This window comes from Amphiura filiformis, chromosome 20, assembly GCF_039555335.1.
Source record: "Amphiura filiformis chromosome 20, Afil_fr2py, whole genome shotgun sequence".
Taxonomy (NCBI): Eukaryota; Metazoa; Echinodermata; class Ophiuroidea; order Amphilepidida; family Amphiuridae; genus Amphiura; species Amphiura filiformis.
Window position 1 is genome coordinate 56,967,614 of NC_092647.1, and position 144,179 is coordinate 57,111,792.

The 144,179-nt window shown below is 36.5% G+C and overlaps 1 protein-coding gene and 1 long non-coding RNA gene across 2 annotated transcripts; one reads left to right on the plus strand and one right to left on the minus strand.

The window, feature by feature from the left end:
• The first annotated feature begins 5,927 nt into the window (after nt 1-5,927).
• On the plus strand, nt 5,928-96,976 carry LOC140142084 (inositol hexakisphosphate and diphosphoinositol-pentakisphosphate kinase 2-like). The gene is given in 27 exon segments (XM_072164036.1): nt 5,928-6,022; nt 7,055-7,184; nt 10,682-10,786; nt 28,239-28,570; nt 33,185-33,264; nt 38,522-38,682; nt 47,741-47,788; nt 47,790-47,843; nt 48,638-48,799; nt 50,780-50,901; nt 51,781-51,882; nt 52,241-52,327; nt 53,415-53,695; nt 60,817-60,864; nt 62,542-62,667; nt 64,000-64,104; nt 73,054-73,175; nt 73,535-73,650; nt 74,126-74,192; nt 74,490-74,631; nt 75,071-75,306; nt 76,113-76,358; nt 77,246-77,476; nt 77,827-78,184; nt 79,104-79,241; nt 82,054-82,143; nt 91,147-96,976. Coding segments are annotated over 27 exon segments (4,506 nt in total). The 5' UTR covers nt 5,928-5,999; the 3' UTR covers nt 91,941-96,976.
• A 31,015-nt stretch (nt 96,977-127,991) lies between these two features.
• LOC140142086 (uncharacterized) lies at nt 127,992-137,097 on the minus strand. Its single transcript, XR_011857511.1, has 3 exons — nt 136,861-137,097; nt 129,492-129,624; nt 127,992-128,731 (listed from the first exon to the last, which is right to left on the minus strand). It is a non-coding gene; the product is annotated as an uncharacterized lncRNA (long non-coding RNA).
• Nucleotides 137,098-144,179: the final 7,082 nt, after the last annotated feature.

Sequence of the window (144,179 nt, forward strand, 5' to 3'; positions counted from 1 at the left end):
GGCAACTTTTGCATTCGGCTAGCCCTAGAACTCTGGCCATAGTATCCGTTTTTACTTCTACTAGGGCCAGAGGCACTTACATTGAAAAATTTGTTGGAGATGCTTGAACGATCCAGTACAAAAAATGACAGCATTTCAATGCTTGATCGAAGTCACTAATTAACATGATAAAACCCACTTGAGAACTAGATACAGACTAATTTAAGGTACATATTTCGAGGTGCATAACAGACACCAAATTTGTGTCATAACAAACACCAAATTGGTGTCGATGACCTGACATGCATGCATTCTTTTGTGATGGTCTTTCAATTTGTGCCGAGTGTCCTTGGCAGACTTGACTATGCTTCAGTGGTCATGAAAGGATTCAATAGATAACCTCTGCCCCACTAATCCCCAGCTATTGTCTGAAATTGCACCTCGGAAGATATATTATAACAACTCAGTCCCTCAAATGATAGTCATATAACGACCAAAAGATAAATGACTGACTATCATTGAGGACTGAGTTCCGCAGTCTACTTGAGAACCAGGCCCGTATGCAGGAATTTTTTTTGGGGGGTGCTGATTTTGAAAAAAGTGGACTTTTTTCCAAAGGGGGGGGGGCAATTTTGTGAAAAGTGGACTTTTCCCCCTAAATTTGGACCTTTTTGACCAAAAAACCGTAAAAAACCTGATTTTTTGGCTCGCTACGCTCGCAAATTCTTCAATTTTGGGACTTTTTGTATACTTTTGCAAATTTGGGGAGGTGCGGTCGCACCCCCCGCACCCCTCCTGCGTACGGGCCTGTTGAGAACACACAATCGCCGGTCATTTCTAAAGCATGAAAGATGCATTTATACTCAATCGCTTTTGGAGAAACCTGAATCGCACGCATGGTCAGTGTACTAAATCGCCGAATAATCAGCATGCGCATGATTCGCTGTTTGTCAAAAGGGACACATAGGCCTATATTGACACCCTCTGTCGGTCAACGTTCTCTAAAATTGCACACATAACTTGTGTAGTTAGCGACAATGATTCAGTCTGGGTATAAACACAGCTTTACACAATGACTAATTTACATAGGCACAAAAGACCGTGTTCATGATGTACCGTTACTCAGCCAAACATGGCAGAGTACATGTAGGTCCCGGATCTTCTGTACATCTCCTCAACGTTATACCTTTCCAACAAGGAAAGAGATACGAAAGGCGAACGACGAACGTCTACATTCGGCTATATCCTAATAGCTAAAATAATATAGTTTCTCGATCATGAGAGTATGAATGTACTGCGTGCACTGCAATAGAAAATACATCAAATTTGGCACAGATGTAGAGCTTACAATGCTGAATAATTCTTGATATGGAATTAAGTGAAACATTTGAATATGACTTAAAATATTAGTACGAGGAACCCATACCGTACTTAGCTGAACCCATACCGTACTTAGCTCTGCTAACATACATGTAGGGCACCATCAATAACGAAAATGTCATACCCGGTACCGATAAATGACACGTCTGTTTTGCCCGGTTTTTTAAGTTTGCCTTGCGAACTATTAAAATATTATACGTCGAACAACTGAATACAAGCACAACGTCTGGACCAATATATTTTTGTAAACATTTTAGGCCTATAACAAAATGTATATTTCGTACAAATTGTACAACTATAGTTTCTACCCTATGACCTATAAAAGTTACCTGTTATCAAAGTGTTTGCAAAAAACTGGTCATCGCAAGTATCTTTGATCAATGCTGAAAACTAAGGATATTCAGTATTCACGCAGGGACAGGCCAAAAACCTTACCTCGATCGTAAAATCCAGCCGATGCATGTCATAATTAATTCATTATTCCATTGTGTAAATGTCAGTGATTGTGTCCATGTATTGTTATTGAACCTGCGATCTTGCGCGAGAGCAGTTGTCAAGCTGAATTTATACTCGATCGTTGGATCACCACGTGAATTCGCCTCTCGAAAACCTCTACGAGGTTGTTAAGCATCAAGCAGGCTGACTGGCTTAGCAATTATCAAAGTAGTTTTGTAAACCAATCAGGTTAGACGTACTTTACTGGCGAGTCACATGGGGGTCACATTAATTAATACCGTAAAAGGCCATCATGTTCATTGATTGGCTTACTAGCAATATAAAATTTCTTGAAACATATCCAGTACTCACATTTTTATGGAGCTACTGACGTTTGAGACCTGGTCTGGTCTCTTGATCACGTATGAGTGATTCCAGATGCACTGCTGGTGTTTCTAGATGATGGAGTGTTTCTAGATGTGCTATCGGAGTCAGTTTTCTTGTTGGTTTTCTTGGACTTAGTGGCTTGTTGTTGTTTGACTTTGATCTCCAGCAAAATCCATACCAGAGCCACCAGACTTACATCAGTATCTGACCAACACAAATCGGCTATCAGCGATCACGTAGCTACAACAAACCATATCATAGACTGGGAGGAGTTAAAATCCTTCACCGGAAGACCAGAAATACCCCAGATGGATCAGAGAAGCCATTTGGATAAGACGCAGAGGGGACAAAGTTATGAACAATGAGGGGGGGGGCGCCGCATTCAATCTCAGTCACGCCTATGACCACATCATCCAGAGCACATCTAGAAACACTCCATCATCTAGAAACACCAGCACTCCAGCAGTGCATCTGGAATCACTCATACATGATCAAGAGACCAGACCAGGTCTCGAAACGTCGTAGCTCCATAAAAATGTGAGTACTGGATATGTTTCAAGAAATTTTATATTGCTAATCTACACGAACTATCCTGATGAATCTCTTCAAGAAGGATTGGCTTACTATTTCAAAGAATGGCTTTTGCAACCAATCACAATACGGGATATATGACGCCCGTCGGAAATTTTGCATACGTCCATGATGATGTCATGCCCCACTGCCACGAGGCTGGCTTTTCTGCGAAAGCGAGCGAGTGGTATAAAGTCAGTTTCACACCTGTGATTTAATGGAGCACATCCACAGCAGCTCACAGCACATTTGACCGATAAAAATGAAATTGGCAATTCTGAGCAACGGGATTCCATGAAATGGATGATTATGTAAGTTATTCTGCAGGATCGGTAATAATTAACAGCTGGTCTGCTTTATTTGAAGTGCATATTGAAGTTTGTAAGTTTGACTTCGTGTGTGCAATTGATATTATAGGAAGCTCATATATGGACGTTCAGGGCAAGTCATACTGAAGTATGACTTGCCCACACAGGGTATATTATAATATTTAGTTTTTATGCGATTTTGATCACAATTTTTACCCAAAAATGTCAGAGGATATAACTTCCTCAAGGATCGCAGCAAATTTTTGTTACATAGCTGTGGGTTTGCTAATATACTGTGGACATAAAAACATGCTGTGACACGAAGGACGAACCTACTTTTATGACAAAACTATCGCTGCCGGCATTTCAAATGTTGAAACTCACACACCGCAATAATTGTCTTCAAAACCGCTGCCAATGAAATAAAGAATAGTATAAGGTCACTCAAGCGGAACAAATCCTTTATTTCGTAACATCATAGATAATCGATAGATATTGACTTTTTAGTAGAAGTAAGAACAGGACACAATAAGCATAACTTTGTGCTGAAATTTTTTTCAGCACAAAAGGTTTTCAAAATAGATTCACCATTCACCATTTTTACGCAATATCGTGTAGGCCTAATATTTTCGGGTAATTTTGTACCCGGGGACCCGGCGCATTTTTTTCGGTTTTGTAGTGTCCCTGGACCTAGACCTAAATGCTAGGATCATTCATGGTTGACCTAAAAAAAATTCAATGCATTTTGAAATAGACTATGACATGAATACAAATTATCAATTTTCATATTAAAAATACAAAACACCTAGCATTTAGGTCTCAAGGATTCAGAAAATGTATAGTTTGACCTTGCTAGGACGTATTGTTCTTGAGTTATAACCAAAGAGGTCAAAGGTCACATTTTTGCTTCTATAGGGGTCGAAAACAACAAAGTGCTCCGATTTTGCCAAAAGAGGTGTCAAATTGTTTGTTTGGTTAAACAAATCAAATAAGGATAGGATTGTAATATCTTGGATGCTTCGTTACCTAGGTAACACAGCAAAATAGGTCAAGTAGGCCCTACCATTGAGGCCTATATAAATTGACCTTGACCTATTTTGCTGTGTTACCTAAGTAACGAAACATCCAAGATGGTGCAATCCTATTCTTATTTGATTTGTTTCATCAAAACGAGCATTTTGACACCTCTTTTGGCAAAATCGGAACACTTTGATATTTTCGACCCCCATAGAGGCAAAAACGTGACCTTTGACCTTTTGGGTTATAACTCAAGAACGGTACATCCTAGATAGGTCGAACTATACATTTTCTGAATCCTTGTGACGAGTGGAATACATTGGAATGGGTTTCAACACAATTTGAGCAAGTTTAAAATTTTGACCCTATGCAAAGTTTGATGACCTTTTACCCCCCTTGGGGCCAGTTTATATTTTTGGGAACATCCTGATTATGGTTTGGGGTCATCTCAGGAACCTAAAAAATTTGGTTTGGTTTGGTCCTGTGGGGGTGCACAGAAAGTGGTCCTAGCTCCCCGAGTATTAGTTGTCTTTGTCCACATCCAACTTACGTCAGCACAGACAGGTTCAGGAAATTCAGTTGGAATGACCAAAAAGTGTCAACAAAAAAATCACCATGCAGGTTCACGAAATGTTGGGAACGACCACTCAAACGAGACAAAGAATTTTGGGGTCATTCTGGGTTATCCGGGGTCAAATCACCATATAGGTTGTTGCAGGTTCATAAAATTGGGTGGGAACGACCACCACAGTGAGACAAAAAATGTGAAGGTCATTTTGGGGGTAATTTGGGGTCAAATCGCCACAGATTGTTGCATTAAAAAAATATATATATTTATTCCATTTTTTCCCTCCAAATTTAAAAAAAAATTTCAGCTCTAAGTGAAATTGCACTGGTTAAATGATGCGTGTCAAGGTGGGGAGGCATTGCGGCCAACTCATTGCATTGAGAAGCGCTCAAGTCAAGAACCACAAAATTCTATAGTCTTTTATACAGATCTCTCTGTTATCCAGATATATACAATGTATGGTCTTCATAGAAAAACAGTTTATGCTTTCAATTGCTTTGAGATATTGATTTTATGTACTGTTGCATTTAGAACTTGGATTTATAACACTATGTGGCATACACTCAAATACCATTTTGACTACATGTAATTATTTTACTGTCTCAATGTTACCACTTCCGAACACAGTGACTTCAGACATTCATTGCAAAATTACATACATTGTATGTATTATTCACTTCCAGATTTGTCACTTATCCGGCCAATGCTTGGTCCCACCATAGCGGATAAGAGAAGTTGGACGTACTGTAGTGTGTTTAGGAAAGTGTTATCAGACTATGTACATAAAACAGGCCTCATAGGCAGTGGCGGCACCACCCCGGGCATGGGGGAAAATTCCCCCGTCAGATCTCTTGCCCCCCCAGTAAAAAAATTACGAAAAAGTGGAAATTTTCGCGGCAATTTTGCGCAAAATTGGTTGATTTTGCCCCCCCTGAAATTCACTTTGCCCCCTCAATGCCCCCAGAAAAAAATTACTGGTGCCGCCACTGCTCATAGGTTGTATGCATACATTTGACCCTGAGATGACACCTCAAACCTGAATTCTTCTTGCCCTGCAAGATTGTACATCCCTTGGTAGGAAGAGAGGTAGACATGTCAGGACTCAATTCCAGATTTCAAAGTGAGAATTCATGACATATACACATAATGTCTTGAAGCGAATACAAAGGAAATGTAACAGTACAACAATACGGGGTTCATGGGAAGTGTTGTAGTGTATCCAGGAAGTTTGTAGCCTTGCTTTGTTCTTTGAATATTTTCAATAGACTTAGGCCTATTAAGTTTACTCATTGTAAGGCAAGGGTTGCAGTCTAGTGACAGGTGGCTAACTTGAAGCACATGAATGTGCTTGCTTGATGTGTTGTGTAGTTATTTGCATGTAAGTATTGCCAGAGAGGATCTATGATTGAACTTGATCCAGTCTGAGTGATTAGAATGTTAACACTTTATTCCTGATACTGACATGGCAGAGTTTATCGCGGTCGATTTTTGGAGATAATTTGCTGATCAATGCATTTGCTCACAAATGACGGCATGTATGACAACAGTAACTGCATGCATGAGATGAATGGGAACTTTTATACCTGACGGACTACTATACTTCATCTAATAAATTCAGTATTGTTACTGCACAACAATCTCTAGTCTTTGTCAGAGACCTTAAAGCAGTATGCAGACTTTTTATTATTAGACATACAATATTGTATGTAGCATATCTACGTTATTTAATCTATTGCCATTCTATTTCCAGTAATGTTGAAGTTCTAACGAATGTTTGATGACGTAAAATCGATAATATATTTCTACCAGATATTATATGTAAAATATCAAACATTACTGGAAATAGAATGGCAATAGATTAAATAACGTAGATATGTTTACTGTTTTTAGAATCCATACTAAAGCAAGTGCACTTAGTGCAGAAGGGGTCAGACTAAGTACCATCGCATGATAACTTGCTGAAAGCCCTTTTAAATTTAACCAAGAATACAAATGTACTTCATCATCGATGTGCACATTGTTACAGCGCAGTTCAATAAATCGAGGTCAAAAATCATCCAGGGACTACATTTTCAACTTTGTTCGATTGGGCTTAAACTTGGTCAACATGCGCAGCAACAATGTTCACATCAATGAAGACATACTTTGCCAGGAATCTGGGAATTGCTAAAAAGTGAATAGTGAGTACAAAATGTTCATAAATTGGTACCTGGAAGCTTCTCTCTCTGGATGAGTAGTAGCACAGTATGATACAGAAATAGAATGAAGCACTGAAACTGTGACTGGTCAGTGATGCCTTTCATTTGACCAAGAATGTCAATGGAATTATTTATGTTGGTGAGAATGATGAAGACATAATTGGCTAAATCTTAACACAGTACCAAATAAATTAATTTCTTGTTCATTGCAGAACCCTATTTATCAGGCCAAATATGGACGTAATAGAGGAGAGTCAAGAGAATGGAAGAGAAGCTACAGAGTCTGAATCAGGACCCAAAGTGTCATTCTACCTAGGAGATGACCAGGTCATAAATAGATCGGTGAGTAGCCCTAATGCTCATTTACTCTCTAGATGTTTTTTTTTACCCAACTTCAGATTGATGTAGGCTGCAAGAGGTTGAATGGTGGTAAGATTTGTGTTGTGTTGAATATAAATGAGTGTGTACGACAAAGTGTTTGCATCTACAATACAGTTCAGCTTGTACAGTTTTCAGGGCGCACTCAAGTACTTAGTAGTATACACATGTGTCATGCCTGAGTTGCACTGGCCCCCCTGGAAATCTTGGTTTTGAGTTTGTCTTTCCATTCTCAAGATCAAGAAAATGGACATTGGCCCTCTTCCTGTGATCAGAGATAACAGTACAACCTATGTAAGGCTGTCCAACATTAGGTTCATTTATAAAAATATTTAAAGGCCGTATGTGACATGATCTGGGCCATGGGGGCCAAAGGCGGCAAATTTGAAACTAAGATTTAAAGGTAAAAATATGGTATAAAAAACATTAAAATACATAAGAAAATAGACATCAAAAAACTTTAGAACCAAGTATGCTAGACCTTTGGTGTTTTCAGTAATAATAGCTTATTGTATGTATAATGTAATAATTACAGTAACTCAATTTTCAAAAGTGCCTCCTTTGGCCCCCATGGACCAGATCGTGTCACATATTCAAACATTGTTAGTAAAAAGCACCGTTTCAAACCAGAATAGGTTTAAAAGTAATGAACCATGGAAGCACAATTACTAGGGACATAGTTGAGAAGCGCACACCCGATACATTTTGTATATGACAGAATAAACCATTAAAAACATTTATAAACCATAAATCAGCCAGGATCAGCTCCTCAAGTTCTTGAACGGGTGAAAGAGGCAATACACAGTTTACTTGTGAAGGGAATATTAATGTAGCGCAATTATTTCATGAGACAAACAGGGACTGCCATGGGTGCCGTGGGTTAATTCGAGGGCTGATCCAATGTCATTGTTATCTATCATAAAACATTCAACTGCTTCACATGTACACACGTATGTAGCACACAAGACATAAAGACTGTGTATGTTCAACTGAATTTTTTATTTATACACACATAATTATAATTATCATTAATGCTCGCTATCTACATGACCGATTCACCCTATGTACAGTTTGAGTAGACTTTACACTTTATGCCCAATTTGCTTTATTCACATCAAACAAGTACATGTATTTATGGTAAGTCATACATGTAGTAAAATTTATGAAAGGTATTGTTTGAATTAACAGTAACACTATTAATTTTTCTGCAAGAAGTTCATTGAAATGGATTCAATCATTTTGTTTAGGCAGGGAAGTGTAAACCAGGTTTCTAGATTGGCCTACGTGTACATAAAATCTGTGTGGTATTTGAATTTTGGGCCAGTAAGACACTAGACTACAATCCAGGAAAAAAAGGTTGGCACACTTTGCTTGTCTTTTGGTATATCTCGCCCCCGCTCCCCCAATTCAATGTTGGATCAAGCCATGTTGTCAACAGGTCCGTGAGACCCCTCAACATTGAAAGATGGGGAGTGGGGAAGGGTGATATATAGGGAGGAGTCTGTACTTCACATATATTGCATGCATGTTTCACTCGCCTCGCCAATTTTAATAGGGCACATATTTCCATTGTTTAGTGCAAGTGTGCCAACTATTTTTTTCCTGGATTGTAGACACTAGTCATATAAATGGTCACATTTTGCTTTAGAAATACAACATGCACATCACATGAAGATCTTCATAATTTGCATTAATTAGTATTATCGTATGAATATCAATTTGTGAAATGGTGTGACATTTCCACTTCATTCAGTAAACAAGTGCATGTATTAAAGTGCAGGCACCTTTTAATCAGTTAACAATTATCATAGCAAAGTACATGTAGAGTAAAATGATAGCATGCCCTTCCATCCAGTAGGGTATTGGTCTTTTAAAAGATGACCTGGGGATAGATAGCTTATGCTGCATATGGATATTGACATTTACATGATTTAGATAGACCTGGAAAAGTAACACATATTGTGCAACTGTGTTAATTGCCACACACAAAAAACAAAACAAAAACATGAGATGATATATACATCTCCAGACAGTAAATATAGTGATGTTTATTTTATGTACAGACAGGTCAATTCGCTGGCGTACATGTAGTGCATGCTAAAATATGACTGTTGTTAGGTCAACTGGCTCACACTTTCTTTGTTTCGAAACACTGATCGAAATGATCACAACACAAAGCCTATGGCATATCATAATTCGGAGCAGGTGTATGAGCCCAGGCTTGAATCAGTAAGCAATGGTTACTAACGTGGCCTGGGGAGGAGGGGAGGAGGGTCACTCCCATTGTGGCCTGTAAACCATCCGTGATAATCAACTTTTGAAAAGCACCCTAAACAAGGATTTAACCCTTGGCTAAAATGAAACCATAAACAGGGATTTTATTCCTTGCATCAAATTTCATACCTTAAATTTCATTTCCGCGTATTAGCAATTGCAATTTTGCTACCCTTTTTTCCAATTTTTCATGTATTTGACACCCTAAACACGATATGTGCCTACCCACGAAAAACTACCCTTTTTACGCGTCTTTATTATCGCGGATGGTGTACAGGCCACAATGGGAGTGACCCCCTGGGTAACGTGCACTACGGCAGCGAATTGGTGTATGAGCCTAGGCTTGAACCAGTAACCATTGGATACTAACATGCACTACGCCAGTGAATAGCCTGTATGTCTTAAATTTGTCCCAAAACGTTAGACAGTTGAACAGACAAAGCAACAGAGCAAAGCACACTCTGTGTTTGTGCATCTTGTACCAACTACGTACATGTAGAGTCATTTGACATAGAAAAATTATTTAATTTGTGTACATCGTGAAACATTCAACTACACTTGTTACTCTGCGACTAATCATGCTAATAAACGAGGGGGAGCGTACAACGCTACTCTACACATCCATATTAGCGAGGTTATCTGCGTACAACAACTTACTACGCACAGCCACGCAAAGATGTACGCAAATTAAATAATTTTTCTATAGTTCTATAATTATTGAAGGCAGTGCCAACCATTTCAATCTTCAAACAATGAGGTGAGTTTATTAAGGGCTCATATTGAAATTCCCTTACACAGGAAGGTGTGCGCCATCCTGCAGCTTTCCTGTGCTAGCCTTCTTTTGTTAAAATCCTGGGCAGGGTGTATCACTGATGCATATAATCCATCCGTTTTATGACCGAGCTTTCCTGAGGCGCGCGCTTAGCGAGGGGAATCCTGCCTTCTTTCTGTGTGAAAAACGTGGTAGGGTATTTCAATATGAGCCCTAAGGGTGTTACGGCTTTCAGGATAGAGGAGGGTCATTGTGCAGTTCTCCTGTTTCAAAATACATACGGTACATACAAAATGAACCAAAATTAAGGTCAAATTACACCAGTGATGCATCCATTTTGTTAGGGAGAACTTCATTCATCAGTCTTCATCATGATGCTTGAATCCTCTTTATCCCTTAAATATTGCACTATCAGGAGGAGGATTCTGATGATGATACAGGATCTGTATGTTACAGTATGGTCCAAGCCAAGTCTCATAATTGGCAGTGGAAAGGCCCGCCATGGGTGTGGAGATGGAGGGTGAGTGAGTGATTACTGTCACCAACATGCAATCATAACTATGCAACCAATAACATTGGGAATAATAGGCCTAAATAGTCATTGTCTGTACATCTACTTTGTTTAACTTCAGCTGAATGTGCTTTCAATTCTTACAATGTGTTTCTACCGCAGACTACTACAGACCATGTATCAACAGTCAAAGTCCCTGTGTATTGTGGCCGATTGTTCGATTGTGCTGTGTCTAACAATCACGCCAGCGCTGAGTGCCTTTGCGTATACGCCATAGAGCGTTGCATGCTTTCACGATTACGCGATAGACCATGAAAATATGCGGAAATTGCGTAGCTGTCTCGCCTGTCGCATTTCATGGAACAATCGGCCCTCATTATCAGGTGATGCGGAGACTTTGACTGGTTGTACAGTAGGGTGGTTCTTAATTTTCAAAAGTCTGAAATACCTTGCTCCCACCCCTTCAAATGGTGATCCTGGATGAAAAACTTATTCTCTGAAATTTTCAGAAATATTGAATATGATTTAGAGGTAGCTCAAGAGCCCGCAATGTGGCCGCAACTTAGCCGAAATTTAGTTGTCGGACATTTTTGAGCAAGTTTACAAGGGTCTATTTTCAAAATAAAGTGTTTCTTGATACCCAGTCTCTGTAATTGCATTAACAATAACTAGTTTAACATTCAAATAGCAAAAGATGTCTTGTATTTACATCCATTGTGATTATAAACCAGACCAAAAATGGCATTTCGTGCCACGCAATGCTAAAATACTGTCCGTCAGCCTTTTTGGGCAATTTTGAGGGCCACTAGTTTAAAAAAGAGAATATCATGATGCTCAAAACTTTGTAATTGCATTAACATTAACTACTTAAACATATAAATAACAATAAATATCTTGTATTGTCATTCATTATTGTTTTAAACTCAACCAAATATAGTACTTTGTGACATGAATACCCCGAAAATACTATGTATCGGCCATTTTGGGCAATTTTATAAGGGTCTATTTTCAAAACGCAGTGTCTCATGGTACTGAATCTTTGTAATTGCATTAACAATAAGTAGTTTTACACATTATATAGCTCTAGATGTCTTGTTATTACTTCCATTATTGTTTTAAGATAAACCAAATATGGTACTTTGTGCCATTTGACCCCGAAATAATGTGTGTCAGCTCAGTCGGCCAATTTGTGCAATTTTACAAGGGTCTATTTTCAAAACACAGTGTCTCCTGATACTAAATCTTTGTATTTGCATTTACAGTAACTAGTTGAACACATATTATAGATGTCTTGTATTTACTTCCATTATTGTTTTCATATGTGGTACACATACTTTGTGACAGTGCGTGTCAGTTGGTCATTTTGAGCAATTTTACATGGGCCTATTTTCAAAACAGAGTGTCTCTTGATATTAAATGTTTGTAATTGCATTGAGAGAAACAGTTCCACATATTTTTTAACAAAATATGCCTTGTAAAGTTGTATTGACTGCCATTGCTATTTTATTCTAATTCTAAATTTATTAATTGTTGTGGTCGTTGCGATAGATAGGTTGTATGTTTACAGGTAAGTTCTAGGCACTGGAGAGCTTTTTTATTGTCATTCCCCTCTTACCATGCTTACAAAGGTTATTACCCCTCATCACCGCGTGAGCTCTCTATCATCTTCGTTGGAGGCTTTCCCCCTCATGATACCCACTTCATGAAACCGGGTCCCTTGAATCACGCACATTCGATGGCCAAGATCGTGTTACTCATTGGATGTTCCAAGGGCAAAAATTCAAACTGACACACTATGACATGTATGAGGAGAAAGGCATTCAGGAGTTGTTCCTATTTTCTGTGGCTCTAAGCATGGTTCACTGCACCCCAACAGCCTGTGCTCCACATAATAATATCCAGCTAATTGCCGGCTTACATGTATGAAGACAACCATCATGTTTTTACAAACACATAGCACACAATCTGACAATGAAGTCCAGCTAGCTGCAGTTCCTGCTTCAAGTTGTATCTGAGCACGTCGGCACAAGTTTGCTAGTCAACCTTGGCAGATTCTTAGTTTAATGAAAGCAACTAAGGGGAATCTTTTGTTATAAATATGTTGAACAAGTTGCTGCTAATGCAATTACAAAGATTTATTATCAAGAGACACTTTGTTTTGAAAATAGGCCCCATTATGTAAAGCTCAAAATGGCTATACTGACAAACAGTTTTTGGGCCATGGCACAAAGAATCATATTTGGTTGATCTTAAAACAATAATGGAAGTAAATACAAGACATCTAGTACTATTATATGTGTTCAACTACATGTAGTTACTGTAAATGCAAATACAAAGATTTAGTATCAGCAGGAGACACTGTGTTTTGAAAGTAGACCCTTGTAAAATTGCTCGAAATGGCTGATTGACATGCAGTATTTCGGGGTCAAATGGCACAATGTACCATATTTGGTTGATTTTAAAACAATAATGGAATTAAAAACAAGGTATCTAATGCTATATATGTGTTAAACTACTTAATGTTAATGCAATCACAAAGATTCAGTACCAAGAGACACTGTGTTTTGAAAATAGACCCTTATAAAATTGCCCAAAATGGCCGATACATAGTATTTTCGGGGTATTCATGTCACAAAGTACCATATTTGGTTGAGTTTAAAACAATAATGAATGACAATACAAGATATTTTTTGTTATTTATATGTTTAAGTAGTTAATGTTAATGCAATTACAAAGTTTTGAGCATCATGATATTCTCTTTTTTTAAACTAGTGGCCCTCATAATTGCTCAAAAAGGCTGACGAGCAGTATTTTAGCAGTGCGTGGCATGAAATGCCATTTTTGGTCTGGTTTATAATCACAATGGAAGTAAATACAAGACATCTTTTGCTGTTGGTATGTTAAACTAGTTATTGTTAATGCAATTACAAAGACTGAGTATCAAGAAACCCATGATTTTGAAAATAGACCCTTGCAAACTTGCTAAAAAATGTCCGGCGACTAAATTTCAGCCAAATCACGGCCACATTGAGGGCTCTTGAGCTACCTCTAAATCATATTCAATATTTCTGAAAATTTCAGAGAATAAGTTTTTCATCCAGGATCACCATTTGAAGGGGTGGGAGCAAGGTATTTCATACTTTTGAAAATTAAGAACCACCCTATTGTACAGCCTCTGTTTTCTCTCTCCTCTGTGGTTTCTACATACTGAGCATTGTTTTTTGTGTAATAGCGTATAGCGCCATGCGTTGGCAAGTAACAAGCCCAATAGAAGCAGTTGTGGGCATTGGCGAGTAAAAGCACAGTAGAATTGGTTAACAGGTGTGCTGTTTACTCGCTAACTCTTTGCCGGGTAGATCATGCCGGGCAAAGTTGTGTCATTCTGTGGTTTGAGCACAATAGAAACAAGGCATGCTTGCAGGTTGCTGGGTATGCCAGAAGTAGGATCTATGGTCATGCATGATAAATCATGCCCAGGCTCTAAAGCTAGTGAGAGTGAAATTATGTATTAATTCCACTGTGTAGCCTATTTCGATTAGACCCTCTTAAAATTTTGCTTTTCTATCAGTCCTAATTGCCCACACAATCTGAGATGGGAGGTGGTATTTTAAATTAGACAGAGTTTGTGAAAAAACAAAAATAATTTTTTAAAGAAATGGTGTATCGAAGTAGATTACAGGTCTTGTGTTCTTTCTTATAAAGTCTGTATGTAAGTTGCTACTTATCACACCCGCTTCGGCGCTTGTGATCTGGCAACTTGCATGACATGAAATGAATCAATTGAATGACCAGACCCACCATACTGCAAATCTAGATGGTCCATGGATGAACTAATAAATTAAATTTTGCTTGTAACGCCGCTTAGATTTTTAAATTAAGACAATAATGTACTGCGTACAAAGAAAACTGTTTGCCATACTTGCGGCTTACCCAGTAAACTAACATGCTCCACACGACACACAGCTTTTATTATTCTAAGCAGGGTGCTCAGAAGTACTGGGTACAAAATAAGAAGTATTGTGCTCAGTATAAACATGCTGATAGAGTTTCATTGTGTTCAGGGCTGGAAAAAACCCTTGCAATCTAGAAGGGATATGATCACTTATTCAATCCCATTTTGGCCAATAGACACTCGGTCCAATACCATTTAGGTCCAAAACCTATTTGGTCCAATCCTATTCCTATTTGGTCCAATTTTGATTTGATTCAATTCCCATTTGGTCCAATTCCCATTTGGCTCAATTCCCATTTGGTCCAATATTCATTTGGTCTAATTCCAACTTTGTCCACCCATTTCATCCAGTTCCTATTTGGTCCAGTTCCTATTTGGTCCAGTTCCCATTCCAATCCCATTGTAAACCTTTAGCATTTTGTTTTTAATGTGAAACTCAATATGAGAAAAGCAATGATATTGAAGAAAGACAATACAAAGATGATTAAGACAATTTTAGCATTTGGGGGAATTGTTGGCAAGTGGAATAAAGAAATACAAAAGAAATTGCTATTTGGGGGGAAATTTGGCTTATTGTTCCGATTTCCTGGGAAAAACATTTTTCCAGTCCTGGTGATGTATAATGTACATGTATGTATCTGTAAGTGTTCTAGCCATTCTTTGTAACTTTGGTTGTTCATGCCAGACAAGGCAGGGTGCAGCAGAATTAATTACTAATGTATTCTGCTGATACTTGTTTCACTACACACCAGTAACACAACAGTCATTGGTTGATAACATAGTCCAGATAATTTGTTCTACTTGTGGACACATTTCTTTGGGTGGCCCAATATTCTTGATTTCATCCCACTTCATGCTCATTCTTCACTAAACAAACCATCTGGTAACACCCTCAAAATAACGACTGCTTATCAGTTAATGAATTTCCAATGAGGTAGCTCTTTCTGGATATAAGAACCTTTTCAATTGGTTGAAAATAACCTGCATGTGATTCTCAAAATAATGGGATGTTGTAAGTTACATTCCATTCTGTGTGCCTGCGCTAATTCCATAAAATGTGGACTGAATAGATCATCCAGGGACCTCATACCTGAGCATGTCGCCAGGCGGTTTGGTTTATAGTGACAAACGAGCACAAGCTGGCTTGGACTGAGACTATGGGCCATGTGGTATTGTATTGCATCCCCATCTAATTGTGTTTGGGAACTCATCTGGCTAATCAAGTATACTAATAAGAGAACATGTTTCAGAACTTGTTGCAACAAAATTAAATGCCACAAGTTGTTTTAATGTAATGCGGTGGAAGTCTCAAGGGATTAGCTTACCGACTAATTGATTAATTAATTGATTCATGCATTCAGTAACATATTTTCAATATAGAAACAATCACATTTCTCAGGGGTTTTGTTTGTTTTCTTGTTGACATTATGTTTTTGTCTTGCCAGGAGAGATACCAAATGTAGTCTGTATTACAGACCAAGTACCTATATTACCCATAGGGAGATAAACGGTTTGCAACTCGGGGATCGTGTCCCCCTCAATCGTGAGTAGTCTTTGACAAAGACTACACCAAATTGTGATAAATGAAATCAAATTTGGAAGCAATGATTGAGAGTGGACTTCTTTTCCTTCATCTTCATATTCAAATTTGTTTGTTTCTCCTGACATATAATAAATATGCCAGCATGCTTATAATAGGCTTTTTAGTCGGGCTTGATAATTTTGTTTGAGCCTGTGTGTTTACGCACAGAGCGACCATTTAAACAAACAAACAAACAAATGATATTTAGAGGATTTGCTGTTGGAATAGTTCAAGCATTTACAACATCAACACAAGGAAGATGTACTGCCCTCTATTATTAATAAAGAGGTTATTGCTCCATGTGAATGATTTGTTAGAAGAGGGCAGTCTTTATCAAATAAAAGTTATATGATGTGATGTAGAGGGAGGCATCAGTTGTGGTGTGATTGGCTTGTCACATGGCAAGTCCAAATTTGCCATTAATTAAACACTACTGTGCTATCAGTTGTTCTGTCAGAATGTTGGGGAAATTCAATGAAAATAGGTGTTTTAAAATATATTTTTAATCGTCTGGTTCTTGGTATGATCAACAAATGATAACACTTTTTACATTGGGCCTTTGAGAACTTGAACTAGTCCAATCTGAGAAGATATCTTGCACTTTCCACAGAGCAGGTCTTTCAAATTTCTGTACTGATTTGCTATCTAGTGCAATATGGGTTGATAGTGATAAAAAGTACCTCAATGAACAGAATACATCCAGATCTTACAAAATAGGTTTATTTCTTGACTATTCACTCATGGTTAGTCAGAAAGTTTAATCTTAACATGAAAACAAAGTCTTCATTTTTCTTGGAATTGTACAAAAAGAACTATGTTAACAGTTGATAGGAGTGTCATTTGATGAAATGAGGTTGTGTAAACATGTTTTCCTGTGAAGATTTCACAGCCGGATAACAGAGAGATCCATATAAAAGAGATCCGGATAAGAGAGGTTGGACTGTATACTCATCATGCTCATGGTAGGAACTTAATTTCATTTTCAAAATACAGCAATCATTACCAAAGGATACCTGGATCTGGGACCTCCGGACCTGGATATCTCTGCGAGGACCTATATCTCTGCGAGGACCGGGCAAATTGAAATTGGGTCAATAGGTCATCCTGCCATAGGCCACTAATCAATGTATAGATTGTATGCTAATGATGCAGCGAATGGGGAGTAATTATTCTGTAGATAGAATACCCAAGGTCAGCTGTCAACATAAATGCAATGATACAAATTCAAATTATTAATAAGAAAGAAGAAACATGTGGCAAGATCAAACTAATGTTGTCAAACAAATGTTGTTATATTAGTCCTGTCCACACGGAGGGCTATTTTCTCGAGCACCGCGTTGCTCGAGCACAGACTCTGGGGAAATCTGCCGTCTGAACGCTTTCGAGGATTCCCTCGAGTTTTTCCGCAAATTTATCCCCGAATTTATCCCCTAGAAATTTAGGGGATTTCGCAAGTTCCCCGAGTGGTGCTCGAGCTCTACTGCCGTGTTAGACTTCTCCGTAGTCCACTTGCCCATTTTGCATACTCTGGCTATTACATTTAAGCATAAAACTCATATCAAAATTTATATTGATTTGTGTGCAACTGATAGATTTTCACATCTGTATCTGATCTTTTCAGTCACCGCACTCCCTCTGTTTGTTAGCTTCCCAAGTGGACTACTGACTTTGCCTTGCGGTTAAGATTTTTAACACGGGACTCTATGGAGAGTTAGGCCAATTTCTGGCCTAACTAAAATTGGCCATGATGTAATGCATCTTTAAATGGATCTACCTTGTGATTGGTCGCCCATATCTCGCTATGGTTTAAATCTTCCGGGCCCGCGCCATTACCATTAACTACACCGTACACAACTATCTGTGGTATTTGCGGCGCTTTTGTGTTGACGCGGAAGTTAATCTCTCATCAAACATCTAGCGCGTCTTGTACTATACCATGCTTAGTACTTGTGGTTAATGGACTGATAAACAAGTATGCTGGACAGTGTGTTTTTAGAAAGCAAAGTCCCGGGGCAAAGTTCTGCTTAAAATTCAAAGTCCATATTCGGATTTTCGCGGTTCGCTATCAATAAACTGGTAGATTCCAAAATCAGAATTGTTCAGTATTAAGGTAGGAAACTCGGTTCCCACACGTCGGCAAGGAAAAAAATTATAAAAAATATTACGCCTCCTTGTGTACACCTCTTGATTTTTGCTGAACCATGAAATGGTATCAGCCTATAAGAGTGAATGTTACTAGCTTACTTACTAGCTTACTTACTATCTTACTTACTAGCTTACTAGCTTCTTACTAACTAACCATTTGGTCTGAAATGGACATATCTCTAAATGCCACAAAGGTATGACCCCATGAGTGGTGTCATATGAAAGAGGAAAACATAAAGAATATAATAAAAATATTTCCAAACGTCGGAGGTCATCCAGGGGTCACAGGGGTCAAAAAGGTCATTTTAACTGAAAATGCTCCGATTGAGCTGAAATTTAAATGCAATGATCCTTATGACATTCTAAACATTTAAAAAATATTTTAAGATTCATTTAAGGTCATTAAGGGGTTATAAAGGGGTCAAAGTCAAGTTTTCCCAAATGTCTCGATTGAGCTGAAATTTAGACGCAATGATCCTTATGACATTCTAAACATGTTGAAAATATTTTAAAATTCATTTAAGGTCATTAAGGGGTCATACAGAGGTCAAAAGTCAAGTTTTCAAAATGACAGCTTCTCACGATCAAGGTATAAACGGCAATTAATGAAAAAGTCTTATTAAAATTAATACTATCCTGCACAGTATTGCTGCTTGATCAGATCGTCACAGTCATCCGCCTAACTTACCTCGTGCCCTTGCAAAGGGCACAGTTGCTCAGTTTATTTTATATTCTTTACTTTTCCTCTTTCATTAACACCACTCGAGTGGTCATACCTTCGTAACATTTCGAGAATGTCCATTACAGACAACGGGTGACAGTGGTATAGGCCTACCACAATATACTGCCAAAGCCACATGGTTCAGCTATGGTGCGGTTATCGCTCTAGTTATGAGTAAACTACACACCCCAATGCTTGAAACCACAAAATATTTGAGTTGCTAATTTGCATTAATTAATGAATATCAATTAATTAGTTCAACCTTAATTTTACGACTAATAATTATTGCTAGCAAAAACTTGAACTCTGATTCCAACTTTTACTATCGGAAAAATTGTAAATAAATATTATCTAAAATCTCTCGCCAGCTTTTTTCGCCTAAGTCCATTAATTACGTAATAGCATGTGTTTCTAGTCTGTGAAAATATTGATGTCGTTAAAATTTATTTCTGCTTAAAGAAGCTGAAAAGTAACAAAAGCTGGCGAGAGAATTTAGGTAATCTTGTTGTGTTTAACTTTCAATTTAAAAAAATGTCTACATTAAGTCAATTTTTGTGACAATAATTCTGAAAATCCCTATTTTAGGCATTTTTACAGAAAACACTTTTGAGTGTGTAAGTGTCCAAATATTACGTAGCAGATGGCAAATTTCATTCATAAGAAAGATCTATTTACAACAATCAATCTTTGCTACTTCAAAAGTCTCTGACCAAACACTAATACTTTCACTGGGTGGGAAAACACTATTCAGATAAATCCTTCAAAAGGTAAACAAAACTTTTTTCCACTAAACAGGGAGTCTTGTTGTCGTAATTTTGCTGGCTGCCGTGGTCTTTTTTGCTTGCTCGCGATGTGTGTTAACAGTGTTATCGCAATTGGAAAAAAAATTTTAGGCGATGCCCGGCGCTGCATGGGCTCCTTTGGTTGTAGTTTGTACAGTGTTTAATGGAACAGGTCCATGGCGAAATCATGAAATTTACCCGACACGTAAAACCCAATAATAATGGTTCAGTTTCAGAAACATGCATATCTACACTTTATTTATGACTTTGAGGTATTGGATATTTACCAAATTGACTGGTAAGTTAATTGTGCACGAAAACTAGTGAAAACCTGGGAGCCAAAATAGCTATAAAGCGGTGTACGTGTGTGTATGAGTGTAGCTAATGCTCCCAGCTGAATTCCCGTTGCAAATTCAAGAGCCGGGAGCCGCTGTACGAGTGTGTTGAATTTTGTCGCCGCTAAATGTTATAAAGCACTGAGAATTTCATATATTCTTACTGTACAACTCATAGCATTCTAAAAATTTCCCAGAAAAATCAGACAAAAATGTTCAATGAAACAATGCTACGCAATGTTATTATTTTATTCATACATGCACGATACTATTGTGATTTGTGCAATATCAATGAGACGCTAAGTTAGTGAAAATTGACATTTTCGCTTTTTATGGATTCTGAACGATTTAAATGATGCCCCGATCTGTAATTTGGGGAAGATATTTATTACAGGATAGGGTACAATTAAGGAAATTTTGAGGGGATTCGGTGCATGACACGATAGCCGACGATCCGACCTTAAAGTGATTCTTTATGACCATTTTACTATTGAATACTTTAATTTTAATAAACATCAGTATAATTTTGAGTTCAACGAAATGGGTTCATCATGACTAATAATAACATATTTTAAATAAAATTCGACTATGGCATAGTCTACTGCCGTGTGAACGCTACATTTTGCGATCCTCGAGCACGCCGATCCTCGAGGATCCTATGACCGTCTGAACACGGCTATTGAATGTTAATGATGGTAGATCTATAAACATTTTAATCAATCAGTACATAAACATTGAGGGCTGGTTTTCATTTATTTTACCATCAGGTAGTTTATCTTATTTTGATTGGATAAATGCCGCATTTTACTGACTGGATATATTTTGTATCAGTTGTGCTTGTCTCAATTCTCGTATCAGGTCAGTGAGGAACTATGCATGTGCTAAAAAGTTGCACAGCAACAAAACCCAGAATCGGTCTACGATTTCGCATAATCACAGTGCAAATTTGACCCTTTTTTCAACAAAAACAGTACAGCATGGCACAGGGACTAGAGCGTTACACGAATACACATCTATCACATTCATTTATTCTATGATACGTGCTGTGCCTAAAACTGCAGAAGCGCACTCACTCTCTTCCAGAGTGCATACAACTTAAAAAATTACCAGGTCCTCTGTAATTGTATTATATTTCTACTGAAAAGTCCATACTTGGACAAAAGACAGTATAGATTTATCTATTGATTACATATCGCTTTCATGTCAAGGCTGTGAATATTTCCTTAGAAAGAAGAAGCTGTATCTTTTGCTTTTGATGGAGATACAACATTTTGGCTAAAAATGAGTTGATAAAGCATTGGCTTACCAGGAACATCTGCATTGTCATGTGGAAAAACAATTTAATTACGTGAGTTCAATAATGCAAAATCAATAATACCTTTTTGTAATTATTATATGGCGGTTTAAGTATGTAGGTCAAGAAATTTCATATTGTTGGAAAACACAATGTATACCGACCTGGCCTTGATTTATAAATATTATTAGGGCATATGAAAAGAAACTTGTGAAAGAGGAACTGGGATCAGTGCCCATTGGTTTCATGGTCTGCATAACTGACTGAACTGGGCTGAACTGAATAACCTGACTATAGGTCAGGAGCCCAATTTTGCTACATATACATTTTGATTCCTGCTTTCCTATTACAGAACTATTATTATTGCAGTGTCCTTGTGTGCAGGCAGGCTAACGTTTACGCTTGATTCACAGACCATAGGGCAGTCTATTCCAGTGAAATGGTATCATGTATCGTGCAGTGGTAGCACGTATAGCATGTTAAGAACGTACACGCGCTATAATTATGCTGGAGTTGCTATTATTATTGCTTGTTAATGGAAATTGTCAAAATCAAAGTGTAAATTTGCTGTAATGGATGTACATGTATCTGTCAGTAGTAATTGAACCTGCTATGGCGTAGAGTTTGATTGGCATGGATAATCTTCGTAGATCGTAATTGACAGGGTGGATTAATTTAAGTGGTATGCCGTATGGGGCTAGTGCAAGCTGTGGTAGTGGTGTCATCATACTTGCTGCAAGTTAGAATATAAACACGATGAAACGCTCATATAGGGTAAGTTGTTTACATAGCCAAAATGGGAAATTCCTTTGAACACTGTACTACTGCTAGTTGTAGGTACTCATGCATTTTTTTAAGAACAGTGCAGTGCATGCACATTACGGTGCATATTTAAATAGTACTTAGTTTTCAGGTGTTTTTCTGAAATGTGTTTTTGATTGTTTATTTCAAGATTTGTGTATAGGATACACAAATCTATAGAAGAGATTTTATCATGATTTTTGTAAAGATGTCAATTAATTATGTTTTAGTGCACAATTGTTTGATTGGTGGATACATTTGTAATGTTACACATGGTATAGTACCTTTGTTTATAAAATGTTTAAAAAGATTACAATTATATGAATTCTTGGTTTGGTTTGGTTTGGTTTGAGTTGCTGACAATCAGGAAATATGCAGGCTGTCCAATAATAATATAATAATGAGGCGCTTGTATAGCGCAGAAATACCTTTAAAAGGCCTCTAAGTGCTTTACATAAATATTCAAGCAATAGCAAAAAGTTGAAAAACAATGATAAAACCGCATTAAATACAAAGCGATAAAAAACACAAAGTTAAGAGAGTGAAACTAGCACTCATAAACTTGACCATACGATAAAACTTGATTTAAAAAGCCAACATATAGTATAGACCCAAAAAATACAATACATATGATAACTTATGAGTCCCCCTCTAGGTACATGTACAATGTACATATCCAAATGGCATGCCTAAATTGCTTGCATTGCCTCCCCTCTTGACCTGTCAAAAAATCCTTCCCCACTCTAGCATGCCAATCTTTTGTGAACCTAATTTGCAAACCATATGGTCTAGATTTAATGCTGCAAATCAGAAATTTTGCATTATATCCGTATTGTTTTCCTATTGCCTTAAGGGGGTTCGAAACAATGTTTCTGGAAAACAGAAACTGAATTTAGAACCATTTGAATAGATTGAATAGGTTAAGCTAAATACACTGAGCAAAATAGTTTTTGTTTGAAGGAAATCGGACATACGGTTGTCAAGATATGCATGTTTTTAGTTTCTTTGTATTCTATTGTTTTTGCCAATATATTGATGAAGTTAATGAGGAAAATTGGCAAAATGTGCTCATGAATATTCATGTTTGCCAATATTATACCAATATCTTATGAAGAAACCTTCATACTACTTTTATTTAAATGATTTTGACATGAAACTTTGCCAATGTGTTTCTATGGCCTAAAACATTACCATGTGATTTTCCATACATCTAATTTGCATATTTGCATAATTAATTAGCATTATACTTAAGGCTAATTAATTATGCAAATATGCAAATTAGATTTATGGAAAATCACATGTTATAGGTTTAAGTGAAAGAATGACATTAGGAAATTGTCAGGTGAAAAAGCTTAAATGGAAGAGGAAAACGAATGTTTATTGATTAAGTATTAGTGAAATATTGGCAAAAATTAATATTAATGAGCACATTTTGCCAATTTTCTTCATTAACTTCATCAATATATTGGCAAAAAACAATAGAATACAAAGAATCTTTCAACAGCAATATCTCAAAAACCGCTTTGTCTGATTTGGCTCAAATTTTAGAATTAAGATTATTCTGCATATCTCTCTGCAACAAGTCTATTTTAATCTCAATCAGAGCAACTTGATTTTGCCTTTCATACCACCTTAAGTTTTTATTATTTTTTTATTTTAAGGATCCAAAATGAGCGTTTATTATGCGTTTCGACAGTATTTTTTTGGGACATGAGAGCACCTCAGACCTATCGAATTGCATTCTGAATACTGAAGCATGTCTTTCTGATATCAAATAATTTTCATTTTTTAAAATCACAATATAATACAAATTTCATGACAAATTATAAAAATTTGATATTTTTCAAATTTTTGATATATAACAGTCCTCGAAGTAAATTATATAAATCTAATGATATACTCTTAAAGTGTATGTAGCAGGAGGAAAAGCCGACGGTCAATTGAAAATTTTGACCTTTCATATTGAAGATATGGATTTTTTTCCCAAAAGGCCTAATTTTTTGGGTGTTTTGGGAAAAAAAATCCATATCTTCAATACGAAAGGTCAAAATTTTCAATTGATCGTCGGCTTTTCATCCCACCTACATACACTTTAAGTATAAATCATCAGATTTATAAAGTTTACTTCAAGTACTGTTAAATATCAAAAATATCAATTTTTAATGATTTGCCATAAAATGTGTATTAAATTGCTAATTTCAAAAATCAAAATTATTTGATATCAGAATGACATTCTTCATATTCAGAATGCAATTCGATATGTCTGATGTGCTCTAATGTCCCAAAATAAATACTGTCCAAACGTTCATACCCCAGCCCTTAAAGGGTACAATAAATGTGTGCCAAAATTGCTTTTCTCTCCCTTCTTTTGATTTGCCAAAATGGCTTAGTCCCCCTTGTCTTGCAAGAAAGGATCTTGTCTCCCCATGTTTTACTTAATTATTGCACAGCAGTAGAATGTGATTTTAAAAATTGATCATGATACATCACATAAATTTATAAGCTGTTATTTTGTGTGTGTTTTTTTTAAATTATAAAAAATCTTGTATTAACTATATTTATAAACGCTTCCCATCTTTTTAAAAATAAAAAGTGACCGTAAGGCAGAAAATGTCCATGCGTAAACATCGCAAGTAAGCTTTTATAAGCTTTTAAAAAAACTGGCATATGTCATGATCGTGAAATTACATGGATAAATCCTTTTCTTACTTACATCTCCATCCAATTCATCACCACATTATAGTAGAATGTTCATATACGAGGGTCATTTAAAAAGTTCTACCTGTTGGGTCATAACTTTTGTTTTTGTTAAAGGCAGCTACTTGAAAATTTGCATACATATAGTTTGTAATGTCACCTACAGGTAGTGAAAAAATCATGTCAAGACCATTTTCAGATTTTTGTTGGTGACCTGAAAAACACATTAAGATATGGTACACCGGAAACGGTGACGCATCTTTGGATATTGCACTTAAAAACATGCATGCAGCCAATGTACAAACTTCCCTCTTTATACAAAAAAATCATATTAGTAACAATACATATTCCCCTCAAGTGATCGTAAAATCAAATGTAATAGGGCATAAAACCGTTAAATTTCAGCATTTTGTATCGTCAAGTTGAGTCAGTTGGATGGTTGTCGCATGGTGCTCACATGGTAAAGAGGATTTCCAATGAAAGAGGAAATGAACATAGAGTTGCCATACAACACTGTAGCAACACAATTAGGTTACTTTGTCCCCGGGACTTTGTCTCTAAAATATGAATGAGTTGGGTGGTTGTTGTATCATGGTGCTCACATGACAACTGGCATCTATAGGGGAATTCCAACGAAAGAAGAAAACAACCCAGCATTCCTGTGTAGCACTGTCCATGGGCAAGTGGGTTACTTCTTTTAAGCCAACTCTGCTTTGCTATTTCTGACACTTTCATTATTTGTAAGTATCCTAAGGTTTTGAGATTTCCAATTTTTGTAAATGCCTTAATTGCAACTCATCTTGTAGGCACTTTCTGATCAACCATAAGCTGAAATTATGGATTCCATCATACGTGCCAGATTTGTCTACAACTCTGGCGGAAATTCGTTGCCACACCAGCACGTTCTGTTGTTGAAAGCACGCAATCGAAGCTAAATATGTGATAGTTCCGTATTATTTTGTATAATAGTTGCAAATGCACATTCAGATTACACTTGCCCCTTCCCCACCCCCCATTTTGCAATGTTGGGAGACTGTAATGTAGAAATGATGACGATTTTGTCCAAATCAACATTGCAATAGGGGAGCGGGGAAGGATGTTGGCCAATTAACGCTCAGGTGTGGCAACCTTTTTCGCCAAGGTTGTAGAAAGTTACAAGTGCACTAAATTGTTTTGGTTTATTTGAGCATGGCACAACTGAAGGACCTGTGCAAAAGTTTGAGTCTTCATCTTGTACTCTACAAGGGACTAGGCCAACTTTTCCCACTTCAATTAGTTAATAAAAGAAAAGAGGAACCTAAACAGTTAAAGGAGTATTTCGTGATCCTAGCATCCTCTTTTTATGTCATTTTCAGTAGATATCTACTAAAAAAGCTTATTCCCAAAATTTCAGTTGATTCCGATTTTATGCTTATGAAGTTATGCATGATTATGTGTATTACACTGCTCCATAGACAATGTGTTCATGGTGTTGTAATTTCGTTCTGGTGCACCAGAACGAAATTCAAATTTCACGATATCTTTGCTAAACGAATTAATCTGCAAGAAATTTTTTGTACATAAACATTATGTAGCCAGAGTATTCCAGTGATATAAAAATCTCAACTTTTTTTTGAGAAAAGTGGGGGATGAGGCTGTGGATCACGAAATGCCCTTTTTAAGTAACCGTTAAAGGCAGGAGATTGTTTACAGTTAGGTGGATAAAGTTTTATGGTTTTTGATTTTTTTTTGCTCATTGAAAGTTTTCCAAAAAAACCTCTTCAAAATCCAGTGGTGCGTTCCTTTCTACTGGTTATTGATGGTAGGGATTTTGCAGTGACTCTAACTAGAGCTAGATATGGTTTATTTTGGTTGGGAATTGGGCTGCCTGATAGCCTTCTCTGTCTGTATGGTTTGTTTTGGTTGGGAATTGGGCTGCCTGATAGCCTTCTCTGTCTGTATGGTTTGTTTTGGTTGGGAATTGGGCTGCCTGATAGCCTTCTCTGTCTGTGTGGTTTGTTTTGGTTGGGAATTGGGCTGCCTGATAGCCTTCTCTGTCTGTATGGTTTGTTTTGGTTGGGAATTGGGCTGCCTGATAGCCTTCTCTGTCTGTATGGTTTGTTTTGGTTGGGAATTGGGCTGCCTGATAGCCTTCTCTGTCTGTGTGGTTTGTTTTGGTTGGGAATTGGGCTGCCTGATAGCCTTCTCTGTCTGTATGGTTTGTTTTGGTTGGGAATTGGGCTGCCTGATAGCCTTCTCTGTCTGTGTGGTTTGTTTTGGTTGGGAATTGGGCTGCCTGATAGCCTTCTCTGTCTGTATGGTTTGTTTTGGTTGGGAATTGGGCTGCCTGATAGCCTTCTCTGTCTGTATGGTTTGTTTTGGTTGGGAATTGGGCTGCCTGATAGCCTTCTCTGTCTGTATATAGTTGGCAACCTTGCACAAGAATCCCTGTTCTGTTGCTAATACAGCAGGAAGATGAGACACTTTAATGTCACATTGCTGCTATCAGCTGTTTACGTTCCTGGCTGCCTGCCTCTCGTCCACCAATGTTTTTAAAACGTCTTTGGAGCTGGTCGTGGAAGTGGGTATGTATTGTTGGCATTTGTATCTAGGACATTGTTTTTGCTGGTTTTAGTACCGTTGGGTATGAAAATGTTCGTGTGAAAGTGAGGACAAAGGAGTTATTGGATTTCTCACCCATTGTCTTGACAGTGGGCATGGTAGTTTACATGTATGGTTTGATGGAAGGCAATTCCATATCATAATTAATGGTCTCTATTTGGGATAGTTGAATTTACAAAATTTATATAACTTTTACAAAGATTCTGGTCATGTGATTGGCCAATAACTACTGATTATTTTTTAAGCGTCACCTGCAAAACGACTTGCAATCCGCACAAGTGCAATAGTAAATTAGTCATTGCACTCACGCGCAGCTACCGTAGCATTACTGACAAACGGGAGCAAACACTACTAATGCTTTTCCAAAATATCTCATTATAACTGCTTATGGGGATAATGGTAAAATAAAATACTTTAATGTACTGAATGTTTTGGATGTTTTAATATATATTTTTTTACTCCTGCATTCTGCAACAGCATAGTCAAAAGTGAGTACCATTGAATTTCATTTGTTAGTTAACTATGTTTCAATCTTGTTTGATTCCGCTTAGGAAACGGATAGCCCTGTCGTTGGATTGACACCGTGGGACGCCATGGAGCTGAAACCAAAAGTCATCGCAGGGATCTGCGCCATGAGCAAGAAATCACATTCCAAACCAATGCGAGAGATTATCAAACGTCTTGAGAAATTTGAATGCATCTCTATCCTCATATTTGATGAGAACATGATTCTGAATGACCCAGTGGAGAGCTGGCCAGAATGTGACTGTCTAATTTCATTTTTCTCCAGTGGATTTCCACTGGAGAAGGCAATAGCTTACGCTAAGCTTCGTAAACCTCTTGTTATCAATGATCTAGAAGCACAATATAGTCTGTTAGACAGGTGAGTTCGTGCAGCATATGTATGGGGGAAATGAACTGACATGCATGTATTGGGATTGAAACCAATAGGGTGAAGTCCTATCAACATTACTAGTTTCATTAACACAAAGCTGATTGCTTCCCATCTGCGATGGCAACTCCAAGGTGAGAGCCTGTATTGTAAAAAGTTGAGCATGTTTCAACTAGGGGGATCAAAAAGCACTACATGTTTTTAAGTAGGAGGCTCAATAAGAACTATAGCATGCTTCAAGTAGGGGGCTCAAAAAGGACTAAAGCATGCTTCAAGTAGGTGACTCGAAAAGAACTAAAGCATGCTTCAAGTAGGTGACTCAAAAAGAACTATAGCATGCTTCAAGTAAGAGACTCAAAAAGAACTATAGCATGCTTCAAGTAGGGGACTCGAAAAGAACTAAAGCATGCTTCAAGTAAGAGACTTAAAAAGGACTAAAGCATGCTTCAAATAGGGGACTCGAAAAGAACTAAAGCATGCTTCAAGTGGGGGACTCAAAGAGAACTAAAGAATGCTTCAAGTAAGGGACTCGAAAAGAACTAAAGCATGCTTCAAGTAAGAGACTTAAAAAGGACTAAAGTATGCTTCAAGTAGGGGACTCGAAAAGAACTAAAGCATGCTTCAAGTGGGGGACTCAAAGAAAAGTAAAGAATGCTTCGAGTAATGGACTCAAAAAGAACTAAAGCATGCTTCAAGTAAGAGACTTAAAAAGAACTAAAGCATGCTTCAAGTAAAGGACTCAAAAAGAACTAAAGCATGCTTCAAGTAAGAGACTCAAAAAGGACTAAAGTATGCTTCAAGTAAGGGACTCGAAAAGAACTAAAGCATGCTTCAAATAAGGGACTTTATTAAAGTATGCTTCAAGTAGGGGACTCAAAATAAGAACTCTATCATGCTTCAAATAATAGACTCAAAGAGAACTAAAGCATACTTCAGTCAGGTGAGAACTGCAGTCCAATTTGACTGGGATTCAAATTAAAATTCCCAAAAGGAGTGAGGTAAATGGCGGTCTTGACCATTGCACGCTTTGTACACTTACAAAGCAATAGGTAAGAGATGGATGTGAAGTGCTATGTGGTTGTCATGCCCACAGCCCTTGTGAGCTAGAGAGTCCAAAGTCTACTCAACAGCAAAAAGGCTGGTCTGTGTATGATGACCACATCTCCACCCCTTACCTGACTGAACCTCATTATTATAGTGTTGAACCCCATCACATCATGCGTGTCATGCCTACAACCCTTGTGAGCTAGAGAGTCCAAAGTCTACTCAACAGCAAAAAGGCTTGTCTGTGTATGATGACCACATCTCCACCCCTTACCTGACTGAACCTCATTATTATAGTGTTGAACCCCATCACATCATGCGTGTCATGCCTACAACCCTTGTGAGCTAGAGAGTCCAAAGTCTACTCAACAGCAAAAAGGCTTGTCTGTGTATGATGACCACATCTCCACCCCTTACCAGACTGAACCTCATTATTATAGCGTTGAACCCCATCACATCATGCGTGTCATGCCTACAACCCTTGTGAGCTAGAGAGTCCAAAGTCTACTCACCAGCAAAAAGGCTTGTCTGTGTATGATGACCACATCTCCACCCCTTACCTGACTGAACCTCATTATTATTATAATGTTGAACCCCATCACATCATGCGTAGCAAATCTTATTTAATCATATTGAAAATTCAAATATTCATGAGCTTTTATGATTGGCTTGCAACCAATTTAGACATTGAAATTACACAAATGCAAGTAAATTGCTTATTTGTCCAAATTTTGTTTACAGTCGGCCCTTCTCCCAATTAGTGCTCGGCTGTTATGATCCTATTGTTAAAATCATTCATTAGATGATATATGAGCAGTTTCGTAGAACTAGTGACTGGCCTATGAGTAAGCGGCTATAAACAGAGTGTAGCTGAACTCATCGCATGTGAACCTGAAATGCCTCTAGATACATTCAGAAATTGATGGTATACTGAAAACCTTGTTGAAATAGATTTATCAGGATTGTAGTGTCAAATTTAGTTCAGTAAATATGTTGAAAAATCCAATTTTGTACTCATATAGTTGAGACAATTTCATCAACCAGATCATGCGGCAACTCAGAAATGCGATGGTCCGCCTGTCCCTCAAAAATTTTCATTCCTCTGACACACAAAAAAAGGGAATGGAGCGCCCAAAGGGAGCATTGATGTGATGTGCTGAAATGTAACTGTTTGGGTAAATTTTTCTTCTTTAAAACAAGCGGATTGTTTTTAAATAGAAGGAATGAAGTTCAATTTACCATGCGCCATTTATGGAAGACATAACCTTTTTGAAACCTACTTGTCTGGTTTGTTCTTAAGTTATTTGTTTACAGTAATTATGAAATCCATGTTCCCTTAATGGACGTAATATTGTAAGTCTAGACTATTTGGCAATTGAATTATGATGTTGCTTAGAAGTTAGAGTGTGTTCTGGATATGAATTTACACAATATCAGATGGCTGGTAGTTAATGTTATTCATGTATGGATGTCAGTGTTCTTTTCCATCAAATTGGTTGATTTATGATCAATATTGTTTGGGGGATGTCAGAACATTTTCCTTATCTGAGCTTCATCAGTATTGCTGTCAATCATTCCCTTGATGCATAATCAAATTTTGGCATTTTTTGGACATTTTCCCAATCTTATCACCAATCACAGGTCAATACTCGATATCGAATGTTGAAGATGTAAAATTTTAACAAAATTCATTTGCTGTTGCCATAGAAATGTATAAATTGCCAGACAATGAAAATGTGACTTCCTTTGTGTTTGTGTTCATGCATAACACACGTACAGACCCTTGGGTTTGCTTAGATCCTCTATTACCTGGCAAAAAAGAAGCATTTGTATATTTCATGTCAATTTGGATTCAAAGCTTAACTCAAAATAGTTTTGAAGGACTGATTCCGTGATATTCTCATATATGTGAGCCATCACATCAAAAGGGACCTCTTCGTGGCTCTGGGCATTTTGAGATACAGGCCATTGAAGTTTACACATACTCAAAAATCATGTCCGACGTTGATTTTTCAATTTCTACATAAACATAAACTTTGAAGTGGATATTTTAAGAAAATTAATATGAAATACCCAGAATATTAATAAAATTTGCACAAATGTAAGAATAAATTACCCATGCCAATTCACTTCTTATGTAAACCTTTATTTTAAAACCGGTTTTTCTCAAAAACATGATTTTCAAGTTTGGGCATGGTTCTATTTGATTTTTTTATAATTTTTCGAGAATGGCACATCCGATACCCATAAAAATGGTGTCATTTTAAAGCTAAGATAATCAGCTTTCATCTCGTATGAATAACTCAATTTTTATTTTCCCCTCCAAGAGGTCCCTTTTGATGTGATGGCACACATATAGTGTTAGCTTGGAAAAAGTGTGGAGACTTGGTTTAAAAATCTATCATGAAAATAGCAAGGATAAATTTGGTCAAATATTTAATTCATGATTTTAAGTGTGTATACTTCACTTCAGATAGTCAAGTACCATACAAGTACCTTATTCCAAATTCACACACCCATACTTGCACCAAAATAAACAAATTATGAATAAAGGTCACAGCCAAAACATGTATAGGAAACATGTATAAGAAATTGTTTGAAAAGCTTTTTCCAGTACGGTATGTAAAAAAATTTGAAAGGAAAAAGTCTTTGTCAGGGATTTCCAAAATTAGGTTCATTCTTTTGTACAGTAAAACAAAAACCTTTTTCCTAGAGGGGTTCTATATAGCAGGAAATAGTGTGTCAAATTTAAGTTTGGATGCCCTTATTATAACATCTTAAAAATTCAATTTTAAGATGCATGTCTATAAAGTTTTCTATTGTAGCATTGTCAGTTATGTAGGGTTATATCAGTGAGTCTAAATTGGGAAGTTCCCTTCATTATCATCTTGCATTTTGAACAAAACAATTAGTGTTGGGTAATCATGGAGGCTATTAGAGGTTATAGGAACTACCGGTTTCCTGCAATAGTTAGGTTAATTGGTGAGACGACAGAGGGGTTCTATAGCAGGAAATATTGTGTCAAATTTAACAATTGCGTAGATAGGATGACTAGAATAGAGGACAGTGTCACGCAATATACAGTGCAAGTGTGAAGTGAGTTCACAAGAGGTGTACATAATGGACAAACATACCGTATACAGCTGTGAAAGATGTTCTCATTCACACTCCACCCCTACATCCCACAACCCCACATGCATGTATCGCCACCCCGACATGCACATAGCCACATACACTCAATGACGCAATGTACAACCAACATCAAGCACACTTAATTTTTCATTTGGTGCCAATCTACCTAAATTGATTGTTTTTGTTGATGGAGATATTCTGAAAGAACAAGTTAGGGTTGTACTAAGGTAGATTAGGAAGTAAAGAAAGAGTAGTTTAGAATATGTGTTAAAAAGCAGATGATGGGAATAGATGGATTAGGTAATTACATGTTTGTTAAAATTTAAAAACAATTTATATATTTTAAATTCAATCAATGACACATTGTCATCATTTGTATCATAATGATTACATTAATTACATTACAATGTTCTTAATTTGTGTGTACAGGAGGAAAGTGTACAAGATCTTGTCAGCCGAAGGAATAGCAGTGCCCAGGTTTACAATCTTGGACAGGGATTACACTTCAGGTATTGTGAAACTACACATGAAGTTTGTACATGCCCCAGGGTACATGCATGCATGCACCCCTGCATTACTTGCACATACACACCCCCACACACCCTTCCTTGCACAGACAGGAAAATGAGGACTGCAATGACTTCATTGTATCTAACCAAGAACACACACATTCATTTTTAATCGCCATACAATGGACTTCACCCGTAACACACAAGTTCCGTACAATCGTACTATCCAACTGCGACCCTACCAAGGGTAGCATTTTAAGGGTTCAGGACCCCTAGTTTTAATGTTTACGCTACAGTGGACCCCTTAAAATTCCACTTTATGTGTAGAAAAAGGTCTCTGGACGCCTGCATTTACAAATTTGGACCCCTTAAATTTGGAGGCTAACACTACCCCTGGACCCTACCTTTACCCCTCACCCCATCTATGGACCTTTTTCATATGTATTATGGTATTTGTGATCTCTCTGAATCTAGTCATTTCACCGAAGACCTCCTCGTTTGTTGTGTGTCCATGTTTTTGCTGTTTGCTACCTGTGAGGCTGTATGTGTTCTTGTTTGGATGGACATACAAATGCATACATAATACTTGCACACACACGTAACAAATAGCAGGTGCCTAGGTATTTTTGTCTTGGACATGATGAATGAGGTAATATTATGGATTACTTGCATTGAATTAAACTAATGGATTCATAAATGCAGAAAAATTATACATTGCAAATATGAAATATTGATATTTCAAGTGAGCCTAACAATATCAATAATAATATGAATGTAATATAATCCTGCCACCACCCAAACTCAGGTCTAAAAAAAAAAAAATTTGATCAGGGTAACCTGATCAAACCTAAAAATAGGCCCAACCCTAGACTTTTTAAATTTTTTTTGCAAAAAAAAAAAATAATTAAAAAAGTTCCAAAGCCTTTATCATACATGATTTACAGCTTAAAATGCGTGTGAAATTTTTTTTTAATTGCCGACCGACCTACCCTAATGTTTTTTTATGTTATGCCAATCAAACAATTTTTTTTATGCCTCATCTGACCCAGTGCTATTTCAGAGATGTTGTATTTGTTTCTGTGATGATGCCATAAAAATGATATCTTATGATATCTGAAATTATAAACCATCTTTTCCATTAATACCATGTGTTTGCAAAATATAGCTCAGGAAAAACTAAGCTATTTCTGGAAATTGCAAATCATGCCTTATTTTGTAGCACAAATAGAAATAAATTGACCCTTCAGGGCACATCTGGCTACACCTGGAAAATGGCTATTCCAGTTGAAATCCATATACCCCCTGTACAAGACATGACCTCAATCTCCCACAGAGGGAGTGTGAATTTCAAATGGGGTATTTGGGTAACGCCATTGAAATCTACACTCCCTGCATGAGAGAATAAGGTCATGTCTTGTATAGGGGGTGTATGGATTTCAAATGGAAGAGCCCAATGCGTCTGTGCAAGTACCGTATTCATTCCAATAAGCGCCCATGCCCCAATAAGCGCCCACCCAGGGTATTTTCAATTTGCTAAAGGCGGGTACCATCAATGTTGAAGTGACGGATAGACGTCGATACAGTGAAATAGCTGGAGGACTAGATCTCTATATCAGAAAAGCTACTAGAACATTCTCAGGACCCATTTATAACATACATAAATTTGTCTCGAATAAACGCCCCTAACAAAAAAATTAGGTAAACCAGGTAAAAAATAAACGCCCACCCAAAATGACTTTGTTAAGCGCCCTGGGCGCTTATTAGAATGAATACGGTATAAGAGTTTTCCTAGTGGTTTTCAGTCAGAAAAAGCCATTAAAATAGTCAAAACCATTACCACATTCATTCTACCTATCGCCCCTCCCCTTAATAAGCACCCCTATGCAATATTTCAAGTAACAACTGTCTAATGCACAATTTGTCGGCAGAGTGCAACATTATCGTAAGTGCAGTAGAATACAATAGCTGCCTTTTGTAAACCACCTATTTTTGAAGCACAATCCCCTCATCATGCTCATCATATGTGACCGTCCACATCGAAACGCTCGTAAAGTCGGCCCCTTGTCAATTTTGTTTTCTTCCATGTTTAGAAAATATATATCATTATAAGCTTTACAATTATATATCATTTCACTTCAAACAATATCCAGAAGCGGAGTTATGGCTTGTTAAAGTTTGCTCCTTCAATAAAACGGTACATAATTTGTGTGCTTCATTATTTCTCTTTTTCCACATCGCTGGTATTACATATCAAATTGTCATAATTGGCGGTCACTTCAAATCATCCCCAAGTCAACGAGGTTCAGGAATGTCCTCTCATTGTTGATTGTTAGTTAACCCACCACTTGAACAGGATTTGGCCAAAGCAAGCAAAGACTAGGGCTATTTACCAACTCTATACATAAGTATAAGCTTATTATCCTCTTCAACAATAGGATTAAAGATTGGTGTTTGACTGTCACTAAAATGAGTAACATGTAAGACAAACATTAGGTTAATATGAATACAAACTTTATGCACATTTTGCACTGTAACTCGAAATACAATTTGCCGACTTTACGAGCGGTTTGAGATGGATGGTCACATATAAAGTGTTGATGTTGTATACTTTCCTGATAGCCACGAAGCTAACCCAAGATATCACCTTTACATGTAGTTGGGTGTTTTTCTAGTGTTATTGGTTAAAAGTAAGTATATTTATTGAAATGTTGCAAATGGCAGTTATTGCATTCTACTGCACTTACAATGGTGTTGCACTATGCCCACAAATTGAATTTGGTCTAAAACATAATTAAATTATCATCAAAACCATCTGGCTCACAATTTTGATTACTTTGACTTCAGACACACTGTTTATTTAGATTTTATTTGAGTTAATTCAGAATTTTGACTGTCATTTCATAATTTTAATCAGTACCTCCTCTCCCCTCCATCAAAAGTGCCTGGGGCACTAATTTGGTCAAATACAGTGCTTCAAATGGGCACTTTGGCACAGGTAACTCTACAAACTTGTTACATTCTTGTTGACAGACACCTTCACCAATACCATTCATCCTTTCCTCCTCTTACTCTCTCTTCCTCCCTCCTTCTTTCCTTCGCTCTTTCCCACCCTCTCTCCCTCTTTCTTTCTCTCTCTCTCTCTTGTTTACTCTCCAACCCCATCTCACTCTTTCTCTCTTGCTCGATGAGGACCATGTCCTTTCTGTGGCGATCCTGACTTTTAGACCACCCGAGCTATATAAGGTACAAATTGCAAATTTATCATATTAAACTTTTGCAACAAGGTTAAACATGTTCTCAACTGTAAAAACGTACCTTTTATTCCATCGAACAAGCTTTATTTTGTTCCAAAATTCACGTTTTTATAGCTATTTTTGACGTAAAAGAGCTGGTAACAAAACCGGTGATGCCAGCTCCGAAGTTTTCGCAGAGCACAAGCGCTTGATGTACGCTCATTTTGATGGTAATTTACGCTAGCATATCATGCATTTTCAAGCGCGTTTGACATCGTTTTACTGCGTGACGCAATTCTGCATTTACATTGTTTATTCAAAATGGCGAATTTCTCGAAAAACGTGATACATTTTACACCGTAATTTCCCTCATTACTCAAAGCCCTGCCCGTTTTCACAATATTTTAGCTTCTTGGATATCATCGGAAACATAGATTAGTAATATTAGGTAGGTCACTGTATTTTTTAAGATTTTTTTAGATGATTTTTACGATGAAAAAATTGATGTTTTTAGCTTCTTTTCAAAAATTGGTTTTAGCTTGTTAAAAAACGAGTAAAAAATCGTTTTTAGCTTGTTGGATAACTTTGCTAAATAGTTTAAAGCTTGATTCCTTAGATGAAACTTTTAGTTTAAGCTTGTTAGAATATTAAACCTTGATGAAATAGTAATATTTTAGCCCTATGTAGCGCGGGTGGTCTAAAAGTCTGGATCGCCCTTTCTGTCATCTCGCATTTATCCTACTTTCCTCTCTTTCTATTGTATCTTTTTCTCTAGCATCTTTCTTTCTCTCTGGTATCTCATCTCAAGTATCTCCATCTCATCTTCAGTATCTATTTCCATCTCATCTGTTGTATCTCTATCATATTTGTTTCTGTCATGTATTTATCATTCGTATGCCTTTCTCCTCTTTCTTCCCATCTTCCTCTCCTTATCTCTCTTCCTCTACCTCAGGTGTTCCTAATTACAACTTGATGGCTAATTACGTTAAGTAGCACGGACATGGCAAGCAATCCATGTTAAATAGTCGGTCATGGTAGAGAAAACCAATTTGATTACCAACCAGGCAGCTAGGTTGATTGGCTGCTAATGCAATAAAGAGTCAAAACAGCTGTTGTAGGCTAAAGGGTTGCTGTAAATGGGATTTAATGGCACAATACAATATTACACACACTATAATATGAAATGTATGCTGCTGGTACAAAATTCATCACGGAAATGAATCAAATGTCTCGTGATGCTATAATTTACTTTTATCACATAAATGCGCACAGAATATGTGGTATTACGTTTTCATGGTTTCTTATTGCAATTTGTGTAATAGTGTGTATACAAATATATGTAATTGTACATGTGCATATTTATATGATCATATTAATACATTTGAATTTTCAACCTAGTTTCTCTAGAGCTCTGTGCAGGTCATTCGTATTCATCCCACCTTGTTTTTTCAGTGTAACAAATTTAATCAAAAAGTTGCATGTGGGATTATTTTACAAAACATGCGCGCAAATGCACTTAACATGAAACTGTCTCAAATATGTTGAATCTGAATTAAAATGAGTGATTCTGGATATAAATAATCTCATTTCTCCTACATACATGTATAATAATGCATGAGTTAGTCGTCAGTGTAGGATATAAACATGAACAAAATAAAAGGGTGTATGACCGCTTGGTCCAATTCCACTTTGTCCAATCCCATTTGGGTCATTGCAACTTGGAAGTGGGAAGTCTCAATTAAAAACAGGGGTGTGATTCTTCAGGTTTCCTGATTTCAGGATTTTTTTTGTGGCCAAAATTTACAAAATTTTCAGCCCATTTTGGGGTATTTTAGCCCAATTTCACATTGTGTTTCAGGATTTTCTAATACTTTCAGGATATTTCACAAGCTTTGAATCACACCCGAGTAAAAAGTTAGATATTATATAGGCTGTAAAATAACAGCCTTCCAAGATATTAGGCAAAGATTTCCCTAAAAAAATAATATTTAACAAGCATTGTATAAATTTCTTCTCTCTAACAGTAACAGAAAATGACCTACAGGAATCGGATGACTCCCTAGAAGTAAATGGTATGACATTTCATAAACCATTTGTAGAGAAACCAGTGTGTGCAGAAGATCACAATGTCTACATCTACTATCCATCAACAGCGGGTGGCGGCAGTCAGAGACTATTTAGAAAGGTAAGAGCAGTGAGTCTTGCTGCTAAGAACACCTGTTCTAAGGCCTTAATTAGGGCCCATACCTATTTACCAGAGTGCAGCCTTCCCCAGCTGACGCAGCTTACTGCAGCTGCAATGCTTAAGCTCCAATTGAATGAGGGATTCCCCAGCCAAGCTTTAGTCCGTTTACTGTGTATGCACCATTCTTGAAAAGCTTCAGTGGTAGGTTATTCTAAAGGAAAACAAAAGCTCTTTGTATCGCTTAAAGTCAGTATATAGTTCAACATTTTGAGTGCATCTTCCCATTGCAACAAATACTGTTTTCTGCTGCAGAAAATGTTGTGAAGAGGAACAAAGCCTCACAACAAAGTTAATCATTTGAGCAGAAACAGTGAGTTGAGAACCAACAATTGCAGCAAAGAACCTGAAACACAGCATTTGTCACAACAGGAAAATGTCGAGCTATATACTTAAGTGATCTGGAATGAGCGTTTTGAGCGTTTCGACAGTATTTTTTGTGGGACATGAGAGCACATCAGACATATCGAATTGTATTCTGAATACGAAGAATGTCTTTCTGATATCAAATAATTTTCATTTTTTGAAATTCACGATATAATACAAATTTTATGACAATTTATTTAAATTCGATATTTTTCACATTTTTGATACATAACAGTCTTCGAAGTAAATTTTATAAATCTAATGATATATTCTTAAAGTGTATGTAGCTGGGAGGAAAAGCTGACGATCAATTGAAAATTTTGACCTAATTTTTTTTTAGGTGTTTTGGGGAAAAAAATCCATATCTTCAATACAAAAGGTCAAAATTTTCAATTGATCGTCGGCTTTTCATCCCACCTACATACTCTCTCAGTATAAATATAAAAAATATCAATTTTTAATCATTTGCCATAAAATGTGTATTACATTGCAAATTTCAAAAAATCAAAATTATTTGATATCAGAAGGACATTCTTCGTATTCAGAATGCAATTCGATATGTCTCATGTGCTCTAATGTCCCACAATAAATACTGTCCAAACGTTCATACCCCATCCCTTAATTGGCTTTCAGCATCTTAGTTGGGTTACCACTCTTATTTCCTGCTAGTTCATCACTGTAACTCCTATTACATGTGCACATCCTTTGTAATCTCTTATTGTTTTACCATTTGGTTCCCATCAATAATTTTACTGGTACAAATGTGTTCACATTTACAATAGATATTTCCAAATGTACATTTTATGTGACAACATAATGCACAAAGTCCTTATGCTTAGTTATAGTCTTGATCAACTGATGTGATTTGATGTTATTTGTAAACTCGTGTGTATACACACCAAGCATGAACACACTCATTGACCTGTCATATTCTTTATTCACAAAATGATAAATGTCACATTTGCAGAAATAAACTCATCTAACCTAATTGAGTTGCTGCTACTGGAAGTTCAGAGTGACAAATTAGCATACAGGTAACCATTGGAGACATTGTTATCATGTGTATGAATAATAGAGTGCAGAAATAAATCATGTCAATTAGAAGCATTTAGAGCTCCAGATTGCCATACTTTTGTTTGCATAGAAAATATCAAAAATTTTACATCAAGAAATATTATTTTCTTTTACACAAACAAGAATTTAGAAATTTGCACCATACCCTGCACTCTATCATGTTTTTACAATTTACTTGAAGGAGATAGGCATGCATCCATATTTCATGATAAACATCTACCATTGCATATATATCCTCACTTGAATGCAATAAGGTCGTAAGTGCATAGTAAAACCAAAGCACTTACAACTGAATGGATTGACACAACGATTTGTATTTTAAAAGCTCAGGCTCAAAACACAATATAAAAATATGTTCTATAGGTCTGAGTGACCCAGATTTGGCATTCTGAGGATTTTTTAATTTTTTTATTTAGCTGTATGAAATTCAAAATTGCCATTTTTTTTGGCTGAAGTGGATTGGTTTTGACAGAAAAAATTACAGATTTTTCAATCTTTCAGTGATTTTTATGGGTCATTTAGCCACATCCAGAAAATATCCTGAGCAACTCTACTTGGCAAGTCCATCCGCACATAGAACAGAGTGTTCTCTAAGTTCTTTTAAAAGTTGTAAGACACCCGGCCATTTTTTCCTTGGCCTTATCATAACTTTAAATGCAATTTATCCAACAAGAGATTATTCATGACAATGGGGTCTTTACCATTCTAAATCAGCATTCCCTTTGAAAGGAATTTCTTGATCATCCTTCAAGTAGTTGTATTGAATGAGGGTGATGCTTGCAAAACAAGGAGTTTGTAAACATTTTTCAGGGGCTGTGTACAAGGTGTCCCAATATTAAGTGCAACCCAATCAACAACAGCGTTAAGAACAAACATTTTGACTTTTAATTTGTTAAGTGATCTGGAATGAGCGTTTTGACAGTATTTTTTGTGAGACATGAGAGCACATCAGACATATCGAATTGAATTCTGAATACGAAGAATGTCTTTCTGATATCAAATAATTTTCATTTTTTGAAATTCACGATATAATACAAATTTTATGACAAATTGCTAAAATTTTCACATTTTTGACATATAACAGTCTTCGAAGTAAATTTCATAAATCTAATGACATATTCTTAAAGTGTATGTAGCTGGGAGGAAAGCCGACGATCAATTGAAAATGTTGACCTTTCATATTGAAGATATGGATTTTTTCTGAAAAAGACCTAATTTTTGTTGGTGTTTTGGGAAAAAAAATCCATATCTTCAATACGAAAGGTCAAAATTTTCAATTGATCGTCGGCTTTTTATCCCACCTACATACACTTTAAGTATAAATCACCAGATTTATAAAGTTTACTTCGAGTACGGTTAAATATCAAAAATATCATTTTTAATCATTTGCCATAAAATGTGTATTACATTGCGAATTTCAAAAATCAAAATTATTTGATATCAGAAGGACATTCTTCAGTATTCAGAATGCAATTGATATGTCTGATGTGCTCTAATGTCCCACAATAAATACTGTCCAAACGCTCATACCCCACCCCTTAATGTGTCTCAACTGTGCATTATAATTGAATACCTGAGTGGAAGAAGGGCCCAACTCCATTTTACAAAAATGAGTTTATCATATTTTAAAAGACCTGTACCGCTGCCCAGAGCTCTGACCGCTGCCATTGTTGCATATCATTTCACATGTATGTTATAATGTATGTTCATGTACCACTACTAAAGGTCCCCTGAAGATAAAAACAGTCTGTCTCTTAAAACTTTTCCAAATATTGTGTTTTTTGTTAATACCTCAAAAAAAGTGTTGATGGAGTTGGGCCCTTCTTCCACTCAGGTATTTAATTGTATTAATGGTTGTGGTGCATCACACAACACCTCAAACAGGGCTATGCCTATTGCCTAGTCTCCCAGCCTAGTCTTTGTCAACGACTCTGGTTTTGCTTTCACTTGTTTACTAAGAAGGTGCTCGCATACGAATCAAAACCAAAGACTTGTCAAAACGTTGCAGACTATGCTAGGCTATGCCACTCTGTAGCTCAACTTACTCACAAAATCATCTGCTTGTCAGCTTCACTTCTGTGGATGCAAAGTGTCCCAAACTGTTCCAATATGGAACCAGATTAATCCATATCAACTTGTTTTGTGTGGACCACCCTTTCCAGTCGTCTAATAAAAACAAGCATCTCAAGTGGATCCAATTTAGTCACAGTTTGATATTGAGTGTGAAATATTGCAAGCTTTTATAGTAACATGATCAGCTTGGTGATAAGTAGGTCTAGTAGGAAATCTCTACTTTGTATACCTCTGTTTGCTACCGATAGCAGGTGTAGCATTGTAGCCCCTAAACATACTCCTGGACCATTACTAGATTACTTATATCATAGGGCAGCTAATCGTCATTACCTAATCTGATCTATTATAAAATAGATATCATAATTCTTCATTGAAAGGTGAACCAGCAACAATACGTATACATGTAATTATACCAAGCTACACTAGCTTCCAGAGAAGTACTGCACTTTTTGCTCGGATCAATGCGTGCGTACTGTTAAAATATCAACATTCACCAGGCATTGTGTTCCCTTCATGAGTGCTGTTCTGCGCCAAGTGCTTCTTCGACTTGTAATCGGCCAATCAGGTTACCGGTGTGTTGTTATGAATGAATCAGCCAATCAGAACCTCACTTCTGTATTTACGCTGTATATACTGAACATGAGCAAGAGAGTGCTGGTCTTCTCTGTAAGCTAGCGTAGTTTATGTAATCTTAATCGTAGTGCTTCTAGCATGGTGCAGTCATTGACGTCAACTCGTTGATTCAGCTGTTTGAGTCACACACATCTGTGCGGCAACTTTAAATGTGCACATGTGTACATCAGTGCTTTGAGGAACATGTGTATATGATGTGAAGCTGTGCCCGAGGAAATATGCATTGATGTCACTGACTGAGTAAAACCACTCAAATGTTTTGTCAAATCCTTTTTACAAATGAAGCAAAACTCTATATACATGTATATGTAGTAGCAAAAGGTTGTTTTTGCTAACAAGTGATAATAAATAGCACTGCTCTGTGATTTTCTAATGGTCCTAGGTCATCAGAAAGTGCCAAAATCTACAACGTGTGCTGCAGATGCAACAACTAAATTGTTTTTGTCGCCAGGCCTCAGCACTGCAGATAAGGTTACTTGCCATGTTACACACCCAGGAGATTAAGCTTGAGTATTTACATCGCTTTCAAATGAAGAGCACAGTAATTTAATTAAGAATGTACTTTTCTAGGCTGTTGGTCTGTGTGGACTATTTTAAACCTTATATTTGAAGTATGAATCATCTATGCAAAGCATGTAAAAATGTTTCACTATCCAATATCTAATTTTCAATAAGGAGGAAAATTGTATCCCCCCTTCCTCCCCCTCATCCAAAGAGATCGGACTAGGAGAGTCTGGATTAACTCCTGTTTGAATCACACTCATGGAGTGGAAAATGGGGTATCTGTTGGTTACGGACTCGCATAGTCTATTGATGGTGAATTTAGACTAAATTAAGCAAAAAGAATTACATTACATATGAAAGTGTGTGCCCCTCCCTGCATTATGTTATTGTGATGTATCTCTCCAGCTTGTAGTGTAATTTCCAAGGCTTTAATAAAACCACCATAACTAACTCATTCCAAATTTAAGCCTGAGAAGGATTATCAGATAAAAATAAGTGATTGGGATTTGCACACAGGGGTGGCACCTTATGGGTTGTGCTTACCCTATTTACTTTGTTAAATGCTCCCCTTCTATTAGGCCTCATATTGAAATTCCCTTACACAGGAAGGTGTGCGCCATCCTGCAGCTTTCCTGTGCTAGCCTTCTTTGTTAAAATCCTGGGCAGGGTGTATCACTGATGCATATAATCCATCCGCTTTATGACCGAGCTTTCCTGAGGCGCGCTCTTAGCGAGGGGAATCCTGCCTTATTTCTGTGTGAAAACGTGGTAGGGTATTTCAATATGAGCCCTTAAATGCCCTCATCTTTTTTCAAAGAAAAAATGTCAATGATTCCATGTAAATATGAACAGTATTTTGGTTGAATAGAATAATCTGTATGCACCTTTTGTTCATTATACAAATATTAACTGTCTATGAGTGTGATGGTCGAAATATAATCACGAGGTGAATGATGTATTGTTCCATTCTACGAGCCGGAACGGCGAGTGGAATGGAACAATACATCTTTCACCGAGTGATTATATTTCACCATTACACTAATTTAAGACAGTTAATATTTGTTTTATATCACTCATGCATAAATTCTATTACTAAATTACTATTTAAGGTAGGAAATACATTTTTTTATTACACAACACCATGTTTTGCCGTGATATACTTCACATTATGGGGTCCACCCCATAACTAAATCGGCGAGTCCAAGAGTCAGCGCACGGCTTGGCGCAGGCGCACTCTGACAGAGCACATGATGGTAAAGACTATCACACGGAGAGGGTGATAGTAAAAATGATCAATGGTAATCAACCAATGAACTGCCTAGAATTTATGTATGAGTGATATAACAAGGTTTATTGTACAGTACTGTAAAAAAATTGAATTCTAGCAGATGCAGGTATTTAAAATGTGACTTATTTATTTGTTACCATTTAACAGTGCCCTGCTTGTGTCCTTGTCAACTTGTCAATGAAAGATCGAAGGAAATTTGTAAGAAATGTGGAGTTTTATTTAAATGCAAGAAAACTCTTTAAAATTAATCACAATTTCATTTTTATGTTAATTAAATTACTTATTGTAAACATGTTTGCAGTTATTTGTAAATACTAACTTTTTTCAAAGCATGATACTTTCTTAACTATTTGGGCCAAACATTCTTGTGTGTTTGCATGATAGTTAGCTTTATTAAAGGGCGCTTTGAAAAGTAAAGTTTACAAATTAAATAAACAATTTGGAAGTTCTCTTCAACCGCAGACTGGATTTTGTTAAGATTATTTTTATAACTTTGAAACTAGCACTACCTGACATGCATGGTAAAGAGTAAATATAGCTAAGGGCTCATATTGAAATTCCCTTACACAGGAAGGTGTGCGCCATCCTGCGGCTTTCCTGTGCTAGCCTTCTTTTGTTAAAATCCTGGGCAGGGTGTATCGCTGATGCATATAATCCATCCGTTTTATGACCGAGCTTTCCTGAGGCGCGCACTTAGCGAGGGGAATCCTGCCTTCTTTCTATGTGAAAACGTGGTAGGGTATTTCAATATGAGCCCTAAAAGATGTCCAATCTTACAGAGAAGAAATATAAAAATTGAATCTTATGATTCTTGAAGCTAATTTTAAGCTAATGAACTAGACAAAAAGTGGAATTATGGTTGTTTTGAGATACGAAGAAATCAAACCTACATTATATCTTCCAGTAATTATCTTTCTATATCAAACTCACAAGTTTTCATAGCATAATTGCCATATTTATGATCTCATACAAGAGGACTTGGTTCATTTAACACATTATGTAATGTATCGAGTTCACTGGGTATGATACAATCTTTATCTTGTCCAATAATTCATAGTTCAGTGTGGATCATTCTATTAATCATTGAACTTTGTCATCACTTATAATATAATAATTAAGCCTTTTTGCAATCTCAGCAAATTAGAAACTACACATGCTCATATTATCCATAGGGATTAGGGAGAGAAACTATAGTTCCAAACTATTACAGAAACTAAAGTGGTAACATGTCACTTCACGGCTCGACGCTGTGGCTTGGTCATGCATGGCTTTGCTGCTCGTCCCCCCTCAATCGCGACTCGCTTCATGGCTTCATGGCTTCATGGCTTGTCCGTTCTCAATTTGTACAAAGACAAGCTCAGCTCATTGAAGTAGGAAAAAATAGTCCAATCTCCCACATAAACAGTGGTGTGAATAAACTATGACTTGTCAAGGACTCCTGACAACATAGACAGTTCTTACCAGGTTAAACCAATACTTGTTTGTTATATATGCAAGTGTTGTGACAAGTTCCTGCTGTTTTCTGCATTATATATTACTCACAATGCACTTTGTTATGAATTTGCAAAAAGGCTTTATTTTAAGAGAAAAATAAATGAAACTTTCTTGTGAAAGATTTAAACTAAAACAAAATCTAGATGTGATCTCAAAGTAATATTTTAGGATATTTCTGTAAACCACTTGGAATGGATTAAAAATGGAAACAAGTCTGATACAAAGTTGACATTAACTTATGTATACCCCATGATATTTTCAGCTGGGATTTTTAGGAGGTAGAGAAATCAAGAAGCTCAAGACTTGATGGGGAATTTTGCATATTTTTTCTCCAAAGGGAATTGGGAAAAAACAATTGTGTGAAATTTTGCTTTTTGTTTGTGTGAATTTTTTTTGCAAGCCTAATTACTTTCAAGTAAATAATAATTATTTGTTATAGAGGCCGTCAGCGTGACGTCATATGCCGCCATCTTGTGGGTACACGCTGTGATGGTCGTTCAATCTCCATGCGTGAGCAGCAAAATCACCGCATTGATGCGCGATAACAACTGCGTGGCAAGCTGCGCCCTGCGTGTAGTGTCCAACACATGAACACACAGATCATTTGTACCCACAAGATAGCGAAAGGCTGACGGCCTCTATTAGGATAATTTCATTTGTTCGTAAAGTGTAAACAAATCGAAAACAACAAACAGGCAGACAGCAATGAAGAGTGAGCATGTGTATGTCTTTTACACATGAGAAAAATATCAGTTAAATCTGAAAAACTATTATATCTAAAATGTTTTACAGACAATCCCTTTGATTTTTTTTGCAAAATGCCTAAAAATGGACATTTTTTCTTGTTGCAAGTGTATAAAACATTGTAAAGTTTGTTTTGGAACAAAAATAGCCCATTGCAAGGTAGTTCTTCAAAGTTACATAATTAAAAACATGTTAATCATTTCTCATGTCTTTTTAATTATCTAATGCAATTTATGTACTGTAAACTTGCTTCATCCAGAGGTAATACAATCATGTAGTATCTCATTTACATGTATACTGTAGAATTCCATCTACAAGCATTTATGCCTATCAACGAGGGTTTTTTTTTGATGAAAGAAACGAAAGGTAGACACTCTCCACAAAAACATTATTTGGAGTTTGAGCAACTATTACTGATGCAGACGACTGCACAAACATGTGTTATTACAAGACCAATCTATTGGTAATGTTTTTCTGGATCTGGATATGGTTCAGTTGGCAGCTTTTCTTCCAATATGAAAAATTTGGTCAGAAGTTTGGGAACAAATTGTAACAAAATGAACTAAAGTTCCATTCTCTTGGTCGGGCTGACGTCACAAAGGGGAAATAGCCTTGTAAAACCAGTGTGCACATGTGCAATTCCCCTTTCTCGAGCTGGTTGCTATGCGCGCGCGCTTGTGCAAAGGGGACGAAGGGGACAATGTTCCCGGATGTCCGACCGAGTGAATGGAAGATTTGAAATCCAATTCAGAATTAAAAATGTTCTATATAACAGAGCAGCTTGTACTATACTGGGTATAAATCCATATATGATTTGCATTTCAGATTGGTAGTCGGAGCAGTGTATACTCATCAGAAAGCAAGTTGCGTGTAAAAAGGTTCATACATTTATGAGGAGTTCATGCCAACTGATGGTACAGATGTCAAGGTAGGTATTCATGATGTCCAAAATTAATCTGCCGGCAGATTCAGATTGGTGAATTCAAATTAGATCACCATATAATGAGCTGGTTTAGTTGTCAGTTTTAATTAGGTCATAATGATTTTTAAGCTGATTTTAAACTACAACAAAGCAATGAAGCTTGTAACTCTGTAGAGTATATGGCAGAGTGAGGGCTATCTAAAAGATTAAATCAAATGCAGTTCCTCCTCCAAGCAATCTTCTCTTTAGGTAGTATCTAAGAACATTTCAACATAAAAATAAAATGGCTAAGATTTGAATTTCTTTTTCAAGAATATTGTTTATTCTCATGGAATTGAAAGAATTTCAACTGTTCACACCCTTTACAGGAAAAAAAACCTAAATAATTCTAGACATGGTACGCAGGTCTCGAAATAAGAAGTGTGACCTCAGGCTAAATGCACTTAAAATTTACTAATTCCCTGGACCTCTTTGAGGGCCCTCAACTTTTGGTACACAACATGTCTATTGTAAGAAAGATTAGGAGGACCTGCAAGTATTTTAGCTTATTTTAAAGCCTGCTGATGTACACATTATTCTTAAGCACTTTTTGACCTAGTTTAGAAATGATGGGTAATATATTTCAGACCATGTGTGCAAAATTCAGGACTTGGGTGATATAATGTTATACAACTGGGTGTTTCAATTTGCACATAGTCTTGCTTGTCTTGGATTATGCAGTTGTCTATATATCCACTTATTCAATTTCTGGATAATTTGCACAAATTTATTTGAAACACTGCTATTATTTTCTTATGCAGGTATACACAGTAGGTCCAGATTATGCCCATGCAGAGGCTAGGAAGTCTCCTGCACTTGATGGGAAGGTTGAGAGAGACAGTGAAGGCAAGGAGGTCCGTTACCCTGTCATTCTAAGCAACCATGAGAAACTCATAGCTAGGAAAGTCTGTATGGCCTTCAAGGTAAGATTACAGTATGACCAGACTATGCCCATGCTCCTGCACTTGATGGGAAAGTTGAGAGAGACAAGGAGAGCAAAGGCAAGAAGGTCCCATTCCCTGTCATTCTAAGCAACCATGAGAAACTAATCAATAGGATAGTCTGTATGGCCTTCAAGATAAGTTTACACAGTATGATCAGACTATGCCCTATCTCCTGCACTTGATGGGAAAGTTGAGAGAGACAAGGAGAGCAAAGGCAAGAAGGTCCCTTCCCTGTCATTCTAAGCAAACATGAGAAACTAATCAATAGGATAGTCTGTATGGCCTTCAAGATAAGTTTACACAGTATGATCAGACTATGCCCTATCTCCTGCACTTGATGGGAAAGTTGAGAGAGACAAGGAGAGCAAAGGCAAGAAGGTCCCATTCCCTGTCATTCTAAGCAAACATGAGAAACTAATCAATAGGATAGTCTGTATGGCCTTCAAGATAAGTTTACACAGTATGATCAGACTATGCCCTATCTCCTGCACTTGATGGGAAAGTTGAGAGAGACAAGGAGAGCAAAGGCAAGAAGGTCCCCTTCCCTGTCATTCTAAGCAAACATGAGAAACTAATCAATAGGATAGTCTGTATGGCCTTCAAGGTAAGTTTACACAGTATGACCAGACTATGCCCATGCTCCTGCACTTGATGGGAAAGTTGAGAGAGACAAGGAGAGCAAAGGCAAGAAGGTCCCCTTCCCTGTCATTCTAAGCAACCATGAGAAACTAATCAATAGGATAGTCTGTATGGCCTTCAAGATAAGTTTTCACAGTATGACCAGACTATGCCCAATCTCCTGCACTTGATGGGAAAGTTGAGAGAGACAAGGAGAGCAAAGGCAAGAAGGTCCCCTTCCCTGTCATTCTAAGCAACCATGAGAAACTAATCAATAGGATAGTCTGTATGGCCTTCAAGATAAGTTTCCACAGTATGACCAGACTATGCCCATGCTCCTGCACTTGATGGGAAAGTTGAGAGAGACAAGGAGAGCAAAGGCAAGAAGGTCCCATTCCCTGTCATTCTAAGCAAACATGAGAAACTAATCAATAGGATAGTCTGTATGGCCTTCAAGGTAAGTTTACACAGTATGATCAGACTATGCCCTATCTCCTGCACTTGATGGGAAAGTTGAGAGAGACAAGGAGAGCAAAGGCAAGAAGGTCCCATTCCCTGTCATTCTAAGCAAACATGAGAAACTAATCAATAGGATAGTCTGTATGGCCTTCAAGATAAGTTTACACAGTATGATCAGACTATGCCCTATCTCCTGCACTTGATGGGAAAGTTGAGAGAGACAAGGAGAGCAAAGGCAAGAAGGTCCCATTCCCTGTCATTCTAAGCAACCATGAGAAACTAATCAATAGGATAGTCTGTATGGCCTTCAAGGTAGGGTGGTACAGTAGGTCCAGACTATGCCCATGCAAAGAGGTTTCCTAAATAAAAACAGCTGAATTCAATTATTATTGCTATAGTTGGTAGTGCAAACAAGAATGTAGTTTTGGAAATGATGTTGCTCAAGACTGCTGATTCATTGGAATTCACAACATTTATGATGTACACAGTTCTTCATAACCAGAATATATAAACCCAGGGGGAGGGGGGGGTCTCCAGGAGATAAACTCTTTGACAATCTGTACTAAACATCCAAGAGGAGTAAGTAGAATAACAACATAGTTCTCATCCATTGATGAACAACATTTGAGATTTTAAAATGTAGATGTGTACTAAACTTGCATTATTACTCTCTATGTATGTAATATGCCTGCAAATGTGGTAGTTTTTGTATAAAAGAACCTTGTACACTTGAATGAAAGAGATCATTTCAGCTAAATTAGGGAAGCTAATATTTTTGTTAGTCTAAAACAAAGAATAGTTATAAAAAATGAAGCACAAAGACCAAAAGAATGAAAAAAGAAATTCTAACATGTGATTTTGCTCTTTTCTTTCATTTGACAGCAAACTGTGTGTGGTTTTGATCTCCTGCGAGCCAATGGGAAATCATATGTGTGTGATGTCAATGGATTTAGTTTTGTGAAGAACTCAAAGAAGTACTATGATGACTGCGCCAAGATCCTTGGGTAAGAAAACAAGAAACTTGATGGACACTGGATGGACAATGCAGACAGAGTTAATATTCAGATTAAAACAGGAAAGAAGTTATAAGAACCTTGATTTAATCTTCATTCAACAATTCATGAAATCTGTTTTTCACAATGATTTACAACCATCTTAATAATGTGTTAATTGGGTAAGTTTCATAAATTTTGCATCCTTGTTATCAATTCAAGATGGGTGACCCAATTGACAGACTCATTATCACTCCACTTTACCACATCGAAATAGGATTTAGACCTATGAAGAAAGCCCATATTTTTATCATAACTCCAGTAAATTTTAGGCTTAAAATATGTTTAGATGGTATGGACAACACATCATAGCGTGTTGGTGTAATATTTTGCACACTTATGCATGGGCCCTACTTATGGGTCCTGATGTGATGATGTTTTTTGATGGAAAACAAAACTTAATGCCCCAAGAACGTGTTCTGTTGTGTGGCCACTGTAATGCACATTTATGCTTCTACACTATTTTGCAAACATTTTGCAAAGACCTTTAGCACTGGCTTACCGATCGTGTAAAAATAGGTAGATCACGTTTGCATCATGCGAAGCTACGCAGATTGAATGAGGTGCTGATGTGATGAAGACGTGATTCCATTGGCCAAAAAGAACCTGACTTCATGTTTATGTCGTAAATTGTGCCAAATTGGATAGTGTGAAAGGTCTTTGCAAAGAGGTGTAGTATCCAAACTACTGGAGTTTTGAATAAGAATGTATGGGTGATGAGCCTCCGTGGATAGACTACCCACCTTCAAACAGATGCATGAAAATCTTCAAGAATTTGCTTAATAAAACCAGAACCAGAATAAAACCATATTTGTTGTCCTTATATTACAGGAATATGATAATGAGAGAGCTTGCCCCCAAGTACAACATACCGTGGCAGATGTTTACGCTAGAGGAAGAGTTACCTTATGTGCCAACACAAGAAGGAACAATGTAAGTAAACAAAACATAGACTACTTAGTTTACTGACTTCAAATTTGGAAGGTAGGAAGCATGTGTCATTTTCTCAATCAAGCATGGATTGGTAATTTTCATCAAGCATATTTTGTTTAGTCAAATGGGGTCTCAAGATACATACTGCAATCATTTTGTTGCATTCTTTTACTTGTTTCACATTACTTTCCCCACAAAGATACTAAAATACATAATTAAATAGGAACAACCAAGGCTTTCCTGGCTTTTTCATAACAATTTTACCTTGCAAAGCTAATTTGCACAATTTTTACACAGAAAAAAATCAAATGGGTGTAGGAAACATTACTAGAAAATGTTTGTTGATTATGTTTTTCAGGATGGAACTGAGATGTGTGATAGCTGTCATTCGCCATGGTGACAGAACACCAAAACAGAAGATGAAGATGGAAGTTAAACATCCAAAGTGAGTAGATTGTTGACAGCTTTGTTACAGAGGATGAAAGATGTTACCTGATAGTATTTTTGTCCTCAACAATGTTAAAGTGAAATGGATATCTGAAAAGGACGCAGTCAAAGAATCTGGCAGATTGTTATAGACTATAGGCAATTATTCTTACCATTGCAAGGCTTTACAAGGTACTGCTCCAATGCTACTACTGGTTTACAGTTCACAATTTAAAACGCTTGCATCTGGGAACAACCCAGAATATTGCCAACATCGTATAAAAAAACCTGGTTTTGTTAAAGAGGGAGATCGTTAAAATTTCGGTTACGTTGCTCCTGCTCTTACAATACATCAATGTTATTTTGACCTGCTTACAGTTATGTTACAGATGAGAAGGGAGGGGGGGGGGGGGTCAGCTGTGAAGAAAACTAGTTATGTTTATAGGAGATGTCATTGAACTTTTGGTTCTTCCCCCTGTAGGTTTTTAGCAATGAAATTTGTGAAAGCCTTACAGGAACAAGACAACACAACCATATCTTGCACAGACACATAACACACACAGTAGTGCCTTTTACATACATATTTAGCATCAATGGTTTAATATTAGCAGATATACCATTTTAAAATAGTGGCCAGCCTGACAGGTTTACATTGATATCTTCATGTGAATATTGAAATTGGTGTAGTGATTAAGGGGGTACTACACCCCTGTCCAATTTTGTGCCTATTTTTGGATTTTTCTCAAAAATCATAGCATATTGGTGACAAGTAAGATATGTATATTATAGGGGCAAGGACTACAACTACTGCACTGGAAATTTTATTTCAGTGCAGACAACAGTTGTGGAGTTACAGTCAAAAATGAGGGAAAACCAATATTTGATCAATAAATCAATAACTACTTGTCTTGAGTTGCTGAATTTTCAGTGCAGTAGTTGTAGTCCTTGCCCTATAATATACATATCTTACTTGTCACCAATTCGCTATAATTTTTGAGAAAAATGCAAAAATATGCACAAAATTGGACAGGGGTGTAGTACCCCCTTAAGTATGTAGATTACCATACCTCCATTTGTCTTTAACTGAACAACTTGTATACTTCTAGATTCTTCAAACTGTTTGACAAATATGGTGGTTTTGAGAAAGGCAAGCTTAAACTGAAACGTCCAAAGCAGCTCCAGGAGGTGTTGGACGTGGCTCGGTACCTCCTAGAAGAACTCAAACGACAGGTGCATCGTAACAAAGCCCAGATTCAGGAGCGTGAATCCAAACTAGAACAACTCAAGGCTGTGCTGGAGATGTATGGGCATTTCTCTGGGATCAACCGTAAGGTGCAGCTTAAATACCAACCCAATGGGAAGCCTAGACATTCCAGTAGTGAAGATGGTAAGGGCAGTACTAAGAATAATTCTTGACTTTTTTTGTCACAAGTCCAATTCTTTAAAAACAAAAGTACAATTGTTGGGAAGAAATCTAGCTCAATGTCTTAATGTATGGGGAATTTATACATATATGAAAGTACAGCCTCATGTTTAATGGAATATTCACAATTCGGTTAGAAATCTGAAAGATTTTGCTCTTGTTTATTTTGTGTTATTTTGGCTTTTGATAGATTTTTTAAAGTACAAATATTGGACTTAGAAGTAAAAATGTGAAGTTTAATTATCTGAAGAATGAATATAGGGTTGGTCATTTATATTGCCAATGAAAGTAAAGGGGTATCACAAATGTGTATATCCATATCAAAAGGATGCACTTGTCGGATGCTACATGTGTCTCATTTCACATAATAGCTAAGAATAAATGCCAGACTCATTTCAAGTGGAGGTCATTTCAAATCATCCCCAAGTTACATGGTTTAGGAATACAGAGAACATTCCTTAACCATGTCACTTGGGGATGATTTGAAGTGACCTCCACTTGAATTGAGTCTGTTCTGTATTCCTAGCTATAATGTGAAATGAGACACATGTAGCATCCGACAAGTGCATCGTTTTGATATGGATGTACACAAATAAGAATTAGACAATGCTTAGATGTAAAAAAAAATCTTTAAAACTAATATGAGACTGAATGCGATATCGAATGGAAAATTGAGGCTCTCAACCAGTAATGGGTACCAGGAATGAATGATTGATTTATTGAAGTATTTATGAGGAAAAAGAAGGTACTATTATATATAGTGAGAATTGTCATGTTAAACACCAAAATAAAACCTATAACTAAGTGTACATATCGTAATGCTATAAAGCTACCAGATAGGGTTAAATTATTGTGTACTTAATTACTAACTATGGGGTTTCACTTCCTATTAAAGCAGATACATATTTATTGAAAACTTTATAACTCTTGATTTTCCCAAAGCAGGTTTATCAAATGCATTGTGTTATCATTTTCTAGTTTCGTTTGGCTTAGCTTGATTTTGAGTTCAAAGGCTGTGATGCTAAATATCATTGCTTATCCATGTAGTCATTCCCTGGTGATATGATGCTTCTAACATATCAAACCTTCCTCCATCTTTGTGTGGTGATGTTTATCTTGTATAATATTGGTGGTGGCGGTGATGGTGTTTTGCAACCTCATTGTTTGCTCTGGTATATTTGTATATGGTGATGAGTTTCAAGATGCAATCACTGTTTTCTCATCGATCGTGGCTATGCATATATAGAGTGGTGTACTGCTTGTTTTGGTGTAGCAAACTTTGGATATCATTTCTTAGCAGCATGATATGCCATAAGAGTTCTGTCCACTCCTCCTTTTCAAAATTAGGATATAATGAGATTCCAGGTATGGGTCAGTCACAATCCTCAATTTAATTCAAGGTCAGATGGGGCGCAGGAAAAGAAAAAAATTGTTATACCACCTCAATAATCAAATTAGCCTCCTAGGTGTTGTATATACATGGTGCTCTGTAAAACATGACATTTTCTTGTTCACAATAAAGTGAGATAATAAACGGATCAATTCGCCGTCGTAGTGTGACATCAGAATCAATCGATGCTAGATCAACTGTTTCACTCTATTAATGTGCTCGGAACCATGATCAAAATGATCGCAACAAAAAGTCAATGGGTTACTAACAGGTGTGCAAACCAAGCATGAACCAGTAACTTCAGTATAACGTATTCACTACAATGGCAAATAGTAATATCTTTGAGAGCTCTAAGAAAGTTACAGAAACCAGCCAATTTTCTGCCATTAGGCTCTGTGTATATATGGACCATGCTAGAGTAAGCAGGTACCATGTGGTGCTGTGAAATAGACTGGAGAATATACTGGGCAACATAAAAGGGCATGGTGGGAAGAACCTAATTTTTTCTCTCAATGTGTTTTTCAGGCTACAGTTAAAACGGACATAGCAAAGTATCATTTTAATATTCTGTCCTTTCATCATTAAAGCCACAAATAATTTTAAACAAATTTTTAAACAAATATTATGTACACACAAAAAAAACACCCGTATATAAATTTAAAAGGAGAAACAGCCCATATAAAGTTAGGACAAGTGTCCATAGGAGTTGAAATTAGCAACGTTTTGAGTGACTTGATTGAATGATTATGTACTTTTTCCCTTCCTCCTACATAAAGTGCAGAGTTCAAGTTCATGAATATGTCTTTCTCCAGTGTTTTTGGTATCAAGTGTATTATAATTGGTCATCATTTGGATGCTTTAATCATACATCATCCTCTAATAATCCAAGTCATTACAACTTACCAACCATCGACATTTTAATTCCATGTGATAGTAGTCAGAGTCTGTAACAAAGACTTAACAATAGTATAATATACTCTTATAGTTTAGTTTGTAGTCATTTAATAAATGTACTGGATTTACCACTCTGTAGCAGACAAGTTCTGTCCAACATATAATAATGTCCAACATGTCAATGTTTAACATGTCCTACCTTTTTCATACGCCATTATCGTTTTGTTTTTGCATTTTCTGATTTTATCTTATTTTGTAGGTTTTTCTGGTGAGCCCTGTGTTTTTGTACTCTCATGGGTCCTGTAGTAGCTACCTAAGTATTTGTTGTGATTAATATTTACTAACACCTTGTTGCATAGAATTCTTTGCACATGGGGGCATCATAGGATTTTCTTATGAAAAGGTAGACAACCTTCAACTTCAAGTGCAATATCAGTCCTATATTGGATTGTTGTGTATGGGACCAAAATAGCACACCCTTGCAATTGTTGATTAAAATGATACTTGATGGCTAGCAAAGCATGACATTACATATGGGTTTGCACTTTTTTAGCCACATTCCATTACACACATGATGCAAACAATTTACACCTAAAAATAAAGGTGGCTAGATACATGGGCAAATAGTTTCATGATTGACATGCCAAAATGGCAGAATCCATCATCTCCAGTTTAATTCTTTGGGATACCATAAAACCTTCAAAAGAGCCTTCTGAAATGCTACTTTATATTTCAGAGGACTGGCTGCATCACTAGCTGCAGGGTGCATATTGCAGTAGTTTGGGTTTTGTTCCAAAATGTTACGAGCCATCTCAATATCCAGGCATATTTGTTCTCATTGCCATTGGAAGGTATTTTAAAGTCCGATTTCAGTTTAAAAGTTGAACGTTTTCCCTAAGAGCCTGTGATGTTAAGCCTGACCCTGTTTCATCAGATATTCCCCAAACCAGTATTAATGATAGTCAACATGTGCATAGAATTAACACTGGGATTGTCTGTTAACTAACATACATGTGTGCTGCTGTGATTTCTATTGGGTTGAGAGGTTCACAATATCTTATGAGTTGATTATGATGACTACGATGATGGTGATGATGATGATGATGATGATGATGATGATGATGATGATGATGATGATGATGATGATGATGATGATGATGATGAAGATGGCAGCAATGACAATTGTGGTTTTGATGATGATAAGAATGATGATGATGAAAAGTTGGTGGTGATGAGGATTTTGATGAAATAATGATTATGGTGATGATGCCAACAATGATATGATGACAGTAATGATGATGTGAAAACAAAAAACACTAAATCACAATGTAATAATACTAGATAGGGTTAGATAGGGGCAGGATAGCAAGCCGTAAATAATTTAAAGCAATTGTCTTGTCTTGTTTGTCTCATCCAAGCTGTGTTAATTCAAGCCAAGTAGTTGTTTACATTCCCTGCTATCCCAACATTGCTTACTAGATGCATGCAGCAGCTTGTGCAGGAAAAATAATTAAATTTTGGACACAATAGTATGAACATTACTATTGCATAGCCAATCCAATAAATACATTACTCAAATGGTGAAGTGTGTATTAAGGCTAGTTATTCCATTTGAAATTGATCGCACTTTTTATCTTCCACACCTTTTCCACTTAATGGAAATTATTGGATCTGGAATTGGTGAACAGTTGCATTTGGTAAGAATTTCAAAAACTATCTCAATTAGGGGGTGTGATTTTCAAATAGATTAGCCCAATGTATCCCATTGAATATGCTCATGACTATATTATAAACACAATGTGAACATAATGTCCAATATTTATTTGATTTTACCTGTACACATGTGAGAATACTTCTCAAATCATTGTGGTTCGTTGTGGTAAACAGCTTGCTAACATTTCATGAACATAACATCTTCAGAACACACAAGCCCATTATTTTCAGTTTGTATAAGCCAAACACACAAGCCCATTTTCTTTCTGTTTGTATAAGCTGAAACTGATTGCTATTCTTACATGTTGAAATCACTGCTAATCATATGGATTTATAATTGTCTGCTCGCCTATCATGCACTGGAGTTGAATTTAAAGTTTATTTGCTAGTGATTGACAGGGGTAGCGCTAGAACTAAACACTCCAGTGTCCGCAGGGACCCCCAAACTTGCAGAAAATTAAAATTTAGGGGGTCCGGAGTAGAGTTTGGTGAGTCTGAGTTGCAAAAATGCAGCATAAATAGTATGTCTGCAATAGTCCTAGATTGAAAAACTTGGGGTCTGCAGGGACCCCTGAACTTGCAGAAAATTTAAAAACAGGGGGTCCGAACTCTATTTTGGTGGGTCCGGGACCCCAAAAAGCAACTAGCGCTACCCCTGGTGATTGAGTAATTGTGCAATAACAGATTATAAAGACTAGATGTATACCTTTACACTAAAAGTATTATCCGGTTTAGTATTCACAGGTACAATTATTAATAATTAGCAACATTTTTGAACTATAGATTCAGCATATTAATTAAGAACCCATTTACACAGAGCCTGAAGTCGACTTTTTTATTTGAACTTGACTTTGTGTGTAAACAGGATTGTCGCTTTTAAAACTCGACTTCAGAAGTCAACTTGTAATGACGACCCAGAACAACTTTTGTGAAATTCAAACTCGACTTCAAACTTGACTTTTGCAAGGTAAACGAGCCCACAATGGCTATTTGAAGTATGAGCAAGTGATGGCGTAAATATGTCAAATTCACAGTTTGTTTTGAAGTCGACTAGCTTGTAAACACCCTGTCAACAAATAATTTATGCTTATCCTTGGTCCCAATCTGAATTCCATGTCGCAGTTGAAGTTGACTTGTAAACTGGGTCTAGTACTTGGTGATGGAATACTAGCTCCGTAACTTTCAATCTTCTCTTACTTTACCCAGTGAAACTAAAATAATAGTTTGCTTATAATTAAGTCTTTATATTTAGTAGATCAGTAAACAGCCCATCACATTAGGACACTTTGTTGATGTGCCCATGTTACATTTTGCCTACACAAGGAAACCCACACATATGCTGAAGTGAAAATGACAGCTGACTGGTATATAGAGGGTAAAAATCAAACCCATTATACATTGGAACTTGTCCATCATGGTAACTCTGCATTGATGAATATAATATTTAAAATAAACAAAGGAAAGGAATAAACATTGCTACTTTTCTCAATTTACCATCCACCAGTTCTTATGGAAATATTATTTCCCCAAAGAACAATAGAAAACAATATATGGACAAACATGAGTTTAATTTATCAAGGAGCAACTTGATAAATATCCAGAGAGCATAAAATGCACTCAAAATACTTCATTCATAACCTCATGAATATACGTGAAGCCTGTGATCCAATCAAAGAAGTTGATTGCCTAACCGTACACTCATTGCGTGGTCATTAATAACTCACAATGACTCCTGGAATACACCGAGATGTGCTACAATGATTCTGCGCGCGCGTGCGTGTATACGCTAAGCGTTATGGCAATGCACACGCCCACAGCGCTAATGTCAAATTCGCAAGATCTATTTTTTTGTAGGGTACGTAATAACAGCGTTTTATGACATAAAATAACATAACATAAAATGTCATTTTGATTTGTTCAAGATGTATCAGATACGACGGTAATGAATGACAAAAAAACATCTATTTTGAGGTCATTGTGTGAAATTGTCGGGTTTTGTTTTCCGGCCTAGGTACTTTTGCTTGGGAGCTACCGCTCCCTCGGAAATATACCTCTGCCCAGAACAAAACCCTCCGATCAGGGCCGTTCCTACCATTAGGCCAGGTAAGGCGGTCGCCTAGGGCGGCAAACGTAGAGGGGCGCAAAAAAAAAAGATGAAAAAAGAAAAAAAAAGCGGAATGGAGAAAGAAAAGGAAGAAAAATGAGGGCGGATAAAAAGAAAAAATGGGAGGAAAAATAAAAAGGTGCGAAAAGAGAAACAGAAAACAGGGCGGAAAAAACAGTGGCGTAGCGATGGGGGAGGTGGGGCACATGGCCCTTGGCGCCACCCTTAGGGGGGGCGCCGAATTGACCAATTTAGGATCGATTCTGCGCCCTCCAAGTGATGAAAGTCAAGATGTTCGCGCGCATTCCACACAAAATCATTTGAAAAATCAATTTTAGACCGATATTCAATTTCATTATAACCAAAATTAATTAGTGGTAAGCCCTATTTGTGCACATGTTTGCTTGCTCATGCAAGCAATTGTTTCAAGAATTGGGGGGGCGTCATTATGTATCCTAGCCCTGGGAGTTTTCAAGGGGTAACCTCCCTTAACACTTTTTGGTATGCTTTGGTGGGGCGGCAGGGAGAGGCTTTGCCTAGGGCGGCAAAATCCCTAGGAACGGCCCTGCCTCCGATTTCGCACAATGACCTCAAAATAGATGGTGCGCAGTTATTATTGTCTAAGTAGCAATTTGGTATCCAAGAAAGAGTCCCTGAATTATGCCAGGGCTAATGCCCTTGAAATGTTCTACATCAATGATATCTAAAAATTTGTAAACCTTTTGCAAACTTTACAAATTCTTTGATGGAAAAATGTTGCTGTAGGATACTGTAGATGGTTCTTGTCACATGTGGTTTGTGGTTCTTATTTTCTTCCTTGCTCTTCTGTGTGCTTTTCCCATTCATTTGCTCTTTGGTCATTGACTAACTCATGGTATTGTTTCATTCACTTGCTATGGCTATGTCTCCATGGCAACATCAAGGCAAACTAACCTTCTCTCATTCTTTGGTTGTTTATTTGTCAACACACCCTTTTTGTAACAGATCTAGCATCAACGGCACACATTGGCCATATTACTGCCCTATCTAAAGGTATACAATGGCATGTTTATTTGTAAATCAAGCTAAGAATTGATAATGAATTGTTTTGCATTAAACTGTGATAGTAGTATTGATGAGAATAAATTTTTATTCATTAATAGAGTATGAAGTTTGGTAGGCATATATGCTCAATTTTGAACCAATTCAGCATTCTTCCAGAGTTCTACAAATTAGACAAATTGTTGTTTGTTTGTGTTTTTGGTGTATAAAATAAATGAGTTCATTACTAGTAATTGATGTAAACAGAATAACTGGTGAGGTCACTTAAATGAATATGAATGCAAACATTGACACCAGTGTAGCCACTAACAAATCAACTTGCACATTTTGAGAATAAGTACAAAAATGGTTCAAACATGCATTTAAACATTTATTCACCAATCTTTGCACAAGAACAAATGATAATGGGACAAAAGGAAGGATCAGAAATGAATAGGGTGATTACGTAACAGATGCATGCATGAACCATATTTATTTCTTGTTCACAAAATTACAAAAACCGACTTAGCCAATTGACATAGCAGGGTGATGATAAGGAGTACTTTGTTATATACATGTATGCATTCCTGCATGAGCAGGTAGTCAAATTCAACAACCTTGTTCAACATAATGAAATGTCATCTCTTTGAACTTGCTTATAAACAATAGCTTCTTTTGTGACTAAGCGCCATTGTGCTAAGTATTTGGTTTAGGTGCTGTATACATTGCAATGATTGATTGGTTGATTGATTGATTGATTGATTGATTGATTGATTGATTGATTGATTGATTGATGAACACTAAGCATTAGATGCTTGTAAAACCAGAACATTTACATAATAGTTATTTGTGATGTTTATCTTTAAAAAATCAGGAGCTATTATGATGAAATGCACCTCTTTTTGCTAATTAATCAATTATTGATGTGGCAGTGTTCCAGAGAAGATTTATAAGCAGTCTCATGATACTACTGAAACATCCGGGAACTTGAGAACCAGTCTAGTAATCACAGAGTTTCACACAAATCTTCACTGTTGATTCCCGTTCCAAAGACGCGATTTTCAAACACTAAAAATATGTCCAAAACTTGGATTGATAAGCATTATGAGTTGATCCCTGAAAAGAACATCGGTACCCTGTTCAAATGAGCTCTTTTTTGTTACTATCGACCCACATTTGAATGAGGAATAAAAGTCTGAAAGTACAAGAAATCGGTATACTAAAAGTAAAAAATTCAATTTAATGGACACAGCTGCCAGCAGCTGTACGTGATGCGACCGATTTCGTACGTCACGTATTTCAAAGTACGACGCAAACGCACGACCATGGATACAATAATGAAAATACTAACCAATCATGAGTGAGTTGGCAAGGTTTGATTGACTTCCGCATTTCGCACACACGGGCGTTCATCACACAGTGTACACAGAGAATCATCACGCTGTTGACAGATGTGTTCATTCAATTGAAATTTCTAGTAGACTGGTTCTCAAGTACCCGGATGTTTCACTAGTATCATGGGATCACCTATAAATCTTCTCTGGCAGTGTGCATTTTGTTGGCATTGCTGTGATATGCTAGTTGAATATATAAAAGATGGAAGTTCATATCATGTTGATTTTACATGTAATGTTATGTATGACAAAGTGATGTTTTTAACTTCAATGAGTGTGCGCTCTCTTATTTTAGATGGGAAAGGAGATGCTCCCTCTCTTCTACTGATCCTAAAGTGGGGTGGTGAATTGACACCAACAGGCAGAGTGCAAGCAGAAGAACTGGGCAGAGCTTTCAGATGTATTTATCCAGGTGGTCAAGGTAAGTTGATAACACCCCCATACCCCCCTTCCCCCCTCCCCCGGGCATAATTCTAGTAAGATGCATTAGCGGTTATGTAGTATAACCAATAATTTGTTGGTTCATATGAGATGTTGATCAAAATTGTACAATAAAATCATATTATCAGAGCTGTCTTTTTTGAATAATTTCATTTGATCATACTTTCTGCATTTGCTTCATACATAACAGTCATTGGATGTGTTTCAAAACTGACAGAGTAAATGATGGTGTATTCATGAATCAGTTTACAATCAAAATGTGTAAAACGATTACTTTGTATATGTATTAATGAAGTGAGAAAGCCATAGATAGGGAATAATTTGGGAATAGATTGTTCATATTTTGATGGGTAAACACAAGTTAATCTATATATTAGATGCATTTGTGATTGAAACCAATGTTTGATCATTTAGGTTCTTGTACAGCAAATCTAGTACAGCATATATGGTAGATCTCAATGACTATAATATTTAAAAAAAAATTTTTATTGATTGCATCAACATATCTTCTAAATTGCTGTTTTTGTCAGATTCAGGCTAGCAATGTTGAGCTAATCAGTGGTTTAGAAAAAATTATATTCACTTTTAAGCTACACATTGAATGACTTTGGAAGTAAAGATAATCATTTAATGATATGCTTGAGTAGTGGCAATTGGTGTGATGGCACTACATGTGCATAAGTCATTTCAAAGTGGGGTTGTATTAATTACTGTTTTGAAAGTCAAGCTGGACATTTTGCAAATCAAAGCTGTGATTTAGGATAATTGGAGTTTTTACTAGATTGAAAATTGAAAATATAAATCTTTTTTGTGTGAAAATATAAACCTTGAATAATGGTAAATGCACGCTACTAGAATCCTATTGCTGCCTACCCCAGAGGTACACTGCAGCTACTTTCTGTGAACCAGTGCAGTACCAATCCATTACCAGCATGTGTACTGCATTTGTGATTCTGATGTGTGCAGGTACCTAGGAGTATCCACACAGGTACTCTAGGAGTACCCACAGGTACTCTAGATTACTAATGAAGTAACTGTGTGGCACTGTACCTCTAGGGGCAGTAACAGTAGGAATCTGATAGTGTAGAACACTCTGAAGAGATACTATAAATGAGTATTTACCTGCGAGTGTCACCGCATGTGGTATTGTTTCAAAGGAGATTTTAAGTACATTTTTGGTACTATGAACTCAATGCAAACTTAACTTCTATTTTCCAAGGCAAGGTATACCTTTAATTTGATGACGAAATGCAATTTTTTTCTCCGTACAAATCACCTTGCCCCATCTCAATTCTTCCATTCACCAAACCAGCGCTAGACATTGATGGCTCTGTAACAGGAGGTGACTTTGATTCGCTTGGTAGCAACATGGACATGCTAGAGCGTGAAGACGTCACAGACAGCAGATTTTCTTCAGGTATACCGTTGGTATCCTGCTGCCTGATGTCTGCCTTCCTAGCACACCTTATTCATCTAATACCCTCCATGTTTACTGTACATAAGTTGGTCACATTTTGCTGTGCTGGGTGGCATTCTTTCAATTAATCCCGCAAGGCTTCAAATCTTGAGGGATAATGCTGAAATGTTTTGTTTTTTTGTGTGTCTATATTTTAGTCTACCTTCCTTTGTCCATTTGATTTTAGACAGATTTCTTTAGTTCATTCATGGATGAAAGAGACAACAGACCGCGTGCAAGCTTCAGCATAGCCCGATAAGTGTGCTGAGGCTTGTGGATCAACGCCTGTGCGTAGTGCACTATAAATAACTATGTATTTTGATGGTCTATCGCGTAATCGCGAAGGCACGCAACGCTACGCGAAGGCACGCAATGCTGGCAATTTCAGTACTTGGGACAGTCAATGCAGAATTACACATAATTCACTTATCCAGATTTGTCACTTATCCAGACCGTGATTGGTCCCATCATGGCCGGATTAAAGAGGTTGGACTGTATAAATATTCCTAGACCTGGGATAGGAGAATATAATTATAAGGACAGATATAGTTCCACATCCATATGATAGCTTTCACCAGAAAACGATCCAACATTCTCAAGTCTCACTATTGAGCAGAGGGTGTAGGTCTTTCCAACCTTGTACCATGTATGTATGTGTGTATATTGTGCAAAAGTGAAGAAAGCTTTCTGCTGGGATTTAATTTCAGTTTTATGTTTATGTGCCCAAGGGATGTATGCAAGTTTTACTTGCTGTATTGTTTTTGTAATCAGCAGATTAGAGTCTTGTTTATTCCATGGCTTATTTTGCACTTGAGTTTGCATAGTTGCGTGATGCATTTAACACATCATTTTTAGGACATAATATAAGGACTGTAATAACTTTCCATGCATGCGAGTTGTGTGTCTAGTGGCAACATCCTCACTTATGCCTCTACTATTTTCACAAGGCTGACATTACTTAAATAGAATTCATAGCTGTGTATTACAAAGTGATGTCAGTCTGTAGTGAGAGAAATCAAAGCATTGTTGAGGAGATTGGCATTAAGGGCCAATATGTACACTGTATATTATACAGTCATGTAGTTCAACACTTTGTGTGTGTTTTACCATAGTGACAATTTTGATGCTGCATCTTTTCCCTTCGGCACAGATGTGCCACAGGAGCAAAACATCAAGAAGGACAAAGTTCCTAAGAGCTAATGATTTGAACAGAAAATCAATGCGAAGAAAAAAATGCAGCATTTGATGACACGGGAAAACACAAAAATGTTGGGCTATATGCAGGCTGTAATTTATTTAATATTCTTAGTCAGTGGTTGTCTAGTTCATAGACACATAATCTGATTGAACAATCGCATGATTTCGGGTGCCGTAAAATAGTTTACAGTTATTAAAATAATATTTAACTGACTAAGAATGAGAATAAATGATAGGAATTTTTGTTTTTACTATCCTCTACCTATGATAGATGACAGGCAGGTCCAATATTTTTATCGTAGTTGCGCCAGCATCCACAACTCAAAATATTGAACCTGCCTGTCGTCTATCACGCGGTAAAGGATAGTAAAAACAAAAATTCCTATCGTTATTCTGTAAATAAAGTTAAATCATAATAAATTAAAACTAAATGTGTAATTTGAATATACCCAGCACAGTTAATACAGCTTAAATAAAGTGAGTCCCTTAGACATAATAAAAACTATTCTTATTATTAGGCACATGGTTTTGTATGGAGGGTAAGCTTTAAATCGCTTCATCCCACTCAGATTTTCCTGGCATATGAACGATCTTAATGTTCCATGCAGCATTACAGCAAAAATGCATGTGCATCATAAAGAATTTGTTCAGCAAAACTTGTTTGTGTTTCACACTTAATGTTTAGATGCACATAGTTGTTCAAAGAATGGTCAGAATGAGCTATTTAACCTGTTCTGTTTGTTTTCTTTTGATCCATGTTGGTCTTGAACACAAAGCTTGTTGAGACAATCATTGAGGATGTAGAGCCTTCGCTAGTAATTCATGCTTGCTTTTGTCTGGCCCAAAGTGTATAGATCATTGTCACAGGGCTCATTTTATAGTTTTCAGTGCATCATTAAAACTTCGGTAATTTATCAACTTTCACCATGTAATAACATGTTTTTTGCATATTTAGATCCTTTAAAGGGGCATTTCGTGATCCACAGCCTCATCCCCCACTTTTCTCAAAAAAGTTGAGATTTTTATATCACTGGAAACCTCTGGCTACATAATGTTTATGTACAAAATATTTCTTGCAGATTAATTCGTTTTGCAAAGATATCGTGAAATTTCAATATCGTTCTGGTACACCAGAACGAAATTACAACGCATCGTCTATGGAGCAGTGTAATACACATAATCATGCATAACTCGCAAACGCAAAATCGGAATCAACTGAAATTTTGGGAATAAGCTTTTTTCGTGGATATGTACTGAAAAATGTCATAAAAAGAGGATGCTAGGATCACGAAATCCTCCTTTAAGTTTGTGTGTATTATATTCGATTTGATTTAGGCTTGTCTGACTAAGGAAAATTGGTAGATATATGATTAAGGTGCCTCTGAAATTTCTTCCTTTTGCTTTTAATTATGAAGCACCTTTTAAATGGTTAAAAGCACATTTTCATCCAAGGAACACAGCTTTACTCTGTTGAAGCAGCATAAATGGACAAAACGCATTTAGTTCAAAGAATTTGCTATATCCTTTGTTAAGACTTTCATCAAAGAAAGTTACTTAACTATCTGTAGTGGGCAAGACACTGCTCATAATATGGGAGCAAATCCTAAACATGTTGTATGATAAACTTTTTCTTGAAATAAACTAAGAAATACAAAAAGATCATATTAACTGAATGAACTGCATTCCTGCTCTGCAGGTTCAACAGACTTTCAGTGGAAAAATGATAGGAAAAAGGGTATTCAACTCCTTGGAAAGAAGCCACCTGGCATAGCATATATTCCTTCTATCAGTACTGGCCTATGTAAGAATACTGGTTCTTATTTGAAATCATATCTTCATCATCTTAACATATTAGAAATACTACATCATTGTGAATATAAGCTTGTGATTCAGATTACACATGCCTACCAGTCAGCTAAATGCACATCTGCTCCTGTGTGCAAGTCATCAGGAAGGTCAAAGATGATGCCTAAAGTATGTGTTGTCTGGAGCTGCAATTGTAAAAGCTTTCTTTTTCTGACAAATTAGTATTCATGTCATCATGTCAACTTAATCAAATATTTGAGACATCCATTCATAAGAGTTCATCTTGTGTGACTGATATTTAATTCTTAGATTCAAACAGTCTTGTTCTTGCTGTGGAATTTTCAGATAGATTGCCATCAAGCACATGTTGAATGAAACATTTGCACCATGGATTGTGTGTTACCAAGCACTCTATCATAATCATTCTCCTTAAAGCCTGTATATAGCCCAACATTTTTCTTGTGTGACAGATATTATGTTTTAGGTTCTCTGTTGTGGTTTTCTGCTCTCCACTATCATTTTTGGTTCTCAGTTCCCACTTCAATTTTCCGCTGAAGATATTGGTTTTTTTTTTTTGGGGGGGGGGACTTTGTTCCTCAGGACATTTGGCACTGCATAAAATGCTGCGAAAACATGTGCAGTTGCATCTTGACAATGAAAAAATGCCTACAAGATGTTAAACATCTCAGTCTTAACTCTAAGTTAAACGAAATATGCCATTAATATGACTTTTAAGTCATATTAATGGCTTTTAAAAAGGCTCAACAAAAGAGAGAAATCCAGGAAATCAAATTTTTTCCTCCGTTTTTACTAGGGCTGCTTTTTGCTGAGCAGGCTCTCAGTCATAAGCTTTATGATCTCAAAAATTGCTTTTAAACAAATTATTTAAGGACAACCATGGAAATTGGAATAAAGCTGATCTGAAACCTCACCTCACCTCACCTCACCTAGGCTGTTTCATCCTCTGTAGTATGAAGCCCTCTTCAAGAATCTTCCATTTCTGTCTGTCTTGCGCATCCCTTGCCCAGGTGGTGCCTCTATATGCTGTTAAGTCGTCTACGCCATCTTCGTCTTTGCCTTCCTCTTCTCGCTTTCCTGTTCTTGGTTGCCACTCGGTGACTCTTTTTGTCCATCTGTTGTCGTTTTTCTTGCCACATGTCCCGCCCATCTCCATTTTGCTTCCCCTATCCTTTGCATGATGTCTTTGACTCCCGCTTTACTTCTTATGTCACTGTTTCTGATTTTGTCACGTAAAGTTATGTTTAACATACGTCTCTCCATGGCTCGCTGTGCCGTGGTGAGGTTTTGTTCCAGATCTTTGGTAGTCGACCAGGTTTCAGCGCCGTGAGGTCATGGTTGGTAACACACATTGATCGTACATCGCCTCCTCAATGTCATTGGTAGCTTTTTGTCACAAAGGATGTCTTTGTACCTGCCAAAACAACACCAGCCAGCCTTGATTCTCAATAAAACTTCCTCTCTTGTGTTGTCCTCCATTTTGACTGTCTTGCCCAGATACTTGTAACTATCTACTTTCTCAATCGGTTCGTTGTCAATTTCAATGGACTCTCTAGTGTCAAAGTTGGTCATGTATTTTGTTTTCCTTTGTGCATTTTTAGTCCAATTTTCCTGCTCTCAGTGTTCAAACTATTTAGCTGAACTTCTAATTCTTTGACTGATGGTGATGTAAGGGCTACATCATCTGCAAACCTCAGGTCAGTTAACCATTCTCCATCAATGTTGATGCCTCTTTCTTCTAAATCTAGTTGTTTGAAAATTTGCTCCATTGCAGTTGTGAATATTTTTGGAGAGATTGTGTCCCCTTGCCGTACTCCCCTCTGTAGGTGGATAGGCTTGGAGACATCCTTATCTATGTGGATTGTAGCTGTGGCGTTTGTGTAGATGTCTTCTAGAATCTTAACATACCCTTCGTTAACTCCAATCCTTCTTAAGGCTGCAAATAGATCACTGTGTTCCACCGAATCAAAAGCTTTCTCATAATCTATATAGCCAATACAAAGCTTCAGCTGATACTCATTTGCTTTCTCAATCAGTTGGTTCAAAGCATGCAGATGATCAGTTGTTGAAAAGCCCTCTCTGAAACCTGCCTGCTCTCTAGGTTGATTCTCATCCAATATTATCTTGATTCTATTCTGAATGAGTCGTGTGAAGATTTTATACGCATGTGAAAGCAGACTAATAGGTCGGTAGTTTTGATATCCTCTTTATCTCCTTTCTTATGTAGAAGAATAATCTTGGCTTCCTTCCAGGCTGCTGGTATCTTCTTTTCTGTCAATATTTGGTTGTAAAGTCTTGTCAATTGAGTGATGATTTCCGCACCTCCTATCTTATACACGTCACTGGATATATCATCAGTGCCAGGTGCTTTGTTGTCTTTCATTTGTTTTACTGCTGTCTCTACTTCTCTAACAGTTACATTTGGTATGTCTGTTTGATCTGGAGACAGGAAGTTTGGTTTACTTTGGTTAGAATGAGAGCTATATAGGTCTTGGTAAAACTCTGCACAGATATTGAGTATTTCTTCTCTACTGAAACACCTTTAGTTTAAATATAACACAATTTTTTAACAGAATCTGGTCATTACTAAGCCATAAATCAACCAGTTTAACAAACTTTACAGAGATTTTATGTGTAACAGAGTTGGTTTTGATTGATTTTATCATAAAGAGTCTATCTTAGAACCAATGACAAAAGTTTGTTTGTTAATCTTAATTGTTTGTCTCTGGATTTTTGCCCTCATTTAAATAGTTCAATAGTGTGTATATGTACATTTTCACATGAAGCAGTTATTTGGTAAAGACATTTTCATAATTGTTCCAAGTTATTTGGGTCAATGATTGTGAATGTGTTTGATTCAGTTCCACCAGTAGACCTTTTGAATCCACATGGTATTTCTAATGTGCTATGCAGGACAGAGGTGAGCTGTGATTGGTTGCTGACCTGTGCAGTACAGCATATTTTGTCTGTTTGACAAGAAGTTAGACACAACATTCCGAGTTTATTTCTGCCAGTGACTTTAGTTAAGGTTACTTAAAAGGGCATTTTGTGATCCACAGCATTATCCCTCCACTTTTCTCAAAAACAAATTGAGATTTTTATACCACTGGAAACCTCTGGCTACATAATGATTAAATAAAAAAAAGTTCTTGCAGATTAATTCGCGAAATTTAAATTATGTTTTGGTACACCAGAATGAAATTACATCACATTGTCTATGGAATGGTGCAATACACATAATCATGCATAACTTGCAAAGGTAAAATCGGTATCAACTGATATTTTGGGAATAAGCTTTTTTCGTGGATATCTACTGAATGTCATAAAAAGATCACAAAATACTCCTTTAATGTGTAGATATAAATACATCAGGATATCATAATATAGTTGCAACAGAACTTAAAGAAGCTCTCTTCAGAAGTTTTATATGATTTTTATTCCATTAGTCTGAATGTTTCTAATGCAACATTTTTGTAGGCAAGACTTTGCAGAATTAAACTTTCAACTGTGCAGAATTAAACTTTTAAATTTTAGGGAAATACAAACAATGTCCATTTATCAGGATCTTTTCCAAATATAGCAAAGATGGCCTTGTTGCTTTTGAAATTTGTGGTGTGAAGGAACATTATTAGAGAAGATTCCACTCAACAGATATATACCATTTGGAGCTTTAATTGGTTGAGCTTGCAGTGTGTCCCCGCCCCTGAAGATAAATCAGCCAATCAGCTCTTTATAGTTTTCTTTAGCTTGCGTTTGCAGTGAGACACTCCCATCTCACACTCAGGCAATTAATTAGGATGTGCAGTGATTAAACTTTTAGTAGTTAGACCATGATATGATTGGCCAGAGCATGTTGATTGGCTTACTTCTTAAGTTGCAATAGGCAATCAACTTATACATAACGTGAAAGGTTAACAAGGTAGAGAGATAGACAGGGGAACACTGAATCTGGCATGGTTGCATAAAATTCATTGAGGGGAAACCACCCATATGGGCAGTGTACCTTCCATATATAGTGATTTCATGGGCATTATGAAGTGAAGGTTCTCCTGATCTTATTTCATACCTTTATTGTAGGTATAGCTTTAACACCTTGTGTGTGATTAGTTTAGTCCATTTCAAAGCACAACACATTTGTAGACAAAGTGCTGTTATTTTGCACTAAAATAGTTCTGTACATTTTATACATGCCATAGTTTTATTCTTATATTTTTATAAATTTCCTTCTATTTAAAAAACAAAACAGGCAGATATGAATAGTTTATGACTCAGGAATTTACAGACAAGACTGTTTCATTTATGGAAACAGGAATTTACATCCAGAAAGTGTAAAAGAGTACCCTTTATCAATGCTATAGCCAGTATTTCTAATTGAGAGATATCTAAGATTGTGAAAAAATGCCACTGTTAGGTCGCATAGCTTCACAATCAGTGCAATTAAGGCAAGATTCTGTATAATGTTCTAATTAAACATATACCATCTCTTGATATTTGACTGTTTTGCTAATCTTATATGAACCAGAACACAAAAAGTCCCGGCTCAGCCATGGTTGCATGTCACTTGGAAAGCAAAATAGTGTACCTCCACATTATTTCACAATTTATCCAGCAAACTTTGACTTGAAGTGCATGCATGTTTGAGTTCTGCATATAATGCAACATGCTGATAGCATGTGTTAAAGCACTATTGACCCTTTTTACCGTCATCTCAAAACTACCTGCCAAGTGTGCGTTTTGTGTGCATACGCCTGTTAAATGTGTGCTTCAATTACTGTACGATTTGCAAAAGCCTTCTGGCACATTGCTAGAAAAACAGGAAAATATAAAAATACACCTTTTATGCATGCGTTTGCAGGTAGAACCTTGTTTTGGTAGCAAGATAGCAGGTCCGTGCATAGGCGATTACACAAACTTCATGTTTAAGCTTACAGGTGCAAACCGTTTGCCACTGCAAGATGTCTCAGGAGAAAATATTATAATGTAGTCTACTTACAGCTATTCTTTGTAAAACCTGTTGTTGTTACTTAGCTTGATTACATTATGTCCTGACCATGCATTCCAAACACTCAGGCTGTAACATTACTTTTCATTACATTATCCTTACACTCATCAAATCACTCAATGGCAAAGCCACAGGACCTGCACAAGCAGCATGAGAGAAGTTTATAAGTTAAATCAAGCTCTACCCCTATTTGTCAAAGAGGTAAAAAAACAACGAAATAGAGAATATCCTACATGGTTTTTGTGTCAATTAGTTTGAAGCAAACATGACATTAATCTCTTATTAGCATTGGGCATCACTGAGGCAGGCTTCATGCTCAGTTGATTTTTAAGTGATTTATCCATTTGATTCATTAAATTGTCCATAAAAATCCTTTTGTTGTTGTTACTCACATTATTTCCATGTCATCATCTATGATGATGGTTTCTTAGAAGCATTATTCATATGCACTGCTTTTTTAAGACAGATTTGCTGGAGTTTTAATTCTCAGGGTGCTTAGTCATTGGACTTAAGGTTGCCTATAACACATTTGGCAATTTTTCACCTTTGTCTTCCACTTTCCCAAATTACAAGCATATATTTCACTAATGAACTAAGCACCCTGGCAATGAGAAGTATGATGCAGAAAATAAGTTGAGTTGTAAAAACATGTAATGAGGAATCATCCAAGATGGTAAAAAACCCCTAATAATTATGCAGGTAAAAACAGGTTTTGTCCCATATATCAGGAATGTAAATTTCTGACAGTGCTGGCTTTCATCCCTGTTATAATGTTGGATATTCGAACCTCTACATTCCCATAAATGCATCTGTTTAATATGTTAAACAGTTGCTAGACCATTCTGTTTTTGGCCGTTGTAACCATATATTTGATTGTTTATCATCAGGTGATTATGCAGGCTTCCCAGGCTGTGGGCTGCTGAGATTACACAGTACTTATAGGCATGATCTCAAGATTTATGCATCAGATGAAGGACGGGTACAGATGACTGCAGCAGCTTTCACAAAGGTACACATGGGAGATTGTATTTGAAAAATAAGAAATTCTATTGAAAACCCATCCCAAATGACAAATGAAGTCAACTAAATTGGCAAGTCTCTCAAAGAAGTTGTCTCTTTTGTGTAAGTGCACAACACGCTTGTCATGTTTGAATGAGACACGAAAGGATCACACCATATTGTACAGTACAAGTGTTTGGATTGTAAGTATCAAATGCATGATAGATTTGTAAAAAATAATTAATATTGCATGGCAATTTCCTAAGAGATATACTGAATTCATTACATATGCATAAAGTTTCCATGAAAAGTATTAACTAATTGTAGTTCTCTCCTGCATTCACAATCCCGTTTACATTTTTATTGCAGGGTATGCTGGCATTAGAAGGAGAATTAACACCAATTTTGGTGCAGATGGTCAAGAGTGCCCACACAAATGGTCTGTTGGATCATGAGAAAGAAGAGTCAGCATCCATACAGGGAAAGTAAGTTGGTTATATGGAAAAGAATTAAGTACTCAGGTGAAAGCATACCAGGCACCATATATGATCCTATGTTTCTATGGTCATAGGATTCTTTGCTGAACCAGGTGCCACTTTTGCCTTATCAGAAACCATTTTCAAAAATCAAGAAAATAACTATGAATATAGACACACATGTATGTATGTATGTGATAAACAATGATAATGAGGACAAGGACTGAGGCTTTCAAAAGAATCAGGACTTTAAGTTGGCCTTTTCTTATTTGAAAATGATCCTGAATGGAACCAGCATTGATTCAACATGATTGGCCTCAACAACAGGTGACAAATGCTGAATATTGCCCAGCACCTGATATTGTAATTTTTGTAAGAAGGTGGGTACTGTAACTCTCAAACCATAGAAAAAGATTCAATTTTTTGTGTTTAATAAAGATTACTGAGTACAATCTGTAATTTTGATTGATTTATTTGTATACAGAGTGAAATCCAAGCTGTATGAAGTGTTTTCTATGAACAGAGATTTATCTGACAAAGACAAGCAAGAGGTAAGCTTTAATTACAATTCTACAAACAGAGTATGATGCATTCTCAGATGATGGAATGTTCCGTATTGCATTAGTAATTTCCTTTGCTGTACCTGTTTTCCTTTTAAAAGAGTGCTTGAGTCATTAAATGTTCGAGACATTTTAAAGATATGATAAAACATTATTATGTTCAATTGCAAATAGAAATATTAGCAACACCAAAACCTTGATTTCAAAGTAATTCTATGATTGAAATTACAAAGTAAATTGAGCCTGTTTGTTGGAAATGTCTTGTCTCAAATGACACTTTTTTCACAGTTGAATATGACCAACAGCAAGTCCTTAGCAACATCAATAGATTTTATCAGGAATCCAGTTTACAGATGTGAGAAGGTATACTCTCTCATTCAGTCCCTCAACAAACAAATACGAACTGTGTTGGAAGATCCGGAAGCCTCAGGTAAGACTAATGTTATTGCATCAATTAGCACCTGTCAAATTTAGAGATAACCTCGTCACTGATTAATTTGATAACCAGGCAGGTTTGGTTCATCCCAGAAAAACTGCTCTGACTGGGCTTTCTCCTTTAAGCTAAAATTATTGACTGTAGGTAGACAATCCTGATAAACACAGACAGGTGTAACTCTTCAGGAAAATGTGGCCATTTTATAAATCAGTTCTTGTCAAACTACTTAGCAAATGATATGAATGTTTGGTGTGATTGTTACTAATTTCTAAAATATTCTCTTGGGATTTGTACAAATGAACTACTTCTTTTTAAACAAATAAACTTAAAGAATGTGAAAGTAAAATCATGTGAACTTTGTTAGAATATACTTTTAAAACACACAATCCAGTAATTAATAAATTGTGCTAAATCTTTGTGTTCTTAATTTCAGCTGAGATTGTCCTGTACCACAATGAATCCTTGGATCTAATGCTGAGAAGATGGGCCAAACTGGAGAAAGATTTCAAGCTTAAATCCGGCATATTTGATATCACCAAAATCCCAGACATCTATGACTGCATCAAGTATGACATGATGCATAATTACTCCATCAAGTCGCTTGGTTTTGACAAGATGGATGATTTGTACATCAATGCCCAGGCTCTAGCAGATATCATTGTACCACAGGTAGGCCTGCATGTGTCAATATATCATTTAAATACAAAGCTTTAGATCCAAAATGTTTGTAATACAATCTGATCCAGTCTATCAAATGTTGGAATGTGGGCCAAAACAAGTTGGCAAAACAATAGAAAAGTCTGGAACATATGTGACGTGATCAAGGGGAATGAGTCACATGTCGACCCCGGTCGAAAATGAGTTTTACATATGTTTCTAACGAGGACATTTAGAGCTTTCTGAAACTGAAAACCCCATGTTGATACGACTTTTCTTTGCAAAGTTACATCGATTTATCAATCGCTGAAAACAATATAAAACAAAAAAATTTTAACACTTTCTTTGCCAATATCTCAAAATCAATATGAGCGACATCGACTCATTTCCCTTGATCGTATCACATATATGTAAACTCTACTATAGATATTCATTAGACAAAAATAAAATACTAATATGGTAACTGGGTTAAAGGTCACCAAAATACCTCACCCTTGATGGTATAAGCTAAAATATGTGACAGGTTTTCAACTTTCAGCAACATTGTGTTTCCACCACAAGAGTGCATAACTGGCATATTGATATTTCAAGATGATAGTCAAAGATTGCTTAGTTTACATTTACTTGTATGTACATGCACATCACATGATGGTCAAAGACTGTTTTACACTCACTGAAATGTTCATGCACACCAATTTTCAAAGGGTTGCATTTAGGGTTAGTGGTTAGCAATATAGATATTTTTTAGGTTTTTGCATCGTTGACTGTCTTGTAGAGTTATAATTGGTTCCAATGCATTACTTTTGTTGTTGTTCCAGGAATATGGGATCTCACCTGATGAGAAGTTGGACATTGGTGCAGGAATATGCACCCCACTCCTACGCAAGATACACAGTGACCTAAATCACATCAACAATGAAGATGAGACAACCTTCCGTCTGAATCCTAATTACTCCCATGGCGTGTTGTCACCAGGACGCCAAGTGAGAACACGCCTCTACTTCACCAGTGAGAGCCATATACATTCACTACTGTCTTGCCTGAGATACGGTGGCCTATGTGATGTAAGTTCAGAAAGAGAACTATATCCAAATACATTGCACCCTTACATTTTGTCATCATTTATATGCCATAGCAGTCTTAATGAAGAGTTCAGGTGCATAACACAAGATATGCCATTGCTGCCTTGTATGATTTTATATCGCTATTGTTATTGCAAGTGTTATTCTAGTCTACTAATTTCAGTGTATATAGTTCTTTTTTAAATAGACGGTAAATTGACCTGAGGTTTTAATCCTGACACTGCTTTTTGCTATCTGAAGTTAAAGAAGAAAGGAAAAAATAGAGAAGATGAACATAGAAGTCACTTGGTACCTCGGGATTCAAAGCTTAGATCTCTCGCGTGCTATGTACACTATCACAGACCGGTAGCCACAGGGTTAAACTGGCCTGTCCAGTGATTGCTTGTGCATATAGCACTTGGAGTGATAGTGTCATGGCATGGGATTCATGCGTGCGCAGTGGTTATCCTCATAGTATTTTGTAGTATTTACTGGGTTAAAAATGTCTTGCCTACTTCATATTTTGAAGAGGCTGTAGCTTTGCAAGCTACGTACAAATTTTAACTCCGCCTCCCAGCAGATACCTTCATTGCTTATATATTTGCCATTTGATAAAACTTACATGATCATTCTAATTCCAGGCTGAAAATGACTCTGAGTGGAGCTGGACTGTAATACTTTGTTGCTATCAAAGAAAACAATTATAATTATGATGTGTCCTCATGGTACTTGCCATACTCCTCAATATATCTTAAAATCTGAATTTCAGATCTGTGATGATTCTCAATAGAGGAATGCTGTCAAAGAACACCAGAAAACATGTTTGCCATACAATGTGTCCTTTCCATACTTTTATACTCTTCCCCAATTTTGTTTTGATTACAATCCAGTTTAAAGATGACCCTCAGTGGAGGCGTGCAATGGATTACCTAGGTGCTGTCAAAGAACTCAACTATATGACACAGATCGTATTAATGTTGTACGAAGATCCAAGCAAAGATGCAACCTCTGACGATAGGTACAGGGTGGAACTTCATTTTAGTCCTGGTGCCAAGGGATGTGAGAATGCAGACAGTGATGATCTACCATGTTGTACAGGTTATAGGTCAGCATCTAGGACGGTAAGTATCAAAGTTAGCTCTCTTCTCAAATTTGGTGTGACAGTACAATATATCCCCCAAGAAAAAAAATCCAAATTTGGCAAAAAAGTCGTGTTTTTTTTGTGGTTTCAATTCTCTTGAATCAAAAACACAAAAAAACTGTGTTGAAGTCCAGCATGATTGATACAAGTTAAGACACAATTGAGTTTTTCTCATGGCATGCCACAATTTAAAAAAAATTCACATTTTGTTAGGAATTAAGAAATTAATTCCAGTCTGACCAGATTTGCTGTGATTCTTTGATTGATCAATTCATTCACTTTCCCCCTTAATTGACTCATTCGTCTGTTTCCCTCTTGCCTTCCATACAGGGTGATGTATCCCCAGCAGAGCCCATGTCTGAAGACGAGATATTCTTCAATGCACCAGTAACGTCTGACAGCATGCCGACAGTAATCTGCTGTGGGTCAGACACCACACCACAAGTCTCACTTGAATCCTTGAACAGGGAGCAAGGCTCCGATGGTAAACTAGAAACAGATGGGGAGAAGATGGATTTGCATCCAGCTGGGGAGAAGATGGATTTTCACCCACCTGCTACACTAAAGGATGAGCATTTAGCAATGTCAGTATCTTCACAGCGAGCTAGCACAGGGACTTTGAATTTGGGTTTATTACAGGAAGAAGATGAGAGTGGAGAACAACAAATATACAGTTACACCGAAGGAGGTAATTAGGGTATTCCATTTGAAATCCACTTGTGTCCGAAAATAATATGTGACACGATCTGTTCCATGGGGGCCGAAGGAGGCATTTTTGGAAATTGAGTTACTGTGATTTTCATCGCTTGTTCTAGTACACTTTTTCTTCTAATGCCTATTTTGTTTCCCCCCCCCCCCTTCGTACTGTCTAGTCTGTATTTTACTTGTTCCCCCACGTCAAGTTGGAGTACCTTGCTTTTTTTCTTTCCAGTTGTTCATATATTCAAGGTATCCTCTTGTATCATTTATTGATCCTTGATGTGTTTTGTGTCCTCGTCCGTTGGATTCACCATTACCTACTTTTTTTGAGTTACTGTAATTATTACATTATACATACAATAGGCTATCATTTACTGAAATCACCAAAGGTGTAACATACTTGGTTCTAAAGTTACAAAGTTTTTTGATGTCTATTTTCTTATGTATTTTATTGTTTTTTACTCCATATTTTTACCTTTATCTCAGTTTCAAATTTGCCGCCTTTGGCTCCCATGGACCAGATCGTGTCACATATATACCAGCAGTAGAACACTGGTCTGGTTATAAAAAGCATAATTCTGGTTTATCCGGTGCACCCTGTGTGTTAGATTAGAGTTAGGGTTATAGTTAGGGTAATGCATTGGTTATTCCAAAAGTTGCAAATGGAATACATGTACTGCAAACTGTATTGTTTTTAGGAAAATTTGAAAATCATTTCACAAGAACTCTCAACTAATTTAGCTTAGAGGCTGCATTGAAAGATATTCAGTGTTCTTAAAAGACTATTGTTATTCAACTCACTCTAACAGGATATTATTGATATTATGTATTACCTAGCATTGTAAATGATCAATCAACTTAATTGTGCATTATATCTGTGACAATTTAATTTTGCTGTTGTCTCATAGATGCTGTGCCAAAGTTTCGCTCTCTGTTTGCCAGCAAGACTCTCCTTGGTGTGAAGAGTGCCCCCAATCTAAGTGATCCAAACTGGCTTCTAAGTCAAGAAGTGATGAGACGCAGGGCTTCACAATTCTCTGCATCAGGTATGGTAGTCTTATCAATATGTCTTATTTCCCTACAAGTGTATCAGGAATTTGCATGTGTTTACACAATATATATAGTCACATCTATCATTTATCTTGTTGTGACCAAATGTTTCAATATTCAATGCCGTTTCATTATTCATTGCTAAAAAACAGCCAGACACTCAAAAATGTATCTTAACTTCTGATTCAAGCACATTATGTGTATACAAATTGCCCACATTTACAAATCACTGTACATTTACCAGTCACCCACATGTGTACATTTATCAATCACCCACATACACAGTTCAGTACATGCTTGTTTTCAAATGTTCATTAAAATTGTAAGACAAAATAAATGATTTTCCCCAATCCTGTCTTTACGAAACTCAAGTGTTGTAATTGTGATAAGGCCAAAAAACAATTGCTTGGTTGGCTTCAACTATCTTGTGGATTGGTTGGATTGTTTTTGATTTTTTTTTTGTTTAATAATTCGTTTTAAAATGTTATAGCCAAAATGTTTATAGTTGCAAAATAAAAAGGAATAATTAGGCTAATTTGGGATTGTGACATTCCTCTACTCGCAGTGCTTCACTTCATTCATGTTTTAAAACAATTAAGAATTATGAAGAAACTGTTTTAAAAACTTTTCAGGATGTCAACAATTTGAAAGAAGAAATCTTTTTGTATAATTTCCAAAATTAAAGTTAGTATTCTTTTGTACAGTAAAAACAGTTTTGCAGGTTTAAAGGTTAGGGTCAGTCAGTGGAGAACAACCAAACATTATTTTTTTGGCCTAAACTATATGTTTATCCCCCATGCAACTGGGAAGTTATTCCTTATTGTCTTCTGCCATGCCAGAAAGACATGAAATTGAACAGTTTGTGTAATTTCTCGATAACTATATAATAGTATAACTTCAGTATTATCTGATGTTTCTGTGTAATTTAACCTCAAGAAAATTTTTTCATTTAGATCCAGTATTTACATATTCAGCAGAACTTTTATAAATAATGATCAAAATGAAGAGTTTAGATGCAAAACCTGATATATGCCATTGTTGAACCTTTTGCGTTAAGGTCACCATCATCTGTCCTTAACATTGACACCCTACTTTAAAAAGTCCAATGTATATTTTTGATATTATGATAAAAATCAGCACACATTTTCTTATTATGTACTTTATATTTGACAATTTCTATTTACCTATAACTCAAATCAAGAAAAATGGATATATCGTTTTTTGCATTCCTGTACCCTTATTTTTTAGCGGAAAATTCACCTACCTCATTCAGTAATTACCTGCCTGTGGAGGGACCACTACTCACTAATTGGTCTTCCTGGGAATTCCTTGGTCCTATGAACCAGGGTAGGGATATTGTGTGTGGTGACCTACTGATTGCCGTTTATTTGAGTGTGATTGAGGCTAACAACAACAGGCCAGCACATGTAAAATAGAGTTTATTTCTGCTAAACTTAGCATCAATATCTTTGCTATCTTCTGTGCCCATGATGTGAGGGGTGAATTTAGATTGTTGTGCTTTACAGAGAGTAGCCGATACTATTTGTTAAATCTTGAGAAACTTTTTCTTTAGTTTAATTAATTTGACTTGATATGAAACATTTGAGTGCAAATTCTAATGATAACAGTATTGTCTGACAGAACTAAACATGCCTTCATTGTGATTTTTAGAAAGTTGTTTGTACTAAGAGTGCTCATGGCTCTAAGGCAGGGTTCCTAACAAACTATTGTCAAATTTTGTTTTACAAGTCTAATAATTTACTCCCACGTTTTAGACGTTTCATCTTCAGATCAGAAGACTTCATCAGTGATGCGGCGATCTAACAACAATCCCACTCTCATCTCCAGAGCGTTCTGTTCTTTGCAGTAGCTGATCATATACATGATGAAGGAAATCATATGTACGATCAGCTACTGCAAAGAACAGAACACTCTAGAGATGAGAGTGGGAATGATGCTAGATCTGTGCATTACTGATGAAGTCTTCTGATTGAAAAATGAAGTCTAAACCTTGAGTAAATATTTGGACTTGTTAAACAAAATTTACCAATAGTATGATTCCTAACAGTGATGATGAACTTATTCAAGGAGGGCTCGTAACAATTTTTGGAATGTGTCTTTCAGTCAGATCAATGGAATCCTGTCAATGTCATATACCGTATTTCGTTAAATCAAATAAGCGCCCCGGGGCGTTACATTTTCAAACGGGGGGGGGTGGGGGTGTTTATTCAAGGTCAATTTTAGAACGATAATTCTTGTTAAAATCATTAGGTAAACTTAAAACTCAAGCTAAAATGATGACCTATGAACTAGAAACACTGACTTCTTGTTCACTTCCGAGTTTCCAATCCAGATTTTCGCCAAAAAGTGACGCTATTATCGACCATGTGTGCAACTTGGTAAGCTTACTACACAAGATAGCATGGAAATATCGGCATTTTTGATTGAAAAAAGTGGTGGGGCGTTTATTTGAGGGGGGGCGACTATTTGACAAAATACGGTATTCTACCTTATTGCTGGTTTGTCTGGCACCCATATTCTACTTTATTCCTAGTTTGTCTGGCACCCTCATGTTTTGAAATTGTGACCTCAGTGACACACCGGTTGGGAAAAACCTACTCTAATGACTTCATTAACCTTTTTATTTCAGGTATTAGTGTTACATGATTATACCATCCTGTTGAAGATGTTTATTCAGATGCAACAAGCTACTACTCATAAAATATACAATTTAACTGATATATTTCTTTCACCTTGTTGTGCTTTGAATTTAAATTTTGTGTGGTTGTGTGATTTTCATCTCTTTAGGTAATCATTTATTCAATCCGTACTCAAACTTCAATGTTCGTCGTGGATCATATAATGGTATGGAGTTGCTGCGATGTTTCCCTCATAAAGGTAACAGCAACAGATATGTCCAAAGTAACAGGGTGGTTACAAAGTGCAGAGTTCAGTATTTTTCCCATTAGGGTTTCATAACATTTTGGCTGGTCCTGAACAGTTAACTTCATAGGGAATAGAGGCTGACAGTCTTATACCACCATTGACTACATTCACACTAGGGAAATTACTTCATTCAATGAAGATTCAGCAAATATTAAAAATGCTAGCCAGTGCTTGAAAATGTCACCTCCAAAAAGTGGTCATTTTAAAATAATTTCACTAATTATGAACTGGTACTTCTTTGTACTATTAACATTTTACGGCAGGTGAAAATGTTGTAATTCCCCTGTAAATTTACATGGCCTGATATTTTGTCGGTCACATAACATACAGACCCATAAACAAAATCATTTCACACACAGCACTATAACTTTAATACCATGTTACACATTGTTACTCGAAAGATTGGCATGTGGAATTCACCCAAATTAAAACTGTCAAGTGTCTTCATAAAAATACCCTTTGAGGAAAATTAATTTAGCAATAAATAAGTTAAATGCTAAATCTAAAACCAGTATTGTATAGCTCTATATGTGAAACAATTTTGGTATAGAACAGTACGGTAGCCTATGTGATGTGACCGATGATTTTTCACTTATACTGACTGACAGCCTCTATCACAGTATGTATCTCAGTGCTTACTCTTGTCACGTCTGTCTTAGGTGAACAGGTGCGAGGCTGAAGAGGGTTATTAATTGGCTTGATTAACAATGGATGGCTACAATGCATTGTGCATTACACCAAATATTATCTCCTTTACCTTTCTCTCTTTCATTTCATTTCATTTCATAAGTTTTGCTGACATTTTTTGCAGCAATTAATTACCTAATTTTCTATCCCTTTTTTCATTTACTTCTACAGCTCATCTATTTCAGCAGCTGTATTTTATGACTGACTAACAAGTGCATAAGCCAATCATGTTGGTTCTTGAGTAACTCACTCACTTACAAACTAACAGAACTAATTATATGCGTGTATCTTCAGATCCAAACTAATGCGGGACATTATATTGGTATTCTTAGTTATGTTTTATACATGGGTGAATAAATGTTGAAAACATTAATTTTAGAAAGGTAGTATTCAGGTGTTTGCAGAAGGGGTCCAGTAGTCTGCAACCCTACCAGTATTCTTTCTTAGGCATATGCAGGGGAAAGACAGAAAGTGGACTGCATCGTACACTCCAAGTTGGAGTATGATGCCCATGGAGATTTGGGTTACACCAGTTGAAATCGCTACACCGCCCTATGGAAGACATGACCTTAATTTCAAATGGGGTTACTTGAATGGGTGAATCCATTTGAAATCTGCACCCCAGTGTGGGAGATTAAGGTCATGTCTTCCGTATGGGGTATATGGATTTCAACTGGAATAGCCCATTATCTGACTCAGTTGTTCATTTTATGTATTTTAATCTTTCTCCTGGTTTTTGTTGAAATGGAATTTTCTTCTTCAAATCTGTAAAATCTTGTTCGTTCTTGTCGTTTTGAAATGAAATGCAGCAGACCTCTTGGTCTACTTCAGGTGGAATTAGTGGTACACTGTGACTGTCATCAAATATAAGTTCCTAAGTGGTCTAAAAATATTGCTGCTTTACCTGCCAATAAGTATGTGCTTCATCAGTGATTTGTCAACCCAAAACACCTTCTTAAATTTTGACTAGTCTGATAAATAATCTGATGTTTTACATGAATTTAGCATTCTTGTGAGTGAGGCTGTTGAATTTGGAAACCATGGTAGCAATATTTTTAGACCACAAGAGCAGCAGTCAACAACGGATAATGGAATGATGTAACTGCAAGCGGAGTCTTAGCCCTGGTCTAAGCCATCCACCTGTCAAAATTAATGCCTCTTGCAGATGGTAAATTCTAAAAATAATGTTCTGTGAACTCAAAACAAGACCAGACTTGGCTATTAGAACTGACTGAACCCCCAGAAGGTGCAGAGGTCTGGTTTATGTTTTCAAGATCAAATTTTGGACAGGCAGTTTTGGTGAAAATGATGGGCACATGTGAAGCTAATCCTAGCTAAGACCCTGACTGCAGTGTTTGATTATGTAAGCTAAGCTAATAAATTATGATAAAATTGACATATTGAGTTTTATATTTTTGTTATAAACTGAGATACAAAGAGTAGTTTACATCTGGCGTCACTGTCAATCAAACTCCCCGTGACCCTTGATTGGTTAGTAGCGCATAAAAGGAAGGTTGGTTGATTCATCTGGTGCCAATCGGAGAAAAGGATTCACAGAAAATGGTGACAAATTACAGTACTTTAACAAGGTAAAAAGGAACTTTTCTAGGCATTGTTGACATGATGTCTTTAGGAAAGAAAGTTTCCTATTATTGAACCGTAACATATGAGACGTTTGTATGTTTAAAGGTGCAAAATTAAGAATAAGGCACGCTGTTTAACCGCTGCGTCATCACAACACTTGTAAACAAATAGTTCCCCGAGTTTGATTGACAGATGACATCAGATGCAAACTCATCTTTTTAATTCTGTCTTTGATTATTGTTATTTGGTGGAGCAGTTAAGCAAAATGTTTATCCAGAAAACCTCTTCTTATCCCTTATCAGTGGTGCATTATTTGAATTTCCATTATCGCTGGTGTGAAGAGGACACAAAATGTGAACAATAAGGGCACACTTGACACTGGGGGACTTAGTCTGTGGAACAATTAACTCTGTGTACTATGAACTGTGACTATCATTGTACAAGGAAACTGTGTTAAACCAACAAGTGACTAACAATATGTCCATCTACATTTTTATCTCCTTTCTCCTTATTACTATATAGCATCAATGAAAAAGTACATGTACATGAAGTGTATGTATTAAACTAATTGTTCAATTGCATCATAAGTGTAATACTTGTTCCATACTGGACATGCTATTGATTACTGATCAAATATCATTTCTTGGTGGTTCTAAAAAGTATGGTCAGCCTCGTTGGTCAAAACTCAATAACTTGTCATATGAAACTTGAAGCTATGAATGAGATCTATGTATATGTAGTCAGATCCCTCGCTGTGTGGTGCTGCATGGTACTACATCAAAGCCTTTTACCCAAATAGTATCTGTACATATTAGACGTAGCACATACTTGAGCTGCCTGGTTATTCAGGAACTCTATGCTTGGACTGCAAGTCCAAATGTCAAAATACCAATATGCAATCCTAGATTCAAGCAGCTAATCAGAAAAGAAGTTTGACAATATGCTGTGTGTATTGAAAGTGTCTAAATTCACTATGCACATTGGGAAATGCATGAGAACTGCACATGATTGATTCATTTTCATGGAAGGGGTGCATTCATGTTGGTCATGTTTTCTGACATTTTTTGGCTTGCACCTCTTTAAAATCACTGGAACTTGCTTAGAAAGAAGACCACACCTAATGCCATCCCTATTCCCAGCTAAGCCCTGTCCCATACAAGCCCATAGCAAAACACTTTCTGCTGTTGAATGCACTTTCATTTTCCAAGATCCAAAATGTTGTCAAAAGTCTTTTTCTTGAAACCTGTCTTTCACCCACAAAGTAATTGCTAGCCCCAACCCCTTTTCAGAAATCAGTGCCTCACACCATACCAAATATTATTGAGAAACCCTTCTCAGGAGAACTGTGAATGTGTATTTGTAATTGTATGTTTTTGTAGTGAGTATGCAGTTCTTGTGATTTTGTTGGCATACAGGGGCAAGGTTACAGTTAAGTACCCACAGGTTTTTGAAAAGGTTTGCCCATTGAAATTAAACCTCTTTTTTTTTTTCAAAAATACTGACATAGGCTTTACAAAGGCTTCACACATAACTTACCTTTAAGACTGCTGTTTTACAAAAATCCTTTTACATTATTTAAAGTGAATTTATGTTTCACAGAGTGCAATTTATGAATTTGAGTCCCTCCTTAAAACTAAATAGTAATTGCGTATGTCTGACTAAACATTGGGTATTAGTAAAAGCTGTGAAAGTGTTGACATTGCTTGCTTTAGTTGCTTTACAGTAGCAGAATAGAATAATAGGAACACATTCATAGCAGAATCATGATACAATAAACATTATGATGTAACACTGCAACATAATGACAGTTCACTATCTTTTTGACAAAGTTATGCCATCAGATTGCATCCACCCCAAACCATTGTGCTTAGGAGTGTTTTTCATATCAGCTCATGTCAACAGTCTAAGTAGAGCATTTTAACGCTCATTCATTTCAGAAGACAATCTGGTGATATTAGTTGTCCCAAAGAATTTGAAAGGGGAATAGGCATTTCATATAGCTCCATGCATAATGCTTTGAAAATTCTGTCATGTTGGATTGTTACACAGTGGGACTAAAATAGAGTACCGCTTGCCCTTGGTGTAAAACAAAAATGTATGGTAAAAGTATTTATGCATTTAGTGCATTGTGTATTAGCAGCGAAGTCATGGTTGAGATACAATACATTTACAAGGCTTTAGACTTGAAATGCACATATTGGGCTAATCCATTTAAAAAGTCTATACTCCCCCTTGGAAGATATCTTCCACAGGGGGAGTATGACTTTCAAATGGAATTAGCACATTAACCAAAATTTGAAACTCCCCATCTCTCTGTGGAAGATTCAGGTTGGCATTCTCAGAGGGTGTATGAAATACAAATGGAGCTGTGTAATGTGTTAATTCCATTTGAAATTACTCCCTCTGTGGAAGATATTTCCAAAATCTCCCACAGGGGGATTGTAGATTTTAAACAGAATAGTCCATTTCAAATGCACTTTACCAGATGCATGGCGAGTAAACCAGATAAGAGGTACACTGTTTTTTCCATGTGCAATATACCAACTATATGCATTCTGACACATCATGTAGAGTAGACAAGTAATCTAACTGTACTATACTTGTGTTGTATTCTGTGTTTTACAGCTGTGTTTAATATAGTAGTGCAATCCTTGTGGTTGCGTGCTAAGTCTTTGCTTCCACCCATGCTGTGTTGTTCCCCATCCGCGCTGCTGCTCTATTGTGTTAGCCGCATTCTCCCTGACAAAGCTGGCTGTAGTGGCATCATTTGGCCTAGGTGCTGTTAGCAGTCAGCTAACATGGGGCTTTTGATGTGATGTGATTGTTTGTTGGTGTGAGTAGTGTTTCGTTTCTGGAATTCAAAAGAACTAAAATTAAAAAACATCATCATATAATACCATTTTAATATACCATTTCTAATTTGGGGCAGACTATATTAGCTTAGTGATTCTTTGTTGCAAATTGTTAAGAATAAAACTCGTTCAAAATTACCTATTGTATGTTTCTTAAGCAAAATATGTATGTGACCATCCACAACGAATGTGCTGTAATTATGGCCCATTGAATCTCTCAAGAAATAAACAAGCAATAGGGGTATGTAATATATCAATGGAAAGCTTATTTTGAGGAGAATTTGTCTGTCCAATATATCAGATATTGCAAATGCGGACATTACAGCCCATTTGTGGTGGGCGGACACCTATATATGTGTATTCTTGAAGTAGTGTTGGCTTTCCATAGTATCAAGTTGACCACATGATACTACACGATTTGATTGGTGAATAAGATGCCAATGTGATGACGACGTAATTCAATTAGCCAATGAACCCCACTTCCATGTTTACGCTGTAAATAGCACCAAAACGACAGACTACTGAAGAACCTTGGCAAAATTCTAGGCAGATATCCACGGCACAAGACTATGGGCTGTCACTGATGAACAAGTCTGAAACCAGTAGCTAATGTAGGACTTTCAGTGCATACAATGCACACACAATATATAATACAGCAGGCACTGGAACACAAGATCAAAATAATGATACTTAATTGCCACTTAATTTTCTCAAGTAAATCCACATGAAACATGCTTCAAGAATCACAGCCAATAGATTTGAGAGAGTTGTATCAAAATGCTAATATAGTCCAAATCAGAAGAATGTGCATGATATAACTGTCATTACTAGTAAGTGACCATGCTGTAACATAACTTTAAGCTTTTCAGGGATTTTTTATTTGCTACACACTAACCAAATCGCATATGCTCAGGACCAAACAATTTAATCCATTACAGTACAAAGAAACCATGCTTGTTTTTCCACCCCCATCCCAAGATTTTGTAATTTTTAACATTTGTTAATGCACACTTAAACCATGTAAAACACAGACTACATTGGTCTTATAAAATCTTATTACCAGCAACTTTTCCCCGCTTTATGGCGGTTTATAATGGTGTACAAATAATGTAGTGAATAAGTAGAAATATGCCTCAAATCTTAAACTTCTCTCAGCCTTTTCAAAAATCTTAAGAATTAATAAACATCACATATAATAAGCACCCGAGGAAATGTGACCACGGTATTTGCGGCCGCAATTGTGTTTTTTGGGTGCAATTGCGTTTTTTCCAATTTTTTAATTTTTTCTTTTACAAAAATTGAAGTAAAAAAGAAGTTACAGACCCTAAATTGAAGCCTGGAACCAAAAAATACTGCTACTTAAAAAGAAAAAAAAAAAAAAAAAGTAAAAATTCTGAGTTTTTTTTTTTCCAAAGCTTGTACATTTTAATTACTGTTGCTTATATTGAGCAGCCAGGGACATATTGAATTAACATGCATTGCTAGCTGTTCAATAGAAACAAAAGTAATTGAAATGAACAACTTTATCTAGCTTTGAAAAAAAACCCTCAGAATTTTAAACTTTTTTTTAAGTAGCAGTATTTCTCTGGTTCCAACCTTCAATAACAAGTAATTTAGGGTCCATAACTTCTCTTAAAAAAGAAAGAAAAAATCCAAAATTGCGTTTTCCTCCAGTGCTTAAACATATAATGTAAAATACAGATGTATTAGCTTTCTGGCTTATAGAGAAAGTAGATTATTACAGTGTGGAATAGTATTAAGACTATAACTGAGGCTAGTATAATATTGTTTACTATTAACATGGTTTTATCTTGAAACAGATAGTGAACATTGCGCTATTCTCTCTTTTCATGTCCTAATCCTTGCTCTCTTCCTTCGATTCCTTCTCCCTCCCTTTCTCCATTTGGTGAAAGTAGTCTACCCCTCACACTTTTTTCCTATAACAAGTTTGCCATAGCTATCTATCTACCAGTAGTAATGCATGAAACCTGCTTAGTGCTTCCTCCATCACATGAAACCTTAATTATGATTTCACAAAGACCATGATTGCCATAATCTGAGAAATCATTGTATTGGGTTCTGATGTAATTGTGCAAGATTATATGAACTAATTGCTTTCTAATACAATCATATCACATGTACATATCAAACGCATGGTATACTATAGAGGGTGCACCACTAATTCAGTCCATCACATAATATTATTTCATAAATTGAATGCTGAATTAGTCCAAGTTTAGATACAGATTGTAGGAATTTTACACTAAGCCAAAAAAGAAACTTATAATTTTTCACAGGGTCATATCTTAAAATCCTGTCTATCAAAATTAACCAAAATTACACACAGGATTGCCTCAATACTCAACTCTAAACACATGTCACTAACTATGCAGTTGTCCAACTGACACAACAGCAAAATGCACTAACATGCAACACCTTCCTGGACCACATTTACAGCGCAACAGATTTCTTTGGCTGGGTTCCAATTATTCGCCTGTGAATGTGATCCCGGAAGCTGTTCCGTGTCAGTGCATTTTACTGTTGTGTCAGTTGGACAACTGCTTGGTTACTGACATGTGTTTAGAGTAGAGTATTGAAGTAATCCTGTGTGTAATTTTGTTCATGTACAGGCGAATAATTGGAACCCAGCCAAAGAAATCTGTTGCGCTGTGAATGTGGTCCATGAAGGTGTTGCATGTCAGTGCATTTTGCCGTTGTATCAGTTGGACAACTGCATAGTTAGTGACATACTGAGGCAATCCTGTGTGCATTTTTTGTAAATTTTTATGGAGATGATTTTAAGATATGACCTTGTGAAAAATTATAAGTTTCTTTTTTGGCTTAGTGTATAAACAGGTTTTTTTTCTAAAGAATGTTTTGTTGTAGTTTTAACAACTACTAATTCTGAATTCTGAGTGATGAATTGTTGAATTTTACACATTGTATATAGTGTCTGTGAGGCACGGAGTTGGTGGTGCACCCCTAAAGACTTGCATGATATGCCTCGTACATAATTTTTGTTTCAGCATGGCAGTAGAAAATAATACTTTATCATCAAAGAGCAATAATTATGTGATTAATCCATGCTATTATTTATTTCAGGCCAAGTAGATTTTGAGAGAGAGGTCAGAATATGTACTATTATATCAATTGTCTACAATATTTTAAAAAAAATAGGTTTAAAAAACAGAAAAACTTACACTTAATTGGAATCAGCCCATTATAGGACAACAGAGCAATTTTGAATAAATACCCCCCAAATAGAGCTCAACATTAAACAGCCAAGATTGATGGTTTTACATCACTTTACCTCAGTATTTCAGCTTAAAATGGACTGGACACCTTTCTGGTAGTCATTACAAATATTATTTCATCATTTTGGGTCAAGAATAACAAATTTCACGGAAATAATACATTATGGATATAAGTGGGTCACATCCAAGTGCTTGGGCTATACCATTTGAAATCCATACACCCCCTATGGAAGACATGACCTTAATTTGCCACACAGGCAGTGACTTCAAATGGGGTTACCTGAATGGGTGACTCATTTGAAATTTACACCCCAGTATGGGTGATTAAAGTCATGCCTTCCATGGGGGGGGGGGGGGGTCTGGACTTCAACTAGAATAGCCCATTGGTGTTCTTTTGGTCTTAAGATAAGGAATCTTTTGTTTATGTTGAGTTTTCCTCAGCATTTATTGTAATGCATGGCACACACAATGTACTAATGAGTGATCATACAAATAATTACAATGCATGTTTTCTGTACATTTTGTAAATAAAAATGAAATCTTAATTTTTTTTTGTGCGTGTTTGCTTTCTCATTCAGGTGTACCAGGTCTTGACCACCAAATTCAGGTAGCTTCCGTCCAGCCTCTAGAGACATTGCACAACTGTTTATCACTGAAACAATTTGAAGAATTTCTCAAGAGACTCACTCAAAATGGTGGCAGAACGCCAGAAATCACGACACCCAGGATGTCATTTCAACTTAACACATTCACACCTCGCCGTGTGCTCCCTACGCAGCTCTCATGGTCCTCCAATCGTGATTTTGACTTTAGCAGCGCGGGGACGAGTAAATCGTCATCATGCGTGTCTAGCGGGCTTCCTTCTCCGACAGAGCATAAAACTACAGATATCAGTCAGCTGGTTGATTTTGATGGTGGGTTACTGATAAAGAGACTACATGAGAAAGGATCAAGGGATCCACCGAGTTCAAGTCAGCCGACTGAGATCATCAAGGCGGGACAAACCCCTATGAAGATGAGCCCAGATGGTTACACGTCGGAAGATGAAGCAACTTTGTGCGAGGATGTGTTGAAGAGAAATTCCAGTGATATAACAGTGATTGATTCTAGCCAATGCTGTGATGAATCCTTTACAATGGACACTACTGCATCATGTGAGAAATTAACACCTGATGCAATGGATTGTAAAAAATCCACAGACAATTCTATATCACACGATAAATCAGCACAGACCAATACGTCATCTGACCCTACATCATACAAGAAATCAAGAAATACACCATATGAAAAATCCACACAAGATTCAGCGCTATATGAGAAATCCACTCCAGATAATACACCTTACGAGAAATCAAATATGGACACATCATGATAGCTTTAAATGCATTGTAATACAGGCAAGTATGAGCTGCCATATTAGAAAATTCTGGGATCAATTATACTTTATGTAGACAAGTTTTTGTTTATTTCTTCTTTAACCTGGGTTACTTATACTGGATGAGTCATTGTAATTGTTTTGTTTTGTTTTTAAAACTATAATGATTGTGCAGGGAAACATGTGCTATGCTAACTTAACTGATTGATTAGCTTTTATGTAGTTTTTGGATTTTTTGAATTGACTTTTTCATTCCTGAGCTATGTTATTTAAACAAAAAGGGGAAATTTCAATCCATTCTTTGGCCTCTATTTCTGCTTCACAAATCAGCAGGATGCAGTGTCAATCAATTCTTGAAAGCATAATAATGCACATAACATCCTGTTCAGCGCTCAAGTCCATCAATTCAAATAAATGTTTCAAAATGGTTTGCAGAAAGAAAGGAAAAAGAAGCCACACAAACACGCCAGACTTCAAAAGTCAGTTGGGCATTTAAAATGTAAAAACGTGCTATTCATGTTTATTTGCTCCTACACAGCATTTTTCCACTCTCTTTCATTGCAGAATATGCTATTCCATTTGAAATCTATATACCCCCTATGGAAGATATGACTTTAATCTCCCACACAAGGAGTGTAAATTTCAGATGGTGTTACCTGTATGGGTAACTCCATTTGAAATCTACACCCCCTGTTTGAGAGAGTAAATCATGTCTTCCATAAGGGGGTGGATGGATTTCAACTGGAATAGCCCATTGGCTGTTAAGAAGAAGAAGGCATTGGCAACAAGTAGTCCTACTGTATTTCCTTGAATAGTCGCCCCCTCAAATAAACACCCGACCACTTTTTTCAACCAAGATGTTTAAAAAATGCAGATATTTCCATGCTATCTTGTGTAGCTTACAACGTTGCTCACATGGTCGATAATAGCAGCAATAATTGGTGAAAATCTGCACCGAAAACCTGGAAGTGAACCAAAAGTCAGTGTTTCTAGTTTATAGTTCGTCATTTTAGCGTGACTTTTAAGCTTACCTAATGATTTTAACGGGAATTGTGCTAAAATTACCTCTAACAAACAAACCCCCCCACCCCCCCCCCCCCGTTTGGAAAATGCAATGGCCCCGGGGCCTTTATTCGAGGAAATAGGTACTTCATCATTTAAATGAATATGTCTTGCAGTAATGTAGTCACATGTACATAATTACGATCAAATTTCTCCATAGCCCTACTATAGGGCCTTTTAACCTGAAAACCGCTAAAACCCAGTGAACCCAGTGACAGCTCTACCGAAAAAGTACAGGAGTGGTCACTGGGTTATTTGGGCTACCACGGTCAAAGGGCCTTATGTAATAGGGGCTATTTCTCTATTGGTTCAACTCATGAAATTTTGCTGGCAAAATGAATGTATATATCTCTTTTAGGAATTGTATTTGTTTATTTGCAGATTGGGTTAAGTTACCGAGAGGAGAGCATTAAGTGCAAATTAAAGAATCAGTTAAAGATTGTGAATATGTGACATGATCAAGGGGAATGAGTCCATGTCGACCCTGGTCGAAAATGAGGTTTACTTATGTTTCTAAAGAGGACAATTAGATCTTTCAGAAACTGAAAACCCCATGTTGATACTGCTTTTATTTGCAAAGTTAAGTCAATTTATCAATCGCTGAAAACAATATAAAACAAATGAATTTTAACACTTTCTTTGCCAAAATCTCAAAATCAATATTAGCGACATCCGACTCATTCCCCTTGATCGTGTCACATAAAATGAATTGCTGCCCTTCTGAGGGTAGCTGTCTTTGTTATACTCCTGTACCAAAATTTAGGGCCACATTCTAAAAAAGAAGTGTAGACCTCAAGGTGCTTCATGGGCCAACAGTATCAAAATAAATGGATTCTTCTTCGTATGTAATAGCAGAAATAATGAACATACAGAGTGTCGCTGGGCAAGAAAAACCTCATGTGAGCATTTTCGCCGTTACCCATTTGGCAAATTGGTAAAAATGTCAAATTTGATGGTGTTTTCATTTTGCAGGGGTCATAAAACACACTTGTTTAGTTTTTGTGACCCGTGCAAATTGACAATATTGTTAAATTGAATGATTTGGCACTGTTACCTATTTGCCAAATCATAGGTAAGAGTGAAAATGCATATATGAGGCTTTTCCTGCCCAGCGACGATATACAATTCGATTTTATATTACTTCTAGAACATGAGATAGCCATTTAGTATAACAACCTGTGTATTATATATAGCATCATATCCAGCGCATTGTTGAACACCACCAAATTGTTCAATCTACTTTTGCAGGTCTAGCATACTTGGTTATAAGTTTTATGATGTCTATCTTAATGTTTTTTACTCCATATTTTTTCCTTTATCTCAATTTCAAATTTCTCGCTTTTAAGGGAGAGGAAATTGGTATCACTATCAGTGAATAAAAATACAGGATAATGAGATTATTCATGATTTCAAATTTGTGACATGATCAAGGGAAATTAGTCACATGTCGGCAATTTTCAAGTTTTTACATCATTTTCTGGCAGTTTATGAGTGCTACATTTTGATGCAAACCCCAACAAAATCGGACATCTGGTTACCAAGTTATGAGCAATTTATCAATGGCTGAAAATAATATAAAACAAAAGAATTTGAAGACTGTTTTTGCCAATGTCTCGGAAACAATATTAACAACATCCGGCTCATTTCCTCTTGATCACGTCACATTTGTTCTTAGTTTTAAATATCAGTGCAGGATATCTCTAGGGACCCAGTTGGTTGATTTTCTTCCTCAATGAAACAATCACTGTAGTATATCAATTATTCATATCCAACTTGCTAAAAGTGTATCTTTGAATTCCTATTCATAAATACATAAACTGTAGCCCCAGAGTTTATATTTCAGAGATTTTGTCTGATGAAAGTATAAGAAAAGTTCAAAAGTAAATTATCCAGAAGTTGTTACCAATTTGAAGCGTCATTGATTGATATATTTGAAAAGATGTGAAAGCACATTATGCCAATATAATACAAATTTGGAATAATCCAGTATATGAATGGGTTATATTTTGCTGTGCGGGAAAGGCCATATTGTGTTTTTCCCCTTTTGCAACAATTAGAATGTCTTAAAACTTAATTATTTGAATATTTAGAATGACTTGGTGCTATGATAAATTCGTTTAAATTAGGTTCACCGTTATATGGTATGGGAAATTATTGTGTGCTCAGTATGACACTTCGCTCACGATAATTTCCTCAGCTTCACCTAATAATAACTAAAAATCAAATTAAAAAATCAAAGTTCAGACAATTCTAGTCTCGGTCCCAGCCGATTTGTGTTCCTTTATCACTAAATAAACCATCAGACGACAACCTCATAGTACGTCTTTTCTGATAGGCTGAATATTAACTCAGTAAAAACAATTGGTAAAAATTGGCTGTCAATCAAGCGCGGGGTTTCAGCATATGCGTATGAATTCAGCATATGAATGAATGAATGAATGAATATGCAGCGGTTGATGGACAGTCATGCGGTAATACAAATCCACACAATGCACTTGAGTATGTGCTGCAACTAGCTGACATGAAAGGCTATATCAGACGATTGGCGCCTCAGTGTCTGCAAGCTAGCGTATATTTTGCATCTTCAGTATCTACATTATAGTATTTTGTGTCACTTCTACACCAGATGCGTCCTAATTCAACGGTCATATGGTTCCATAGCCTATTGAAAATCATTTTATTTGGAAATTGATCAACCAATCAGCAAGCATCATTTCACGGGTTGTCGCCAGACGGTTAGTTTAGTGACGGAGGAACACAAACCAGCTGGGACCGAGACAATTTGAGGCTTCTGAGTGGAATACTACAATTTATTCTGTTTTTTGTTGAGGAATCTTACACATAAGCCATGCATGGCAATGTACCGGGTATTGTGTCATAGCTTGACTTCTGAGCAATAACCTCAAATTGTGCAATGTTTATAGAATGATCTACGCGCACTCTATTTCAGCCAGTTAATTAATAATTGGTGATCATATATAATGTAATCGTTTTGTACGCTGCAACTATAAATATTGACTTGATATTGAAATAATTCACCTCTTATCTGTTGTACTGATTTAATCCATCCCATGTTATAAAATGTTTGAATATGTCATACAACCAAAGAGTTTATATATACTACAGTAAAATTAAGTAATTCTTGGCCAAACTGGAACATGTGTGTTGTGTCCATGTAGCGTACTAAGCATGTATGCAATGTAAGGTGTGTGTATGCTTTCTTCTGTACCGTGCTATGTTGGCATGTGTTTATCGCGGAGCTACTCACGTTTATAGTGTTCCAGTTTGGCCAAGAAATACTTAATTTTACTGTAGGAGAGTTTCTACTCAGCCATCCCCTCAATAAAAGTTGTATTGTACATTAAAGGCCCATCCAGTGATCCCAGTCTAAACAAATAAAAATTGTTTATAAATTGCTTGAAAGTGAAGGATAAGTCATTCATATTATTATTTGGTATTTTTGAAATGAAAAATTTGGTAAAAAACAAAGAAAACAGCAGTACTGACAATGTTGAAGCCCCATTCAAATACATGTAGTTAATTTACTATATTGTCAATATATAATTACAGATTCATGTAAATGCCTTATTTTGTCTTAAATGCACGGCTTTTGGCTAAACCACTAGCAGGCTATGTTAGCACATCTATGACAATGACAAAGGTACCAAAATCTGAATTTTGATGATTTTACTGATCGTCCAGAGGAGCAAATTACTGAATGGGCCTTTAAGTGTGGCAGAGGTTTATGCATAGGACTTCATAGTCTAACTCTTGGATAAACCTCCATATACTCCTCTTTGGTAATGGGTTATTTCAGTTGAAATACATACAACTCCTATGGTAGGCATGACCTTGGTCTTCCACACAGGGAGTGTGAATTTCAAATGGGGATACCTGAATGGGTGACTCCATTTAAAATTTGCACCCTTTGTGTGAGAGATTATTAAAAGTCATGTCTTCCACAGGGGTGGATGGATTTCAATTGAATAGCCCAGTGAAAACTCAGTAATTACAGTATTGATGTTGATGTTGTTGATCAATTTTATTGCTGTACAGTTGTATATTACGTTTGTACATTACAAATGCTGTTGTTTCATTTTGTAAATTTAATGAACAAAATATGATTATATTAAATTATTTTGAAATAAAACTATGACAGATATTTTGTGATTTGTATCATTTTTGTGTTTTAAATGTTTGTACCCAACTCAATTATTTTTTCCTTTTAAATGTTGAAATCATATCCCAAGGTAGCAAAAGGGCTGGCGCATGACAAGTCAATCAAATTCAGCTTGTTGTTCTTGCAAGAACCAATCAGAGCAAACAAAAAATGCCAAGAGAGTATTATTTGTGTATAGTGTGATGTGCCCTGAGTAATTTGATTTAATTTAATTATTTAACTTTGTTTACAAGCTGAAAGTATTTCATGAGATGGGAAAGCCCCTTGTAATTGCAAGATAATGGTGTGGAAAGTCACTTTGAATTTCCCAAATTATTGTAAACAAAGTCAGAGCTATGTTTGGAACTTGGAAATCCCCAGTTCATTATTGCACCATCAGGAAAACCCCCCAGGAAGTGATGTAATGTGAAAGGTGAATGTGTATAATTCATCTTGGGAAATCCCAAGATTGCAGCAATGTTGTGAACATGTGATTGAAGTAATGGTTTATTAATAGATGATGGGTTTTTTGCATGAGTACTGATATAAAAAGCTGGAGGCTTTTGTGGGGACTTTACAGAATGTGATGGGAGATTGTAAACTCCACATGTGTGTGATGGTCTTCGTGCTTCAAAAAAAAGAAGTACATTTTAACCAGTTTACATAGCCAATAATTGAGCTAATTTTAATACAGCAACGAAGGAGATAGCGAGCAAACAAATGTGCTCTTCCTCATCGAAGGATTAAAGTTCTTCAGTCGATTTGCTGGTATTTTGAAGACAACACATCTGTCAAATACAGCGGAGCAGAAAGAAGCCTGTTCCCTGGAGAAAGAGTGATTGGTGAAAGAAACACCATTTTTGGAGAAAGCAGCGCAAGGAGATAAATTTAGGAGAAAGCAGCGCAAGAAGAGAAAGCAGCATCATTTTCGTGTGAGGATTTCATACGCAAGGATTTATAAATGCAAGTGTACTATGGACTTCGCTGATTTTCGTGAGGACAAGTGAATAAGGATATATTACATCAGTCGTCCAGAACATTGCAAGAACTCTAGAATCACCAACAAGAAGACCGCTGGTTAAGTACCAATAGAATAAAACTGATTGTGTGATTTTATTGTAATTGTTGTTATATGTACCAAGCATACTTTGTTTTCAATTAAAGACTTAGATTTTGTTAGCTTAAAATCAAACAGTGTATTTGTGTTGTGCATTCGTGTGAGTTCGGGTAAAAGGTGATTTTGGCCTTGAGTCAGTAGGACTCAGAACAAAAATTGGGGGCTCGTCCGGAAATACACTGTAAAAAAGTTAACAATAATTTACTGAGTCTTGAAAGTGAAAGTACAGTATGGCAGAGTTTAAAGCAGAAGAGTTTCTTGAAACTATAAATTGGGAGAAGTTTGATGAGTTGAAGAAGCCTGATTTATTAGCATTTGCCAAATATTATAACTTGAAAGTTAAGCAAGCTACAAGAAAGCAGGCAATCAAAAATGCCTTAATTGATGTTTTGGTCGGGGAGGACATTTTTGATGAATCCTTGTTGGCAGAGAAAATGGAGGAAGAAACTGAAATCGGTGGGGACTCTGTAGTCAAGTTGAAAGAGTTGGAAATTCAATTAGAAATGAAGAAAATAGAAATGGACCAAAAAGTTAGAGAATGAAAAACAGAAAATGGCTATGGAAGAAAACGCGCGCCAAGAAAAGATGGCACTTGAAGAAAAGGAAAAGATAGCAAAATTGGAACTTGAAAAACAAAAATTGGAAATGCAAGAAAAGGAAAAACAAATGGAAGCACATTTGAAAGAAAAAAAGAAATTGAGGCAAAATACAAGTTTGAACAAGAGAAATTGGCAAAGCTAGGTGACAAATACTCATCAAGTTTCTCCTCAAAGTCAGGGTTTGATGTTACAAAGTATGTAAAGCTTGTGCCTAAATTCAAAGAGAAAGAAGTTGACGAGTACTTTCAACATTTTGAAAAGGTAGCTACAAATTTGAAATGGCCTCCAGAGCATTGGACCCTACTGTTACAAAGTAGTTTTGTGGGGAAGGCCAGGAAAGTTACTCAGCTCTACCAATAGAGAAGTGTAATAATTATGAAGAAGTCAAACAGGCAGTTCTCAAGGCCTATGAACTGGTGCCTGAAGCATACAGACAAAAGTTCAGAGATTCAAGAAAGCAAGCAGATCAAACTCATGTAGAATTTGCTAGAGTAAAAGAACAAATGTTTGACAGATGGCTTGGGTCAAAAGAAGTCAAAGATGATTTCGCCAACTTAAGCAATTAGTTCTTATAGAAGAGTTCAAGAAATGTGTCCACGTTGACATAAAAACCCATTTGGATGAAAGCGCTAGCAAAATTAAGACGCTAAACGAAGCGGCGACAATGGCTGACGACTATGGCTTGACACACAAGTTGAATTAAATTAAATTTAGTCATAACAGAAGTTATTCAAACAGGTTCAGCCATAATCAACCTAGAACAAATCAGGGTGGTACACAAGAAGGGAGATCTCAGTCTAATTCACAGCATAGTGCTGGTGGTAGAGGGACCCCAGGGAGTTCAGGTAACAAAGCAAAATTTGGGACTTAATTTAAATCCAAAGTAACTTGTACTCATTGTAAGAGACCAGGGCATACGATGACCCAGTGTTATTTCTTAAAAGGCAGACAAGATGCACAAAACAGCAGCCATCTACTCATAATACTGTGGGATGTGCAGTGTCACTTGAGTCAAAGAAAAAGTCAGTCAAATCAAGAAACAAGAATTCCCACAAAAGGGAGGTGAGACAGACAAGGTGTGTGAAGAATTTGAACCATTTGTGTTAGAGGGAGTAGTATCACTTGGTGAGAATGGCAGTCCAAAGCCCATTAAGATTGTGCGAGATATGTGTTGTGCACGGTCTATGATTCTGGAAGGAACTTTGCCCTTTAATGAGGATAGTTCAGCTGGTGATGCTTTGATCCAGGGTATTGGGATGCAAATACTTAATGTACCTCTCCACAAAGTTAACTTGACATCTGACTTGGTTTCTGGTCCTGTAACCATAGGAGTTAGACATGAATTACCAGTCAAGGGAGTGTCCATGTTGCTAGGAAATGATTTGGCAGGGGGGAAGGTTTTTCCTGACCCAATAGTCACAGATAAGCCCTGTATACAGGATGATAATAGTGAGGAAGAGGAGATATTTCCTGCATGTGCAGTGACACGGGCAATGAGTAAGAAGGCCTCATTAGAAACAATTGAGGACAACCAAATTGATGACTTAGGCTACAATTTGGAAGACACATTTGTGTCAAAGTTGAATGAGAAAGAAGATAAACTTCCTTCTCCTGGGGATAAAAATACCCCTAAAAATGACACAGCCTCTGAGCATGATATTGGGGAAAACATGAAAGACCCATTAAGTCATGACAAGCTGATTCTGGAGCAGCAAAATGACCCAGAACTCAAAGAGATCAATCAAAGGGCATTGACCCTAGAAGAAGCAGAACAAAATTCTGTCTGTTTTTACAAACAAGATGGTGTGCTAATGAGAAAATGGCCCCCCTGATGTACCTGCCGATGAAGAGTGGAAGGTAGTGCACCAAATTGTGGTACCAAAAGTATACCACACTGAAGTAATTAACATAGCACATGATAGTCCCATGGCAGGGCATTTGGGTGTTAAGAAAACTCATGAAAGAATTCTGAGACATTTCTGGTGGCCCACTCTCAGAAAAGATGTTTCTGAATATTGCAAAACATGTCACATATGCCAAGTAGTAGGGAAGCCAAATCAGAAAATACCTCCTGCTCCATTGAAGCCAATTCCAGCCTTTGATGAACCATTTAGTAGGGTTATTATTGATTGTGTAGGCCCCCTACCAAAGACCAAGTCAGGTAATCAGTACCTTCTGACAATTATGTGCGCGTCAACACGCTTTCCTGAAGCCATACCCTTGAGAAATATTAAAGCAGTGACTATAGTGAAAGCTTTAACTAAGTTCTTCACATTTGTGGGGCCCCCAAGTCCATACAGTCAGATCAAGGATCAAACTTTACTTCTGGAGTATTTCAGCAGGTCATGTATCAATTAGGTATAGAACAGTATACCTCAAGTGCTTACCATCCAGAATCACAAGGTGCACTAGAAAGGTTCCATCAAACGTTGAAAAACATGATCAGGACATATTGTTTGGAATTTCAAAGGGACTGGGATGAGGGAGTGCACTTGTTGTTGTTTGCTGCTAGGGAAGCTGTTCAGGAAACTTTGGGATTTAGTCCTTTGAGTTAGTGTTTGGACACACAGTGCGCGGGCCCTTAAAGTTGTTGAAAGAAAAGTGGCTCAATGAGAAATCAGATATCAATTTATTGGATTATGTCTCCAATTTTAAGCACAGACTTAGCAGAGTAACTGATATCGCCAAAGAAAACTTGAAACAGGGTCAAGCCAAAATGAAACAGTGGTATAATAAACATGCCAAAGAGAGAGTGTTCAAACCAGGTGACAAAGTTCTAGTACTGTTTCCAATTCCAGGACACCCATTGCAAGCCAGATATCATGGCCCATGTGAGGTAGAGTCAAAAGTGGGTGAAGTAGATTATATTATCAAGACTCCTGGTAGACGCAAGAGCAGGCAGTTATGCCACATAAATATGCTCAAAGAGTATGTTGAAAGAGGTGACAGTGGCATTCCAAAACCTGTGGGTACAGTAAAACATGCTGATAATGTAGACAAACATGCCGATGTAGACAAGAGTAAAGATGACAATTCTGATGTCACATTTGACCAGGATAAAGAGCTAGAGCACAAGGAGTATAATGTAAAATTGAACAATTCTGATGTGCTCACTAATTTGGACTCAAAGTTAGGTCATCTTTCTCAAGATCAACAAAGTCAAATTGCAAATTTGATTCACAAATTTGACAATATATTTCCTGATACGCCAGTAGAAAAAATGCTGCATTTAATGATGTAGATGTTGGTGATACAAAACCAATCAAGCAGCATCCTTACAGAGTCAATCCATTGAAAATGGAACATCTCAAAAATGAGATCAATTAAATCGGTCGCAACACATAGTGGCGTGAGTGATTTTCCAAATTTTCCGTTTCACATAGTGGCGTATAGCTTTTGAGCTAACTATTATCCTATAACAGTTATTCCTTGTTAACTATTAAAGACACTGTTTAATAGTTTGAACCTTAATCTTCAATTTCATATGGAATCGGGCCACTCAGAGATAACAGTGGAGAAGTATAGACCCCGTTACTAGTAGCATATCCTTCAAAAACGGTTTGCTCGAAAACGTATTTTGTCCTTCACGTACGCCACTATGTGTTGCGACCGACGAATTATATGCTAGACAATGATATCATAGAACCAAGTAGTAGTGAATGGAGTTCACCGTGTATACTTGTTCCCAAGACTGATGGTTCATACCGATTAGTCGCAGACATGAGAGCTGCAAATGTTCATTCAAAGACAGACTCGTACCCAATTCCAAGAATTGATGATTGCATAGACAAAATTGGGAATGCAAAATTTGTTAGCAAATTTGATCTTTTGAAAGGGTACTGGCAGGTTCCACTCACAGACCGTGCCAAAGAGATTTCTGCTTTTTGCACACCATTTGGTCTTTACCAATACAAAGTTATGCCATTCGGTTTGAAAAACGCGCCAGCAACATTTCAGAGAATGGTGAACCAAATAGTGGCAGACATAGAGGGATGTGAAGCGTATGTAGATGATTTGATTGTTTACAGTCAAACTTGGGAACAACACATGGAACAACTCCATCAATTGTTTAAGAAGCTGTCAGAAGTACAATTGACAGTCAGTCTGGTAAAAAGTGAGTTTTGCCATGCCACAGTCACATACTTGGGATATGTTGTAGGCCAAGGTCAGGTGAAACCTATCAAAGCCAAAGTTGAAGCAATTGAGCAATACCCCACACCTGTAAACAAGAAGGCACTCATGAGATTTCTAGGAATGGTTGGCTATTATAGAAAGTTTTGTCCAAACTTTTCAGAGATAGCAAGTCCTTTGACTGATTTGTTGAAGAAAGATGCAAAATTCATTTGGTCAGAACAGTGTGAAAACGCTTTTCACAAAGTCAAATCAATACTCATGAGTTCACCAGTACTTACTGCACCTGATTTTCAGAAGCAGTTCAAGTTGACTGTTGATGCCAGTGACATAGGCTGTGGAGGTGTTGTGATGCAAGAGGGTGAAGATCAAATTGACCACCCTATGTGTTACTTTTCAAGGAAATTCAACAAGCACCAGAGAAATTACTCCACAATTGAGAAGGAGTGTCTAGCATTGCTATTAGCATTGCTACATTTTGATGTGTATTTGGGTACCACAGTATACCCTGTGCTTGTTTTCACAGATCACAATTCCCTCACCTTCATCAACAGGATGAAGAACAAAAACCAAAGACTGGTGAGGTGGAGTTTGACCTTGCAAGAGTACAATCTGGACATCAATCATATTAAGGGAAAAGACAATGTAATGGCTGATGCCCTGTCCAGAATTGCATAAAAACTGACAAACAAAAATTTCCTTTTAAAGGGAAGTTGTGTGTGACAAGTAGTCACTGTGTATGATGAGTTAAATACTCAAAGTTAATAATATGTTGAAGTTGATGTCAAAGAAGAAAACACTTAAGAAAGTTTTCATTACATTCGAATTTTCTTCTTTTAAGGGGGAGGGTGTGATGTGCCCTGAGTAATTTGATTTGATTTAATTATTTAACTTTGTTTACAAGCTGAAAGTATTTCATGAGATGGGAAAGCCCCTTGTAATTGCAAGATAATGGTGTGGAAAGTCACTTTGGAATTTCCCAATTATTGTAAACAAAGTCAGAGCTATGTTTGGAACTTGGAAATCCCCAGTTCATTATTGCACCATCAGGAAAACCCCCCAGGAAGTGATGTAATGTGAAAGGTGAATGTGTATAATTAATCTTGGGAAATCCCAAGATTGCAGCAATGTTGTGAAAATGTGATTGAAGTAATGGTTTATTAATAGATGATGGGTTTTTTGCATGAGTACTGATATAAAAAGCTGGAGGCTTTTGTTGGGACTTTACAGAATGTGATGGGAGATTGTAAACTCCACATGTGTTTGATGGTATTCGTGCTTCAAAAAAAGAAGTACATTTTAACCAGTTTACATAGCCAATAATTGAGCTAATTTTAATACAGCAACGAAGGAGATAGCGAGCAAACAAATGTGCTCTTCCTCATCGAAGGATTAAAGTTCTTCTGTCGATTTGCTGGAATTTGCTGGTATTTTGAAGACAACACATCTGTCAAATACAGCGGAGCAGAAAGAAGCCTGTTCCCTGGAGAAAGAGTGATTGGTGAAAGAAACACCATTTTTGGAGAAAGCAGCGCAAGGAGATATATTTTGGAGAAAGCAGCGCAAGAAGAGAAAGCAGCATCATTTTCGTGTGAGGATTTCATACGCAAGGATTTATAAATGCAAGTGTACTATGGACTTCGCTGATTTTCGCAGGACAAGTGAATAAGGATATATTACATCAGTCGTCCAGAACATTGCAAGAACTCTAGAATCACCAACAAGAAGACCGCTGGTTAAGTACCAATAGAATAAAACTGATTGTGTGATTTTATTGTAATTGTTGTTATATGTACCAAGCATACTTTGTTTTCAATTAAAGACTTAGATTTTGTTAGCTTAAAATCAAACAGTGTATTTGTGTTGTGCATTCGTGTGAGTTCGGGTAAAAGGTGATTTTGGCCTTGAGTCAGTAGGACTCGTAACAATAGTGCATGGGTGCATACTACACGCAGTGCTTTCGGACACATTCATTCTTCGTGCAGGTTGATTCATTTATATTTGCATGCATTTCCAACATTTTTAGTGACAATTAACAAAAATCCTGTTATTTTTTTGGTGTATGAAATAGATGGGAGGGATGGGGGTATTAACCTGTAAATAATGGTGTAACAACGCTCTGCAGGGTCTATTGTTCTATTGTTTCCGATTAGAGCGCTGACATATTGGAAAATGTTGCCAATCAATATTCATGAGAGTGTACATTCAACGTCCAGTTTGCGAAATTGGGTGAGTTGTGTTTGGTAGGTGTGAAATACATCTGACTGGGCGTTTTAATTACGTAACGAATAAAGGCATTGACATCGTCGAATGGCTGCCCAGTGCTGTTATGTGTTTAGTTATTATATAGGCCTAATAATTATTATTAAATGTATTCATCATTCCTTTCTTTTCCCTTCTCTGTACTTATTCTTTCCTAGGCCTACATTTTATCACTCCCTCGCTCTCAATGTCCCCTCTCACCATCCCTTTCTCATTCCCATCATTTTCCTTATATTTCTATTTATCTACTTGTCTTTATTATCCCTTCCTCCAGCCCTCTCTCATTCTCCATATCCCTCCTCCCTCTTCCTCCTCCCTCCCAAGACTTCTCACAGAGGTGAATCTGTCCCTCCCCAACCCCCTCCCTCTTTGGGTACGCCACTATTTCTATACCAATCTCCTTCTTAAAATAAAATTAAATGGAAATTTCTTAAAAACAACCTTTATAGGCCTATACTTATACTTACATGTATGGTCGAATCCAACCAAAAGTGTCCACGGGCCAAAAATAAAAGTCCGAAATAAAGATGTCTCCACAATTTTTTCCTTTTGCCCATTGATTGATGACATATTGGCCTTATAGGAACCAAAAGTGCCATTACTAATCTTGAAAAATAAATCCAGGACGTGTGATAGTAAATGTGATATCAAAACCCAATGTTACCTACGAATACCACTAGGATGCTTTCACTATCGCAATACTAATCAACCTAAAACAAATGGAATATTCCCATTAACGCTTTTTTCGTGTAATGTAGACCACAGGGTGTCAGGAAAATGCTAACTCAACCAGAAAATATTTGTTTTTATTTTATAACGCGATCAATATGATATTAGTCAATTTATGCTAGTTTATTTTGAAAATGAAGTTTAGGTCAGTTTCTGTATTTTATTTATCAAATGAGTATGAATCAATTTACACTTTGTATAAGAACGAGTATGATATATGTTTTCAAGAATATTAGGAATTATACGCATACACCTAACGCTTTAAACAATGAAAAGGTGAAGAAACCCGGGTATTCGTAGGTAACATGAGCGATTTAACAATATCTATATTGAGTTTATAGGTTTAAATTTTGCTATTATGGTAATGAATTAATAAAATGGTAGTTTTTAGATTTCTTTCAGATGGTACGTCCAAATGAATAAATGCTATTACCTTAGATCAACATTTTTTTGATGCTTTTAGCAAGATTTTGACCACTTCATTTTGATATACAAGTAGTTAATCAGCACTTTTACATAATAAATAATTGTTGAATGAATCCGTATATGGGTAATAATAGTGTCCTGGGGTACCGCTTAAAGTTTTTGACAATTAATTTCCATTGGTAGGGACACTTCATTACACATGTCATGTAGGTAACATTTCAGTATTTGTAGGTAAGAATTAGACTTTTGGTGGATATCGCAATCAAAACTTCATTTTATAAAGCACTTTGAATGTATTATTTTCTTTATGTGCGTTTATTGATACTTTAGACCCTATCATGTATTAATAATGTCGGTTCACAGCGGTTGAAAGAGGATTGAAGTAAGAAACAAAGGCACTAAAGTGACTTTAATTTGCTTAATTGCACACAAATCGCTTAAAACTGTTATTGCAGACTTCTGAAGTCCATCTTGGAGTCAGTTACGTCTTGTGGCCTTTCGTTTGAGGGCAACTACAATTAGCTTTATACCATTGTCCATCAATGTGTTGTCTAGATCATGAGACAATGAGAACAGTCGTTTTTTCCATGGTATTCGTAGGTAACCTGAGCGAAAACGTCAAAAGTTACCTTCGAATAAATCAATTTGGACACAAATTACTCAGAAACCAGAAGGTCGGTAAACATTTAAAATGAAGCACACATGACAGTTGACAAATCCAAGTATTTATCCCTTCTAATCTTCTTTGAATCTGATTTTTCTTTCAAATGAGCAGACCGTCGTCTATTTCAGCACATATTTTTCACCAATTAAGCCGTATTTAGTTTTGCATGGTGGGCATGTATAGGAATTCGCAACTTTCATTGACATATGATTTGATAGCAAACATACAGGCCTTCGTTATGTACCAATATTGGCATTGGCATGAATGGCGGTGTTTCACAATACTTTCATGATGTCAAAGTGTATTCGTAGGTAACATTCGGTTACCGAAATTTACCTACGAATACTTGCTTTTATTGTTGACATCTCAGAAATATTTAAACGCAGGTTATTGAAACTTGGTAGAAATAAAGAGTGTATTACCCTGCACCTATTGCTTAACTATTGTTTACTATTCTCTCACTTTGTGGAAATGGCACAGCTTTTAACATGTATTCGGAGGTAATGCATATTTTTTACCAAACCTACCTTTGTGCCATTTAGAATTTCTGGCAGCTAAACACAATAATAAAGATGTCCGAATACAATGCATTTCAGTATTGGATATATCAAAGCTTGTATCAATTGCGCATTTATTAGTGATTTCCATTTTTAAAGATATATCTAGTGCTATGAAAATTGTATTCGTAGGTAATGTAAAAAATACCACTCAAAAAATTATCACAAAAATTCATAATTATGTATAAATATGTGAAAAATTGAACAGGCAATCTTTGAATACATACCTTTCAGGAAATCAATTTAGATTCAATCCAATGACTTCTTTTCATAACTGATTTAGATGTTTTAAAAATACTTTAAGAAATATTTTGAAAAAATGGGTAAAAATAGCATGTTTTGGGGTCTCTGTGTCTAAGTTTTTCACAGAAGGGGTCTTATTATATATGGCGCGAAGCGTATGATCAAGGCGAATAAACACAATACAAAAACGAATGCCAATTGATTAATACTTTTAAGTTATGGCCCTGAACATGCCGTGTACACTTTTCGTTGGATTCGACCGTATACGTATAGCGATTACCATTATAGTGTAATATAGATATATGGACTGGAAATGGCAGCCTTCATACATTCTAATGTGTAATCGATCACCAAGAGCATTCAATTTATTTAAATGAAACACCTATCGTCAGGTGGGTGGTAAAGATGATTGCATCGACAGCTAAAGCCTCCTTATAGTCTTCAGACCCACACAAGCACACATTTGGGATACATTGAGTACAATGGTACCACTTTACACATGACTGCCCTTACACATGACTGTAGTGTGGTCACTTATTGATACTCGCCTGTTGTGTAGAGCGTTAATATGATGCCGGACCAGTGACCAATTTAATGGCGGAACCCCTTTATTCGAAACAATGGTACCACTTTTATGAATAGCCTGTCGCAACTTCTAATCGGCATCAAACGAACAAAAGATTATATAATCTATTGCGACTCTATTTCTATTTAAAAGCTCTTTGGGTGTAATTGACTGATTGAAGAGCATGGTTTCAAAATGGTTGAAGTCAATTCTATGGGTATGAAGGGCAAACCGTAGACCCTCCCTCGGGTCCATGGAGAACGACTGGTAATGTAGATTATGTAACATTAAATAAACCCGATACATGGACCCTTCCAATCTGTAGGCAAATTGGCTTCCAGTTCCCAGCATTTTGTGGGAATTCACTTTTACATCCTGGGTCAGACAAGTTTTCTATATATATCACGTCCGTGGTGTCACTGTCTTGCCGTTTGTGTAAGACTTGTGTAAGCGGCTACTCAGCCTGACCAATCAATGTAGAGCTCAGCAAGCAAGGCGATATTTGAAATGAGTTTTCATTGATAGTCTGTTGATCATAACCAACGCGCGAGCGCAAAATGACAATATAACTGGGTCATGCATGTTATGTGCCTACCATATAGAGTGTATGCAATAAACCCAAGCGGAACGAGAGTTGCTAAGTAACCGCTACCCGAACCATAAACACATGCATGATCAGACAACAAGTGTTCAATTTCCCCATAGCTCCCCACGTTGTACACATGTCAGTCGAATTTGGCGGTGTTGGTTTGTTTGTCCTCCAAGTTATAGCATTGTTCACTTTGTGTTGAACATTGCCTCATTTCAAATATATAGTTTTAGTTTTGGTTTTGGTTTTGGTCACGTGGTTTCCTATTGTCCTGCCTAACCACTTGAATCATAAGATATCGAACTCATTGTTTCTACCTTTTGTTTAAAACCGAACATTTGTGTCAGTCAGTTTCGGTTTTGGTTTCAGTTTCTTATAAGTGGTGTGGATCGTACAATTATTTGATTTGAAGTTACCTACACTAAGTATACAAAAGAAATGTTTAAATTTCGCAGTGCAATATTCACGAGCAGAGAAGTTGAACAAAGCAGTCTACATTTGAAAGCATTGATTTAGTTTGAAAGCATTGACTTGAGACTACGAATTAGCCTAAGCTGATTTCACTGTGAAAATATATAGACCATCGAAATATTTCCACAGACATTACAATAGGCACTTGACAGATTATGACTTCAGTGTTATAAACACTATTATACACAACTCTATTTATGTGCATGTCGCATGCCGGAAGATCAATATCATAGAAAGCTGGTTTAAACTAACTTTTATTCAATTTATTTATTGGAGAATAGAGAGAGAGAGAGATAGAAGAGATCGCCAGGGAAAGAGGGTATGCGTGTGTGAGGGGGGGCGGGAAAGGGAAAGGTAGGAAGAGAAAAAGAGGGGAGATAGCGTTGGAAGTGGGAAGGGAAGGAGGGGGAGGGGGGCTCAATAGGGGAGTGGAATAATAGGGAAGAGTCGATATCGAGTGTGGGGAGGGGGAGGGAGGAGGTTATATATAGGTGGCGGAGGAACATAGGTAAGAGGTATGGGTTGTGCTTTCCGGGAATAATCTAATTCATAATCAAATCATCTACATCATCATGCATCGTTTATATTTCAGACAAATAAACAAAACACCCCCACCCCTCAATATATGCACATGATGTCTATGCATAACTTATCAAACGAATCTCGGAACTCGGGTGTAATTTTATGGTGTCGTGGAAGTGTGCCACATACGGCAGAGAGCATCAAAAGTCGTCCGCGTTGATAGATATCGATAATGAAAATGTTAGCACAATAGGCTATTATATACGTATGGTTATAGGCCATTATCCCGGGCCATTATACTTTTGATTATATATACCCTCTTGTGTCCTCCCAGCACAATAGTGTTATGATTGCATACCAGTTCATCTCCACATTTTAATCCCTTGATTTTTGGTTTCTGAACAATAGAGAAACCAAAACTATATATTTGAAATGAGGGATTGTACGTGGGCCTCACTGTAATAACTCAAAGATAACTGTGATCATCATTTCAAGAGGTCACTCTCCCGATTAAAGCCATATTATAACATTTGCTGAGGAGGACGCCCTCACTGAATTTTTTAAATTCATTTTTTTACACGATTAAATTGTACTTTATTAAACCAATATAGCCTGCAAAAATCAAGACTCTAGGTGCTGTAGTTTTGTCAAAATCAGAGATTTTGAATAAAAGGCTGATTCAGCCCTTTATTATTACGATGGAATTGTTAGTCGAACGCATACACGATGTTCATAACACACAGTACTACGCGGCGTGCGCGACGGTGATATACACAACAAAGGGTCGTACCACAACATGACCGAAGGAGTGGTACGTATTGGCGACATGTGCGCTGGTAGTAAATTCCAATTTTCTTTGCTTTGAAGTAGTTGTTCGGCTTAAAAATAAAAGGGATATATCTGACAGTAAAAGCTAACATTTTATGGCAAAGAAATGCTAATCTATTTTGTTTGAAAATGTTATAATATTGCTTTAAGCTAAACAACCTATGTGGAGGAATTTTATGCATGAGCAATCACATCAATGACGTAGTAATGAATACCCTCTATTAGCTCATATTTGAATTAACAATGGGGCGGGGCTATCATAATTGACGCCACAGTCACGTTACATAGCTTGATAATTATTTGGAAATCAGTTTACTATCATAGCTGAACAGTCTCGGATTAGGAGAGCTATTATAAAAAAATAAACAAGTTGGTTTGTAGATTAATTGAGTTTTCGTCGACGCACAGTGCTCCAGGAGCACTATAACTTTGTTGCCATTACTTAGGGCTTAGTGGTGTGTTGGTTTTAATCTTTGGAGTGAAGGAGAAGGTGGTTTTAGCTCTAATTAATAATAAATAATAATAATAAATAATTAAAATAATAATTATTTACCCAGAGATGGAACCGAGACTGGGACAGTCTAGGCAAACCGTAGCTATTGACTATTTAGCCATAGACACAGATAAATTAGAAGTAAGAGATAGGCAAGTAAACTTGCAATATATTTGTTGTCTTTGTTCAAAGATTTCTTGTGCTGGGTGCCATTTATTGGTCTGTGGATGCTGTCCAGGAAGCCGTTCCATGTCAGTGCATTTTGCTGTTGTGTCAGTTGGACAACTGCTTGGTTATTGATATGTATTTAGAGTAGAGTATTGAAGTAATTCTGTGTGTAATTTTGGTTCATTTTGATGCACAGAATTTTAAGATATGATCTTGTGATAATTTACAAGTTTCTTTTTTGGCTTAGTGTAGTTGCTCAAGGCTTCAGCAAAATTGTATTTTAAAACGCGACTTGAATTGAGATTTTGTCTATGAATAGCCCATTGTTAACATGGGATGTTATAACTAAGGGTCGGTTCATAGTGCATATTCGAAGACGAATATTCGGCTTCGAATACTTTTTGTGACGTCAAAATATATACGGCAACGAATAAAATATGAGTTGAATCGGATTAAATATCGCGCAATTGATAGCGAGATACTATTGATTTATATGAAAGGCTCGAGGTCACCTGAATATCGTTCGACGAACGATGATTTCAAAAATCCCCAATGAAATATAAAGGATCTGGAATGAGCGTTGAGCGTTTCGACAGTATTTTTGTGGGACATGAGAGCACATCAGACATATCGAATTAAATTATGAATACGAAGAATGTCTTTCTGATATCAAATAATTTTCATTTCTTGAAATTCACGATATATAATACAAATTTTATGACAAATTATTAGAATGTGATATTTTTCACATATTTTTGATATATAACAGTCCTCGAAGTAAATATTATAAATCTAATGATATTTTCTTAGTGTATGTAGTTGGGAGGAAAGCCGGCGATCAATTGAAAATTTTGCCCTTTCATATTGAAGATATGGATTTTTTCCCAAAAAGACCTAATTTTTTTGGTGTTTTGGGGAAAAAATCCATATCTTCAATACGAAAGGTCAAAATTGTCAATTGATTGTCGGCTTTTCATCCCACCTACATACACTATAAGTATAAATCATCAGATTTATTAAGTTTCATTTGAGTACTGTTAAATATCAAAAATATCAATTTTTAATCATTTGCCATAAAATGTCTATTTCATTGCGAATTTCAAAAAATCAAAATTATTTGGTATCAGAAGGACATTCTTCGTATTCAGAATCCTATTCGATATGTCTGATGTGCTCCAATGTCCCACAATAAATAGACCTACTGTCCAAACGTTCATACCCCATCCCTTAACCTGCCCAGTTGTCAAATACGCCTGGATAGTTCCAACATGGCTGATAACGAACTGAAAGAAAATGATTTGGGCGCACACCACTAAATAATCTTCCCATTGAAATATGTGTAAAAACACCGGTTTTCTTTGCTCATTTTGAGGCCTTTTGGGCTCGTTTAAATTTTTTTTATGATGACCAGTCGATTGTAAATCGATGAAAGTTTAACATATGTTTCAATGTATAGGGGTCCTTCCACGTCGTTTCCCGCTACAAGGCCGCGAACAGCGCCCTCACTGTTTTTGACATGCTCTCAAGACTGCAAACCCGATTCTGCCATTTTTTAATTCGCGGACCTATTTTCTCAATAATGATAAAAATGCTACTTTTTTGGTAACTCAAATTTATGTATAGGCTTTCCACTTTTATTTAAGCTATAATTCGCCACTCTTTTTGATTAATAAGTCTAAAAGACCAGCCCAAAATACCTCAAATAGTTTCTGTATTTTACCGGAACTCATTAGGGTTACACAAATGGCGCATTGATTTAGTGGTGTGCCCCTTATTAGTGCGGTACAAGAGTACCCATTTTTATATGATTAGTAATGTTTTATGCAAATAATATGATATTTAGGCTTACAAACATAACCTAAATGTACAAGTGAATGTTTCCATATTAACGTAGCTCTATTTAAATCGACTGATGCAGAAAAAAAGTCTAACTCCAAATTCAGATTTATGCCTCCACCCCGGTTTTACATAAATAATGTTTGGCCCCAGTTCTAGGTCCCCATATGCATCTGCCCCTGGCAGAGGACGTGTGAGGGTCCGGGGTGGTAAATCATTGGTTATTGATATAAAAATGCGTTTGCCATGGAAGTTCACCCATTTTTGTTATTTTGGGCCGAATAAAGATGTAATGCGTTGTTATCAGTCAAATTCAAAATTATAATTAATAATTAAGAGGGCAAAATAAGTAATATGTAGGAATGGATATATAGCGCTTTGCAATGAATCTCTTCATAAACTATGCAGAACAACCAAAACCACGAGCGTTGGTACCCTATCATTGCGTGTTCTTTTAAAATAAATTCTTGTTTATTTCTATAATTTGTGAATCAGGCATTAAAACACACTTAGGCCCTAGCAATGTAGGCCTACACAAGTTCGAACGAGACTTTTATCTTTTGACGCGTATTTCGGTCAAATGCCAAAATTGATTGCTCAATGAATCATGAAATGAGAGCAATACTACTTTGATAATACCGATCTCAAGTGGATATCAGCCAATGAAAAAAAAGTATTCACCGGAAATATATTTGTGGGAGTTGAATTTTGTTGAACTCGACAGATATATATTTGGTGGGTCACCGTGGGTGGTCTCATATATAACACTTGTGAGGGCTGTCATATTTGTCGTCGCTTCAATCATATCTTATGATATTTATTTATTTATTTATTTATTTATAAACAAAAAGTAATGCAAAAATTAAATTTTTATGCAAGTTTAAGGTTGAGTTTTTATCAGCTGTCAAGATATGGTATTTTTCTGCAGAAAAATACCATATCTTGACAGCTGATAAAAACTCAACCTTAAACAAACGCTCAGAACTGGTATCAAAATGCAGACATAAGGGAAAATACAAACTCAGTGACTTTGGAGTAACATGACATTTTTCTTGGTTGGCCAAGTGGTTATTGACGGTTTTTCACAACTTCAACTAACTCGTTTTATGATGGACTATTGTAGCTTAAGTTCAAGCAGTTTATGTCAAGTGTATAACGATTGTATTTACATATGTGTGTGCTTGTAATGTAGCTTTAAGATCAGTATGCAGTTGCATAAAAATTTAATTTTTGCATTACTTTTTGTTTATACTTACGCTCTCCTGACGGATCGAGCACTTTGTTTACTGGCAAGTCAGCCTTATCTACTTCGTATTTATTTATTTATTTATTTATTTATTTATTATTTATTTATTTATATTTATTTATTTATTTATTTATTTATTTATTTATTTATTTATTTATTTATTTATTTAATTATTCATTTATTTATATATATTTATATATATAAATATATATATATATATATATATATTTATTTATTTATTTATTTATTTATTTAATTATTTATTTATTGACTTATTTATTTATTTTTTATTTATTTATTTATTTATTTTATTTATTTATTTATCTATTACTCATTCATTTCTTGATTTGCTTTGCAGTTGAACTTGAAACCTACAAGAAGGTATGGGTCAACCTCCGCGCCTGTTACAGGCAGGTCGTAAATGTCCTGAAAACCAAATCTTTTTGATTCCTATTCAGGTCAGGGGCGTAACCAGACCTGACCTTCCGGGGGGCAAGATTGAAACATTTCCCAATTTCTGATCAAAAGTTTTAGTATTTATATTCGAGAGAACGCTCGCTTGCCACGAAGCGTTAAACGGGTGGAGTCGGTGGGGTCCAGGGGTCCAGGGGCAAAGCCCAGGCGGGGGTCAAGGGGGCTGAGCGCCATGAAGCTCCTGGTTTTTGGCATATTAGAAAATATCAGTGTTTCAGAGTACAAATTTCACAATGAAAGTAGTAGGCCTATAGATCTTCTTCTCTCTTTCTTTCCCTTTTCTCTTGTCCCTTGAGTCCCTTCCCTTTCTCTTCTCCTTCCCCTTTTCTTCCCTCTTTTTCTTTTCTTCTTTCCCTTTCTCTTCCCTCTTTTTCCTTTTTCTCTTCTCCTTCCCATTTTTCTCTTCTTTCCCTTTCTTCCCTCCTTTTTCTTCCCTCTTATTCTCCCCCCCTTTCCCCTTCCCAATTTTTTACTCTTCCGGGGACTCTTCTTCCAGGGTTTTTTTGTGTCCGGGGGGAAGCTTGCACCCCGGCCCCCACTGGTTACGCCACTGCTCCTATTTAGACCCATTTATACAGACATTAAATCATGACAATAGTTCAATGGAGTTTACCTATTATGATTTTATTAACTTCGTTAAAGAAATTCTCTAAATTTTGCTTACCTTGGTCAACGGGCAATACTTGTTAACAGTCGGGCAACGCTATGAATTGTAGAAATATATCTTTCTCCGGTTCATAGTTTTATATTCGAAGCCGCATATATTTTGACGCCCAAAACGTATTCGAAGCCGAATATTCGCCTTCGAATATTCACTTTGAACCAGCCTTAAGAGGATAGCATGAATTTAATCATTAATTTTGTTTGAAGCAAAAAAAAGAAAAGAAATGGGCCTGCAGCTGCTTTTATAGTTCTTTTTCAGAACTGAAGAATTCTTGCAGACAAAAATCCAACGGGTCCACGAACCGTCTGTTTTCTCCTGTTCAATTAAACATTATAATATTTTTTAATGGTTTGCCTCATCTCAGGGGCGCCAAAACACTGATGGTGGGTCCATACTACGTCTTTTCGCCAGCCCATTCGGGGCTGGTACCTGTTTCAGGTTTGGGGTCAGTTTACTCAAGAGATTATATTTTAGTGGTATTGGAATGATTTTTTAAAATACTTTTTGTGGTTAAATTTTTTTAAAAATATTTTAATTCGATTTGTTAGGAAAAGTAAGTATGTTTTGCCGTTTCAACGAACGTAAACGAGTGAGTATTACCAAAGTTATGTTTGAACTAATTAATTATGACTTTAAAAGTTTAAAGGCCTAAATGTAACAATAATAGTTAATATATATAGCATCATATGGTCAGCAGAAGAAAATCTGACATCACCTATGATGTCATATCAGTGTCCTTGACCGGGGTCCTTACTCCTTGACCACTGAACAGCGTGATATCATGTTGATAACAGATCTATAGAATCAAAATCTTCATCATATCCCCGGATCATATCACAGATTCTCAACAATCTGTGATCATATGGACCATATTGATGTGAAAGTAGTTATCTATCATATCCTGTGTCGTTTTATGGATAAAAATGACTCAAAATGTTATTGATGAAATGGTTGCTATCATAAACATCAGTTTTGTCTTTTCAACGGGAAAAATCCGATGCAAAATAAAGTTTTTAGGGCCTAGCTATAATATGGGCATAATTTATGCATATAGTATTGAACAATGTACCCCATTTGACATGCACTTATAGATAAATAAATTGTCTTACTTTATTAATTTAATAACTTCTTTATTATAAATAAAATGACACATAACTATTTGATTCATAAAATTACATTCAACAAAATGATTGAAGAGAAAACACACAAGGCACTAGGCAGACTGTTATAGAATGGAGTATGTAAGATGCCATGTCCATAGCTTCGCAGGAGTTTCCGACTAGCAATCAACATGATCAGCACATTCAGAAAAACACAGTTTAAGAGTGAAGATTGTAGTGAGTAACCAGTCCTTTATAAATGTGCTGGCCACTATCTATTATAAGGGGAAAGGGGTGAAACTTCCCCCATGTGAGAAGTCTTCCCCCGGTGGTGGGGGTGCTGGTACCCTGATATTAAGATGCTTATGCTCTTTTTCTTGTAGGCCTACTTTTTAGCCCATTTTTGACAATTTTTGACCTTTGCACTCACACATAAAGATGTGAAATCACTTTGTATAGAGACCAGACAGCAAGAAATCTTGTTTTATATAAATGGGAGAAATTTGTAGGCCTATTATGAAATTGACCCGTAAATTGAATTGTCAGTTGTTATCTATGCCCGTGCAACGGGGCATAGATATTGTATTTGTTGTTATGTTTAGTCTTCTCCTCCTTCTTATCTATGCCTGTGCAACAGGGCATAGATATTCTCCTTATGCTCTTTATCTATGCCTGAGACCTACACATGAACTTGATCACCCAAAAAGTGCATAACACAATTTGTGAGTATGCCCTCGGATTGAAAAATGACCAGAAACAGGTTTTCAGGGTAGAGAACGAGTCGAAAATGGTGATAGGGCTATAGGCCTGTCACAAATTTTAATCAAAAGACTACCCGTACATATTAAATTTTCATCGTTTTGAAATCGATTGGTAGTATTTTTATAATCAATTTGTTGCCGAAAAGGTCTAAAAGTGCGCAAAGAAAAGGTGTGTTTCAATGGAATGAACAACTGATACAAATGAAGAAAATAGGCCTACCACCAGAATAAAGATAAACGTCAATGTATGCTATGGAAAATATCCAGAAAAAGCAACCATGTTGAATTCTCAGCGAATTTGTATTTAACAATGGATGATTTGACACTGAAACAAACGATGAAAATAAAATTCGGACTATAGAACCTGTTTACCAATTCGGACTTAAGAACACGGTATCCGTTTCGGCCCGGACTATAGAACCGTTTTGCAATTTCGGACTATAGAATCTTTTTATAAATTCGGATTATAGAGCCCATTTCCATATTCGGACTATAGAACCCTTTTTTTAAATTCGGACTATAGAGCCTATTTTCATATTCGGACTAGTGAACCGTTTTTAAAATTTGGATTAAAGAACCTCTTCGGATTAGGGAACCATTTATAAAATTCTGACTATAGAACCTTCGAAATAAAGTACTGTCGGAATAAAGAACCTTCGTAATAAAGAACCGTCGGATTAAAGAACCTTCGGACTAATGAACTGTCAGAATAAAGAACCGTCAGACTATTTAAGAGCTTCCACCCCATAGGCTATGGCCAACGCTGTTTGTAGGGTAGGCTCCAATTCACCGATTACATACGCCATAGACGAGAACAACTGGTAACCAGCGGCACTGTGCATTACCAGTCTGCAATTGCATGATGCACAGGTTACTTGTATTTTATATGTAAAATGCCTATACGGTGATCCACCCAAAAAACAAAATCATCGTATAGATCCCTGTGTGTACTACTACGCAATGACATGAATGATGCGCCATGGACTGGTAAATGGTATGAACGTGTGATTTTAAAACGATTTTGGTGATTAAATTACATTTTTGCAACTTTCTCATTTTTTTTATGCAATCTTAAACCCATTTTCTGCTTATTTTTATGGGTCAAAATGTTATACTGTAGCGTTTTGTGGGATAAAATTCCGAAACATAACGATGAAAATGGTTCCGAATTTTGACCCACGTACGTACTACTACTCATTGCACTGACTAGACTCGCTGAGTCATGGACGCCGTTCCTATGTCCATCAGACTCGTATTTCCCATTTTGGATGTCAATGGGAAATACACACTTAACGATTTGCGCCGGTTAGAAACTTGAAAAAAAATCTTTAATATTTTATCAATGTATATAAAAGTGGTACCAACCTTATTGTGCTTGATAATTTAAGACTCGGTTGAAACAAAATTAAGGATCGAATGCATTTTAGTGTCCAAAAAGGCAAAATTGTCGTCAAAGTTCTGCCGAAATCGGCACCCTTGCGAAGGGTTCAGAATTCGAATCGGGAAGGAAAATATCCGATCTTTGCGATCAAAAACACAAAATTACAACTTTAAACATACTATTGGCAAAAGACATTATTACCAAACAATATAGAATAGAAAATTTGACATCATTTTCTCAAAATATTGAAGAAATTTGCTCACTAGACATCGAAAAAGTACGCAATCCAATTCCCGTTCAAACGCGTGCGAAACTGAAAGTGCATAATCCCGACTAGCACTGACTGGCATGACCAAGAATAATGATCGACGAAACATTCAGTTTTCAAGCAATAATAGCGTATTATATGGAGTGCGCCAAAAGAACAAACCCCGACACATCTTGGCCGGGGTTTACATTGAATCTTACCTTTTCATAAAATCATGAAATGTCATGACTAAATCATGAAATCATCGGCTCGTATCATAATGTAGCTACCAGCACCAGCAGTCACGTGATGTTTTGATTTTCGGTGGCTCCCAATATTCATCGAATACGCTCCCTAACGTGTGGGGAACCGCTACAAACATGGTAGAGTGTAAATGTATGGTAATATTCCTTGTTCATCATATACTAGTATATCATGTGAGACCACGATATATTTTAACCCAATGGGCAATGCATACTATTTTTTTCTCGTATCCATTGGTTAACATGTACTAATATGAGAATAGGCTGAGTAATTTGATATATCTCTCAACAAGATCGAAGCATTTTCAAACTTTTACCCCTGTGTGACCTTTCGTGACCTCTAGCGTTAAACATACAATTGGAGTCCATTGCCCCTCCAGCAGTGACTCAAAAGGTCTATTCTAGCACCTCAAGATAACAAATATTGGTAGACATGGGTTTTGAACTCAACCATTTTTCAAAACCTCTTGCTCCTCGACTATAAACGAATCCACCGAGCCAAGTGCAATACATTTGAATTCTTTTAAAAATGTAAGTAATACAAAAGATCAAATATTATTATAGACTATGCCATAGTCGACTTTTGATAAACAAAAATATGTTATTATTCATGATGAACGCATTCAGTTGAACTCGAAATTATACTGATATTTATTACATCAAAATACTAGTATAAAATGGTTATGAAAAAGTTTCTATAATTATATTTGTGACAGTAAAAAGTAAAGTATACGTAGGCTTATTATTATTGAATGCAACATATCATAATGGCATAACTATAATAATGGTACTTCAATACTGAACAATTCTAATTTTAGAATCTGCCAGTTTATTAATCGCGAAAGCCCGAGTAAAAAATCTTGGGAAGCTAACAAACAGAGGGAGTACGGTGACTGAAAAGATCAGATGTGAAAATCTTTCAATTGTGCACAAATTAATTGAATCAGAGTTCTAAGCTTAAATGCAATAGCCAGAGTATGCACAGTTGGCAAGTGGACTACAGAGAAGTATAATGTTATTTTTGAGTTTCACCTTTATTTACTACAAGAGTATCTTCTACTTACAATGCTTTAGGCCCCTAGTTCCTTAGTAAGTAAAGTTTACAATTTTGTATTTTCATAATTTACATTATTTATCGTAATTTAATGCCAATTTACCAGTTGATTAACCGTCATTTTAATCTGCCGGCAAATTAACAACACTGGTATATTTATCTTATTATTTGTTAGGCTTCCGCACTTGTCTTGTTTTGTTATTATGTGTGTGGGCCCGACTGTGGGGGTGTTTTATTTTTGTGTAAGGTGGTGCAACACTTTTGCAGGCATTTGCCTTTTGTTGTATCTCCTCCATCTTGTGCTTTTTCAAATCATTTTGGTGTTATTTAAGCATTTATTGTATTTTGATGGAAATAAATTGAATTGAATTGAATTGAAGTGATGGTTAGAATTCATTCGGCCGTTACTGGGTCCCCTCCGCACCAAACTGGTGTTGTGACTGCCCAATTGGGTGGATTAAACCCGCTTAAAATCGATGCTATACATACTGCAGTTACTGTCCGTTTTCTTATACACAATACACAGTGCTCTAACCATTGACGCGTGACCTCTACAAATAGTGTATGTTAGAAGTACAGGCCATTGCCTAGTTAACGTCACTGTGTGAAAAATAACCGGCCAATATTTAAAGTATCCTCTGAAATTCTGAAATGTTTTGTAACATGTCCTAAATTTTTAGCTAATTTAGGTGTTTGGAAATTTTCGCACTTTTGTGTTTTAGGAAGGATATGTAAACGACAGATAACACCAAAAAATATGAAGAAATTATTTCCAAACCGTGTTAAGTCTACAACCATTATGTTTCTCATTTTCAAGAATGCTGGTTAACAATATGCAGAGTATTGTCTCATTTCGTAAGCAAAGGCCCACATAGTATTGTTACCTTGCGTTTGCTTTATAATCGGTTACCCAACTGAAACTATAATACCAGCTCATTGCAATACCGCACAGGTAAAACAGAAACATGTGTAGTGTGGATTTAACCAGAGAAGATCTGATTTAATCAGTTGAGCTGTTTTCAATGAGTGTTGTCTTGGTTTAATAGCTTTTAATGGGGTTTAAGTCCTGCAAAGGTCGTGGTGAATTCTACTATAGACATGACTGCATCATGATTGTATTGTGCTGTAAACTTTCATCATTCCTTTGTCTACGTGTAACACGGGTGATGGAATGCAATTTAAAATCCCCGCCAAGGCCACATCATTTCACATTTTAGATGGGATGGACTCGACTAGGTGGACTGGTTCCAGCTATGGCTGCCATTGAGGTGTAGGAATGCATGAAATTCGATTCGTCTATAGGGGGCATATAGATGTCCCTCTCAACTCCCGATGAGACAAAGCAGGAAAACCAATAATTTTCAATAGGTATACACGAATCCAATTTCACGCATTCCTACACCTCAATGGCAGCTATAGTTGGTCCCGGTCGGCTCCATCTCACCTAAAATGTGACATGATGCGGCCTTGGAGGGTATTTGCATTCTATCACCCGTGTTACACGTAGAAAAAAGAATAATGACAGTTTACAACACAAAAGTAAAAGATGTAACATCGAATTTTAAGCGGCTTTAATCCACCCAATTGGGCAGTCACAATACCAGTTTGGTGCTGCGGGGACCCAGTAATGGCCGACCAAATCATAACCATGACTTGGTTCGTTGGATTCGTCTATAAGTGCAACTTTGGAAGCTGCATTTTTTCATTCACATGGTCGCCATGGCAACATGCAAGGAGCTATTGATTTGACGCCAATTGGTATTTTAGTGGGGTTGGGGTTCTTTTTGAAAATTTGATGCACAAATTTGGAGTTACTGTCTTCCACAAAGGAGTAGATAATATTTGTGATGCGTTTATAATGAACGTGGCGGTAATGAAAGACCATTATCGGGCGACCGACATATTTATGCAAAAAGTATGATGCCCTACATTATAACCAGGGGTTCATTCCACTTTTGCAAGGAAATATTGAGGGGGAAAAGTTTTTTCCAAAATGCTTTAAAAACGTCTTAAAACCAGTATAGGACTATATTAAATACTTATCAGATCATAACAAAAAATATTTGACATCTTAGAGCCAGAACCAGATATGTCCACAATTACATGTTACTCATTTCGGCAACAAATGGACGATTAATTCTGCCCTCTATAATAATATAATGTAAGTGACTTTGGGGTATGTACATGGTCACTTGCGTCTAACTAACCATGCTAACTGTTTAAGTCACCCAAACCAACATTTAACGAACATAAAAGGGTTAAAGTAAGATCTTTAAAGAATTACAGCAAGGAATCTTTCATTGATAAGTTGTCTGAAACTGACTGGTCTGAAATATTGTCATGTAACGATGTTGATAGAGCTTGGTCCATGTTTTGTAACATATTCTTGAACACTCTTGACTCTGTTGCTCCTCTAAGGGAAGTTCGGATTAAACAACGCTCTGAACCATGGATGACAAGTGAGATTATTGATGACATCAGAGAAAGAGACTGTTTGCTTGCAAAATTTAATAAAAACAAACATATATCTGAGTATTATAAAGAGTACTGTAAGTTACGTAATAAAGTCCAAAGAAAGATAAGATCTGCTAAACAACAGTACATGTTGCATAAGATTGAAGCAAATAAAAATGATTCTAAAAAGCTCTGGAAAAATCTCAAATAGCTTGGGTACCAAAACAAAACAAAAGACTCTACCAATATGGTTTTAGATATTGATGGTAAAAAGTGTTTTGAGAACAAAGAAGTTGCTAATCATTTCAACAAATTCTTTACTGGGGTTGCTGCCAAACTTGTTGGTGAGTTACCTGAGCCAAGTGGTCTTTATGATGTTAACTCCAACAGGTTCCAAAGCTATTACAGTCATATTAGGAATGGATCCTTTGATCTCCATGAGGTCAGTGAGGCCTTTGTCTATGATGAGCTAACCAATCTTAACATCGATAAAGGCACTGGCTTAGATGGCTTGCCGGCTCGTTTTCTGAAAGATGCTGCAGAGGTCATTAAATCTCCAATCACATCTATTATTAATCTCTCTATCAGGACTGAAGTGTTTCCAAGTGAAATGAAAATTGCCAAGGTCAAACCATTATATAAAAAGAAGAGCAGGTTGGAAGTAGGCAACTACAGACCTGTTAGTATTTTGTCTGTGGCCTCCAAAATTTTGGAGAAAGCAGTGTTTGTACAATTTAACAGGTATCTCACGGAAAATAACATCTTATTTAAATTCAGTCAGGTTTCAGAGGTAAATATTCCACAGACACATGTCTTATCTATCTTCAAGATCATATCAGAAACCAAATCAGTGCTGGTCTGTTTACTGGAATGGTGCTTCTTGACATCCAGAAAGCATTCGACAGTGTTAATCACTCTATTTTATGTCAAAAGCTAACTGCTCTGGGAATGAACTCCACTAAATGGTTTGAGTCATATCTGAATTGCAGATCTCAGATTGTTAATGTTAATGGCTCAGACTCCAACTCTATGGCTTCAAGATGTGGAGTTCCACAGGGGAGTATCTTGGGTCCCATTTTGTTCCTTTGGTACGTGAACGACATGCCCAACTGTGTTGATTGTATGCTTCTTCAGTATGCAGACGATAGCGCTCTTTTGGTTTCTGATAAAGATCCGTTAAAATTGGGCAGCAGCTTAGCAAAAATCTGGAAAGCTGTAACAAATGGCTCATTGATAATAAAGTGTTTCTCCACATGGGTAAAACAGAACTCATTCTTTTTGGAACAAAACGTAAATTGAAGAATTGGCAAAATTTTACCATTGAGTGTGAAGGGCAAACAATTCATGCTACTCCCTCAGTTAAATACTTAGGTCTTACTATTGACCAGTGCTTGCATGGTGAAGAAATGGGTCTTGGTGTCATAAAAAAAGTAAATTCTAGACTCAAATTTCTTTACAGGCAGGCAAAGTTTCTTGATCAAAATATCAAGAAAATGTTATGTTCTGCTCTCGTACTTTGTTTGTTTGATTATTCTATTTCTTCTTGGCATGCTGGCACACATACATGTAAGCAGATGAGTAAAATCCTACAAATTGCTCAAAACAAAGTTATCAGATTCATTTTAAATAAGAATTGCATGTATCATATTACAGAAGATGATTTTAAAGATCTTAATTTCCTTAACATACAAAATAGGGCAAAACAACTCAGGTTGAACCATGTTTTTGAAATTTTTAATGAAGTTGGCCCAGACTATCTTAGTTCAAATTTTACCAGAGTTTCAAACGTGCACCAATACAGTACCAGAAACAGTGCTCAAAATTTTCGTGTTCCAAAATCCACTACATGTACCATCACTTCTGGCTCTTTTTATTATAATGCCATTCAGGATTGGGCCAACTTACCAAGTGCAATCAAATCAATTTCTGATAAACCAAGTTTCAAAAAGTCTGTAAAACTCATCTTTTAACCAAATTAGTATCTAATGATTTTAATCATGTTTAAATGCTTTTTTTACTTTTAATATTCACTTGTATATATATATTTTATTTGATGTAATTGAAATATATTCACGGCAATTCTGTCACTTGTAAACGCTAATTAACTTATTATACGCCTTTTGCCCTTCTATGTATTAAGGACCCCTTCGGAAATAAGCCTTTGGGCTTAAGGGGTGGGGTATGAACGTTTGGACAGTATTTATTGTGGGACATTAGAGCACATCAGACATATCGAATTGCATTCTGAATAGGAAGAATGCCCTTCTGATATCAAATAATTTTGATTTTTTGAAATTCGCAATGTAATACACATTTTATGGCAAATGATTAAAAATTGATATTTGTGATATTTAACATTACTCGAAGCAAACTTTATAAATCTGATGATTTATACTTAAAGTGTATGTAGGTGGGATGAAAAGCCGACGATCAATTGAAAATTTTGACCTTTCGTATTGAAGATATGAATTTTTTTCCCCAAAACACACAAAAAAAATTAGGTCTTTTGGGAAAAAATCCATATCTTCAATATGAAAGGTCAAAATTTTCAATTGATCGTCGGCTTTTCCTCCCAGCTACATACACTTTTTAAGAATATGTCATTAGATTTATAAAATTTACTTCGAGGGCTGTAATATATCAAAAATGTGAAAAATATGAAATTTTAATAATTTGTCATAAAATTTGTATTATATCGTGAATTTCAAAAAATGAAAATTATTTGATATCAGAAAGGCATTCTTCGTATTCAGAATGCAATTCGATATGTCTGATGTGCTCATGTCCCACAAAAATACTGTCGAAACGCTCAAAACGCTCATTCTAGATCCCTTAAAGGGCTATCCTGTGATATCTCCTTGCTTTGTTTATTTGTGTATTATATATTTGGAGTATATGCTATGAGTTTGCTCAAACATTTAATATTTTATGTTAAAGCAATATTATAACATTTTCAAACAAAATAGATTAGCATTTCTTTGCCATAAAATGTTAGCTTTTACTGTCAGATATATCCCCTTTTATTTTTGAGCCGAACAACTGCGGCAAAGCAAAGAAAATTGGAATTTACTACCAGCGCACATGTCGCCAATACGTACCACTCCTTCGGTCATGTTATGGTACGACCCTTTGTTGTGTATATCACCGTCCCGCACGCCGTGTACGTACTGTGTGTTATGAACATCGTGTATGCGTTCGACTAATAATTCCATCGTAATAATAAAACGCCGGATCCGGCGTTTTATTCAAAATCTCGGATTTTGACAAAACTACAGCACCTAGAGTCTTGATGTTTTGGCCAAACAATTTTGTTGTTACGTTGCACGAAAAAATTTGGCCCAAAAACCCGTTTTTTGGGATTTTCTCCAAAAATGAGCATTTTGGCCCAAATTGGACCTCACAGATGAATTCAGCAAGTCATTTCCAGTCTAAAATGTATACTTTTATATTCTTTAGACTAATAATTTAGCAGTTATGAAGCCCGAAAGTTTCCATAATTCCAGGGTTAAGACCACCCTTAAAGAATTTTTGTTTAGTAAAAAAACCCAGTATCCTTCAGGCAAGTCAGAAACACTTTCAAACATTTGTTACAACGATCTGATCACGGAACATTAGCGATGTTGCTCTACTAAATACATGATGTATGACGTAGTGATATTAAAGCCATATTATAACATTTGCTGAGGAGAACGCCCTCAATATTTTTCCAAAATTCTGTTTTTACATGATTATATTGTACTTTATTAAACTAACATACCCTGAAAAATCAAGACTATAGGTGCTGTAGTTTTGTCATAATCCGAGATTTTGAATAAAACGCCGGATTCGGCGTTTTATTATTACGATGGAAATATTAGTCGAACGCGTACACGATATTGACAACACAGTACGTGCATTGCGTGCGGGACGGATATACACATCAAACACAACCGACGGAGTGATACACATTGGCGACATCGGCGCTGGTAGTAAATTCAATTTTCTTTGCTTTACCTCGGTTGTTTGGCTCAAAATTAAAAGGGGACATATCTGATAATAAAAGCTAACATTTTATGGCAAAGAAATACTTATCTATTCGGAATGAAAATGTTATAATATTGCTTTAATATTAACATACTAATGAAACTATTTCTTCATAAAGCGCTCCACAGACTCCGAGTATTGTACGTACAATATTGTATGTAACATATCTACGTTATTTAATCTATTGCCATTCTATTTCCAGTAATGTTTAAGTTCTAACGAATGTTTGATGACGAAAAATCGATAATATGTTACATATAATATCTACTAGAAATATATTATCGATTTTACGTCATCAAACATTCGTTAGAACTTAAACATTACTGGAAATAGAATGGTAATAGATAATGTTACATACAATATTTTACGTACAATAAAAAAGTCTGAATACTGCTTAAGAGGAGTTGTTCACACGAGACCGGTTTAGACTGTGCCGGAGATGGAACGGTTACGGTTCGCTATCTCTAAGGTTCGCTATCTCTAAGGTTCGCTATCTCTAAGGTTCGTTATCACTAATTACGAAAAAGGTCCGCTATACCTAAGGTTCGATATCACTAATTTTGAAAAAGGTTCGGTATTTCTAAGGTTCGATATCACTAATTTTAAATAAGGTTCGCTATCTCTAATTTTAAATAAGGTCCGCTATCACTAATTTATTGAAGGTTCGCTATCTCTAAGGTTCGCTATCACTAATTTAAAATAAGGTCCGCTATCTCTAATTTTAACAATCCCGGTATCCCTAAGGTTCGCTATCTCTAATTTTAAATAAGGTCCGCTATCTCTAAGGTTCGCTATCTCTAAGGTTCGCTATCACTAATTTCAAATAAGGTTCGCTATCTCTAATTTTAAATAAGGTTCGCTATCTCTAATTTCAAAAAAGGTTCGCTATCTCTAATTTCAAATAAGGTTCGCTATAGCGGTCCTTATTTAAAATTAGAGATAGCGGACCTTATTTGAAATTAGATATAGCGGACCTTATTTAAAATTAGAGATAGTGGACCTTATTTAAGATTAGTGATAACGAACCTTAGGTATAGCGAACCTTAATCGAAATTAGTGATAACGAACCTTAGAGATAGCGAACCTTAATTAATTAGGGATAGCGAACCTTAAACAAAATTAGTGATAGCGAACCTTAGGTATAGCGGACCTTTATAGGAATTAGTGATAACGAACCTTAGAGATAGCGAACCTTCAATAAATTAGTGATAGCGGACCTTGTTCAAAATTAGTGATAGCGAACCTTATTTTAAATTAGTGATAGCGAACCCTATTTAAAATTAGTGATATCGAACCTTAGAACTAGCGAACCTTATTCTAAATTAGTGATATCGAACCTTAGAAGTAGCGGACCTTTTTTTTAGGTATAGCGAACCTTTTTCTCAATTAGAGATAGCGGGATTCTGATCTCCATAGACTTTACACGTTAGTGATAGCGAACCTTAGAGATAGCGAACCTTAGAGATAGCGGACCTTAGAGATAGCGGGATGTCACCATTTAGATATATGTGCATTGTGCAATAATTCGGGCAGATACAGATGCATGAACTTGAACCCTTGACAACTGCTTCCTCCTGGACAGCTGCAACTGCACCCGCCCACAATTATTCGGAAGAAGAACTTTCGGAATCCGGGTCCACGACGCGGCTGTCCCCAGAACTTGCGTCACGCTTCTGTATATCGTGGTCGGCCCAGGCTTGCTAAAGATAAAGCAGACAAGGAAATTATCATACATGCATGTTAAGCTATATCAAACATCAGCTTGGAAGCCCAGGGGGGCCACTCAAGTATGATAGTGTACGCATGCGTGACCAACAAGTTTTACCTAGTACCAGCAAATTTAGGCCCTTAATAAGGTAATCTAATATATAAAATTTACCACTTAAATGAGTTTTTTGGCAAGTAAAAATTAAAAAATGTACCCTTTTTGGATTCGTAATTTACCAAGAATTTGAAAAGGTACCCTAAACAAGTTGTTCAGTTTCAGAAAACTACCCTTATTCTTGAAAGTCAGTGGCGTAGGTCAGAGAATTGCAAAATTATTACACATTTTGCAATTATTCCGTATCTTATGTCATCAAAAACAATATTTTGAAAGTATTTGACGACGGAAAAAATATTCAACGACGGAAACGTTTACAACATAATCACAAAGTTGAACAAAATAGACAATTTTGCTGCACAGCAGTCTCATGTTGTTCCGCCTTTGCATTTAAATATATAGGAAGTCAGACCACTCGCTATATCATGATATAGGTCACTTCGAGACTTACTGTCTATAAGCTGTTATGGCAGCGCGAATTTATAAAAGCGCATATATAAATATAACCGAAGTACAATGTAAATTTGACATTTGTACATTTGTAAGCCTTTTTTGAGATTTGATAATTTTGGACAGTTTTCGAAAATTGAAAGTCACATTGCCCCCTCCTTTTGAAAACTACGCCATGTGATACTTACCACTAAGCCCTGTTTATTTATAGCGGCAAAGGGAACATTGGCTGACTCGCTGACTAAAATGTATGCAGCGATGAGACAGAGACACAGAACTAGGCAGGAATTCATCTTTTCAAATTAGCTGAATAGCTGAAACCTGAAAGATAGAAAAGTATCATAAAAATCAAATGACGTATGATGATAAAAAAACCAAGAAGTATTAACGAAACTGGGAGAGGGAGAGAGAGAGAGAGAGAGAGAGAGAGAGAGAGAGAGAGAGAGAGAGAGAGAGAGAGAGAGAGAGAGAGAGAGAGAGAGAGAGAGAGAGAGAGAGAGAGAGAGGGGGGAGAGGAGAGAGAGAGAGAGAGAGAGAGGGGGGAGAGAAATTATTGATTGGCTCCAAACAAAGGATTTGAACCGGTGTCCTTCTCCATAATCATGGCGCAGTGCAGTCCATTCAATGTTGTCATCAACCTATTTGGTCGTGGTGCATTTAATTGCTATGTGAGTGAGGCGAACTGTCGCGGTAGATTGCAATCATGCTTTTGTTGAATGCATTTGAGTAGTCCGCCATATTTAGCCTACGGTATGATACCACACCACTCTTCGTCATACATAAATTCTCCCAGCCACATTTCCCTAACATAATATGATTTTTTTTTCAAAAAGGGAAATTTAGTTTGGAAGAGGTGGGGCTCGAACTCACGCCACACCGCTATCGTGACTTCTGAATGAGCCTAGCGCCTTAGACCGCTCGGCCACATGACTTGTTGATATCCATCTTGAAACTTTTTTGAACATATAATCGCAACTTCAACATAGGCTTACCACGTGACAAGCAAAGACAGAAAACGTACCATATTTTGGAATTTTATTTGCTTAAAAACATTAATGTGTATTAATAGCGCTCAATTGTTGATAACTGCGTGTTCTACATACAGAAATCCGACAATAAATGGACCTCCCATACATGCACAATACATTATATCGATTTTGACTCGCCGGGCTAGCTGCACGTGCTACTCCTATATTATATATACATGTGGGGCCTACCATTTTTCGTGCATACACGGTCTGGATTTTTGCAATTTATACCGGTAGTAGAAGTCCACGTAGGTCCCCAAAGTTTCTTTCAGATATTAAAAGATTAGATTCCCATAAAGACGAAACAGTAATCTTTAGTTGGGACCTACGTAAAATGTACATAAAATCTTCACCATCAATCCACTGTTCATTTCCACTAAATTCAGAAAATATTTTTTAGCGTGTATAAAATTGAAATAAAATTCTCTGCTTTCTAAACCACATAAACTGTAGCACCGTTGGGTATCACGAATCGTCATATATGATGTACAGTTAATATTCAAATATTATTTTATACATAAGATGCTTCAGTTTTTACACAAAAATATTTCATTGAAAACCCTCCCACTCGGCTATTTTAAAAAGGTAATCAGGCTTCCTCAGCATGTGCAAGAAAATAGCATTAAAGTTTTTCTTGTTCTAGCAGCCTTTTAGAAATACTTGGTGAACCGCGTCCACTGCTGTAGTATGATACGTCATATGCACAATCTCTATAGACGAATCTCATTTCACGCATTCCTACACTTCAATGGCAGCCATAGCTGGGTCCCCGTAGTGTATATCCCACCTAAAATATGAAATGATGCGTCCTTGGCGGGGATTTTAAACTGCATTTCATCACCCGTGTTACACGTAGACAATAGAACGATGAATGTTGACAACACAATACAACATAACATCGATTTTTAAGCGGCTTTAATCCACCCAATTGGGCAGTCACAACACCAGTTTGGTGCGCCGGGGACCCAGTCATGGCCGACTAAATTCTGACCATCACTTGGCTCGTGCGATTCGTCTATACGGAAGAAATACCCCCCTAAAATTACAAAAGATTTCTTTTGCATAACTTGACATATATATATATAGGTTGATTTGAAAAATTTGAAACGGCCTGCATGATAATGATATGTCGTTAATAAAATTTAAGAAATAACTCCCTCCTTAATATTACAAAACACTTCTTTGCATAACTTGACATATATTGGCCATATCTTCTTTGTCATGTACGCCTTTATTCAAGAGAGCCGTTGCTATAGATCTTTGCAACTGTTTCAGTCTACCATTTGCAAGTAAATTTTTCATCTCTTCTAGCCAACGAAAGAAATAAGCATCACACTACAAACCTTATTTCTACTCCTATAGTGATTTTACCATTTTTGAAACACCGACTGAAAACCCCATTCATGTCAAAATTCATGTCAAGAATCATTGTTTTCAGAGCTCTGCATTGTTTTATACTGAAAGATGATTTTGTTGATTTGAAAAATTCAAAAAGCCGTGAATAGCGGAATCGTTTTTCAAAGTTGTTTCATTTGCAAAAACAACACTTTTGGTATTAATAAAATTAACATGAGTCGCACTGTTATTTTAATAGCGTAACCAAACTGGCTGTGTAGGACACTATAATTATGTTCACGAGCAGTAGGCCTACATACACATTAGCTCTCGGAGAGCTCTTTTGATGTTCATTGGTGTATATAATGCGCGACCTTGTACCACGAGAAATTGGGAAGACACAACTAAAGGTTAGTTCCCGTGCCATAGAAATTGGTTATTTGCATAATAAATACAATATTGATATGTCATGCTCAATTCTAAGCTCGTACTGTGAAATTGATCTAAATTATTTTTTAGTCCAAGTACCCCGGTATTCCTCATCTTGTTGATATACATATGAATTGTAATATCACAATTTACTAATATATGATTTTTTATCCGTATGTGTAAAAACCATTAAATTTGTTATACTTGATTCAGATTTTTTTTCTGATAACAAAAACAGTATACGTTCTGTACATTGAGAGTGTTGACAGTCCATTCTCTCAAAGCTGGCAATATTCATATCATGACATCACATTAGTTTGTAGGTCAAATCTGTCTCGTTCGAAGGAACTCACCGCTTACAGTTGGTTTTTGCGGAATATCAATTTTAAACGATTATTTTCTCAAAAAAAGGAGTCGTTTTCGTTGCCCTCATAATATTAGCTTGCCAATGGTATTATGTTGTCCGAGCAATATATATGCCCTTTAACAGGCTATTTACTTGGTTTAGTGTAAAGAAGTAAGTATATGTATAGGGGGGCCAAGTACCCTCGCCAATAGTATACCAAAGTGTCCTGAAGTCGCTGTATTTGTTATAACAATAAGCCCATAATATTTGACATATAAGGCTCATGTACCCACATATGTTGTTCCAGTGTTAGGCCTAAGGGTGATGTCACCTGCTAAATTTGCTTTAGATTACTGCTTTTTTAAACATTTGGGGTCATGGGGCACAGGGCCCAAAATGTAAAAACAATAGTCACATCTATGGGATAAGGCCTTTAAGGGTACCAGTCTATACCAGGGGATGAGACTGCATAGGGTTAAATGTCGGGACCTGGGTCACAATTTGAGAAGAGATGAGGTCCGACCAACGGCCATTTGCGGAAGTAAAAAGTCACGTCTATGACATGTACCATAGTCTGCCTATTAGGAAGATGATTAATATCCTGCATATTTAATGCCTCATCAGTTACTTGGTATAACTGATTTACTATAGAATAGTTCTTATACGATGTTTTAATATTTTATCATGCATGTATTGATAAATTGTGGAGCAAACGTTTATTAAATATCTTCCAGGGTCTATGGTAAGACCGATGTGCCTACTAAGCATGCCGGGAAATAAACTGACCTATGTCAATTCAGGTCGTAGAGATGAGGTCCGACTTGTGTGAATCGTGACCTTTTTCAGTCGCAATTCCCGGAGATCTAAGTTCCCTGCCTCTTATATTTAACATTTAACATTTAGCATTTGGGGCTCATACTAGGTGACCTACATGTATAATGGTATTTTTATTGGCTGTGAAACAGTATTTGTAATTACATTTGGTTCACTGGGGCCTTGACCTTTGACCTCTGGCTGGACCAAATTGGGTAAAATGCACATCTTTGGGGTAGGGCCTCAGGTGTGTCACATAATGGGCCTAGTTTATTAGAACCTTGTAAAAAAGCCACAAAAAAACACAAAAAAAACCAAAAACAAAAATAAAACACACAAAAAAACACACAAAAAAAACCAAAAACCCAAAACCCCAACAAAAACAAACAAAACAGGGGGTCCGTAGGCCAGAAAGGCAAGGGGCCGGGGCTGAACTGACAGCTTAAATGTACTTTTTTTTTAACTCGCCGGGCTAGAAATAACCATTGAAAAACTGCACGGGCTGCACATTTTTATTTTCAAAGTGCACAATTAAAAGCATTTTCAGACGATTTTGAAGTAAAAATAATTTCATTTTCTACATGTGTCTGAATTAATTTGGTAAACTATGTAAATTAATTCATATCTTTGCATGTTTGCTTATATTGGTCTGGCCCAAATCTGTATGGTTATGAATTTTGCCCTGAAACTTTGATGACTGCAACAAATTGAAAGAGAAAGTCATTCCATATTTTTATCATCGTATAAACTAAATTTGATAGTTTAAGGTGGTACTACACCCTTTGATAAATTTGTGACAAGGAATCCAGTTACTACACTGGAATTTCAGTGACTCAAGACAAGCGGTACGTTATTTATGATAAGAAAAGAGGTACCGCTAGAATGTACCTCATTTCTTAACATACATAATGAACCACTTGTCTTGAATCACTGAAATTTCAGTGAAGTAATTGGATTCCTTGCCTACAATATAGGCCCTACATAACTCTTGTTACCAGTGTGTAGTTATTTTTTGAGAAAAATTGAAAATTAGTCACAAAATTTAACAGGGGGTGTAGTACCACCTTAAGTCTACCTTAAATGAACTTAATTCTTAGCTCTACAGAATTCACGGGTTATTTGGATCATTGCACAAACACAGAGGAAATTATTCATGCTTCTTCTAATGAATCAAGTACCCATGGAAACCTTTGCAAAAATAATGTATACATACATCCCGGGCATATATATCATTCCCTGTGAACAATTGACATATATTATTTGTCAATGGATTGGAGTGAACTTCAGATATTTGCCTGTTCTGGTATAGTCAGTTTATTTTTCTATAAAAATTATTTGACATTGGGCTCCTTTTACCATGAACTTTTGATTGGAATGTGCGTAGGTTGCTGGGAAGAAGCTACGTGAAAGTGCCGTGTTAATTCATGGCTAGCCTTTGTCACATGGTGATATTTGCAAAACAAAGAACGAAAGACAAACACAGAGTTAAGGGTAGACGAGGTATTGTTGGTCGAAGCAACCTAAAAATCGATTTTCATTATCTAGATCAATTTATTATTGAAAATTAACACATTGATGTTTTGCAAAAGTTCATTCTACAAATCATATACTTTGTAAACTTGCTTAATTTATTGTTGTTAATGAGTTATGTACGTTTTACAAAAGTGTTGTTGTTTCAGTCCTCTTCACAACGTAACTCAAGAACCACAGCACCTATAAAAGTATATCTGTGATATTTTAATTCTTCTACACGCTCGCTATGAATTGAGCAAATATGCAGTTTTTGCCAAAGCTCACTACCATTCGTAAGATGCTGTGAACTACCAAATCACAACAGCTAAAAATAATTAATAACCTTAAAGAAAGAAAAAAGACAGAGTTAACGAAAGAAAGAAGAGTTAAAACTCTTTCTTTATTTAAAAATAAAGAAAAGTGGGCATGTCTGTTGGTACCATGTTGAGTGTTGCAACACTGTCTCTGTTGACCAGTTTGGAGAGCAAGCTGCCATCATTTCTCTCCAGGATCTGTGCTGCCATCAAGATTGATAAAGGAGCTCTCAAGGGCCGGGCATGACTCTTTCTGCTAAACCAGTGGTGACATATCACTGTCCATGTGCTAATGTGGACTATATATTTTGCTTTACCAGGCCAAAGTGTGCAGAAACAGCACAAGGAGGAGTTGAAGCACCGGCACATTTTGGATATAGAAGATTTGGGTCTTATGGAGAAGCACCCTCACCCACTGGAAAGATCAAAATCCTCAACTGAACAAGAAAGAAAGAAAGAAAGAAATAAAGAGAGAGAGAAAGAAAGAAAGAAAGAAAGAAAGAAAGAAAGGAAGGAAGGAAGGAAGGAAGGAAGGAAGGAAGGAAGGAAGGAAGGAAGGAAGGAAGGAAGGAAGGAAGGAAGAAGGAAAGAAAGAGTATCGTTTGGTCCCTGGTTTAACGATCTTCCATACATTAAACTCTATGTAAGCATGGTAAGTGCAGTGTATTTTCAACACTAGATAAGTTGGGCGGTTTGTCCTACTGAGTATTTGTTCCAGATCTTGATGGGGCCCCTTCGCCATTTTCACTTACGAACAAAGCGTGCGTAACTTTTTACCCCATTCCCCCTCGAGTTATGTACAAATAGAATGACGAAGGATTTGCCAATACTGATAAATAAATACACACATGTATAATACATGTGTAGGCCTATATAAGAAAACGATGCAACTTTGGTGCGGGAGCACCCACTATATAAATCAAAATTAAACTTTCTTTATAATTGAATCCGCCACATTCACATCAGCGGATGCAATTTGGCCAGTGACGGATTGTATAGTTGAGGATTTTGATCTTCCAGTGGGTGTGGGCGCTTTTCCATCTCCGCATCAATAAAACCCCAATCTACTATATCCAAAATGTGCCGGTGCTTCAACTCCTCCTTGTGCACAGTTTGACCTGGTGTATAAGCAAGTATATAGTCCACATGGACGGTGATAGGGAAGGTGTCTCTGGCTAAGTAGAAAAAGTCATGTCCTTGAGAGCTCCTTTATCAATCTTGTGCTCTCCAAACTGGTCAGCAGAGACAGTGTTGCAGCACCCAACATGGCACCAACAGACAGGCGCAATTGAGTGCGCCCACGATCTGGTACTTGGTTAGGTAGCCGGCATACTCCACATGGACAACATGGAAGAAGTACTTCCATCATGCCATGCTTCAGAGTGGGCTAGGAGTGTTGGGGGAAAAGAAGTGTCCACATAGTGGGCACCGTCGATACCTTACCTTTCACTCCTGACCTTGACTTGAGCCAATAACATCAGAAATAGATTATACGCACCTTAAAACCCCTTTCCATATTGTAACATTTCCATAAAAATAGATTAGTATTTTTTTCCAGAAAATGCCCCAAAGCTGCCCCAAAATACGCGCATGTCACCAATACTCTAAGTAAGTTGCAATGTCTTTTAGAATGATGCAGCGACAATTTGAAGCAGACTTTTCAACTTTGAGAAATTAACCATTGGGTATAGAGAAGGTATATTTATTAGGGAGTAAAGGTGGAACACTTATTGATTATTAATAAATATAAATTAAGAGTTTATTTCTCCAAAGAGCATACCTCTGATTCTTCAAGTTTTTCCTGAGTCCTTCGTAAAATCAAACCCTGACTGCGGGTGTCTTTAAAGTTTCTGCAACTTAAAGTTTCGTCCCTGTGTATCGATCGACTTGTATTATTTTCTCGGGTATGTACCAAGTCCATACAGCTAATTAAACCTGCAAAGCGCACCGAGTTTCTTTTTCCACACTGTCTATAGGCATATTACGTATGTTTGCTGGAATGTTTTTCCACTGCTGACTGGGTCTCAACAATAGATTAGATTGAGTCGCAACAATATATTAGATTGGGTCACAACCAGCGGGCTGCAACATTCATTGTTCTATTGTGTCTGATTAGAGCGCTGACATATTGGAAAATAATGTCAATCAATATTCATGAGAATGTACATTCAACATACAATCTGTATTTTACCAATATGGCCTAAATCTTAACTTAAAAATAACAAGAAACAAAATGTAAGGCATCCACTTCGCACAGACCCTGTGCTATTTCACAAAGGGTACATCATACAGATAAGCGCACCCTAAAACAAGCACCCCGCGCCCATACACACCCATCACCATTTATAGGCCCTACGCCACACTATATGTACATGCTACCACACACATTATACCGCCGTATTTTATTTTTAAAACGTAGTTTAAAAACTCTGCAAAGTAAATCACAACTCGCCAATACTATATTCCACAAAATTGGACATTAATGTATTCGGATCACTGAGGTGTGTCTAAATGTATCAATTTCTTTGGGCCTAAACTCATCAATTGTTATACCGTTACGGTTGGTTCATTCAGGGATAGACATGGAATAGTTTTAAGGTGACAGAGAACAGGTGTGTAGTTCGATTCCAAAACCATTCATACCTATCACCTGTTTTTATCTGTATTATCATTCGATTGGCCCGTGGTAGCTTATACGACTGTCAAAATTTTATTTCAATGAATATGATGAGATTAACTCTGCCAGGAGTGACATTGTATTGTATACCCTCTATTGCTTTAGACTTGACCAAGTCTTTTGACATGGTTAGAACAGTCAAATTAATTTTCAGTGAAAATACATGTAGACTGTATTATAATAGGCCTATGCCTAAATTACTAAAGTTATAATAGGTGTGCGACATTATCATTATCAAGATATCATAGGCCTATTATTTTGTATTTAACATAGGCTCTACTTTACAATTAACATAGTAGTGTCAATGAATCATCAAAAATGAAAATTCATGTAGGCCTATATACCAAAATTATTAAGTTCAAAATCTTCCAAACAAGATATAAAAGGTATAACTTACGAGGGCACTATTTTGGTGCCACAGCTGCATGCATGTAATCTAAGACCAATTGTAGGATATTGAGTTTGGATCTATGATTTGGTCAGTTTCCTAAAACTTGTAAGTACACTATTTTGGTCCTACATGTATGTATGTAATCTAACAGTATGGAAAGTGGTGCCAGGTGCAATGCTAGCCATTTACACGTAAACACTAAAGAAACCACCATGAGGTAATATCAGCACATTTAGACCTATATTTATTGCAAGCTGGATTTGACCAGGGATATGAGACAACACAACGTGGGGAGGGGGGCATATAAAGCAATTGTTGAATAGGCCTATATTGTGTGCTTTCCTGTGACTTATAGACCCAAAGCCTTGGGCCAAGGCTACTATAATTACTTTCTGCAATGCGTAATGTAAAGCCAAAATATTTATTATTCAAGGTCTGACCGTCTGTTACGACATGACAACAGACACGCCCCCGGTACAAATAGTTGTAGCTTGTAAAAGATACTGTTTATGGGAAAAAGCATTAAAATATGATACTTTAAGGTATTGTTTTGTTAATTTTTGTATGGCACATCATACATACACATGTGCTGAGGTCAAAAAGGTAACAATTTTGTTTTTGACCCCTGACTCACCTTCCATTCCAAAACACCCCTTAAAACCAACCAAATGTTAGAATTGCAGATTCATACATGTACATAGTGGTAATAAAATGAGAATAATTTAACACCCCGTCTTTTTCAGATCTCAAAAAATTCAAAAAGGTCAACCCCATAGAAAAGCATATAGACTCAATTTTCCCGGGAAAATTTGTGGTCAATTTTTTTCAGAGCCCTACCCCCCTAGGAGAGTCAAAACTTTTAACGGCCCCCTTTTTTGCATCAGGCCCTCTAACAAGTGTTTGTGAACAGTCCCTTATTTCGCTTACGGGTACGGGAGCGCTTTCGAGGCGATGTTGTTATTGTTTTATAAAAACGTTTTAAAAATGTTATATGAAAATACAACAACAATTTAAAAATGTTGCCAAATGTCATTTTAAATTTTTTTTTCAAACAGTTTTGTGATGTGCCCTCAGTAATTTAATTTAATTATTTAACTTTGTTTACAAGCTGGAAGTATGTCATGAGAAGTGTGAGACAAGGGAAAGCACTTTGGAAGCAATCATGCAATAGTTTGTGTGTTATGGCATGTTCTGGGGGAATCCCTTTCATTCATCAGGTGATCAAAACAAACTGAATCAGAGTTATTAATGTCATAGGGATTTTCCATGTTACTCAATATTCTGTGCATAGTTGCACCATAGAGAAAAAACCCAGGAAGTGATGTAATGAGAAAGGTTAATGTGTATAATTAATCTTGGGAAATCCCAAGCTTGCATCATCTGTGAAGATGTGAATGAAGTGATGGTTTATTAATAGATGATGGGTTTTTGCATGAGTACTGGTATAAAAAGCTGGAGGCTTGAATTTGGACTTGACAGAGTGTGATAGGAGATTGTAAACCTCCACATGTGTGTGTTGGTCTTTCGTGCTTCAAAAAAGAAGTACATTTTAACCAGTTTACATAGCCAATAATTGAGCTATTTTAAACCAGCAACGAAGGAGATTTATGAGTACGCGAATGTGCTCTTCCTCATCGAAGGATTAAAGTTCTTCTGTCGAATTGCTGGGATTTGCTGGTATTTTGAAAACAACACCTCTGTCAAATACAGCGGAGCAGAAAGAAGCCTGTTCCCTGGAAAAAGAGTGATTGGTGAAAGAAACACCATTTTTGGAGAAAGCAGCGCAAGGAGATATATTTTGGAGAAAGCAGCGCAAGAAGATAAATGATTGGAGAAAGCAGCATCATTTTCGTGTGAGGATTTCATACGCAAGGATATTTATAAATGCAAGTGTACACTGGACTTCGCTGATTTTCGCAGGACAAGTGAATAAGGATATATTACATCAGTCGTCCAGAACATTGCAAGAACTCTAGGATCACCAACAAGAAGACCGCTGGTTAAGTAATGATAGAATAAAACTGATTGTGTGATTTTAGTGTATATTGTGTACCAAGCATACTTTGTTTTCAATTAAAGACTTAGATTTTGTTAGCTTAATCAAGCAGTGTATTTGTGTTGTGCATTCGTGTGAGTTCGGGTAAAAGGTGATTTTGGCCTTGAGTCAGTACGACTCGTAAAAGTTTACAAAAAGTTTCGTCAACGGGTTACATACAGGTCACAGCCACAGCTGGCCGGTACTTATTAATTGGTTCAAGTTTGTTGTTGTTTCTAACTTTCTATTAGATAGTTTATGAATAAAACAGAAAATATTGTCAAAAAATTATCAAGTTGTCATAGCAAATAGAAATACCAAAATTGGTGTGAGGAAAGCAGAAGTTTTGTGTTGATTTTGCACGACTTAGGTAAAATCAGTATATATTTTAGGAACTTTCTCTCTAAATTGAAAATTGGGCAAATTCGCTGGTCCTCTTACCATGCACATTGACCTTATTAGAGTATAAAGCGCAGGGGACAATAAAATACTCAGTACATGTGTTAGTGTGTGGTCATCATGGTCATAGTGCTTTTCAAGCAGGGTCAAGGTTATCTAGCAGCGATCTTGCTATAGGTTAAATGAAAATGTTTTGATGTCATTACACATCTAATCCAGAAAACTTACACATGAAAATTAATTGGCAGTTGGTGGGAGAGAATAATTGGCAGGGCAATTGGTTCTACATTTAGGAGTTTCATATGATTAATAATTAGATGTTGGATAGAAGAGGGTGTATGTTATGCCCTTAATCAAATGACTGGTATCAAAAGCTATTTGCACACATGATAAACAATTACCTTCTTTTGGATAAGTTGATTAACTTCATATATTTTTGTCTATAATAATGATGATATAAAGAAAAATCAGAAATCAGAAAAATGGAGCTTTGGTGCAGATGTAACAAATTATGTTCCTACGTATATCACTAGTCTTTAACCATGCTATAAACAAAATTAATACAATAGCATTGGGTTTCAGTATGTGTAGGCCTATAATATATTTGTTGTTTATATCATTCCAAAAATAATTATTCTTGATATAGTGTTTAACATTCTGTGTGTTTAAATTTTCAAACCAGATTGTTATGAATTAATCTATATTAAAAGATGCGAATGCTGTTTGCTTTTACAAATTTCATTTGTGTAATCACAATTATACTAAATAGACAGTTTTGACGTAAGTATAGTGTGAGAGAGAATACAAAACAGGGTGTAACATAAACTATTGGGCAAAATCGCCAATGAATTAGCTTCCAAAATTCTTGAGGATGTAGAAGGGATCACATTTGGTACCAAATGATCACATTTGGTACCAAATGTTTGGGATTTATTCCATCTTATTTCAAATTTATGTAACAACGTAAAGACTGATTTTGAAAGAATGGCAACAAATGGAACTTGGCTCAAAATGTTCAAACAACCATAATCTTTACACTTAAAAATTATTTTTACTGTATATTTATATTTCAAAAAAGAAAATGGTTGTTACTCATTGAAATTCATCCTTTTGCCGGTACATCCCTTTTAAAGGGATTTTTATTAAAATGTTATATGAAAACACAACAACAATTTTAAAATGTTGTCAAAACGTCATTGTAAAATATGTTTTGCAAACAGTTTACCAAACTTTTCGTCAACACTTAAATAACATATGTTAGAATACGTTGCAGTAAGTGTTTTGCAAGTAATAAAAACGTTTTATACCCTTTATCAATGTTTATTTAACCCGACATTTAAACGTTTTCTGATAAGTGATAACCTTCTCTATCCGTTTGCCAATATTGTCGAAAACGTTTGTGCTTGATGGAACATTGATTTTATAGGAAATGAATTAAGGAAGCCTCTGGTCATTTATATTTCCATATGTATTTGCCCTTCCAGAAAACAACAACAACATGCACATTGGGGGAAAATAAAACTCATTACAATGGGAACCCATACGTGAGCACAAACACCGCTAGCGCAGACACCGCTCCGACTCTCCGTAATATTTGGATTTGAGGGAATCCGACAAATTTTGGGGTTCTTGAGGGCCTAGGGGGAAATCTTGATTTGGTTTTTACTTATTTGTACTGATGTCAAATTTTTAAATGAAAACCTTGGGCATCACATGTGGGGAAATAAAGAAAAAATGCCAGGGTTAACATTTTTGGGCAAAAGGTTAACATTTTCTGCACCTCCACCCCCACCCCCGCACACACAAATTTACAGATTTTGATGATTTTTTGGGTTATTTCAACAACAAAAAAAACCCGACCGACCCAACTTTAAAGGTCTGTCTGCCCGTAGAACAGGGTTTCTTTTTTTCTTAGCCTTACTTATAATTTTATAAATATTATTTGTTCCCCCTTTCGGCTAGGCAAAACCCACCCTCCCCCTTTACACTCATAAATTAATTGTTTTTCTGCCGAAAGCAGTATGTATTGGAATTGGAACCTGAAACACGACTATTGGGCGGAATAATAGCCGGATTGCCATGACCAATCATTCTGTCAAGTACTCTAATATTAATAGCGCTCAGGTTTGGGCTACGTTTTCCATGTTGCCACGAAGTTCTTACGGTACAAAATGCTCAATGTGTCTGCATGTCGGGCTAATGAATTATGCATTTGAAAAGAAAATGGCAGGGACGGTCATAAATTCTTTATACGGGGTTGTAGTAAAATGTTTGCCTTGAAGAGTGATTATAAAAAATGTTTGACTTGATTCTGGACTTTGAAAAGAATATGAAGCTTTGAATGTATAAAGTTTTTATTGTTTTAAAGAAGTTAATATGAAATAAGGTATCTGTGAAGGATTTTAGGGATATTTAGAGGGCCTACACCCCCCGTTTTACAAAAATGTCGAATTTTTTTGTGAACGGCACCTAAATAGTTCAGCCTGAAACGAATATTTAGGGGAGACCGGGGCAAAGTGGAACACAGGGCAAAGCGGAATACCCCATTAACTTTTGTATATGCTGCCCTCAATCGCCAAGCTCATGTAATAAGAACATCACACTCATGCAACATAATTTGTGACCGGAGGTGATCGAGTGTGGTTAAGGGGGTACTACACCCATTGATTTTTTGTTGTTGCATTTTTTTTGCATTTTGTGAAGAAATTACAAAAAAAATTGGACAAAGTGGTATGCAAAATGAAGGGCAAATCTTCTCGTTTTATTGGTGGCATCGGTATCAATGTAGCTTACATGCTTTTGAAGATAGAAGCCAAAAGGAGGTACATCACTGATGATTTAAATTCACTTCATTTTGGAAAGCTTACTATCAATGGATTTCGTTAAAATTTTGGATATGTGTTGCTAACACATTAGGGAAATAATGTTGATATGTAAAATGGGAATAAGTGGTCCCTGATTTCTTTTATGACTTCATGAACTTGGTGCTCCACAACTATCAAAAAACGAACCGGTTAAAATGCTTCTATTTTCAATGTCGAGCTATATTTTGTATTTTGAACTTGCAACACTATGTCACTGAAACTTAATTAAGCCATAGGTAACAGGTTACCACAACCACACTACAGCAATGTTGAAAAAGATTGTATTTTTGTCACCTATACCACCATATTAGGTAGTTTTCCGTAAGCTTCATTTTGTGATTTTGGTAACTATTTTATATTTATTTGCCCAATCCAACTCAACTAGGCAATCTAAATTGTACTCACCATTTACATCCCAAGGTATTTTAGTATATCCACCTCACACATTTCCATTATATATCCAGTAACAGACAAAATATCAAAATTGATGCCTCATTATGACATGTATGATATCACAGACTATCACATGTATTCAAAATTGATGCCTGAATTTGACCTGAACCAATTGACCTATAACCTGACCTTTGATGACCTTATAGCCTTTTTTAATCTCTTTTCCTAACAACATATTATAGAAGATACATACATGGTGTAGTATTAAATTGTCTATGTGGAAGAGATTATTTAGGCCTATTTAATTTATTCAGTGTTATAATCAGTATATTTCTATAGA